The sequence below is a fragment of the Drosophila suzukii genome, chromosome 2L (assembly GCF_043229965.1).
Source record: "Drosophila suzukii chromosome 2L, CBGP_Dsuzu_IsoJpt1.0, whole genome shotgun sequence".
Classification (NCBI taxonomy): Eukaryota; Metazoa; Arthropoda; class Insecta; order Diptera; family Drosophilidae; genus Drosophila; species Drosophila suzukii.
Genome location: NC_092080.1, coordinates 12,379,175 through 12,480,538, shown reverse-complemented (window position 1 = coordinate 12,480,538; position 101,364 = coordinate 12,379,175). Strand labels below are relative to the sequence as shown.

Sequence of the window (101,364 nt, the reverse complement as noted above, 5' to 3'; positions counted from 1 at the left end):
TTTGCAGTTCGGACCCAACTCTCGGGATCGAACCTTAAAACAGGAACTCGCACACGCATCCTCTTCTTGTGCTGATTTCATCAGAAAATACATTTTGTTACCTGGAATTTTTTATGGCCCACAGCTTTTCGGAGGGGTGTGGCAATGTGTTGTGGCAATTTTCATATATCTAAACAAAAGGAAAGTTTCCCCTTTTTCCTGCTTATCTGGCCGCAAATGGTTGAAGCCATCTTAAGCGACAGCCGACTCAGCCGATATTTGATTTTTTACGACTTTCAACCCACACTGAATCCTTTTCGTTGCGATTTACTTCCGCTTAAAATAACAATTTCAAATTGGTTTTACTGCCTCGAGGTTGGATTTTCTCCTCTCGTTCTGTGTTTATGTCGCATTCTGATCGCTTTGCATAAGCGCCTTTTAGCAATTTGCTTTGCCCCTGACCATTTGCTATATGCGGCTTAAAGTGCCACTCCCCATCCCTTTAACCTTTCCGGAGTCAAGTGCATTAGATCCGGAAAAGCTGCACTCGAAGGGGTGAAAAGGGGAGGCATTATTTTGGCAGGGGGTTGGGGTCCCGAAAAGCAAACTTTTGTGCACCAGACAATAATTGAAAATGCCCTCTTTCCCAGTGTGCGTGTTGGCCCAACTTTGTGTGCTGGCATTAAATTTATGTTAATTGAAATTTATGTGCGCTGGCCACAGCTCAAGCTCAAACAAACAAAAAAAATGCAAAACGGGCTTTGGAAAATGGCAAACTTTTCCTGACATGGGCTTCCAGCCTGGTTAGCTAGTCTAAAATAAATTCAATTCGCCGCTCTCTCTGTTTCTCTGTTACATAATTTGATTGTCATTTGTAGTGAAATATAAATCACATTCAAATTAAATTTACTCGGTTGTAGCCGTTGGCAATTTGTGGTTAATACAATGGTTTGCTGTTACAATTTAATCGAACATTTAGCTTTTTGCGTGTCTGAATGTAACTGAATACTTTGTAATTTAAATTCTGTACAGAACTTACTTAAATGTTTTTACAAATGTTGGTCACAATGTATTTATAAGTTTAACCAGTTTTTTTTAACCCATCAAATTTTCTGTAAGGGTGCCAATCTACCGACCATGTGATTCTGGAATATGAAGCAAAATTTTTTTTGAGTAATAATCTGAATCAGAGTCAACTCCAGCTGGACTATGAAGACCCTCCAAAAAGAGTGAGATCAGAATGTCATTAATTAAGGCTATTATATGGATCACCACAGAGGATCGGGTTCAAGACAAACTACTCAGCCAGTAATATGGACGACCGGTATTCCAAATGGATAGTTCGATTGGAATGGCACCCACCAGTTCATAAAATAGTTCATTTATATTAACTAATCAAGGAAAAGAGCGAATATCTTTAATCACTGAGCAATTCGATTGATCCAAATGTTTCTAGGTTGTACGACTAGATTTCTCTTCTTCGGATCGTACTTCAATTGCCCAAAAACACAGCCACAATAAAAAATTTATGAGGACCGCCACTTTTTACTATTATTTCTCTGAGTGTACCAGTGTCCCACTTCTGGCATTATGAGGGCCCATAATGAGACCCATGTTTCCGGGTCAAACATAAGTGCTGTACCAGAGGCTATAATTGAAGGGGAAGGGAATATAATGACCATAGCATTTCCTCCAACTCCATCGAAATCGTTTTGTTTATGTGTTTATGTAAGCAATTAACTTAACCACAAATTTATAAAATTATCCAGAAGAAAGAGCCCAATATGCAGAATGTAACCAATCATTAATATAACACATACAATTTTTTGGGAGTCCAGTTTCAGTTTACTATAATAAAACATTGAAATATAAATACATACATAACGACAAGAACGATGAACATAAGTAACAATAACGTTTTGTGATAAGCATAAAATTTTACCAAAATAAATTTTGTTTATTTATTAGCCGGCAGTTAATAAATTAGATAATTTCTTTTTCAAAGTTCTCCATATCATATTGAATTAGGAAGATTGAATGCGATAAAAGATTTGCAAACATGGCCATGGTAGTTCCTCGATTGACGTCGTACAATTTCATTACATCAATTTTAAAAGGATTTCGAATCAGCTGGAGCTGGAGTTTTTCAAACTAGAGAGGATCAAAATACATTTGAAAGATCTGTAAAATATAGGTGTTTAAAACTTACGGCTTCCTCGAGACGAACATCCAACCCGGGTGCAAATAGGGTTCGCTCTTCCAGTAGACGGAGCATTTCCTCGTGATCATCCTGGACATATAGCATAACGGACATATTTAGCATACCATCGAGGTAGTAAAAAAAGCACCAAACTAAAGACAGGATCACAGAGGTTAGAGTCATGTTCATATTTTCGTAGCCATATTTAAGGATACTGTAGATCAGGTATATATATGATACCGAGGAGAGGTAGTATCCCCCATAGACCAAGGCCCCCTGAACGCCGAATACTTCTTCCAGTTGTTTCATAATCAACTGCAGCTGACTCTGGAGCTTGGCCAAATCCTCTAGCTGATCCGCCAAGTTGCAACACCTGGTCATGAAAGTCCCCTGTCGTGGAGGATTCCAACTTAGCTCATTGGATTCTTCAATCACCTTGCGGAGTTCAGTATTCAGTAGCTGATACTGGGTGCGAATGAAAAGCATTATAAGGTAATGCTGCGATATGGCCAGATTCAGGATAGCCGACGTCCAGTACTGCAGGCCCATTCCCAAGTAGAACTGAGAGCCCACACGATCCATGGCATCCAATAAGACCGCCATTTGGAGTAAGTCGGTCACAGATCCAGAGATAAACTTGACAAGAATACCCCAGCGAGACATCCTTTTCACCTGCGGCCTGGCATGAAATACTTGAATCACCATTCTCGTCAGATCCATAATCTTGCAGCGCTGATACCATCTGTGAATCAATGTAAAAAGTCCTGAAAATGTTGATAATGAGCTTACTGAAGAGTTATTGAAATATTTTGCACTACCTATGGCAATTTTTAGACCCGTCATAATGACGGTAACAAATTCATGCAGCTGATTTGCTTTTCCGAAGATCAAATTAATAATATTGGTATGTCCTGTTACGTGATAGGTATACAGAATAAAAATAATGGAATTGATAGCGACTGCATAGAATGTACTCTTTTTGGCAGTATACACACGACCCGTATGCCAGTTGAATTCAAAGTTACTAACTCCGATGACGTGACCATAATAATAGACGAACCCCAGTATAAAACTTTCCACGTCAACCATTTCACTGAAAGTGTCCTCATTTTTGTCATTCTGCAGTGGGGAATTATATTACGGCTGAACCTAATGCCCTGATTCCGAATAAAGATAAGATTAATAAGATTGAAAAAGGGTAAAACCTATTGGGTAATAAGATATGATGATTGAATGAAGTTTAAATGCCACTTGTGCTGTATATCAATACATTTAATGTGACTCCGCTTAATTTAAAAATATTTCATGTCAAATTGAATAAGAAATATGGAATTCGCTATTATAGAACCAATCATGGCTGCAGTTGCGCTACGAGTGATGGGAAACATTCCCATGACATCCAGTGTCAATGGGTTTCGAAGAAGCTGCAGCTGGAGACTCTCGAACTGCAAGAAAATGGCTACATTAAAATAAATATAACTAAGTTGATATAATCTTACGGATTCTTCCAAACGAACGTCTAAGCGAGATGCGAAAACTGTCCTCTTTTCCAAGAGACGCAACATTTCGTTATGATGATCCCGCACATAAAGAATATTAAAACAATTAATTGTTCCATCGAGATAGTAAAAGAAGCACCAAACGCCGGCCAGGATCATGGTTTTAACAGACATATTTAGAGTTTCGTGACCATATTTATATACGCTGTAAGCCATATAATAAGCACCGATACATGATATGTAGTATCCGGCATACGCCATCAGGCCCTGGATGCCGAAACCCTCTGCCACCTCGACCAAAATCGACTGCAGCTGACTCTGGACTTTTCCTATATCTTCCAACTGATCCGATAGATAGCAACATCTAGTCATGAAAGCACCCCCTCGCTTTTGGAGGTAGCTTAGCCTAAGGCTTTCATTTATCACTTGTCTTAGCCTTATATTTACAATCTTATATTGCCCACGAACGAAGAGCATTATAAAATAGTGCTGCGCTATGGCCAGATTCAGAATAAATGAAACGCAGGTATGCAAAGTCACACCTATAATTGCTGAGGAATCCAGACGACCCAATGCACTCACGGAGTTAACCACTTGGAAGAGGTCAGTCCCACCACCAGTAAAGAACTTCAGTAAAAGTCCCCAGCGGATCATTTTCTTCACCTGCGGATTGGCCATATACAAGCAAATTATTTCTCTGCTCAGTTTCATCGTCTGGCTACGCTGAAGCCATCTATTGAGCACCGTAACAAGTCCTGAAAATGATAAAGGTATATTAAACATATCGAGACATGTAATTTTTAATTTTTTTACTAACCTGCAGTGATTCTTAAGCCGGACATAATAATAAAAACATATTCATGCAGTTTGTTGGCGCTTCGGAATACAAAATTAGCATTACTGTTTCCGGTCCAATAAAAAATTAGGGCCATCACCATAAGTGCGTTTATCGTGAAGGCTTGCAGAGTAGTTCGCAACGATGTGAATACGCGACCTGTTCGCCAATCGTATACAAAATTGCTTAGCCCTATGAAGTGGCAGTAAAAGTAGACTGCTTTCAGCAACAAACCGACCCAATCGAACATTTCGAAAAACTAAAACCCGACTCACTATTTCTGCTCAGGGTAATTACTTTATGTCGATGACTACGTTGGATTAGATAAAATATAAAAAGCAAGCAACTACTGCACATAAGATTGGATAAAGAGAGCTACACAGACAACATTTTCGTTGGTAAAAACAAAAAATTAATAAAGTATGTTAACTATAAACAATATTGAAAACTTGCTTCAGAAATCCAAAGCATATTTGATTCAGGCTTAAATATATATATATATATACTACATAAATATGATTTGTTTAACAAATAACATATATTTTTAAAAGGGAATATCTTAAATTATTTGCGTATTTTTAAGCAAAATCTATTTTCGTATAATTTTTTCACTATATAACATCAAAGAAACATAAGTGACAAAAAGTAACATTTTTTTATACTATTTAAAAATTTTAGAGTGTTACTGATTTTTGAACGGGTAATAATGCATTATTTTTATAATTGAAACCATATTAAAAGTGTTCTAGGTCATATTGAATAAGTAATATTGTGTGCATAAAAATGGAGCCAAGCATAGCAGCGATCGAGCTCCGTGTGATAAGAAACATTCCCATGACATCCACTTTTAGAGGGTTCCGAACCAGTTGCAGCTGAAAGCTCTCAAACTGAAAACAAATATTTAATAGCAAAACAATAATCGAAATAAAATATCTTACAGATTTTTCGAGGCAAACATCCAAGCGAGAAGCAAACAATGTTCTTCTCCCCAATAAGCGATTAGTTTTATTGTGATCATCAATGGTATACATAATGTTAGTTATATTGAGCAAACCATTCAGATTGTATAAAAACGACCAACTGCAGGCCCAAAAAATGCCTCGCGGTGTATAATTCAAGTTCTGTGTACTATATTTAAAGATGGAATAGATTAGATAGCCGAAGGATACCGAAGTCATATAGAATTCGGCAAATATCGCAATCGTCTGGATGCCAAGTAGTTCACCAAAACGCATAAAAATCGAATACAGCTGGTCCTGGAGTTCGGCAATACTTTCCAATTCTCTCGATAAATTAGAACATCTAGTGACGAAAGCACCGTCCCGCTGAGGAAGGCCACTTAGCCTCTCGCATTCTCTGATTACTTCTTGCAGTTTATCGTTTATAACCTTATATCGCGTTCGAACAAATAACAGTATCAAGAAATTTTGTAATACGGCTAGACTTGAAATGCAGAAGGTCCAAGACATCATTAATATCATGAGATTATGTCGGAAATGCATGATAGTCATAACTTGTACAGTTTTGACAACATAGAAAAGAAAAAGCACAAAGGTGGTAAGGATTTTTGAGAAAATACACCAGCGAAATGATCTCTTGTACTCCGGAATATCCAGTGAAAAACGAAAAATATATTTTATAATCTGAATAAGCTGGTTGCGCTTGCGCCACCTATTGAGCAGTGAAGAGAGTCCTAAGAAAAGTTTCAAATAAATCAGTTTTGAAACATATTTGAACATATGGAAACATTGCATCACCTGCAATTATCCTCAGACCGGTCACTGTGAATACCACGCTCGCCTGCAGCTTGTTGGTTTTTCCACTCATCGCCGTGAAATCTGCTATCTCTATCAAACAGTATACAAGGGAAATACAAAATATGATATTGATCGAGGCGGCGTAGAGAGTACATCTCTGCGACTTGAATACACGTCCCGATTGCTGGTCAAACTCAAAATTAGTCAAGCCGATCAAGAAGCATTTAAAGTTAACTGCTTTTAGCAACCAACCGACCCAGTCAACCATTTTGTAAAACTAAAGTTTAGGGTCTTCGAAGGGGTTACCTAACGAGGAAAATACTTTGTTACGTTGCTACGACTGACATTTACAAATGGCGGCTATTTCAAACGAAGATGTTTCCTTCAAGATAAATGCATGTTAATATTTTAAAAATTGTTATTCGGCACTAAATTAGAAACACAAACCAAGTTAAAAGATTTTTTGGAGTTAATAATATAATTTATTTGGAAAGTTTAGGAACTAGACTTCATTTGTCTTATGGACAATGCACCTTAAAACAAGGAAGAACGCTATAGTCGAGTACCTCGACTATCAGATACCCGTTACTCAGCTAAAGGGACCAAAGGGAAATGGAGATATGCAAGCATATGCGCCACCTACCGGCGGTGGACAGATTAAAGCGTTATGGGCGTTAGAGTGGGCGTGTCAAACTTTTTTTTTAAATCGATAGGTATTGACGAGACTAATACATTTCAGTTAAATGTTTTTATCTAGCATGAAAATTGTAGGCGTCACAGGTTTGGGCAGTTTGTGGGCGTTAAAGTGGGTGTGGCAAACTTTTTTTAAGTCAATCGATAGGTATTGATGAGAACAATACACTTCAAACTTGCGCTGCGTAAGAAGCTCAGGAGTCTGCACGCCAAATCTCAACAGGCTAGCTCTTATAGTTTTCGAGATCTCAGCGTTCATCTGGACAGACAGACAGACGCACATGGCTAGATCGACTCGGCTAGTGATCCTGATCAAGAATATATATACTTTATGGGGTCGAAAACCCTTTCTTCTGCCTGTTACATACTTTCCGACGATTCTAGTATACCCCTTACTCTACGAGTAACGGGTATAATTAGCATTACTTTGTCCTGTCCAATAAATAATAAGGGCCATCACAATAAGTACGTTTATCGTGATGGCTTGCAGAGTAGTTCGCAAAGATGTGAATATGCGACCTGTTCGTCAATCGTATACAAAATTGCTCAGCCCTATGAAGAGGCAGTAAAAATAGACTGCCCTCAGCGACAAACCGACCCAATCTAACATATCGAAAAACTAAAAGCCGACTCACTATTTCTGCGCAGAGTAATTACTTTATGTCGATAACTACTTTGGATTAAATAAAATAGAAAAAACAAGTAATTTGAAATATTAAATAAGATTGGATAAAGAGAGTTGCGCAGAAAAAAGTTTCGTTGGTTGAAACAAATAATTGTTTAAGTAAATTAACTATAAACAATAAAGAAAATATGCTTCAGAAATTTAAAGCATACACCCAAGTTATTCGATTCAGATTTTTATATATAAGTACTTATGATTTGTTTAACAAATAATATATATTTTTTAAAGGTTATACCTTAGGTTATGTGCATATTTTTCAGCAAAATCTATTTTTCTATTATTTTCCCACCTTATGATATCAAAGAAACATAGGTGGCGAAAAAAAACATTTTTTTATACTATTTAAAAATTTTACAGTGTTACAGCTTTTTGAGCGGGTAATAATGCATCATTTCTATGAATGAAACCATATTAAAAGTGTTCTAGGTCATATTGAATAAGTAATATTGTGTGCATAAAAATGGAGCCAAGCATAGCAGCGATCGAGCTCCGTGTGATAAGAAACATTCCCATGACATCCACTTTTAGAGGGTTCCGAACCAGTTGCAGCTGAAAGCTCTCAAACTGAAAACAAATATCTTATAGCAAACAGATAATCAAAATAAAATATCTTACAGATTTTTCGAGGCCAACATCCAAGCGAGAAGCAAACAATGTCCTTTTCCCCAATAGACGATTAGTTTTCTTGTGATCATGTAAGGTATACATAATGTTTGTTATATTGAGCAAACCATTCAGATTGTATAAAAAGGACCAACTGCCGGCCCAAAAAAAACTTTGTGGTGTAAAATTCAAGTTCTGTGTACCATATTTAAAAATGGAATAGATTAGGTAGCCTAAGGATACCGAAGTCATATAGAATTCGGCAAATATCGCAATCGTCTGGATGCCAAGTAGTTCACCAAAACGTATCACAATCGAATACAGCTGGTCCTGGAGTTTGGCAATACTTTCCAACTCACTCGATAGATAGGAACATCTAGTGACGAAATCACCGTCCCGCTGAGGAAGGCCACTTAGCCTCTCGCATTCTCTAATTACTTTTTGCAGCTTATCGTTTATAACCTTATATCGCGTTCGAACGAAAATCAGTATCAAGAAATATTGTAATACGGCTAGATTTGAAATGCAGAAGGTCCATGACAGCATTAATATCATGAGTTTATGTCGGAAGTGCATGATAATCATAACTTGTACGGTCTTGACAACATAGAGAAGAAAAAGCACAAAGGTGGTAAGGATTTTTGAGAAAATACACCAGCGGAATGATCTCTTGTACTCCGGATTATCCAGTGAAAAACGAAAAACATATTCTATAATCTGAATCAGCTGGTTGCGCTTGCGCCACCTATTAAGCAGTGAAGAGAGTCCTAAGAAAAGTTGAATATAAATCAGTTTTAAAACATATTGGAACATATGAAACACTGCATCACCTGCAATTATCCTCAGACCAGTCACTGTGAATACCACGCTCGCCTGCAGCTTGTTGGTTTTTCCACTCATCGCCGTTAAATCTGCTTTCTCTATCCAACAGTATATAAGGGAAATACAAAATATGGTATTGATCGAGGCGGCGTAGAGAGTACATCTCCGCGACTTAAATACACGTCCCGATTGCTGTTCAAACTCAAAATTAGTCAAGCCGATCAAGAAGCATTTAAAGTTAACTGCTTTTAGCAACCAACCGACCCAGTCAACCATTTTGTAAAACTGAAGTTTAGGGTCTTCGAAGCGGTTACCAAACGAGGAAAATACTTTGTTGCGCTGCTACGACTGACATTTACAAATGGCGGCTATTTCAAACGAAGATGTTTCTTTCAAGATAAATGCATGTTAAAAGGTTTTAACACTTATTAACATGTCCTTAAATTTTTCTCGTCAACAAAAAATTACTTTTTAAAATAAATTTTTAAAAATTGTTAATCGTCACTAAATTAAAAACAGAAACCAAGTTAAAAGATTTTTTGGAGTTAATAATATAATTTATTTGGAAAGTTTAGGAACTAGATTTTATTTGTCTTATGGACAATACACCTTAAAAATATTCCATGTCATATTGAATAAGAAATATCGTATGGGTTATAAGTGACCCGAACATGGCCGAAGTAGAATTGCGAGTGATTCCAATACTTCAGTTTTAAACGGGTTTCGTATCAGCTGCAACTGAATGCTTTCAAACTGTAAGGAATGAAATGGTATACCATTTGGTTTCTTTAAAAAAACAAGGAAGAATGCTATAGTCGAGTATCTCGACCATCAGATACCCGTTACTCAGCTAAAGGGACCAAAGGGAAATGGAGATATGCAAGCAGCAAAGCGAGATTAAAATGCGCCACCTACCGGCGGTAGACAGATTTAAGCGTTATGGGCGTTAGAGTGGGCGTGGAAAATTTTTTTTTTGGAAAAATCGGTAGGTATTGACGAGACTTATACATTTCAGTTAAATGTTTTTATCTAGCATGAAAATTGTAGGCGTCACAGGTTTGGGCGGTTTGTGGGCGTTAAAGTGGGTGAGGCAAACTTTTTTTTAAGTCAATCGATATGTATTGATGAGAACAATACATTTCAGTTAAAATTTTTATTCTAGCATCAAAACTGTAGGAGCCCCAGTTATGGGCGGTTTGTGGGCGTTAGAGTGGGCGTGGCACGCTGCTGAACCAAACTGGCGCTGCGTAAGAAGCTCAGGAATCTGCACGCCAAATCTCAATAGCCTAGCTCTTATAGTTTCCGAGATCTCAGCGTTCATCTGGACAGACAGACAGACGCACATGGCTAGATCGACTCGGCTAGTGATCCTGATCAAGAATATATATACTTTATGGGGTCGGAAACCCTTTCTTCTGCCTGTTACATACTTTCCGACGAATCTAGTATACCCTCTTACTCAACGAGTAAAGGGTATAATTAGCATTACTTTGTCCTGTCCAATAAATAATAAGGGCCATCACAATAAGTACGTTTGTCGTGATGGCTTGCAGAGTAGTTTGCAAAGATGTGAATATGCGACCTATTCGCCAATCGTATACAAAATTGCTCAGCCCTATGAAGAGGCAGTAAAAATAGACTGCCCTCAGCGACAAACCGACCCAATCAAACATTTCGAAAAACTAAAAGCCGTACTTTATGTCAATGACTACTTTGGATTAAATAAAATAGAAAAAACAAGTAAATATTTCAATTAAGATTGGATAAAAAGAGATACACATAAAAAATTTTCGTTGGATGAAACAAATAATTGTTTAAGTAAATTAACTCTAAACAATAAAGAAAACATGCTTCAGAAATCCAAAGCATACACCCAAGTTATTCCATTCAGATTTTTATATATAAGTACTTATGATTTGTTTAACAAATAACATTTTCTTTTTAAATGTTATATCTTAAGTTATGTGCGTAATTTTAAGCAAAATCTATTTTTCTATTATTTTCCCACTATATGATATCAAAGAAACATAGGTGGCGAAAAAAAACATTTTTTTATACTATTTAAAAATTTTACAGTGTTACAGTTTTTTGAACGGGTAATAATGCATCACTTCTGTAAATTAAACCATACTAAAAGTATTCTAGGTCATATTGAATAAGTAATATTGTGTGCATAAAAATGGAGCTAAGCATAGCAGCGATCGAGCTCCGTGTGACAAGAAACATTCCCATGACATCCACTTTTAGAGGGTTCCGAACCAGTTGCAGCTGAAAGCTCTCAAACTGAAAACAAATATTTTATAGCAAACAGATAATCGAAATAAAATATCTTACAGATTTTTCGAGGCAATCATCCAAGCGAGAAGCAAACAATGTTCTTTTCCCCAATAGGCGATTAGTTTTCTTGTGATCATCAATTGTATACATAATGTTAGTTATATTGAGCAAACCATTCAGATTGTATAAAAAGGACCAACTGCAGGCCCAAAAAATGCTTCGCGGTGTATAATTCAAGTTCTTTGTACTATATTTAAAGATGGAATAGATTAGATAGCCGAAGGATACCGAAGTCATATAGAATTCGGCAAATACCGCAATCGTCTGAATGCCAAGTACTTCACAAAAATGGGTCATAATCGAATACAGCTGGTCCTGGAGTTTGGCAATACTTTCCAATTCTCTCGATAAATTAGAACATCTAGTGACGAAGGCACCGCCTCGCTGAGGAAGACAACTTAGCCTCTCGCATTCTCTGATTACTTCTTGCAGCTTATCGTTTATAACCTTATATCGTGTTCGAACGAATAACAGTATCAAGAAATATTGTAATACGGCTAGATTTGTAATGCAGAAGGTCCAAGACAGCATTAATATCCAGAGATTATGTCGAAAGTGCATGATAATCATAACTTGTACAGTCTGGGCCACATGGAAAAGAAAAAACACAAAAGTGGTAAGGATTTTTGAGAAAATACACCAGCGAAATGATCTCTTGTACTCCGGATTATCCAGCGAAAAACGAAAAACATATTCTATAATCTGAATCAGCTGGTTGCGCTTGCGCCACCTATTAAGCAGTGAAGAGAGTCCTAAGAAAAGTTTCAAATAAATCAGTTTTTAAACATATTTTCCTCACCTGCAATTATCCTTAGACCGGTTACAATAAATACCAAGCTCGCCTGCAGCTTGTTTTTTTTTTCATTCATCGCCATGAAATCTGCTTTCACTATCCAACAGTATATAATGGAAATTATAAAAATTATATTGATCGAGGCGGCGTAGAAAGTACATCTCCGCGACTTGAATACACGTCCCGATTGATGGTCAAACTCAAAATTAGTCAAGCCGATCAAGAAGCATTTAAAGTTAACTGCTTTTAGCAACCAATCGATCCATTCAACCATTTTGTAAAACTAAATTAAAGGGTCTTCGAAGCGGTTACCAAACGAGGAAAATACTTTGTTACGTTGCTACGACTGACATTTACAAATGGCGGCTATTTCAAACGAAGATGTTTCTTTCAAGATAAATGCATGCTAATTTTTTATAACACTTTTTACCGTGTCCTTATATTTTTCTTGTGAGCAAAAAATTACTTTTTAAAATAAATTTTTAATAATTGTTATTCGGCACTAAATTAGAAACAGAAACAAAGTTAAAAGATTTTTCGGAGTTAATAATATAATTTATTTGAAAAGTATAGGAACTAGACTTAATTTGTCTTATGGACAATGCACCTTAAAAATATTCCATGTCATATTGAATAAGAAATATCGTATGCGTTATAAGTGACCCGAACATGGCCGAAGTAGAACTGCGAGTGATCGAGAATTTTTCCAATACTTCAATTTTAAACGGGTTTCGTATCAGCTGCAACTGAATGCTTTCAAACTGTAAGTATATAATGGTACACCATTTGGTTACTTAAAAAAAAAAACTTCTTACGGATTCTTCCAAGCGAGCATCCAAACCAGATGCAAATAGTGTTCTCTCCTCAAGTAGACGTATCATCTCATCGTGATCATCTTGGAGATTTAGCACAACGAACAGATTGATCATAGCATCAAGATAGTAGAAAAAGCACCAGCTAAGGGACAATATTACAGCTCTTAGGCTCAATTGTAAATTCTCAATACCATTTTTAAAAAGACTGTACGTCAGATAAGTTGTACTTATTGAGAATATGTAGTATCCGCCATACACCATTAGTCCTTGGACTCCGGCGACAGCATTCAACTGAGTCACAATGGACTGCAGTTGACTTTGGAGCTTAGCTATATTATCCACCTGATCCGCCAAGGAACAACACCTGGTCATGAAAGCTCCTTTTCTCACGGTGATGTAACTTAACATCCTGCATTCGCTGATCACCTTTTGCAGCTCTGTGTTGAGCAGATGATAAAAGGCCCGAACGAAAAGGGTTACCAGATAATGCTGCGATATGGCCAAATTTATAATGGCCGCCATCCAAAACTGCAAGGTCATTCCCAAAGATTGATTCGAGTCCACACGACCCACTGAATCCCAGGTGATTGCCATTTGCAGGAGGTCAGTGACGACAGCAATGATGACCTTGATAAGGATTCCCCAGCGGGACATTATCTTCACCTGTGGTTTTTGCAGTAACAAACGGAGCACTTTTCTGACCAAGCGCATAAATTGGGTCCGCTGGCGCCATCTATTAATAACAGTGCAAAGTCCTGAAAAATATATCTCACTTAGGGCATCGCGCAAGCAAAATAGAAAATATGTATGCTACATACACGGAAATCGATTGGTAAAATTCATCAATATATTGTAATAGTAAAACCCATCAAATAGTTACTACGAAATACGTAAAGGTAAGGGTTACTATAAAAAATACTTATGTTACTATAAAAATGGGTAGAGTGGACCAAACCCATGGATATTATTTAAATAACTATTTTTATAGTTGTCCAACTCAATAAATATAGATAGTGAATTAGTTTTAGTAAATAGTTACTAAACCACCTGCATTGATCAATTTTACCAACCATTTTTTTATAAGTATAAAATTATTTGACCTGAGGCTATTCTTAGTCCAACCATAACGTTGATGACAATTACATGCAATTTGTTTGCCTTTCCAATGTACACACTGGGCTTAGTTTGTTTAGAGATTTGCAAAAATAGAACCAAAAAAATTACGACGTTTACCGCGAAGGCATAAAGACTGCTCCTTGCGGACGTAAAAACACGACCTGTGCGCCAGTCAATCTCGAAATTGAAAAGACCGATCAGGTGTCCATAATAGTAGACTGCCTTCAATAACCAACCGACCCAGTCGGACATTTTGACAAACTAAAAACTATAGCGTGGTTTTGGTCCGCCAAAGTTAATTTATTTATTCCAATGATTTTCACTAAACTAATGTTCTGAATGCAACCACAGATTAGCATTGATTAGATTGAATTTGGAAGTGCCCTTGTTAGGACAGTAATTTTGGAAGTATGTGATGGACATTGATGAGATACCATCGCACAATAAGCGGAATTTCTCAGAGTGCCCCTGTGTTCAATTTCAGGCCCACTGAATAATTCCATTATTTCCGGATGTAATATAGATGTCTGATTTTCTGGAGGCTTAAATGAAAGAGGACCAAAAAGTAATGACCGTGACACAAACTGTTATCGTCGTTCTGGTTCGGACTACTTTTCTGAAAAATAAATAGTGTAAATGTGATTAAAAACACCAAAAATATTGAATACGTTTTTATGATATATTATGTATTATTTTAAATGTTCAGAAGGGCACAGAACGTTTTTTTTCTATTTTATAACATCAGAAAAAATTAAGGAATGGATGTCAAAGGACATTCCATACTGTGCACAGCACAAAGCGTTGATCAGTGTGCAAAAAAATAAGTCAAGTACAAATGGGCATCCGCATTCCTGATAAACGCTTATTATTCGATTCCTGATCGGCTGGACTCTCAATTGTAGATCAAAACAGCATTGCTATGGAGGAGAGGCTATAAGAAATAAATAATACAAACGTTTACACACCAACCAAAGTCTTGACATCCCAGTCGAAGTTCTGATCCTGCTGATCATGCGTTAAGTAGCTCAAATCGATGACCAGGAGTTGCAATCTAAGGAAGCACTGCAGAAGGGCCAATTGATCATTGCCCAGACCAATTATTAAAATCCTCAAAAAAGAGGCCTGAGCACCCAAAGCGGCTATCCAATATTTCCTATCAAGACTTTCGTTTGTGATCCAGCGGTTAAAAATAATGCTTTTGATGATAAATGCCCAACTGCTGACTAGCAACAAAATGTCGGAGAAAAGCATACCGATCACCGGGAGCCAAATCAGCTGGATATTTCGATGAACATTGCTGATTCTTGAATAAAGACGAAACAGCTGAAGAATTTTTAAACCATGTCTTTCAGTCAGTTTACGTTCCTGCAGATAGATCTGAAATGCATTGAAAGAAAAAGGTGGCACAAATTTACTTTCAATTTATATTCCTGATTCAATTTAATAATCTCTGATTTTTTTATAATCGGGCTCAGTAATAATAAACAGTTATTTTACCTTTAAGAAGCGGTTAAAAGCAGCTATCCAAGACAAAAGCAGCAACTGGTAGACCACAAATAAGTTGAAAAACAATTCCAGCAGAAGGTTGTAAAGCGAGAAGATGTGAAACTGCATTCGGGTGTAGCCCACGATCTGCAGTATAGTCAAACCGATCTGAAATGTGTGCAGGATCAGCAAGGAAATACCTTCCAAGTAAAGAGGTCCCACTGTATCTTCCATCAATTTGGTTATGTCTATCACGTCATTGACCAGACCCACAAAGGATCGATTCCAGGGCGGACTACTCATCCAGTAACACAAGCGTATAGTATTGATAATACTTAGTTGCATGATGACCGAACTCAAAAGAATTTCAAAGAATTTTGGTGCAGAAAACATTGTTTTGGAGAGCTCCTTTGGAAGAAATAGAACAAACGCTATCGAAAAATATGGAATGCCAAAATAGTTAAGTGAGAACGCTATAATCTTCAGACACAGTGCTATTCTCTTGGTCCAGATATTGCGAGGCTGGATAATCAGCTTTTTCTTTTCCGTATCGAATTTTATTTGCCCAATTACGCAGCCACGATAAAAAATATAAGAGGTCCAGCAAATTCCCAGAACAGACCATCTCAGCAGTCGTGACTGCCACATTTTATGGGAAGTCCTTACTAATTTCGTGTCCATTTTCTGTCATTCTGAACTCAACTAAGTCTGTTCTGTATCGGTTTTTGCGCTCCAACTTTTCCAGGAATAATGAATTGACCTAATGTCATCGTAATAAAGGCTAATAAAATATGTTATGCTAGCACCCAAGCAAAACCATTGGTAGTACACCTTTTTATTATGTAACTATAATGAGTCATCGAATTGAGTAGTGAGTATGTAAATTATTGTGCGGCAGAGTAAAAATATTTATTCATAAATATTGATAGTAAAAGACTACACACAAATGGAAAAAAATAGGCGTATGTAATTTATATTTAAATTAGTTGCTTATTTATAAGATCAATTCAAAAGTTTTCCAAACACGGCCGTAGTAGCGCTGCGAGAGATTGGAAATAATTTCAATACTTCGATTTTTAATGGGTTTCGTATCAATTGCAGTTGCATGATTTCAAACTGTAATGAAAAAAATTCGGAATAATATTACTTGTGATTGTGCCAAAAGTAACTAACCGATTGCTCCAGACGAACATCCAACGTGTGGGCAAAAAGAGTTCGCTCTTCCAATAGGCGTATCATCGTCTCGTGATCGTCTAATAAGTTAAGAATATTTATCAAATCGAGAATGGCATCCATATAGTAGAAGAAACATAAAAAGAAGGAAATAATCATCGACATGAAGCTCATTTGGAGACTTTCGTGGCCACTTTTAAGGATACTATAGATCATGTAAGCGGTTGCTATGGACAGTAGATAGTATCCGCCATACAAAATCAGCCCCTCGATTCCGAAAACCTTCTCCAGATGGTTCACAATTGAATGTAGTTGACTTTGGAACTTGGCTATATTCTCCACCTGATCCGCCAACGAACAGCATCTGGTCATAAAAGCACCCCTCCTCTGAGAATGGAAACTTAACAGCCTGCATTCGTCGATCACCTGTCGCAATTCAATGTTGAGCAGATGGTAGTGAGCCTGAACGGAAAGGGTTATCAGGTAATGCTGCGTGATGGCCAGACTAACAATAGCTGACGTCCAGATCTGCCAGACCATTACTATAATTTGAGGATCTTTCGCTTGTTTCATTGCATTCCAGGTAATGGCGGCTTGCATCAGGTCAGTAACGATGACTAAGGCGATCTTAAGGAGAATACGCCAGAGGGAAATTCTTCTCACCTCCGGGCTTTTTAAAAATACACGAAGCATTAATTTGGAGAAGCGCATCATCTTTTTACGTCGACTCCATCTGATGAAGACAGCGGAACATCCTAAAAATTAAATATTTCTGTTTCCTAAAATGTTGAATCTTTGAATTTTGGTCAGCTGTTTGTCAGATGTTCCTCACAAAACTCCATTTTAAGAAATAACACCAATTTAACAGCCTCGAGGGTTTATGAAATTTTGTATTCTTTTTTGTTTCAAAATAGGGTCAAATTTTTTTTTTTATTTGAATTTTAAATTGTGTCGTACTAATTTTTACAAAGTTTAAGTGATGAATGCGTCCTGCGCATAGCAAAAATGCACGCAAGCGACTAACTTTAAATGGACTTTACCTTGAGCATTTTATCAGCGTTTTATTAATTTCCCTTTTTTAATGTAATTTTAAAAAGATACTTAAAAAACATGGTATACAAAAATATCAGAACATTGGCCATAATTTATAAAGAACCCACAAAACCAAATAAATTTTTTCACGCTTAGCTTGTTTAGATATGATCAAAGTTTTGGTTCTTTTTATATATATATGTCAAAATTTAAATAATTTGGGTAAATAAAAATTCACAAATAATTATCATTTTTGTATATGCTATTGCTTAAAAGAACTGCAAGAAATCCCACCTGCTGTTAGTCTCAGTCCAAATGAAATGATTGCAACATAATGGCGTATTTTGTTTGGCCTTCCAAAGACCGTAATGAAATCAGTTTTCTTCAGTTGAAGAACCATGATAATAAAAAGAATGACGTTAATCGCGATTGCGTAGACGGTACTTTTACGAGCAGTAAAGACTCGTCCATTCCGCCAGTCAAACTCAAAGTTGCTAAGACCGATTAGGTGTCCGTAGTAGTAGACTACCTTCAATATCAAACCGACCCAGTCGAACATTTTAGAAAACTGAAAGGGCGCTCCCTTTTGTTCCGCTAAGGATAATACATTTGTGCCAATGAGTTACCCTTCAATGACTAATGATCCCCGACAGCGATGTATGTGATTAGATTGAAGGGATTGAAGTATCCTCAATCATGCCAGTGGGTTAATTTGGTACGTAGAACGTTAAAGCACTGTCTAACGTTCGAGTCGGTTCGTGTTCCTGCAGGTAGATCTAAAATTTAAGGAAAGTTAAATCTGCTCACAGTGATGGTGTCACAAATTTTCTCTGAAACATAACAATGACTTAATAAAATATGTGGTCTTAATAGTTTTTTTTAACGTTTTAAAACCAGCCGTTCAAAATTCGCTAAAACTTAAATATTTTTTAGAAAATTAAATTTTTATCAATATACGTTCAAATATTTTCATGAATTTTGTAAGTTTGACAGACAAAATGTTCATTAAACGTGTGAGTTTGACGTATTTTCATTTAATTCATTAACTAATTATTTATTTGCTTTGCCTTAAGCTGATCATAGCCATACAATATAAACGGCAATAGCGAATAATTTCAACTGCAGCTACTCTCAGTTTAAAAATAATGACTGCGGCATATTCCAAATTAAAATCATTTTGGTGGAAGTTTTTAAAACTATAATTATTAGAAGAATGCCGTCGATCACGATAGTAAGACGGTACTAATTCGAGTCGATACTGTAGGAGACGTACGTATGAACTGACAGTCTGATCATTTAGTACGTAGGTCATCCACGGTGAAGTTAATTTTAATAAATCAACCAAATCCGTTATGTTTTAAGATAGTTCTGCTAACATATTTATTTAAAAAGATCTACAATTTAAATTTTACTACCAATTAGTATCACCCACCAAAAAGGATGTGTCATAGCACTACCCCTTTTTGGCGTCATAAATCAAAACGTAGCCGCAATTACACCTCACATTTACAGAATGAATCATTCTGTGGGAAGGTTGAAAAGGGGCGTTATAAGTTTGGGTGACCAGGGGACGTGACCACAGTTCGCGTTGCATTTCCGTTAGTTATTCATGGTCAATAAGCGTGGCTCACATGGACAGAAAAACAACAAACACATCGAAATGGTTATAGCATTAACCAATGGGTTTGTACTGCAATTTAACGCGGTCTCCCCAGTAATTTGGTCGGTGGGAGGAGATGGAGGCGGAGGTTACAGGATCATTGGATAATTTATACATTCATTCCAGCCCGCTCTTATTGCGAATTATCTATTTCATTGTAATTTAGTTTATAAATGTAATTTCATTAAACAGCAAGTGTCAAACACCTAAAAAAATGGACAAGTTACTTTCAATTGTATTATTAAAAAAAATTTTTTTTAGGTACTACAATTATATAACAGTAATTTATTTAACAAAATGTTGTTTTTAGGACAAAACAAAATATTTTTTTTTAATTTTATTGCTTTATGCTTAAAAATGAACTGTCGTTTAGTTATTTTATAATTTAAGGTGCATTTGCATTCGTTTCCAAATTGCTGATACTGGGAACTGGATCGCAGATACACGAAATTATCGCTGCCGCGTAGCATGTGCGTTAAACTTTTATCAAATTTACGCTTATTGCATTTTAATTAATTATAAACAGGTAATTATGGTAAACAGACTGGGCCACCGCCGACCCATAAAACCGGGCTTACAAACATTACCAATTTACGAGCCAAGTGCTTGGCAGTACCGCTAAAGTGCCGTCCTGGTGCGGGTAATTCGCATATAAAATTAATTTAAAACCCGCCACAAACTCTTCGCCACCTCTTTCCGCACCTTACCATTTTCAATGGATTTCCTCTGCTTTACTGCAGTTTTTGGCGTCTGTCTGTAATCGTTCAAGGCCTAAATGTTTCCGCCATAAATTTTTGCATAATTCCCACAAATGTTGATAATGAGCGTGCATATGTGTGCTTTTGAGGTGGAAAAGTAAAGGCAAGGGGCTTAGGAAATATCTTTTCAGAAGGTTCTTAAAATCATACGTTACGGACTCTTCTCAAAAAATCAACCTAAATTTATAATATTTTTCTGGGGATTTAAACAAAAAAGATCAACATTTTTTATACAGAGAAATATAATTAAACCTTTGTTTTTAAGGATTGGTAATTTGAAGACATTTTTTTTGTGAAATAGAACAACTAAACCGTAACTCGTAACTAATTTAGAAACAGAAAAATAATGCTGATGGCGCCACACTGCCATATTCGCCATTGGTAGTTTTAGAATACTTGTATCCGAAAAGGTGTGCCATCGAAATATGCCTTTGCTTGTCTTCCTCAGTCATTTTAGCCCTGGTTGTAAGGTTGAACACGGGTCGCAGACGGTTCCTTTTCGCGTAGTATCCATAAATCTTATCTCCGTACTTTTTCCGACTCTCAGCGGATATAGTCGCGTATTGGGAGTAATGCTCCCTTTGAGCTGCCGCATACCAGGAACTATTTCTCTGCCAAGCAATACGAGTCTTATCGATCTGACTGGCCACAACACGATGGTGCTTCAACTGATCCACGAATATAACTTCACCGTATTCCTTCATCTTTGTTTAAAAAAATAAGCTCCGCAAGCTTTGAGACATTTGAAAATGTACACTTTCAAGTCTTTATTCGTATATTTTAATTCCTTTTTTTGACCTTGTTTACTAAAAATTATAAAATACATCAACTGACATTCTCATAAGAGCCTGTTGCGATTTGAGTATATTTTTGATTAACCACGTTAATTAAAGGTAATGTAACTAAGAATTGCACTATACAAATTTGTAAGTTAAATGAACTGCAACAAAATTAAATCATTAGTGCAACACAGTATACAATTTGATGTATTTGTGTTTGAACTTTGACTAAAGGCTATTTCCATTCGAATGATAAATGACGTCCTTGATTTGCGTTTGATTTACTTTCAATTTATCAGCATCGCCCAGGGGCATATGAAACCTGAACGGGACAGGATGCTGCGCCATGCAAATAAAGATAAAAGACCAACCGGAAACGGAAATGCGCTCCGCATTCAATAAGAAGACATTGCCTTTGGCTTGCTTTTCTGGACTTAATTTATTTTTCATTTTCATGTTCAGTTTTACGAACTAGCTTGGTTTTCATTCTCTTTGTCAAACATTTGATTTTTTTTAATACTTACAAATAAATGCTAAACTTAAATGTTAACAAAGTTCATTGATGAATGTTAATGAAGGAAGGTTAGTTCATTGACTTAGCTTCAACCGACAAGAAATTTTTGTTTTCCGCCACTTGTTGGTTTGGTATTTCGTTTAGTTATATTTTCATTGTTTTATTTTTTAATTTACAACACGCACAAGATTTGCTTAGATTTAGATGTAGATTATGCTTAGAGAGTTGCCGAGGAATTTTCCCGCTTAGATCCTAAGTAAATTTGAGTTCAAACGTCGCTGGCTATGTACAAGAAACATTCATTTTGGCTAGGTTTGAGGGTTTTCCCCCTGCCAGTCGATCAATGCCAAGCCGAGATGTCCAAGATAAATTTTGGCCCAGACCTGCAGCTGTTTGTGGGCCATTTGTAGCCATCGCCTTGCTGCCTTTGGCCCACAATCGAACGGCTTTGTATGCAAATGAGCCATTGGATTGCATTTCTCACGCCCAGGTGAACCCGGTAGACATGCGATGAATGTCCAAGTACACAACAACCTCCCCTCGCATGAGTCATGAACTGCTTTTGGCCTTTTGTTTGCTTCTTGGTTACTTTGTTTGGACCTTAATGCATTCGATTGCGGTTTGTTGCACATTTTCGCATGTCTCAGACAATTTCCACCTTTTGTGTTTTGCCATAAACTGCCCGATACCCGTTTTGAGGCGGTATCAGACCCCGGGGAACTCTGACTCAGTTTAAGCCAAATTAGCATAAGCCAAAGGATTAGTATCATGCATGTGGCTAATTTCTCAAGGGGGAAAATTTATGTTACCCTTTTGTAAAGAAATACGTAGCTTAAAATTAAATTCACTCTGTTAGAAGTAGCTCATCAGAAAAATTGCAAGAAATTAAGAAATTTTACAATTACAATTGGTTGTCAAAAAATCAAACGCATTTAATGCAATTCTATTTGAAACAATTATGTTGTTATGATTTTTAAAAATATTAAAGACCTATTATTATTGTGAACTAACTAGCTATGACCAAACATAAAAATTTTAATTTACAAATTGTTTTCTTTATTAGAGACCATAATTCCAAATAAGTGATTTAGGCCTGGTTTACACTGTACTGGATTTACCGGGGTATTATTAGCTCTAAACGTATATAGACTGAGGAGTATATTTATGTATTCCCTATGTAACAAACGGTACAGTGTACACCTGCCCTAAAGCTTTTAAGCCAACTTGAATGTGGATTGAAGATTAGATACGGATCTAATATGCCTTGAAGAGGTGCATTGGCCGAACACTACCATATTCTGCATTGGAAGTGGGGGTCGCTTTGTAAAAGGCTACATGATCCATGGATATTTCGGAGTCCCGTGTCTTACTCTCTTTGTATGAATTGGTCTCAAGCCTAAAGTCTTCCCTCAGGCGATTCCTTTTCGCATAGTACTCGAAGTGATCGTTGCCGTACGTACTCAAACACTCCTTGTAAATCTGGGCATAGCGCTCGTAATATTCCCTTTGGGCCGCTGGAAACCAAGAGCACCTCTGTTCCCAAGTTCGACGAGTCTCCTCGATCTGGCTGCCCACAGTTCGGTGGTGCAGAAGTTGATCCGTGAATATCACCTCCTCGTAAATCTTCATATTTTCGCTTGGTGTAAAATTTAGTTGGTGGTCTTGTTTTTTCTTTTATCCTTTTTTTATTTTCCTATTTTATTTTTTTTATTTATTTTTTTGTGTGACTAACTCGTCTGACAAGTGTTATGTTTGTGAATATGACAAAAAAGGCAAATGAGTCTACTGTTCGAATTCCTCAAAATTTAAATAGTTTTTGAAGTGTAAGATTGAATGGGGTATTATATAAAGCATATCATATTATGTATATACATTAGGTTAAAAAAAATTGTCGCTACTGAAAAACCCATTTTCTGAGGTATTGTGAGGATTGTTTAAAATTATATTGAGCTTAAATTTCTTAAAAAGTCCACCACTTCAAGAAATTTCCCCGTCTAAAAATCCGAACTATAGTTTTATGGAATTTTAAACAACTCGTCTCTACATGCTTTAGTATAGTATTATTTTACTAGATCATATGAGGAATAGGGACTGCGAATTTATATGAGTTCCGAAAGAGATCTAAAAGCAGTAGAACAGTTGCATTGGCGGGACACTCCCATATACTCCATTTGAAGTGGGGGATGCCCTGTAGCCCTTTAAATGATCTCTGCGATTTTCGTTTTTCCCGATCTTTATATGAATTTGTATTGACCCTGTGCTCTTCCCTCAGGCGATTTCTTTGCGCATAGAACTCGAAGTGATCGTTGCCATACTTCTCCAGACACTCCTCGTAAATCTCGGAACACTTTGCATACAGATTCCTCTGGGCAGCCGGAAACCAAGAACACCGCTCCTCCCAGGTGCGCCGTGTCTCCTTGATTTGGCTGCCCACAGATCGGTGGTGCAAGAGTTCATCCGTAAATATCACCTGGTCATATACCTTCATTATTTCAAAATGTGTATGGTTGTGTGTGGCTTACAGTGTGATGAGAACAAAATTCAGAAGTGATTAAATGAACAAAGATAGATCGTTTGCGAAGAAATAGCAAATAAACCCATTTAAGTCCTTTTAATTGTAACTGGTATTTCATGGACTCAATAACTTAATTACAACAAGCGTGCCATATAGGTTTTCGTATCTTTTTTAATGGACCATCAATATCTAAAGTATGTGGCAATTAGATTTTCTTTTACAAAGATTTTCTGATGGTCTTAAATAAAAGATATCTCGCTTGGCATTGATCGAGCTGATTACTTTCAAGTACACACACACATACTTAGATCGAAACTTCTGCCGAATTTTTAAGTTTTTAACTTGTGCAATTCGTGGCTTCTTCTCAGGCTATTTACATGCTTTTTGACCAATTATTCTTATACATAATATTTCTCTTTGAGGATTTGTATGGAATGCATATGTAAGTTTTCCATAGTTTTAGCTTAGTTTACTTTCTGCACGGTATTCTGTTATTTTATGTTTTCAGTTACCTTAAAGTTAATTCTATAAAGTTAAGACTTTTTGCTTTACAATTTTCTTACACTTGCTTAGGTATATAAGTCAATGAAAAGTTTTGTTGGGTTAAGTTGTAGACTTGATTTGGTATGTAGATCGAAGTGCGAATATGTTTGTTTATACAATCGAAATGTTTGGTTGCTTTTGATATGCCCAAAGAGGGTGATTAAAATGGAAAGGAAGGGTAAAATGAGATCATAATAGTGGACTCCAAATAATTTTCAACAGGGTTTTTACTTCCTTTCGTTTTTTAAAATGAAGAAAATATCACAAAAGATCAACGAATGTTTTGCCTAAACAACAATTTCTTAATTGTACGTACAATTGCCTAGTGTTATGAATAAATATTTACAGTTTACAGCTTAGCCTCTGCTTAAATGCTCGCATTGAGTAGTTACTATTTTGATATTCTAGTCAATATCTGGCTTTTAAATAGAGAATTTGTATTCCCTTTTTCATGCGCACACACACATCGCTTGAATTTTAAATCGAACCAAAGATTATGCTATAAATAAATCCTTTAGTTTTTGTCTCAAAGTTTTTGGCATAGGATATGTCTGCTTTTTCGAACGGCTCTGCTAGTCTATGGGTTGTAGTTTTTTTGCGATCCTTATTCTTGGGATAGTTAACTGTCTCTGGGCCAGGTCCAAGTTGGAAACAGCAGCAGCAGGAAAACCGGAGGCAGTAGAGCAACGAGGCTTGATGGCACTTTGGAGGTGGCGGCAGCTGTTGAAAAAGGCTTTATTAGTTGGGTTTCTTAAAATGGGAGCTAAGAGATTTCTTTTGGGTTTTACCAATCGTGCTGGACTTGGCTGCCACCGTCTCCCGAGATTCCAAGGCTGGAGCCCTCTGCTGGCGATCGCTTTCCACACTCTCCTCGTTGCTCTGCAGATAAAGTGAGCTGATCTTGGCCACGCACTAAGGGAATATATATTTTAATTAAGTTAAAAAGCTATTCAAGTTAATTATATTTTTATCCCAACTCACCTTCAACTTCATGTCGCCGTGCTTGAAGTGATAAGCCCGCACCCGGAACTCCAGCCCCAGGCGGGCCATCTCCAGTCCATCCCGATTCACCACCACCTTGTCGAACTGCCGCAGGTGGGTCTTCTGCACCGGCTCGCCGTTAATTAGCCAGCTCAGGTGACAGACGGGCTTGGACGGCGACGAGGTGCAATTAACCCGGACGGTGTCTCCAATTTGGTAGCGCGGCTGCCCGCCAGTTATCTTGGGTCCGTGGTTGGGAGTCACTGAAAGGGAAAATATTAAATAAATTAAAAATATGACAACAAAGTATAAGTTCAAAATAATTTAGCAAGTACAATATTTTCTTGGGTTTGCCGTATTTAGTTTAGTTTAGCTCTCAAGAACTACTTTACAATACAAAATCTCATACATAATATATCATATTACTCAAATAGATTTTTTTTAAGGTTTGTGTAAATTATCTGTTACATTTTTTTGTGTTTACTTAGAACCGACATTTATGTTACTTTATGACATTTATATCTTACCCAAGCAAGCCTCATCTTTCCTTATTCCCTTCGCCATTATTTTACCTATACCATCCCATCGCCGACATTTATGACTCTTTGGGCTTAGCTAAGTTCCGCTGCACTTCAATTAACTTCCCCTGAATTTCTTTCACCTCTCCTCGCTGCCATAGCTTTACCTTGATCCACTGGGCATCCCCTCATTTGTAGTCTCGCCCGAGCTTAGTTATTTAATTTTAATGAGCCAGGGAAATTGAATATTTCCTAGACGAGAACTAGCTGGCCATTTTGTGCCACGTTCTCTACTTTTCCATCCGCATTTTCTCATCCTCCTGGCTGTTTTATTATTTTATATGCAGCATCGCTTATTTGCCCCACTGCCCCATAAGTAAAATAAGTAAAGTGTGGGGAAAGGGCCCCCTCCTCACGGAGGCTGGGCAAACATTCACAAGATTTATGTGGAGATTTTCGCCAGGCGGTGGGTGGAAGTGAAAATGGGGGAAGAGGGTGGTGCCCAGAATACAAGGCATTGAGAGAAAGAACTTTTGTTTTGGCCATACGAAATGCTTATTCAAAGTTTATTTGACCATGTGTGTGCTTGAGTCTGTCCTGCAATGTTTCTCTGCGAGGGTGTTTTGGTTTTATGGGAAGGGCATCTGGCCATCACCCATTACCAACGCCTTTTGGGCATACTTCCCAGGCATAGCAGAAATAATACAAAAATACGTGAGCGAAATTAGAGCGAAGAGAATATCAAATTGGACAGAAAATCATTTTATGTGTGTTATTCCCACACAAACTTCAAAACAAAAGAAAAAAAAACTTAAAAACTCCACCTTAATTTAATTAAAATATGAACATTTATTTATTTTACAACAATTTCTCATATTAGCAATACGATTCCGTACCAAAATTGGCAAAAAGAAACTAAAATATTTTTCCTCAAGACCAAAGTAATGTATTAAATGTATCTCATGAATTTCTAAAACTACAACATAGCCATATTCATTGTTTTCTTCAGCTCACCCCTTGTACATTTTATCCGCATCCTCAAAACATGGGCAGAAATAAAAACGAAGTCAAGTGGGAACAGAACCAGAATCAGGACTCCTCCTTAAGCGAGGCCCATGTCCCTATATCTTTCACTTCCCTTCTCAATTCAGTCGAGTGTTTTCTGTATGCATTAAAAATATTCGCTCATGCCAAAACCAAGAAAAATTGGGAAGGGAATCCTACTTTCTCATAACATTGCGGTTGCCCTGTGTGTATGTGTGTGTATAAGCCATAAAATAAAATTAATTTTTAATGGTTTTCAAAAAAATTAATTTTCCTTAGAAGTCGTCGTGTGTATTTGCTGGTCTTGCTTTTAGTTTGTTGTGGCTTTTGGCCATTTTGGGTCCGTTTTGAGCAAAGTCCAGTGCACTTAGAAAACAATTTTCTACATAAATTCAAAGACTAAAAACTTCGTAACTTATAAGTGATGGGATTTTTGGATATTTATTCTTGTTAAATTTTGAATTTTGTTTATTTCAATTTTAGTATTTTCAGGAGCAGTTTTTAGTATTGTATTAGCATTACTTTTTAAGATATTATTTTCCTACGTGTAGGCGTCCTGGATAGGTTGCCCTTTTCCGGGATTGCATTTCCCTCTCTCGTTTGCTTATTTGTAATTTATAAAGTGAAGTTTACTTTGCTTTGGTTCTCCTCTCTCCCATGCAAACTTAATTTGCTCCATGCAACTGACTTTTTGGGAGAAAGGCGGTGAAAGTTGATAAAAGGAGGGAAAGAAGGTCCTACAAAGGCCAACCATGGTGCAATCTAAAAATCCAACTTGGAGAAATGCATTTTTGATAAATGCATTTGGAGAGATTGAAAATAATATTTCATGTTTCACTTTGTTGGCATTCGAAATAACATTCTTCTGACCTGAGGTCCTACAGTCAGCTAGTATAAGGGTATAAAAACCAGAAACATACAACAACCAGATGGGATGACGTGTAATCTATAGATTTTTAATATTTTGGTCAGAGAATTTAAAAATTTTTTGGTTTGTTCAAATAGCAGATCAAGGCTGATCAATGAACTAGGCTTAAATTTTCGAAAAAAAATTTTTAGAAATATACGATGAATTCTTATATCAAATATCTCTCGGTTATTTATATAAAAATTATACCATCTTATAAGAACCCAGTTTACTGCAAATGATTCAATTTAATTGCTTATACCAACAACGTTGTCGCTGACAATCGATCCGAAGCAGTTCTGCTCATGAGAAATGTTTTTAAAAGTGAAGTAAAAATCGGTATAAAGAATACACAATTTGTACATTTCAAACAGAAATGTTTCTAAGATCTGATTATTTTCTTTAACCCTAAAAGTTTCCGCCCTTTAATTAATGGATGACCGAATAAATTCAACTTTATCTTTGCCCGATATTTATTACCCCCAAATACATTTGCCACTAAGACCCAAAGTCTTTTTCCTTACCCTTTGCTCACCTGCCTGGATTGGGGTTATGTTCGGATAATTGTTTATATGTATTATGTGAGCATTTTTTAAGTCAACGCCATATTGTCGCACTTAAATTTTATTTTGCGGCATAAATCTAGGGAGACAAAACCATAGAAATAGAGGGGGAGTTTGGGGTTCGAGGAGCAAAAAGGGACACGTATGTCTGTATGAGTTGGCAATTTATTTTGGCCAGACCTAGCACGCAACGATAAAGGACACACAAAAGGGGGAGGGCAAACCGGGGGGCAAATCGAGCCAGATGAGGAGAAAATTGTGGGGATGGGAAGGAAAGCCCGCAGGTTACAGGAGCTGCAATAAGCCGAAAACTAAAAGCTAAAAGGGAAATGGCCGAATGTCGAATAGCCGCATGCTTCAAGTATATTTTCGGAATTTTCCTATGACTAAGCAGTTTCTGTTGCAGAAAAGTGTGAGTGGTGGTAAAAATGAAAGGGAGGACACCTTTTCTGCAGTAGCCAGAAAAAATAAGTAAAAAAATGTCTGAAGCACTTCCCCAGCAGCAACAACAACTACAGAGAATAGTTACAGCAAAAATAGCCGCAAACAACAAGAGATTTTTATTCTAGTCATAGTATTCCAATCTTAAGATACCCTATTACCATGGTCAAGTAAAAAAGAGTATTAAATATTGAGCTTCAAATTTATACATAAGGTATTCAGAGTTATTCATTCATATATTATCAAATAATATTACTTTTATCTCTGCTATTTTGTTAAAACTAGTTCGGTTTTGTTAAATAATATACCCCTTGCAAGGGTATGCGTATTCAGAACATCTACAGTGAGCACTGTAAGGGGCGTCTATCTAGGTTTTTTCAACACTTTCCTGCTCAGTTGGTGGTCTTCTTTTAATACGCTGCGGTACATTTTTTGTTACCAGCCAACCGTCCATATGAAAACGCCTCCTCTTTCCGCTCGAAGCGCACTTTGCAGCTTCTTCTTAGCAGGTGATAAGCCAGGTCAGGTGGTTGGGATTTCGGCAATGAGGGTGTGGTAGATGAGGGGTGCCAGATGGAAGCACCCCCCAGGCATTCACCTGTTCTATTTGCAAAGGTACTATGGCTATGGGGTGTGTGAGTGGGGGTGTGGATTATGCACATGTTGAGCCCTTCGCTTAAGTGTTTTTCTCTGTCTTGTCCTCCAGCTTGTTCCACAATCTCTCTTTTTTACTATGTCTTTGTCTCTATCTAAAGAATTTTAATAAACACTTTTCGACATGATTTACACTCCATTATTCGAAATTTATTCAACTCAATTGCTGGTGACAGTGGTCTGATGCAGAGAAATGTTAATATATTAGCAATAAAATTATGTAAAATAGCCATTTAAAAGCAAAGAGATTTTCCAGACGTCTTTGTTACTATATAGACATTTATTCTAACTAGGCCCCCTTAGTTTCTAAATATAGTTTATTAAAATAAGACATTTTTAAACGAAATGGAGGTATTGCCAATTGGAATATAAAGCATTAAGCACAATAGAGTGTGAAATCGCAACAGTTTTCTCCAGCAGCGAAGCCTTTGTATATAACCTCAGTCGCCACTTGACTCCTTCGCTCCACTTCCATGTTTCCCTTCCGTTTCACTTCCCCTGTTCCAACCACTTCACGCTCCGTTTCGTTCCGCCCGTTTCCGTCCACTTCGAGTCTCGTTACTCCCGTGACATTCCTCGTTTGTTATCTTTAATTTTGCATATGGCAACGATTTTTAATGCACGATACGAGTCCTTTCCCCTTGGCCATCGTATCCTTCGGTTCAGTTGCGGCATGTTTGAGTTAAGACAACATTACAGTTACCGTTACTTCCGCGGCTCTTCCGTATCCTCATCTGCATCGGACTTTCCACTGCTACAGTGTGCGTGTGTGTTGTTATGCTTACAGTGGAACAAAACTCATCAGAGAATGTAAAATTCGAGGATCAAAAGGATAAAAACTCATTTTTGTAAAACATACCGTATATTTCTTGTATTTAAATACAACATATTTGTTTTTAAATAACCAACTAGAGCCTTGTATTTGAGTTTCAAAACTCGAAGTTTATATCCAAATTCCAATTTCAAATTCGAAATTTAAAGTAATGTGTTTAAGCATTAATTATACAATTTTGGAATGACATGTAATCCTGTATCACATACAAAAAACTTAAAACTAAACAAAGATGTATGAAATATGCGACTGAAATGCTTTTAAAAGTGTTCTTAAGAACCCCTTATTACCAGTAATTTAAATGTACCATCGGGTGCCTTTAATTCGATTTCTCTCAGTGCATCTGCTGCGTATCGTACGTTGTTTTATAATTAATGAGCACGCAAGGCTCTCAACGCTTTTCACATGTCCTGCTCTCTCCGCCCGATTTTCTGGGTGTCTCTCTGGGTCCTCATCCTGTTCCTGAATTTATGGTTAAGTGCACTTTAAAGGACAAACACATATATAACTCACTTTTCCCGCTGAGTTTCTTCGCCTTTCTTCCTATCTCTTTTTTTTCTCGCCCCTCTTCTTCTCGGACAAACTCATACTCAGACATATAATGTGATCGCTTATCGATTTTACAATATAAAAAAGCAATTGCCTGCATCAAGGACCTGGGAACAGGACCCCTTACTTACAATCGCAGGCAACCTCCCACTGGCTGGCAAAGTTAAATGTGATTTTTATGAGCTATGAGCAAAGTTTTGGGGCGGAGAAGGCTGGGGCCGGCACTTTGCCGTAATATTTATTGTTGCTCCTTGGCCTGGTCACACTAATGAGCTGTAAATTATCCAAAGGAGGCCAAAGGCAAGGCGCTCATTAAAGTTTAGGGCACACCCCCCGAGGCACAGTTTCCGAAAGGCATGGGCGGAGTGAACATTTGTAATTCTACAACATTTTTCTAGTGCTTTGAAGGGCAATTATTAGCAATGCTGAATTAGTTAAGTGATCAAGTGAAGTAATCCCCTAAAACATCTCTTTTAAGGTAGTCTTATGGTCCACAACTTTATGGGGAACTCGAATTTAAATCTAAATCTTTTAAAGCAAACATAATTCAAAGCCGCGAAAATCCGAACACCAAGGGACTGTACGTCATCCAAAATGTTGCCGCTGACATTTTACGATCGCCAAATTAACATTGGCTTCTCCCTGTGGGAACAATCGGCTTTCACTAGAGCATATTTTATGGTTCACTTGCATTAGCAGGACGAGGTCCCTATCCCCAAACTCTTACAAACCCCCACAATTCCCATTCTCCAAAGCTGACACAGTTGTTGATGATGAGGCTTCCCACTCAAACCGACTCCCTACTCTTTCCTTTTTTCCCTATTTTGCTTCGATTTGCAACGGCCACAGTTGGTTTATACTACAGGCAAAACTCCTGTTTGACGAAATAAGGAAATTTGAAATGGATAAAACCTAAACCCTAGTTACAAATATTTTTTATTTGAAAGTTGTAAGTTTGACATGGCAAACAATATTTTGTTTTTCTATATACTTAAAAAAAAAAATCACCTTTTTTATCATAGAATTAAGGTATGTCAGTCTTTCATATATCCAACGACTACTGTATCATTCTATTTCCTTGCCACCCACTCTCTTTTTGCCCTATATTTTTCTCGTTTTTCCTTTGCGACTTCGGTTCGAATATCGTTCAATTTGGCTGCCCAGACACATTGTTTAATATGCAAAACCATTTCCCCGGGATTCCGATGTGTATTCGGGGTAGGGGTAGAAGTGAGGGGATTTTGGGGACTCAGCTAAGGGAATGGCCAAAAGGAAAATCAGCATGAAATGTGCTTTGTGCGTGGGTAAGGGGCGTGGCATCTTCTCTTGGAGATGTCCTGTTCCTTGTTGCCATAAGTTAATGCAGGTTTCTGCCCCGAGGACTGCGGCTTCCATTGATGATGTCGGTGGTGGCTCAGTGGTGATTCCTTGTCCCCAGGGGGAAACCCCTGCTGCTGCTGCACATATTGATAACCGTTTCATTCTTTTATGAGTTTATAAATTTGTGATTAACTTCAGGCGCAGTCAGCAAACTTGATTGGTTTGCGTGAAAACTGCCATGAAATGTGGGGGTTATAGAAAATTATTCGTGAGTTTGGGCACAGGGTAAAAATAAGTCTATCTCTTTAAAATTTTAGTATCAAACTTGTGTGATTTAATACAATTGTAGACCCGTAAATCATTAAAGAGACCGTAATCAAAAATTTAAAATCCTGGACATTGTCAAAAAACAATATAAATTTCTTGACGGCTCTGAACAGTTTTTAAACACTCAAACAAAATTCTGAAACAAAGGCATTATGTTAAAGAGCCAAGTCAAGTTTATAATTTCAAAACACTCCTATTTTAAATAGTTTTCCCCAAGTGTACTCGTTTTACCACACATATGTTAATGGTAAGAGGATAAACGATCTTTTTCTTGCCAGCCAGCCTCCGCCAGATGGCGCCTTTGTCTTAGCCCAGTTTTTACCCACTTGGAAGTCGGACAGAAAACATAATTTTACTTCAAAATTGCAATGACAGTGGCACCCGGGCCCCGCCCACCTCGGCCCACGACCACGCCCCTTCACTGTACACACATGTGCGCCTTTTGTTGGCGCTGCGTTGACGTCGACTGCAACTGCGACTGCAAAAATTCCATTTCAATTGTTTGCTTAGATTATGCAGTTGTATTAAAAGTGGGGTGGCACAAAAAAAAAATGGAGAGGAATTGAGGGGACAGGGACACTATATACAGAGTCTAGGGTTTCCAAGGCGAAAAGCAAAGAAATGCGAAAAAAATCTAGGAGGAGGTTGAAATCCTTTAAAAAGCAGCGAACAAGAGGAAAGCGAGTGAGTTTACAAGGAGCCTGGGAGTTGAGATGACTCGACAATGCCATTTGCAACGCATTGCCATGTTGCATGAATTCCATTTACGGACTGCGACTGAAACCGGAGAGTGGAGAGCTGAGACCTGCAACCTCGACCAGGTGGTCCAGGTAAAACGCCATCAGGATGTGCACCACCTGCGGGAGGTAGTCGCTTTAAGTTGTCGTAAGGAGACTCAAGGAATTAAATTTCATTAAGATGATTAATGTGGTCTCGAGTGTTGAAGGATTTATTTGGGAAGTTAAACCAGCGCTAGCTTATAACGAAATCTAACTTTTGGAAAAAAAGAAACAGTAAGAAATTTCAAGAATTTCGAATTTTAGGTAAGATCTTTACTTTTTATTAAAATATAGAGAGATCCACACAAAACACTAAAGTTTTCAAATCACTTGTAAAAGTAATTTGAGGTGTCTAAAAGAATGCAATAATTATAAAATTGTTGCATACTTTTAGACACAATATTTATAAAATTGCTGCATTCTTTTAGACACCTATCATTACACTTAGAAGTTATTCAAAACCCTGTGATTTTTATTTTAGCAAGTTGTAAAAAACTATTAGAAAATCAAATTTTAACTTATGAAGCTTTTCTTTATTTCATAAAGTTTTTAAGCGAATGGTAAATTCTCAAACAATCAATCTGTAACTAATGAATGTAATTTTTCCTTTTACTCATATTTTTTTAAATCTTTATATTCTTTTTTGCTTAAAGTAATTGCAAGATTCCAATAATTCCCTCATCTTCGACAACCACCTGATTTTTATTGCCAATTTAAGAAATATCTCTCCCGTCTGCTGACCATCTCAGAATGCCACATCCCATAAAACGAAATGAATCCTTTTATAGCAAGTGTTTTTGTATGAGGGGGAAAGACTCCTTGACAGGGAGCTGACAACCTGCATGCAATTTACATCCAACAGCCTCAGATTTCGGTTGCCGGCATGCGTTTTTAAATGGTTTTGCCTCGACTCCAGTTTTTCGACCCGGTGACAGCAACCGGAGTCCTCGGCCTTTATCCTTCAACTTGCCGCTGTCAATCCTCATCGGCTGCCTTTTGACCCCGCTCTTTATCCACTCCCAGCAATTATGTTGCACATTCTGGGTGCTGTGTTCTGCATTCTGGTTTGTGCAACTTCAGATGCCGCATCACTTGCCACTGTCATTCACAACATTGTTGGCTGCCCGGCACTATTAGCATTTTAATTAAATTTTCTGCTGTCGCCTGTTGTCCAAGAGCTCCGCTTTCTGTGTAGACCTCCCCATCGCCCATTTATACACCTCCCTTATGTTAAACTCACCCACAACGGTCATGGTCTCCGACTCCGATACGGTGTTGAATGCGGGCGCCTCGCCGGACACCTCGCACCGATAAAGTCCAGTACTCTGCAGCGTTACGCGACGCAGGAGGATCTGGGTGTCCGAGGAGTTACGCAGCTGCAGAGGGAAAATGAAAAGAAAATGTTATTAAGATTTTCAGGGATTTTATATTAACAAGTTGCATACGATCCGCTTATTTTTTAAAGGTTACTTAAAATATATAACTCCTTACTTCAGGCAATTGAAGAAGATTTGCTTAAAAATATGTAATATATGTAATCTTTCACAGAGGTATCAAAAAGTATGCAAGAGTATATTTTATATTTAAGACCTTAACAATTTTTTTCAATGCATACTTTTAGTCACCTTTATAAATGATACCCAAACCACATTGATTTCTGAAGGCACCCTAATAATTTATTTAAGACCGCTTTCTTTTAATTTAAAGCCATAATATCCTACACATCCTTTTTCCATTTCTTTTTAAATTATCAAAAATCTCTTTGATATTAAATTTTCTATTTTTATTGTAAATCTTTAATTGAATCAAGAACTTCAATATAGGCATACGTCATTCATTTCCCTAAATTTTTCAGTCAGGAAACCAAGCGAGATAAATTGCGTGGGAATGAATCGACACAAAATCAAAGGCAATTAGAGTTCAAGATTTTTCTATGGATGAGTTTTAACATTCGCAAATTCAACTCAAAATGAAGATTGATGATGGGAAAGCCAGTTTATTATTAGTTTAGCCACACTGTAGGCGAAAAATGTAATTTTCTCAAGGGCCACTAGAGGGGAAACCAAGAAAGGAAAGCAAGAGTCATAAACCAAAAAGTCGGAAGAGCCAAAAGTGAAAAACCAAACAAGCAAATGAAAACGAAATATCTAGAAACAATCGCACAAGAGTCTGAATAAAAGATGGAAGATACGCATGTGAGGGCGGAATGTTGTAAAAGTCACTCGCACAGTTTTTCCCTGGTTTATTTTTTTTTTCTATCCATTTTCCCTGGGCAACAATTGCAGTCAAGTCAAGTTCTTAAAGTTGCACTTTTATTATCGCATACACATGCGGGAAGAAAGTTTCATTTGATTCGGGCAAATTTTTATGAAAATTCTTTGCCCACTCTCTTTGTACTTTCCCCTGGCCGCATTTCACCCACTCTACTTCCATTCTCCGGCGTAAACAATCACAAAAGTCACGTTCAACATTATTTTTGGTTTGTAGCTTGTTTTCGGCTGCCCCTCCCCTTAACCCATGACTGCCCCTGCGGTCCTTTACAATGACTGTGGACTGGCTTTTGTTTGTTGCCTTCTTGGCAGTACTTAAGCCGATTCTTCTTCCCATTCTGCAGCTGCGTCTTCGTCTTTTTGCCAATTCTTTCGGCACGCTCAAGTTGTCAGCACCCCCTTGAAGAATGTTGCTGGGGGGGCTATAAAAGGGGGTTTTGGGGCGAATAGCACTCTGCTCGCCAAAAAACCAAATCTAACCGCAATTCAAATTGCAGTCTCCCTTTATTGCTTTCTCGTCGCCGCTCGGAACATGCGCGGCCATTTCGCTCATGACTGCAGATTGAAGTTGTTATTTGTAATTCCAAATTCGGTTTGGCTAAAGAGAATCAGCGCTCTAACCTTGTTTATGTTGCCTTGATTGCAGTGGCCAAAAAATAAAATGGGACCACATTCCGACATGGAATGGCACAGAAAAATCAGAAGGTTTGTATAGGAAAAACTTATTTAAGATGACAATGTCCGTCAGCAATGAACAAAATTCCATTCATGAAATATCTTTAGGGTAATAGAGTGACTTCATAATAAATAAAGAACTAAAGCTTCGAAAAAATGAAAAAGTCACAAAATTCCATTTAAATTGCAGTGATAAAATAACGATTGCAATTTTCTAGGAGATTTGATGGCTCAAGCGAAGACACAAACATTCTAGCTTTATAGTTTTTAAAGCTTTTATAGTTTCCACTAAAATCATTTATCATTATAAGCTCGTATTAGGAAGCGGTCTTCTACTCAAAATCCTTCAATTAAATAAAGTAATTTCCTTGTGCCCTTTAGTGAAGCCCGCAAAGCTCTTATGAAAATATTACCGCTTTATCAAGCTTTTCGCAGCCATACCACACTCACTGACATCCGTAACCCCCGAGGAGCCGTCTTTTGTTCTAATCATTTCCCTCCACTCAACTCGTCCTTCAACCCTTTTTTGAAAGGGGGCGGCGGCCAAATGCAGACATTGAAACCAAACGAAAATTATGCCGCATTACGCATTATGCTTCCACTAAAGGAGACTCCTTTAGCCAGCACTTTTCTCTCTACTCCTCTAGCCCATTTTCTTTCCTTGGATTTTCCTGACTTTTCCCCTTCCAGCCGCTTGGCCACACGCACACAGGCCGTAAAACACGCTGGCACATTGCTCATACGCCACGTTAGCCCCGACAATTGACGGGATTTACTTTGCTTCACACGGAGAGAAAAATCACGTCCTTAAATAAAATCTAAAAAAGGAGATATTTAAAAAATGTTTTTCTTTAAAGCTTATCACCAAAATTATTTTATTGAACATAAAGTATTAATACAAATCCATTTTTATTTTTAATGAATATTTTCGACTTTGCCTAAAGTTACATATATTTTTCCACAGTGCAGCTGCGCTTTTCCTTAGCCTTGCTGTGCTTTGACTGCCCGCCTTACAAAGTAGACGCACTTAAGTGCTTTTGGCAAATTATTATTATTAGAGCGGCACGAAGTGAAGAGGACTAGCGGAGGGATATCAACTTTGTCTGGGATATTGACAGCTCTAAGTGATTTCCGTTAACCTTTTCGATCGCAAGGCAAGCAGACCAGCACGTGACCTTCGCCAAAGCAGAGGGGGGGAGTAAAAATGGAGGGTTGGCGGGGCGGGAAATCAACCCACACAGACACACATTTTTATGGGCAACAAAGGAAGGTTACATCCACATTAAATTAAAGTTAAATGGCAAAACTACGTGGCAGCAATTTTCATTCCAGCGACGACGTAATCAGCAACAAGCAGAGTGAAAAGTGCGGAGTGAAAGCGGGCGGAAAAGTGGGGAAAAGAACTCTGAGGGCTTCTTTTGCCATCGCGGGCAATTACATGTTTTAAAATAATCATTATGATCGGGTCGTAACACTAAATCCAAAACAACACACCCCCCACCATCCTTAAAATCAGCGCCATAAATTGTAATAAAATTCTAAATTAAATTTTTCCGCTTCCTTTTCGTTAGATAAGCTGAACCTGTTGCTTTTCTGTATATTAGCACTGAGAAAAATAGTTGTAGAATTTAAGAAATAATTAAAAATCAAAGTGCAGCTGAAATTTCAGGATTGCTTTTACTGCAGAACTTGGAATATTTTTGACCGGTCTTTTAAGATTCTGAGTACTGGAAAATTAAACAAAAAAAATTTCTTAAAAGCCACGCAATAATATATTAAAAGGTCAGTTCTTTTATCGAGAATATTCTGTTTATACTAAAACCCATTTTTACATATATGGTTAAGTTCATTTTCCTTTTCATTTCATTAAAAACAAAGTCAAAGCTTGTGTAGAACATTGAATTAAAATAGCTTGTTGTATAACAAAAGTACTGTAATTGATATTCCTGGAACGACTTTATGAACGAAGGTTCATAAGCTATAATAGAGTTCAGTTGCTAAGAGCTTTTCCCTTCCATAATCATGCAATACGCAAATATATTATTTATATCCTGTTTGGGTGCACTTACATCGATGTTGACTCCGGGCAGGGGGAAGGCCTGTCCGGGGGGCTTATCGCGTGGCACATAGCGGTAGATCTCGTGCCCGTCCTTATACCACTTCACCGAGTACAAGGACTCCCCGTCGAGGGCGTAACGACAGCCCAGAGTGGCGCTCTTCAGGCGCATTATGTGATTGGGTATCTTCACCTCGGTCATTGTCAGCGAGCTGCTAATGTCTGCAATTAGCGTGGGTAAAGAAATGGAAAAGGACGTTAGTGTGGCGAAATTATTTTTAATGGAATCACCCCCTGGCAATGCCATTCCCATTCCCAGACCCATTCCCAGTCCCATTCCCAATCCCATTCCCAACTGCAAGTGGAACTGCACCAAAGTTATCCCCTTAATTTTTATGCCCTAACCCACATTCATATTTCAACTGTTATGATTCCAGATGGCCATATTTTCCCACCAAAATGGCCAGAAGGCAAACACAAAAAACCTTTTCGGCCCTGTCACATGAATTTCGACTTGTCCTGCTGGACTCCGGCTCTTAGATCCCGGAAAATCCAGTGCACGTCACTGCAGTCCACAATTCACATGTAAGGCGAAACAAAAACACATGCGCAAAAAACTCAAAGTTTTACGGGGAACAAGATAGGCATATGATGTTTTGAACACCCTATAGATATATATTATTAGATTTTTGGACCTAAATAAAATTATTAAAAGATTACAAAATTTAATCATAAAAAGATTTTTTATGAATAAATATAATATTATTTACCTGTAATATAATATTTACTTAAAATAAAAAAAATTATATAAGGACAATAATATTTATTTATCTAAGACTTGAAATACAGAATTATTATAATCCAGTTATTTTTCTTTAAAAATTCAAGTTTATATTTGGCATATGTAGATATGAAATAATTATTTAATGATGTACATTTACCGCTGAATTTACATCGCCCTAAGTATAAGTTTCTAAGCATAGTAACAGTAGGCTAAAGGGGAAAAAAAACATCATTTAAAAACTTTCTTCACCACAATAAATTTGTGTATAATAAAAAAAGGCATATAACTCTTAGTATAAACCCATAACGTTAGGGAAGTTACTTTACGATGTCGATATATCGCAATCTTCATGAGGTATTTTGCTTATCCTAATTTGTATTTTTATTATTTTTCAAGTTCTAGAAGTTTTATATTTTTTTTAAGTATCGCTAGCATTACGAATCAAACCACAGTCATACCCGCAAAAGAAAATCAAATCCAAACAGACCCCAAAAAGCTTTTAAATCACAAACAGCAAAACCTGGCACATATCCCCATATTTGCCTTGCGCGACATTTTGGCGGGTTTTCGGGTTTCGGAGTCCCCGAAGGACTAACGGTGGCTCGTAACAGTGGCCGGGACACTAACCGTTGTATTTTCAGTTGTGTGGGTGGTGCCGCACCCACCCACTTATTTAATATACCGCTACACTTTTCATTTTTGCAAACGTCAAACGTGAAAAAGTGAGTTCGTTCTGCGGGAAAGCGGACTAAAAAAAACAAATACTCACGCACACTCACACAGATACTCTCGTCTCAGACGCATATGTATATGTATATGCATGTGTTGCTGGGTGTGAGGGTGTGTATTTGTGTGTGGTGTAACGTGCAGCGCCGCCATTGAATTTATCACATTCACATGCAAATTGCGCCAAACGACCTTATTATGCAAATTGCCAACTGCAAATGGAGAACGAAATTGATTTTCCTGCATTTGCCGCCCCAACAACAACACGAATAAGGAAGCGCAGGGAAAGTTAAGGAAAGGGACTCATGCACAAGGAACTATGGAGGTACAGTGGTTACCTGATAAGCGAAATGAATAACAACACGGAAATGTGTAACTTACACGATCAGTTAAATTTAAGAGAGCAGTAAATGCGAGCTTTAGGACCGAAATTGGCGCTTAGAGAGTTAGGGTGACCGATTTGCACAACAAATTGGTGAATAAGTATATATCCTTGAAGAACCTATGGAACGTATTTTATATAATAGGTTTAATGAGAAACTCTAAGTGTAACATGTGAATAATGTAAATTAGGTAGTAAATCTGATAAATATATAGAAAATATATTTCATACGATTCTATCTAAAACAAATATTTGTCATACACGTTTTTATATGACAAATTTTTGTTTTAGATACATTTGTGTCTATTAGATACATTTGTATCTATTAGATACATTTGTATCTATTAGATACATTTGTATCTATTAGATACATTTGTATCTAAGCTAATTTGAATTAAGCATTGTATCTTAATTTCGTTAAAGAACACACACGTACTATGTTTTTATATGGTATATATTTTTTTTCATACCTTATATAGTGTTTTATAGTATCTTAACTTATTTACTCAGTATTTGTTGTGTTGCTCTATGATTTTACCATTATTGAACCAATGTGTCATTCCCTTTCCGTTGGGAAGTGGGTGGTGGGTGTTAGAGGTGCCGAGAGAGGATCTCCTGTTGTCTATGGCATCGTTCAACAGTTTTGCGACACTCAGCAGGCCACATTTATATGACAACTAGCAGAGGAGAGACGGAAAACCTCACCTTAAGCGGGGAAAAAGAGAGTGTGTGGTTTATACAGCGACAAATGGCGAATATATTGAGCTGTCACATTCCCAACTCAAAAACCCAGCCCGGAGGTTATGCACACAGACACACTGACACAGTGGCATCTGTAATGCTGAACAATGTGCATAGGAATAGAAAGGCAAGACACTGCAAAAAAACACCACTCTCTTATATACAAAAATCAGAAAAAATCAAATGAAAGGTTGAAATCTACACCACCTAAATTCCAAATATGTTTTTAGCTACTGCAACAGTGCGTATGAGTGATATATCATCAAGGCAATGTAAGCGCTTTATGGAATTGTATTAAAAAAACCCCTGATATAAGAATAAATTTTATTAAATAACCACCCTATTTTCTCTCAGTGCATAGCGCACCCAATGTCAGAAAAAGACAAAAGCAAGGGGAAGCAAAAGAGAGCATCGGATTTGCAATCGGAATCAAAATCGCAGTCGCGCCTTCAATAAAAAATACGTTGAATGCTTTCAGCGTGTTTGTTTCACGTGTGTTTGTGTGTGTGTGTTGGCCTTTTCGCATTCCTGTATGTGTGTGTGTGACGGTGGTAGACAATTGGCATAACAAAGAAGAAGAGACAGCAATGGCAGCCACAAAATGAGTTAGTTGTTTTCTTTTTTTGCTGATTCACAAAAACACACACAAAAACACACATGCAGTTTGCTTTTTTGGGCCTCGAATATTTTATAGCCCCAAATACGAATCAGCAACAACAACCAACATCATGCATTATAAATTCATTTCCGTGTCGGCATATTTTTGTTAACCTAAAAGAAGAAAAAGGGCAAATAAATGGAGTCCGTGTAGCAATAAAATGTGCTAATCAGCTAGGGATTTGTGTCAGTGTATGAGGAGAGGAGAAATACGGATATTTTCAGAATATTTTAAAAAGTAACTTTGTCATATTCGGCTTATGCTTTGCTTGCACAGAAAGAAAGCTTTTACATTCTTAAAAAAGGTGAATCCAAAATATCAGATAATTATGATGCATTTTTAATGAAACATTTATATTAAATGTAAATATATTAAAAAAGAAAAGTCCGGATTTCGATTTAAATAGTTTCAGTTCAACGACTTAGCTATAATTTCTAAGGCAAATATAATGTTTTATAATATATATGTATTAATAATATATATATAGTATCAATACTTAGAGCCTCTTTAAGAACTTAAATATGAAACCTGCATGAATACAAAATACAATGTATAGTCCTGGTTAGGGCCACCTTGCCTTTTGTGGGGATAGGCCCTGCGCTTTTAGCGCCTTAATTGCAGTTGACTGGCATTTGACTTTGCAAATTGGCTTGGGACATTCCCTCCTTCTCTGTCACTCCTCATCAGCCCGTCTCTTTCGCACGTTGGCAGTGCAGAACCGACTGCGTAAATGGTGTGTGTCCTTTTTTCTACTGCAGACTACAGAAACAACAACTGACTGCACATTAAAAATTAAAAAAGCCAACAAAACGACAAGGGAACTTGAGACGAAGTGGAATGGCAGAGGCTTGCTGGGGATTTTTTTTTAAAAGGGGTGGTCAAAAAATATTATACTAATAAGGATTCATTTTGGGAATAAAAATAATCTCACTGTTATAGTTCTAGCATATGATTTTTAATATCTTTCTTCGCGGAAAACTATTAAAACTTTAAGACATATCATGCAAAATAGACCCCATTCCTACGCCCATGCATGTGAAAACCAGTAGGAAGCACCCGATCCCCTTAAAGTCAAAAACCAAAAGCTAAGGCTAAAGTCAAAGAGAAAGCAGCAGAACGGGTAGGAAAATTAAGGGGAGTGGCTATAAAAGAAATTTGCCTACGACGACGAACAGCAGCAGGGAGAAAAGTTGAAAAAAAGAAGCAAAGTAATTTCATGCATCGTTTAATTTTCATTCGGGTTTAATTTGTGCAACGCCCCCACAACATAACCCCTCTTTTCATGGTTCCAGTCCCGCCATTCTCACCATATCACCATAAAGAGTTTCTTGATGGCGTTTCTTCCCCCTTTTCGCCGGAATGTTTGCAATTCCCCATTTAGACCTAATACTCAACAGCACCTTTCAGCTCAACTGACAATTGAAACAGCAAATAAAATGGAGGGTAAAAGGGGTAAAACCAACTTCAAGCAACCAGAAACAAAACAGCCCTCAAAAATATATACACTTGCATGGGGCTGAAATTGACACCAGCTGAATTTGAAAACCAATTAAATTAAATGAAGCACAGCGTTGTTTGAATAACACTTATTTTTCAAATCATTGATACCTAAAGAAATATGTGTAATAAATTAGGCTTTCCTACTTCACATCCTTTATAATTTTTTGATAAATTAAACATTTTTAGTATGCTTTAAAATATATACTATAATATTATATATTATGCCTTAAAAATCAATTTTAAAGAAAATTCCACGGTTTAATCACATCTCCTTGCAATGTCAGTTCCACAGGTCCAAAAAAAGCTACTTGTCCGCAGACAAAAATTGTTTCGACTTTAATGAAGTCAATTTTGGAAGTTGTTCCTGACGCCCCACCCACCATTTTCAATTTCCATCCTTTCGAAAATTCCCAACCCCCTTTTTGTAATTGAAATTTTTATAGTTGTCGCACAGTTTGGTATCTCGAGCAAATGAAAATGGAAGAAGGCGGGGTGAAAACTCCGCAGAGACAAACTTTTATCAGAGCCTGGCGCATTCTTTAAAACAATTTCCAGTGTCTACCCATCCCCGGCTATGCACCAAGTCCCCTTTTCCGCAACAAATTAATCCCTTTATTTGCATAATTGAAAAACATCAACTGAAGCAGTCAAAAAATATCAAGAACTCCAAGTTGAGTAGCCGGGGGGCCAATGTCCTAAGAGAGGCGACAGAAAAGGATACACTGTTGTTTAAGAAATTGGAAAATATATTTTGTCCCTCCTGATAAAATTAAAAGTATGTAAAAATACCAAGGCCAAATTTATTTAGTATAATATTTTTAAAGGTAATGCTACATAAATATTCCAAAGAAAGTACTATATCTAGTATAATAATATAATATGAAATATATTAATGTACTTAATCCTAACCTCCCTTTGAAAAATGTATTCCCTGAATCTATATTTTTTAAATCTAAGTATGCATTTTCTCCAAGTGTTTGGGCCCGCACTGCCGCCACATTTTAATGCTGTTGGCGGCTTCACTGCCCTGGGGAGCTATTTAACATTTTTCCAACACTTTGATAATCGCACTTTGCGGGCAGATTAATTATTTACGAGCGGCGTGTCCTCTTCTACCTGAGTTCACTCGCATCGTTTAACCCGCAGACAGACGGAAGACAACCGACAGCCGACGACAAAAGCCCAGAAGTTGCTGTTAAATCTTGGTAATGCCTAAAGCTCCGGTTCACCCCGCCCCCAAATCCCAAAACTCGAACGGCAGACCAAGTATATTTGTCGCCGGTCTTAAGAGATTGCGGCGCACAATTTCCGCGCCCGGTTTTGGGGTCAGGTCGCCCCCTTGCCCCACCCCGACCGTTTTCCCGGGAGATTTTCCGGGGCGGAAAGCAGCCGCAAGACATCAAAGAGCGCACAACGAGCACCAAAAGTCAACGGTAGTCAGGTGAGGAGTGAGGATAATCCAAGGCAATGGAATGCCACACTTATGGAAAATATCAAAAATATATTAAATCGCAATTTATAATAAAAAGTCTTTGTACCGATAGTACTAAAAAAAAATTTAAATATTTGTATAAAATATGTTTATAAAGCTAAACACTGAACTCGGATATGACTTATATTGATAAATTACAGCAAATACCATTAAGTATCTGATAATAGATAAATATATTTAATATATAGATGTGTTCTTGTATTTCTTATATAAATTAATCTAATCTAATACTAACATTTTTTTGTTAAGTGTTTTCCCCCGAGTACCCAGAGTAAAGAAGCAATTGGTGACCCCGACATATCTCGGGAGTTTACTTAATAACAGTGGCTATATTTCACTTGCGGGCTGGCCTTTTTCAAATTGAAAAGAAACAATGTGTATTAGAACGGATCTAGATCATCCTGGGTTATAAGTAAATGCTGGCGGGGTTAACTGCTCCTTTATATCCTGTATCCACCAGAGGCGCAGTGAAGGCGTCAAATTAACGCGCTAAATGCAATTTGCGGCGTTGAAAAGACGGCTTAAGGCCATGCCAAGTGCCTGGTTCTTTGAGCCAACTAACAGCTAAGGCCATTTTTCCTCGGCACCCGACCCTTTGCCATATGAATTATGCAGTCAAGAAGAAAGCGAGGAGGCTTGAGAGACCCATAAGATGAAAATCAGTTTAATTTCTTAAAGAGGGGAAGACTGAAAAGCTTAGGCAAATTAATAAGATATGAAATTAAAATATTATGATATAATCGATCTCATATAGCTTAATATTTAATTTAAGCTTTATTTAAATGAAAATAAATGTAGAATCTAGCTTTTTCTTAATTGGTCATAGGGTATGCAAATTCTGATGACTTATTCAAAAAGTTGGACCATTATATTCTTGCGAATTCCACCACAAAGCCTCTATTAACATACGCCCCACTTATTGCATTCCGACCTTTTACTTCCTTCCATCCAACATTAATATTTGATTACCGCTCTCAATTTGGGTTCCCTTCCAATAGAACCTAAAAAAAGTGGCTTAGCCTCGAGGCCAAGACCTAAAGTTGAGCTAAAATATTGGCCCATAGACTGCCTTCAGTTGGTCGTAGAATATGTGCCTAAATACATAGCATGGAATTTAAAATAAAAGGCCAAAAGCACGCTTCCTACCGACCAATTTTCTTTTGCTTTTCCTTCTCTCGATTTTTTTGTATTATTGACTGCTTCTGGCATAATTTGAGGAACTTCCTATTCAACTTTTGCCGACCAGCCCCGGGGATTGGACGCACACCTCAGAGAGGGGGTCGACATCTATATATATATATATTTATAAAGACAACTTGGCCCTGGCACATTACCATGCCAAGGGATATACGATGTCTTGGACCGACCGAGAGTATTATAAATAATTCAGTGGCCCGGCTCTGGCCGGAGGCGCTTTAATGAGGCCAAAACGGACTTTGGCCATCACGAGTTTAAGCAATTTTCGTAGCCAGGTGTAGGTACAGGAATTTATGAAAAACTTTCTCTTTTTCAATGGATTTTACCTTACTTTCATGGGATCTCACTTAGAAAAACCGAGTAGAAAACGATCGGCTGATATAAAATATTATGTTATATTTTTTGTTTCTACAAATATTGTAATATGGTATTTGAAGATAAACCGAATAAGAGGTTTAATACAGTAAAATCACTGTATGACATTGTTTATTTTTAGGATAAGTAAGGAGTTGCTTAAAAACAAAATTATAATTTAAAATAGTTATAATATTTTAAATTTTAATTTCGAAATCTTAAAGTATTTATTTTAAGTGAACAAAAATAAAAGTCGACTCAGATTGTCGAGCGTCAAGGAAAATCAACTGATAAAGGTAAATATACATGCCATATCCAAATGTGGGCGGGGTTTGTCTGGGGCGGAAGTTCGTTGGGCGGGGCTAAAAGATGAGTGTGGGGTGGGGAGGGGGTAAGCAGCCGCAATGCGTTGGGGAAAATCAATTTCGCATAAAAAATTCAAACAAAATTGTATGCCAACCTTTTTCTTTTTGCTCCTGTTTCTGCAGGAGCTCAAGTAAAAGTTATTGCCGATGTGTGTGTAGGGGAAGTGCATGTGTGTTTTGTGTGGCGGCATGTGAAGTTAATGATTATGCAAATTGGCCTATAAATCGATTGCCAATCGTCGACATTTCGTAAATTGCCGTTAGTTTTTTCCACCGCCCCAAAAAAACGACTAATGGAGAAAAACAGAAAGAAATATGACCCAATATTTGTTTATAAAAAGTACTTTCAGAATACATAAATAATAATCTGTCGTATAATTATTTTAAACAATCATTTTTGAATCCCATTTTTTTTTCAATATCAATTGAATATTTTCCTGGGGCAAAAACTCTGCAGTTTTTCATTCTCAGAAGATTCAAGGCCCAATATAAAATATCTCAGGATTTTTCTCCTTATGCCTTCCCAGCTCGTCAACGCACTATAAAAATATCATTATCAGTGCAAAAGTTTGCTTATCAAAGATGACTCCGAAAACAGCAACAGGATGAAAAACAAGCCATGCTGGGGAAAAATGTGGCAAGAAATTTGCATATTCCACAAGACACGAGGCAGAAGCCAAAGACACGCGGCTGCCACTGTCGTTGAAGTTGAAAAATGAAAGGCCAGGAAAATTGAATTGCCAACTGGTCGTCTGGGTCCCTTCCCCTTTTTTGATTTCCATCGTCTCACAGAAAGCTTATCATTAAATTCAAATATCAATCAATTTATCATAAAAAGAAACGGAAGCGTCAACAAAGAAGCCAGTTGAAGGGGTAGGATGGGGAATTATGGGACTGCATCTGCCAGCAGGTTGAAGGATCCCAAACTAATGCAATTGGCAAAGGGAATAGAAAATTGGTAAAAAAAAAGATACTCGTTCGGTCATTAGTTCTTTGAATTTGAAGTGCAGATACATTAAAGTGCGGTTTACTAAGATTCCAAGCAAGCAATAGCCCAAATTATAAAAACATGTTAAATTGGTCCTCTTGGCATTTATATTGATTTTGTATTTAAGCTTCCCAAGAAGTAAAGTTTTTCTTTAGGTTAAGATTCTTCAACTTTGTCTTAAGGTTTAAAAATGCTAGGAATCACTTAAGTATTTAAGAATTCGATTTCAGTTCTAAGAACAGTAATTTAGACCATAAAGATCCTTGTACTCTCGAACCACAAAGTGGTGGTCCCTAAAAGGCTTCTATTAACCAGTTGACACTTGTGTCTTCGACTCGCTTCAAGCCCTTAAGTAAATTATTGCTAATGGCCTCCACAGAAGGTCTGGCATTGGGATTGAGATGGGAATCGCTCCCCAGCAAGTAATCACAACATTTGATTGATTGAAATCAATTTCCCGTCAGAGACATCTGTGGGTTGTGTGTGTTTGGTTTTTGGGGGGTATTTGTGTTTATGCATATATTTGCTACCATTTGGTTACTTTCTTTGCTATAAAACTGGCAAAAATGGGATCATACAGGATAAATTTGAATATTATTGCTAGATTAATTCAAAATAAATAATATTTCAGCATCTAAAACAATTTTTTCCTACAAAAGATTCAATTTCATTTTTCTTTTTAAAATAAAATTTTGAAAAACTTCCATTGTTAATTATTTATTATTTATTTATTGAATAGTAAGATCGAATGATTTGCTAATATAATATATATTATTTAAAGAATTTATTTATAACTTCGACTTAGGGAAAACTTATCCCTATACATCTATTGTAAACACTTTTTTTTGGTTGTGTATGCCTAGGTGTCTGCATCGTAGACTATGCGTATGCCATTAGATAGCGATACGCTTGAAATCAACCAGGGCGACTGACAGGCCCTTTCTCCCGCTTTCTCCAACTCTCTCCTTCTCCGCGAAAGTTGCCATAGATGCCAAGTGCAGACAAGCGACGAGCTCAAGTTGAGACGCATCGTTATCCCCCAAATTTTCACCAGGTTTCTCCTTGACTCATAATTTATCTGGTACATCTTTGAGTTGCTGCCTTATTCCGCGAAATTAATTTCAAATGAGTGGCTGACTGTCAATTCATAGAGTCATATATGAATAATAAATGGTAATGCATTCGTCTGGAAATCCTCGATTCGCTTCATTCCCAATCATGGCTCACATTGTTGTTAGGTGTAAGCAAAACAGAGCGAACTACGTGGTTGGGATTTTTATAACCAAATCAGGACAGGACCAGCCACCCAGCGGATACAGCTGCTTTTTGGCAATGCTTTTTATTGTTTTTTATGATCATTTGTATTCATCAATTTTGTATTGATTTGGCCGGGGAAAGCTAAGCAAGAAGTGGAAGCGTTTATATGCCAAGGCAGCGAAAGGATAAACAAAACTTGGCAGAAGCCAATGAATTCTGATGTTTTGTTGCCCGTTTCGCCCTTTTCTCCGATTTGGCCGCTTTCTCCGCTTTCACCGCTTCTTGGCAATTCCGCACAGCATCTTACGAATTTATGAGCTATAAAAACATCTGCCCGAATGGACTTCCCCCCTTTCCATTTCCACCCAATCTTTATTTTCCCTGTGTGGTAAGGACAAACAAAAGTAAAGTGCTCCACTTTTTGATTACTTTTTGTTATTGTTTTTATGATTTTTGTTTCTCTTACTTTGCTTTTATTTTACATTTTTATATTACTTCTTCCGGAGTTTGAGTGTCCTTTCATTTCTTGCGAATTTTAATTAGGCGCCAAATGCATAATAAAGTAGATATTTGTTTTCATAGATGTGGGAGTCCATATGTGGATAGGTTTCCGCAAGATGCTGAAAGTTGAGTGGGTTGTAAAAAATGAGCTGTAAAAACTCTCTAAAATTTTAAGGGTTTGTTTATGGAGTTACAAAAAAAAACAGATAAAAAGAACAATATTGCCAAACTTGTATAGATGGCCAGTTCTGTTAATTTGATCCTTTTTTATGATTTTTATACCCGTTACTCGTAGAGTAAAAGGGTATACTAGATTCGTCGGAAAGTATGTAACAGGCAGAAGGAAGCGTTTCCGACCCCACAAAGTGTATATATTCTTGATCAGGATCACTAGCCGAGTCGATCTAGCCATGTCCGTCTGTCCGTCTGTCCGTCTGTCCGTCTGTCCGTCTGTCCGTCTGTCTGTCCGTCCGGATGAACGCTGAGATCTCGGAAACTATGGGAGCTAGGCTATTGAGATTTGGCGTGCAGATTCCTGAGCTTCTTACGCAGCGCAAGTTTGTTTCGGCACAGTGCCACGCCCACTCTAACGCCCACAAACCGCCAAAAACTGTGGCTCCTACAGTTTTGATGCTAGAATAAAAATTTTAACTGAAATGTATTGTTCTCATCAATACCTATCGATTGACCCAAAAAAAAGTTTGCCACGCCCACTTTAACGCCCACAAACCGCGAAAACCTGTGACGCCCACAATTTTCATGCTAGATAAAAAATTTTAACTGAAATGTGTTGGTCTCGTCGATACCTATCGATTGGTCCAAAAAAAAATTTGCCACGCCCACTCTAACGCCCATAACGCTTAAATCTGTATACCGCCGGTAGGTGGCGCATTTTAATCTCGCTTCGCTGCTTGCATATCTCCATATAGCTGAGTAACGGGTATCTGATAGTCGAGGTACTCGACTATAGCGTTCTTCCTTGTTTAAAATGATATTATATAAAAATGTCATTATCTCATTGGCCTGCAAATTTAAAAATTTCGCCTTCTCTTTGGCGCATTTTAAGTAAAAGAAAATTCGCGCTTAATGCAATTTATTGAATTTATTAAGCTCAGCACAGACAAATATGGATGGTAATTAACTTTTAACCAGCACTGAGAGCAGACAGAAGAAAAAAGTCAGGAATATTAAATATTTAATAAAGCTGCGCGCGCATATTAAAATTGCATTAAAAGTGTCAGGAAAAGGCTGGCTATTTTTTTTTCTCCAGAGCCGAATTAATCCGCGAAAAGCCAAGGGGGTGGGGATGAACGGCTAAGGGAGATGCCAAGCTGCGGTGGAAAAGCGAATAAAAAATTGAATATGCACCCAACGGAATAACTGAATTCATAAAACGCATCGCAGGCGAAATGAAATGCGGCAAAAATGAAATGTTAACAACGGCAAAAGCCGAAAAGTAGTTCGGCCATTTTCCATGGGAAATAACGAAACGGGGCGTATATATAAATAAAAGCGAGCAAAGAGACTTTCGGCGACATCAAAGTTATTGACAGCTGTAAAGTTCGGTGTAATCTCTACTCCCATTCCCGCATGGTAAAATGTCAGAATTCAATTAAAATTTTATGATATGCACAAAGCAGCAAAAAAGCAGCGACTCCAGAGGGCGTAAAAAGTAGAAAAGGAAAGTTAAGCAGGCGGCGGGAAGGAGGGAAAATTTCCTGTCATAATGAAAGCAGCTGCATGCCCACTCACACGCATGCACTTTAGCTCACACACACACATTGGGACGCTCATTGAGGCCATTGGCAGTTTCCCCCGCTTTTCCCCACCATTATGCGCTTTTCCCAGCTTTTCTCTTTACTTTGTGGCGGCGACAACTGCACACAAGTGCTGCGCATTTTGATATAAATTTATGTATACCCTACCTTCAGGACAAGGGGCATATTAAGATGACTGAAGAGCATTTAAATTTTATCAAGCAGAACAAAGAGGTTAAATGGTGTTATTACAAAAAGACATAGGATTTCATGTCAAATTCCCTTTTCGGCGATTCTTGACTGGATATAACTAGAATTATTTATTGAACTAAGGTTAGATAAATAATAAATCTTAACATTATTTTCTGAAAACATTTTGATCCAATAAAAGTGGCTGAAAATCGTATTTTAAGAAGTCGATTTCTTATAAAAACCTACTTAGAAAAAATATGTGTCTATAAAAGGAGAAAAATGTTTAAGGTATTACTTCTAAATTAAGTTATTTTCTGATAATATTTTAAACACGTCCTTAGATCTAGAAATCTAGAAAAAAGGGACTTTCAGAAGCCACCCTAGCCGATGCCAAAAGTACTTGCCATGACAATCACATTTTTTTTTCTCTTGTTGCTATTATTGCTGTTGGCCATCTTGAGCATCATTTGTGCGGCGATTTTTGTGCTGAGCTCTTGGTTTTTGCGACAGTGAAAAATAAAACGAATATAACCATTAAAATGATGGTTATAATTTAGCTAACCATTTCGGCTGGCATTGTTTTGTAGCCGGGCCAGCTGCTAATGCGGCTTTATTGTTATGGATGTGAGAGTACTTCTTCGGTCTCTTTTTTATACACGGCCATTGAGTGTGCTCATGTGTGTGTGTGTGGATATGCAAATGGGTATGTTAACAGGATGTTGCAGCATGTTCGTCATAAATTCTGTTGGAAAAGCGTGGGCGTGGGGGCCACAAATCGACCAACTGCAGTGACCTTTCAACTGGCGCCCATAAAACTGTCTCTCAAGCCCTTTCCCTCCATCCTCTCTTTTTTGGCCACTTTACAACTTGAAGACCATGGAATGGACCGGGAAGCGGATGCGATAAGCTTAACCCATCCGCCCACTCAGTGGAGGCATTGATTACCAGCGGCCCAAATAAATTACGAGAGCTCAGTGCTTTTCTGGTCCAGTCAAATGGCAAACTTTCCCCTGCAACTTTCACTTTGGGAACACCGGGTCGGGGGAGTGGAGAAAGCAAAATCAGCCATCGGAATTTTTCCGCTCTATTTGCGCCGCACAGTGACTGCCAAAAATCCACTGCAGGCGCCTAACACCCGAAAGGAGACTAGAAGAGATAGGTAATGTTTTGACTGCAGGATACCCTTTAGGTGAAAGGAAAAAAAATAGAACAAATATTTTATTTCTAAGCTATGCAAGTTGGAAACCGAATAAATATTAATTTTAAATGAAACCTAGTTATCTGTACCTTGTTTCAAAACTTGGAATATATTAAAAATGTATTTGCTAAATCTTTATCTTCTTTTTAAATATAACGACTTGAAAAATTTTATTTAATTGATATATAGGAATGAAGGAATATAATGCGAGATGGTTAAAAAATACTTTTTTTTCCAACAAAATACTTTACAAAATATTTCAAAATTTTTTGACTTTACTTCCTAAATTTGACCGTTTGATGGACCCTAGAAAATAGAAGGAAACCCTAACTTTGAGCTGCCATTTGCCATTTTCCAGGGCCATTCTCGAGAGCTTCTTGGCAGCGATGGGCGCGTGACAGGCGGGGGGCGTGGCAAATGATGCGTGAATAAATCAGCTCGAGTTGCAGGCACATGTAAGTAATGTTTCCTTGGCCAGACACGAGCCCATCCCTAAACTTCCGTGGGAATGTGTTCGAGGAAATGACACAAGTGAAAATATTTCAAGCACTCTGGTCCGAAGTGAGCAAGGAACTTTCGCCGAGTGTGATTGCGATTGTGTGGGTAGGGGCCATCGATTGAATTGTCTTTACGCTTTGGTGAGCGGCTTACACGACTTAGCCAAAGCTCCGATTGTGGGTGTGAGCGTCTTATTTACTCACACGGCACCACTTTCTCCGGCCAAGTGTCCCAAGCCTTTACTTTCGCTTGCCTGCACTTTCTTCTAATCAAGTGCCCTCTTCCGCAGAGTGCATAAAACGTTTAAAAATAGCTCGAAGGTCAAGATTTTATAAGCCGAAGTGTGCAGATATATTTAAACTGTCCTAGGAAAACTGAAAGTGCTACTTATAACAACATCTATTTTTCACAAACTTCAAAATTATATTTACATATTAATATATTACAATGTTTTTTAATAAAAGAAAAATTTTAAAAATTATTCAACAAATAAGAATATTGAAATAATACTGAAAGAATACTGACTACAAAGACTGAAAAATGTTCTTGAAACTTTAAAATTTCATAGTTTTTGGGTACACCTATAAACTTAAGTCCCTCTGTTATTTATTTGTTGCTAAAAGATAAAAGCATGTTTGACTACACTCTACCCTTTTGATCCCTGATTCGAATAAGATCCTGTAACCATATTAATCTGCCATTCCTTATCCCGATGCCGCACTCAGATTTCTCTACTCGATTTGCACATTTGATAATTTCTGACTGCGAATCCAAATCAATTTGCTGGCCATCAACGCCCAACAACGTTTAGGTTGTCCGGTCTGACCTGGAAAGCCTTTTAGCCCAACATTTGCCTTTTCCTACGCCCTCCGCACCATTTCCTCCCAATTTCCCGCACCCATCCTGCGGATCCTTGACTGTGCTGATTATTTTATGCCTGGACGGACGGTCGGTCAGACGGTGTCATGTTGTAGCCGGCCCCTTGGATTTTTTGATAAATTTTCCATATCGTTAGCAGCAGCAGCAGCTGATGAGGAACGAAGGGGTCGGTTGCGACAAGGACCCTTTCGGGGTCCGTTTTAAAGGGTGTTTCTCCCCACTTTGGCCTGCTCTTTTTTTTTGCCCAGGCTAGCTGCACAATTTGTTGTAATACAATATTTTGGCCATTAGGAGCCAGAAGTTGGTAGCACAACCAAACAGGCAAATGGCCACTGACTTTGTTTGCTGTGCAATGTTTGCCCGTTTTTTTCCTGGGGATCTGCTGGCATTGCTTACCCTTTGAACCTTCGCACATGCCTCAAGTGATGGGTGGAAATTCGAGGCCAATGAGGTGCAGGATATCAAGTTCGAGACAAAAAGGGGTTAAGCTTTTTCTTATATATAAAATGTATCAGTATTGTAGTGTTTCACATTGAAGTTGGGAATATATTTTTCAGCTTATTTCTGCTTGACATCGAACTTTATTCTGCATTACAAAAAATACCAATCTTCATAGATTGTATAGATTTACATTCATTATTTCACATTATTTTAAATAAATTATTTGAAATATCAGAGTCTTACCTACGCTCATGTCCATTACCATAATAGTCATATTTCATCTAATTTAAAAATACATTGTGTGTTCATTTAAAAATCAGGAGAAAGTATACAATTTGTCTCATTCTTTGGGGTAAAGGGTATCCCAGGATGTCCTCTATCTATATTATTTACCCGGCTTGTTTAGGAATTTTTCTGGCTTGACCCAATCGTAATCCGACCAAGTTGAGGAATTATGCTTCGAACATTTTTGGGCAACAACTCACACATCTCCTTCATCTTCTGGTTTGTTTTTTACCCTCCAAACTCCCCGTCGTTGACTGCTTAATGGAACGTAAAGTCTGCATGATTAATAGGCGGTAGTGGGTCGTAGGTCTGAGCCTCGTCAGACATTAATGGCAAATCCCACCGAAGCCCAAAAATATACACTTTTTGTCCTCTCCTTCTGCGCTCTAATGATTTCAATAAAGCTACGCAAAAAAAAAATGACCAAAAGAAGTCAACACACTTTTATTTTGTTTCAATTTGCTTAGGGGCGTTTTCTGACCGGATCGGACCAAATTGAACTGAAACTGGGTTTCAAACTGTTTGTTTTGCCCTGTGACTTTGTGAGCTCCTCGGCTTCCTTTTCTTGCCTTTAGTCATTTATTTTAATTGAAATGTGAAAATTGGCCATGATTCCTATCAGGTTAGCATAATAAAATCCCTATAATATTAAACGAGGAAGCATTTTTATTAAATTGTTAAATGTAATTCCTTTGTACCCAATTTCAATTGAAATATATACTCATTTTCATAAAATAACTACAATATTTACTTGAAATGACCATGTGAAAATAAACTGTTAATAGCACCCAGGAAAAATACACCATTATATAGTAGATTTCAGCAACCAATTTATTATGTACCTACATTTAATGCTTATATAAATAATACTCCAAACACATTTTATGCAATTTGTTCCATCAAAACGCTGTCATGTCCACCGAAAAGTGCCATGAAATATGTACGAATGTTTTGGATTACAGTGGATGCGCATTTGCACTCCCCCAACGATTTATTTGAGTTTGAGTCACCTTCACTACCTGCTGCTTATGTCAACGACAATAAATAAAAGTGGGAAAAACAACAATGGGGAAAGAAAATAGAAACAATCGAGGGGCTTCCATCAATTGGGCAAATGCAGAGATAAACTTCAACAAAAGCTTAGTGGCTCAAAATGTTTTTGTCTGGCAAACACAGGACATTGATATGCCCATGTGTACGTGTGTGTGCTGTATCTATTGCAACAATCTGTGTGTGCGTGTGTGAATAATCAAAACAAATACAAAACAGGGAAAAAAGAGCACTCACTCACACACAGATACTCAGTTGCCTTGGCCATTGTGGCGACACAGTTTTATTTAAACAAAAGCCTACTTGAGCTTATGCTCAGTTTGCCAGCAACAATTTAATGCCAATATATAGATGGGGCAAGTCCGGAAAATATCTAAAGAGTAGGGGTATTTGTAATAGTATTAGTGTAGCCCACACATGCATCATCTGGTGTGTAGCTTTTGGGTTGTATAAGAGTACCATGACAATGTGCGAAGAAAATATATTTCTCCACATAAATAACGTTTTTTTTTTGATCCCTTAAATATTTATTTTACCTCGAATAAATCTAACAAAAATAAATAAAAGAAAGCAGAGTTTAGATTAGTAAATCTAGCAGTTAAGAAAATATAGCATACTTATAAGCTTAAATATATGACTGGCAAAGCAAGTTGATTTACTTTGATATTTTTTCTGAGAACTAATCAGAAACTGTAATCAAAGTTTTACAGCTCATCATATATGACACACTTTTTGAACACTTTGAAACCCCAAACAAAATAAAATTCACATCAATTATCATTAGCAGGAAATTTATATAAAGACACAGCCCTACCGCATTCCATATGATTATTTTGACCTCTGTCGATTTTCTCTTTCTTTTTTCTCTTCTGAATTGAGTCAAGGGCAATTTCCACAGCGGGCCCTACTTGATTAATGGGAAATTGTGTTACCGACTAATGAGGAAGGTGGGCGGCAAATGGGCGATATGGTTATATATATCCGTAATGTATATGTGCCAGAAGAAAAGCGTAAGCAGGTGGAGCTGTTTTATTTGCGTTTAAGCATTATTCTTGCAGAAATTCAATGAGAACGAGCTGAATTTCCAATGAAATTTTAACGAATTTCATATTTACAGTTAGCCCGCGGTGGGTGGGTATTTTTTGGGGGGGCGGAGGAGACGCTGTCAGAAGCAATCAGGCTGCAGGCGCTGCTCGGCAATATCAAAGAGCGTATTAACATGCAAAGCAGGGCCCACAACCAAAGTCAAAGTCAGAGCGCAAAAAATAAGAAGGTATGGGTTGCGAAAAATAACCAAAAACCTTAAAAAAAAAAATAAAAAAACAGACTGGAAAATAAGGAGACGCGAACTTGACTTGCCACAGAAGGCGCAACAAAATTGAAAACCATTAGGATTAATGTTTAGTTGAAAGATTTGCGCGTTAAGCCATTTTTACATGGCTGCCTTCGGCTGCCTCCAATTGCTAATGTAGTTTATGTGTGGGGAAAGGGGGGTGGTGCCTTTGAATCTTTGTATCTGGATGGCTCTTTGGCTCCCGGGGAGTATCCCTAACGCTAACTGACGTTGGCTTCTGCTGCGGATGCTGTTACTGCTCTTAGGCTTACGGCGAGACGCACAAACGACATGTAAAATGTGACATTTTAATGTATGCAAATGAGACGTTGAATTAAGCCAACGCACCCACACAGAGATGGGGCGAGAGAGGGGCCAGGATAGCGGAAGAGAAGGATATAGGGAGAGCAAAGGACCTGCAGATACCCGCTGGTGTGCAAACATTCACTTGGCTCCATTTCCGTTTCCGCTGCTCGGCATTCGCCATCGCTGCTCCGCCCTTTGTGATATGATTTGAAAATAATGAAAAGACAGTTACAGACTTTCCCCGCAGCTTTGGCCACCCCCTATTTGTTTCGCCACCCCTATTAGTAACCCCCTCACGTTCCTGCCCTGGCGGAAATGCCAACTTAACTGGCTTGAACCCCCGAAAAATGCGACAAAAATAAGAAACACCAAAGATTATTAAAAAAAATCTTACAGATAAGAAAAATATGAAATATGAATGTACCCCTTCAGACAATTTGTAAAATTAGGCAGTTATTCCCAAACCATATCTTTAAGAATATTAAATTCACAATTGCATAAATAATGAAGAAATACTTCCTTGATAATATAATCACCAATATATATCTGTTATTTTGTATTTTGTATCATAAAGTTGGTCTATCAGTTCTCAAGTTGAAAAATAAAACAACTACACTGCACAACACAAAAATAAAACATGGGGTACCTTAATAGACAAACCATTGTAAGCCCAAAGTGAGGACTTCTTGACCAATTTATTAATTTCTATTCCGTCTGCGTCCCCCAATTTGTCCTTATCGGCTCTTTTGTCTTTCGCCAATGGACTTGTTCGATTGTTTTGGACTTTGGCTTTCAATTTGTTGATTGTTTTTATTGGGATTTTGGCAGGAATTCCTTTTGAGCGAACTGGATTTCCGCCCACAGAAACAATGCTGTAAAAATGTTTGATTATGAAATGCGTAAACTTTCTGTTTTGGCTTCAGATTTTCTAAGAAATGTTGGGAAAACATTTAAGATATTTGTTACTTCACTTGAAAGTTCTTGGAAAAGTGAGAGTATTGTTTATAGTTCTTTTGTTTGCTGAAGGGTTCTTTTGAAGAGGCAGTAAAGAAATATTTCAAGATTATAAATAGATTTATTCAACTTTGGAGAGGTATTTAAAAAGGGGCTGGGGGCTTTTTATTTTATTTAGCTCTACAAGGCAATGTTTTAGTTTGAGCAATTTAATTCTTGTAATTATTTAAATCTCTTTTCCTATTAACCATGATTACAAGCAGAGCTCATGGGTGCATTTGTATAATTATATACCCTATTTAAATTAATGCCAACTAAGGCACACATTTGCCATTATAGTTTGGATACACCCCTCAAAGGAAATATTTGTAAATAAATAAAACCGAAAAAAGATACTAACCATAGCCTGGCATTAATTATGAGCAATTTAAAATGTGCCCAAAAGAACCTTTTGTGGGCTCAGAGAGGAAAATAGAGATTTATAACTCACCGATTAGGACTAGTATCACATGTAGGATGTACCAGATCTGCAAACTCGTGGCCGCCGTCCTTCCTGTGGCCGATTTTCTCGCCCCCGGAGCCTGTTGCTCCACCCTCAGCTGCTGGTGGCATTGGTGGTGCTCGGTTTTATGGTGGTGCGGCAGCTGGTGCTGGGTGAAGGGATCCGGATCCACTGCACACATCTTGGCCTCCGTTAAATGCCCCAAATGAGCCACGCCCGCACGCACTAATGTCTTTATTAATTTCGGTGTGAAAATTTCACTTATTTCATTTGGACATTAAGTTGTTGTTCCCATGGGGGGTTCCCCCTTTTCTTTTTAGTGCTGCTGCCTCTGTGCGGTAATAAAATGTTGGCTATTAATCACTTTTAATCGCGACGCGAACGAAAACAACTGGAAAAGTTAAAGGCAAAAACTATTAAAGGACCTGCTGGCCCCCATTTTACTTGTTCCATCATATGGAGCGGCACTGCAGTCGAGTTAAAGACATAAATTTTCAAGCATTTTGGGCAAAGATTAATTGCACAGCAGCCTTTTCTCGGTTCTCGGTTTGCGGGGAAAAGCGTGGAAAAGCGGAAAAACGAAGGAAAGACCTTGCCACATAAATTCAAAATCCAGTACCCACTCCCTTCTGAACTCCTTGGTTGATTTAGAGCGTCAAGAAAACGTTTGCCGGGCAATTGAGTTGGTGACTTAAAGTTCAAGTGGCAGGAGGAATTGGAGGTTGTAGAAGTATTTTTTTAAAATAAAAGAATCCTTAAAGAATTTAATATACTGATAAAATATTTAATTATAAAAAATATATCACACAAATAATGCCCCTGGTAAGCACGATCAATCAGATAGGCAATTAACATATATGGCTTGAATGCTGTATATTAAATGAACATTTCGACGCTCTGATTTAGAATTGGTACCATAGAGGAATACTCATTTATCAAGATGTGAAAATTATCGTCCATTATGTAGGAATTTATTGGCAATGGGGTTATTTATTTCCTAATTATTATTTTATTAATGACACCAATTAACGTGTAGGTAAACTGAACAAATATGTCGCTTAATCTATAAACAACTGAATTTATGTCTATTGAATTTCGATCAGTGCAATCTTTAATACAATACACCATATAAAGAGCAAAATATAAGTAAGGAGCTTATTTAATGGAAACAAAAGACTCTGTGAATTTCCAGCTGCATACTTATTGTATACCGACGAAACAAAGAGATAATATTTAAGCTACTCCTCTTTTGGCATTTTTTTGTATTAAAAAAACATTTCTGCACGTGCCTTTACTTATTACATGCGAATTTCACCATTGTTGGTCATAATTTATGTGCATTCAAAAATCTGTTGACAACACGGACAATTATCAAATATTAATAAATATTTATAAATATAAATATACTGTCATACCCCAACAACCAACAATAATATTCAGCTTTTGCGCTTATTTCTCATTTTTTCATATTGTGATGGGACATTCCCCTTTGTTTAAAGTCAACAATAGCTGAATAAACATAAATAAATAGCTTAAAAGTCAGGTGCAGATCATAAAGCAACAACACCAGAAGCTGTTATTATAATTACAGCAACAATTAAATCGCGAACGCCCGCAAAACCAACAACAATGGCAAGTGGAGCGCCTAAAAATATTCAGCACGAAATAAATGGCCAAGACCCAGCCTTATGTACAGGACACTATATCTACTCCAACCCGCCCAAGCAACATAATTAGCCTAAATTGAAGCGGGAGCCAGATGGGAAGATGGCAAAAAAGCGGGGGACAAGAAAAAATGACAAAATATAATTAAAGATTAAAATGTTCTCTGGCTAAAAGCGGAATTTATGAAGGCAAATTTTCAAGTCGGAATTTTCAAGCGAACTCAGAGAAGTCAAGCTGTGTCTCGGTTCTTATAAGATCCTTTGATTAAACATCTGACAAAATTAACGATAAGGCTTTTTGATGCTATTAAAAGATAGGCTACTTGGCAGTTATTCAAGGATTTATGATTTTATTTTAATCTCAGATATAGCTATAAATAAATAATAATATCTATTATGCATTTGACTGCAAGGCTCACATACAGAATTATATAGAACATCTTAGTCTTACGAATATTTTTAGAATAATACAATTTATTAAAATATAAAAGATTTTTATCATAGCGTTGCATATTTATTTTGATGTTATTACTACTTTGCATATGCTTTAAATAATTAAATCAAGATGCTTAAAAGAAATCTCAAGAAACTATCTTTAAAAACAATTATTCTCCTTTTTGGTTAAGTTGGTTTTCAGTAATGTTAACCGGAAATTGTAAGTTTTAAAGGGTTATCTTAGAGACCCATAAAAACCAACCATTAAAACTTATGGTGGAAAAGTTTGAACCCTTCCCTTTCATCACAGTTTCCCCACTTTTTCTGTTGTTTCGACTATTTTTAATTTTTGGTTAGTTTTTGGGGTCTTCGGGTGATTACTCCTTGTGTTCCACTTTTCGCGCTTTAATTAACCGCAGCCGCAACAGTTTTCTCAGTTTTTCCCAGCAATAACAACAAATGCTTGACAAATGTTTTCGGCACGCAACAAATGCGGCATTTCAAGATTTTGAATTTTCACGGCATGCACTAGCTGGGATTTTCATTGAAAACGTTTCTGTTATGATTGCAGCCACACTTGCACTTTTTCGTTTTTACTTGTGTAGTATCGCGGGTATTTTCTCCGCTATTTTTTTGTAAACACGATATTACTTTTAGTGGCCACTCGCACAAACACACACAAACGATGGCGAGTGTGCGTGTTGTTCGTTTGGCTCAGTTTTCAGTTTCGGGTTTCGATGGCTCTTTCAAAAAGAGGGGTTTCAAATACCGCGCGCGACAAAAATGACGTGCGTTCGCCTCAAAGTGGAAATTGCGACTAAAAAAAACTCAAGTTCGCAGCGCCTAGTACGCGGGTGGCGCCATCGCACGGCCAAGCTGGGAAACTCCCTTGGTGGAACGTCCTTCGCTGAGAGAAAGCGAGAGAGTGAAAGCTCGCTGTGAAAGCCTTTTCTCTCTGACTTTCTCCCACCCCTTGTTTGTTTCATTTCCAAATGGTTCAGTTAACAGGGCTTATATTAACAGCGGAACTTTCCTATAAAAATGCAGAAAGTGTGGGAGCTAACATTCGGGCCTTATGTTAAATCTAGGTTCCCAAATAACGAGGCTACGCAGAAAAGTTAATTGTTGTTAAAGAAATAATAATTTTAATAATGGAGTATGTTTATGACCTTTTAAACTAACTTTTAAGGTTAAAGTTTTAACTTCATAGTAAAATATTACACGATAAATGGGTTAGTTAACAACAGTTGGTTATTAACAGCACTTTGTAAGCCTTGGAAATTTTAAAATGGAAAATAATGGGATTTTCTGTAGCATACAAAAATTTTGTTTGGCGCGCTCTGTGCTTGTACTTTTATTGCAAAGAAAAATTTAAAATATACCTGGTAATATTTATTTAAAAAAAATTGTCGAAAGTAATTTAATTCGGTTTTTAAAAATTAGGGTTTTTCATTAAATAAATCAAATAATTGTTTTTGTTCTAAATTTAGATAGTCAGAAGTTAAAAAAAAAAAACAATAGTCAGGAGAAATGATTATATAACTAACGTGTAATTAGTTAATCTTTTTAAGCCTGCCCAATTACTTATACGCACTCTTGACCAACAAATGATTCAAGGCTAGCGAACATTAAATAACTTGGCACGTTATAATCCGGTGCTCAATTAAACGCCATTAAACGAAGGACGGAATTATAAGTATATGCAAATAAATAAATACGAAAATATAAGCACAAATGAATGTGGACGTGAAAATCAAATATAAATGGCGCTTTGCTTAATGAAATAAAATGTAAATTTAACTGTCACTGTAAACCACTTAAAAATAAATATGAAAAATTATCACAATATTTAATGAACCAACAGACCAGAAAGCCAAACTCCAATTGATGACGTCAGAACGAATGTGGGGAGGGGGGGAGAAAGGGTTTTTAAAATTATCCCTGATATATGACTTTATCTATGCGATGCACACAACTGAATGGAGGGATTGGGTTAAATAAGCGACTTTTGTTTGCCCAACGGCAATGACAATGAGCAAAAATGAAATTCAAATTGAAAATGAAAAATAATGCAAATGATTGCACTTTGTGCGCATTAATCGAGTTAAAGTTGCGTTTTGCATTGCAAATTTAAAAGTGGATTAAAACAAACAAAGCTGCAGACCTTTTCAAGGTTCAACTTTGCGTTTTTCAGGAATAACTTAGTTTTCTGCTTTTCTGCCATCCCAATTGGAAATGCTGACCAAATATAAGGGCGCGAAAAATAATAAAGAACATAAATAAATAAAAATAACCTTATAGTTAAATATTTTAAGAAAAAATGTGAGTAGATATAAATAATAAGTTGAATAAAATGTGATAAAATTAAATAAATTAAATTTATTAAGCCTTACTAAAATGACCCAAGTAATTACTTCGATTAATTTAGTAAATGTGGAAATGAAATATGAATTAGTTAACAACAGACATTAAAATATTAATATTGTTTAATATAAGTGTTTTCCACTTTGTATGTAAACTTTTCTTTGTGCATTCTCTTCGTGCTCCTTCCTCCTTTTCTATTTAAAAATTCTCTCTGGGTCAGTGGCATTTCATTCCTCTGCTGGCTAGAAATCGGTGCAGCACTTGAAATTTTTAAGCTTATGTGGTTCTCAAATGGGGCCTGAGCTATGAGAGGGTTAAAGGGCCCAGAAAGAGGATAGAACTCTCCTCTCTGTGTGCTTAGCTAATGGTTCAGTTTGGCTTAGGTAGCCCTGTAGGAGATTCCGTTTCCAACCAGAAACATTTGTGGCTGAAGCTATTAAAGCACTTACAGAAATATAGACATTTACTAAACCTACTGATTTTGTAAAGCACTTTTAATAATAAATCAACTGGCAACTTTACTATTATTTTACGTTGCTAGATTTTGTGTGCACAGTATCAGTATACAAATTACATTACAAAATTGTAATTATACATTTTTTTTATAAAGAGTTAGCTTGTTTTATAAGGATGTTATAATGCCAATAAAATAAATATATTAGTTGTTTTATATTTTCTTCATTTGGAATATAATCTGGGTTATTATTTTTATCCATATTGATGACCGCCGAATAAGGCCTCCCTTGCCCTTTCTCCTTGTCCCCAGCCGAAAGCCAACTTTCACTGCCATAACTTTACCCGCAGCTGTCATAAAAAATACGCGCAAAAGAATATATTTTTGGTCTGGCCCAAAGGGAGCGGATATGGGAATGGGGTAGGGTTAAGGGCACACACATAAATTAATACGAAATACACTTAAACAAGGGAAAAAAGATGAAAAACTTTTGTACTCATTGATTTATAGCGTTAATATTTCTGCTTTAATGCATCAAATAAATTAAATTGTCTTACGCACCTTTCAGCAGTTGAAGAAGGAAAAACTTTGACGACTCTTCGAGGGCGGGGGTCGTGTCTACCAGAGCATTATTTCCAGCAAGAAAAGGGAGAGCAGCAAATGCATAACTTCGATTTCGTAAAAACAAATAAATATTCATAAAAAATTATTCTACTTCCTCCCTCTCACACTCAGCTGTCTCTTTCTTCTTTCGAAAAAAAAGGAAAAAAAAAATGGAAAAGAAAAAAGCACTTTGCGGATCTTCAGTCGCCGCCGCTGTTTTGCATACTGAAGGAAAAAGTATGGGCAAAAGGCGTTTGAATTATAAATATTCATTTATGCTAAGCAAGGTGTTCGTGGGCAGGGGCGTAGAGGCAAGTGGGGGTGGGGGAATCGTGAATTTCTCCAGGTGTATTTCGGGGGCGTTGCCTTCGTCACGCCTGTTGCCTCCCCCTTTGCCACTCGCTTTTTTTGGCTGCTCCTTTTGCTTCTGCTCCTGTCTTGGCCGCTTTACCAACAGGTCGTATGATTGATTTAATTACGCTGTAAGGTGTGTTTTTCAACCAGCTGTCTATTATCGTTGCTGTTGCCTCTGTGTTGCCCTTTATTTTGAAATTATTAAAAAGCAATAGATGGGGTTTATTTGCATTTTTCTGAACATAAGTCTGGGAATTACCAACAAAGCAGCTAAAAATAATTGAAAATAATTAACATTTTTCCTATAATATCTTAAAATAATATCTCATTAATCAAAGAGCATATTGTGTGTCTTCTTAGAAATGTTTTGCTTGATCCTTAGGATTGGGTACTTTATTGTTTATCGCTTGTCGGGACTTTAATAATCTAGGTTGGTCATTAAACTCGCTGCCCCCTCCTTAACGGATTGCTTATCGCAACCCAACAAAATGTTTGCAATTTATGGGTTCTGCTCATTGTTGTTGGCCTCACCGCTGCCATTCTGCCACTGTTGTTAATGCCGAATGAAAAGCACGGCTAAGCGCCAACGCCCGCATCTACACATAATTTCCGCTTTCCTTTGTGGCGCCCACAGCATCGGATGGCCAAAACGGGGGCGTGGCTCAAGGGAAACAAACAAGCGGCAGTCGTACTTCATGTAATCAACATTTTAATTGCGGAAACGGAACTCGCACACACCACCACACACACCCACAAACACACACACCAAACACCGCCCAGCCAACGTGGCGTATGTGGAGTATCTGTTACACATTACGCATACGCAATGTATGCTCCACTCCGCTTTGGTCACTGATGTTTTTTATTTGGCTATGCAGCCCGGCAGCGTAAACATTTCCCTTTTTGCTAGTCGTTTTTTTTTTTGCCCATTTGCTCTGTGCCAATCTCAAAGCTAGTTTGCCTCTCCTTCTCGCCGGAATTCATTACATCAAATATATAGAAAGTTTTAGGCAATTTGCCAGAAATCCCTGGGAAAGAGAAAAGCGAGGGCAGCTAAACCCATTTACCCCGCACCCCCGCACAAAAAAGTGTATAAAGTATACCCACTCAAATGCTGCAGCTGCAGCATTGCTGCATGCAGGTAGCCCAAATCTACTTAGCTGATGGCGGTCGCCCGGGGAAAGGAAAAAGTGGAAGGTGGCTAGGTAAACGTAAACGAATTTGCGAATATTCAGCAGCCGTGGCAGCAGCATCAAACTAAACCAAGGTGTTTAAAAAAACAGGTGTCGCTGGTAAGGTACCCCTTGAAAATAGCAGAATTACTTAGAATATTTCTTAGTCAATGGTTACAAAATATAGATATAATTTCATATTCCAGCTTATCCTTTTGTAGGTTTTTGTTACATTGATAAGAATTTTTTTTAAATTAAAAAGAGATTCTTTTTACTTTGTACCAATAAACGTTTATTAAAAATATGCTAACATAAAGTGAATTTATTAGTTCCTTTAATATACTCTTTCTTTGACTAAAACCTATTTAAAAATATTTTTCTTTATAAATGAACTCTCAACTTGGGCCAAAATCCCACAACCAATCCTATTAAACACGATTGTCAATATAATGCCTCTATGCGCCCCGCTCAATTACGTCAGTCTGTCAAGATCCGACGACAACTTGCTACCCCTTCCGCTATAGAGACATGCAACTTCTAGCCGTCTTACTTTCGCCACCACAAGCCAGTTTGCCGAAACACTTGAGCGACAATGGCAGGCGCCACGGTTCGGGGCTAAGCAATGCAGACGAAAGCCCAAAAGCCCCGAATCCTCGATCCCCGCGGGTCCTTCAGGCAGGACGCCCTGTATTTTCGACTCCCAGCCACCCAGTTTCTACTATTTTTTATGGCTGCATCAACAGCAGCAGCAGCAGCAGCGGCAACAGACATGATAAATTCTCTTTAGTATGCGGCATACATGAGTGATGATATTAACCAACAACAGGCAGCTTCCTCGGGGGTGAAAACGAGTATCGGGATAGTCAGCCGAAAGAGGAGTACCTCTCGAATCTGAACCTTTCTTTTTCCACCCATCTTTTTTCAGCAGGTAAGTGTTCAGGGCCGCAAGGTGGTTTTTGGCATACTGTCTACGGATGGTGTTGAGGTTAAAAAAAGAAGTTAAAAGTAGAGTTTTTAACTGGCAAAAAATGGTAAAGCTTAAGAGCATGAGTATTATCTGGGCTTGAAGGCAAAGTTACTAATCCTGGTTATCCTAAATTAAATTCTAAACAGTGGACTTAGTTTCCTAAACAATTAAAACCAATTAGTTAGAACATTCTGATTCAATAAAGTGTTAGTTAGGAAACTATTATATTAAAAAAAAAGTTATTTCACAAAAATGATTTCATTTTAGCTTGCTTTTGTTTAAACATCAAACTTATTTTTGTTGCTTTTAAGTTTTTTTCCCCAGTTATTTATTTTGTAGTCGTTTCTTGTTTTTCTTGAGTTGTTGTTGCTTTTCTTTGGTTAAAACCAACATGAGTATACTTCAGAAAACCTCATACTCGCAGTTAACCCCTAGTGGAGGACAGTCCTTAGATTCCGGCTCAAAATCCAGGATAGATTCGACTGTCGGGATTTCCAACGAAACTTTATTAAATAAAAGGACTGATGGCACCTCGTTAGTACCGAAGACAATCACCAAACAGTTGCTCAAAAAAAAAACAGCTAAGGTTGTTAAGAATTCAAGGACCCCAGGCACTCCTGATAAGAAAAAACCCCTTAAGAGGGCAAAGAGTCCCCAGAAAAAGGTAGAATCGCCAGCTATTTCGAAGGCAATTGTTAAGGCTGAGAAATCAAGGGAAAGTTCTAAGGATGGGTCACGGAGATCGAGTCAGAGATTCAATTTCCGTGATCGATCCTCTAGGAGTTTCCTTCCCGATTCTCCAGCGGATCGTGAGAGTTTGAAAACTTTTACATCGGACGTATCCATTATATCTAGATTCTCTACGCGCAAACGGAGTACTATCAAAAGTAAGTCTTCAATAATTACGACGGGTTTTTGGGGTCCCCATAGGGTACATCTTTTAAAAACTGAGAGCCCAAAGAAAGCCGATGAAGTGCAGGCAGAGAACCCAGTTATGGATAAAGTACAGGTGGAAATCGCCGAATCGTCAGATTCAGATTCGATAGAATTAAATACAATGCCGGAATGGGATTCAATGAAAGCACTTACTAGTCTTCTATCAATTTCTGAGACCGAAACAGAGTCTACTACTGAACTTGAAAATGGGATTCAAGAACAGGAGGATGATAAACCAGCTGAGAGACTTAATTTTCTTAAAATATTTGGTCGCCTACCAGATATAACCGCTCTGTCGCCTAGTGATAGTGTTGAGGTCATACAAATACCCAATGTGGATGGAAAGTTTGTGCCAACCGTGGACGAAGGATCCTACAGATCAAGTAAGTCGGATAGCTTAGAGGATCTTCAAGTGGAAAATGAGTTCACCGAAAATCTGAAAGTAAAATCAAGTAGTTCTGGTATCAGTCTCGAAGATTCGACCGGTAGCGATGCGGAAGTCGAATGCAAAATAGTTCCGGAAAAACCACCGGAAGAGGATATAAGTGATTTTTTGTTGAGCATCCGTCCCAGACTGACGGTCTTTAATGATTCATCATCGTCAAGTGGGGAACAAGTCACTTCGATCAACAGGGAGATTGTAGAAATATTTCTCATTGGATTAATAAACCAAACAGTGCGGCATGCGGAAATAACTTCAGTTCGACTGGGGCGACTGCTGGACAAGGAAAAATTGCTGAAGGAACTGCGTGGTTTGGCCAATGACTATCAATCCGAATTGCAAAGAAATAGGGTTCTGGAAAAGGTTACAACGGATTATTATGTAAGGCGTAAGGAGTTTTCGTTCGTCATCGAGCCCAAGCAAATCGATACGATCAATCGCGAACGTCTGATGTCTGCTCTGGTGGAATTGGACAATCGATTGGAGCAAATGCAAAAGACCGAGCAGTTATGTCAAAAGCAATTTCAGGATTTAACGTTGGAGTTGGAAGGAGCCCGCAACCTGATTTCCGAGCAAACCACCCAATTCGAATCGATAGTCAGGGCAACTCTTTGCAAAGAAGGTCACGATCACATTAAGGAGGTTATTGATAATCTTTTTCGAGAAATGAACGTGGTTCGCGACGAAATGTCTCAAATGCGAGAGGAATTGATCTTCATCCAGCAGCGATTGCAGGACTTAAAAGATGTGAGAATATATTTATATATATATATTTTATATTCCTTGCTTAAATATTGTACTTAACTTTTATTACTGCTCATGCTTACTCACCCCTTACATTTTAGAAATCTGAAAAACTGGAAAATCTTGGTAATGGCATGCACGTTCTTGAATATATTTCCGATCAGAGCAGCAATAACGTGCTGGAACAAAAACTTAAAGGTAATACATTAAGTTTGGAAAAATTTCAACCATTTCCTTTAAAGCTAAAAATGTAATTTCTTTAATTATTTTAAAATTATCAATAGGTTATAGTTTTTTTTCACAATGATAAAATATTTATTATTTAAGTTTATTTTTAGTAGACTTTTTTAATACTTGTATATTTTGGGGACTTATGTTTCTTAAAATAGTTTGATAAAATCTATCAATGTATAGTTTTTGCAACCCTTTTTTAAGTGTCTTATAAACCATTAATTTTTCTTGATCCTTGATATTTTTTTACTCCCAAAGAAAGGGAGCTAGAGCTGTATCAGTTACGCGAGCGAAAAGTTCACGCAATCCATGCGATGGCCCATTTGATGAACAAAAAGAAAATAAACGAGGGGCAGTTGCGAAAAATGAAGGCCAAGCTGAAAGTGCAGGAGAAGCTGAAGAAGGACCTCCGGGACCGCCTCCACAAGGGAATGGTGCAGCACGAGCAGCTCAAGAAGCAGGCTTCAAAGCTTAGAAAAAACGGATGTCTGATGCAATATCCGGATTTGTTGCGGGACTACGATGCAACCGTGGAGCACCTGGAATCCAAGCGAGTGGTGGTCAGAAAGCTCCGCATAGAACACAAACGTCTGGAAAGGAGGATCTTAGAGGTGGACACCCATATCGACCGTTTGACTCTGGCGCTCAGGAAGAAATTGAGCTTTGCTTCCGGCTCCCTAAGGCTAAGCAGTCGTAAGATTAGCAAAATACAAAGATAACAATATCGATAAGGAATGTTTTCAGAAGTCAATTTTTAGGTAAAAACAACCTTTTCAATTATTCTTAGTATAAATATAAAACTCTTATTTTATTTCCAATCTTAACTGACTAACTAAATAGATTTCCAAGGTTTATACATTATCATATATATATACGCATGACAAAATGTATTTTCAAGCTGGCGGCGGTTTTAACTTTCAGAGAATTTCACTTCCAGTAGCTGTCAGAGACAGGTTCACAGGATCTTTCTTACCTCTCCGCCTTTTCCTTATAGTAAACTCCAAAAACCACACATAGGGGGGACATATTAAATCTGTCATACCAAAAGTTCTACTTAGAAGAACTTTTGCTTGAATCTTTAGATTTAATAAAATATATTTCAAATTATATTAGGTAATACTTTCATGTTTCTAAAAAAAATCAGTTTTGTATTATCCTTTTGTTTTGATATATATAAATTATTTTAAATAAGTTAATATATCAATGAGGCTTTTGAATTAAGCATAAGTATTTATATTGGTTAGCCAACAAAATGCTTAACTACTGACTTCCAACTTTACGTAGGCACTGTTTAATACGTATGTATAGAAAAGTCATGTTCTGCATCTTTTGGCAGCTGCCATATATCTTGGTTCCCAGGCCCCAGAACAAGACTACGAGAACATTGGCTACATAGTCGACACACTGGCGTATGCATATCTATATCTACGGGTGCAACCACTGGGAGTGTATTAGTCAGTGGTGAATTGGAGGCAGCTCCTGGGGATGGGGATGAGCCAAGCAAAATGCAGATGAGGTTGAAAGGGCTTATGTGGGGGAAAAGGGGGATTCCCAGAGTCTGTCCAGGCTCATGTCCGTGTCTGGTTTGGCCTGCTCCTTGGTATGCACATTTCATGTTGCACTTAAAAACAAAAAACGACCAGGTGAGCACAGGTATGTTCGAGGCAAGGTTGTCGAGTGGGGGACTTTTCGATGGGTGGCGGAGCACACAAACATGTGGCGAAAACTAATAGCAAAAAAGGGGAAGCACCGGCAAAAACCGAACCAAAACGAACCGAGTTGGGTTAATGGCAAAGGTGCTGATGCTGCTGCTCCAGCTGAATTTGCAGCACCCTTTGACCCCGAACTAAGCAGCCCTTGCCCATGACGCCCCATCTCCCTTTACCCCAGTGCTTTTTTTTTGTTTTTGCGACCAACATTAGATGGAACACAGGTGCATGTTGGCACTGAAAGAAATAGGGACCACATTATTAGATGATGCAATGCATATCATACATTTCTTATTCTTTTAAAAATTCAAATCACAATATTTAAAAATAAAATAATATAGTACCCTAGCTGCCCTTTATCTGCAACCTAAGATTATATAGTTTTTTACATTTTTTCTCTGTGCATTGATTTTTAAGGGTGTCCTTATGTGTGTTTTTAGCACGCATGTTCCAAGCGCTTATCGCCATCGTCGGCTGCTGTTAAAAGTGGTTAGAAAAGTAGGATTTTTTCAGAGCGAAAACGTGTGGGCTAAAGAGTTAAAGGCACCGGTACAGGTAAGGAGGTATAGTTAAAAAAGGTGGTGTGAGATTCTTGGCAAGCAAGACCAAATTCCGTTAGCTAAATTCGATTTTGCACTTGAGCCGCTTGCAGACCGGCTAATGCAGAGGAGCGACCTTCTGCCAATTCCCGCCCCCCATTTCTACTTTGCCCCCCTGGTAAAACCGACTTTAACCTCGCTGGCCAAGTGGAAGTTGAGGAAAAAATGTTAAAAACTAAAGCTAATGCGCTTAGTCAAATGGTTGTAGAGCAAGACGGTTGCGTGAAAACTTCGATAAACACTTCAACTAAATAAAAATTTAATTAACAAACAAAGGAAGCAAATAAATTGGCCACTATTAAATGTTGTTCTTAGTTTTAAGATTTATTTTTAAAGTTCAAATCAAGCCCCTTTACTTTTCGTTAAAAGCAGAGAGAAGAAATAAGTAATAATCACAGTTATACATATAATTCTTCAAAAAATTTTAGTATATTAATGAATTTAAAAAAAAACGTAACGATCAAAAATAATTACCAATACTAAAGAAATAATTATATTTTATCTAAATTAAATATTTGTAGCTTTCATTAAAGTGGTTTATGTTGAGAGTGTAACTTTTCAAACCACCCTCTGACAGCAGTCACATCTTGAGGACGGCATACTTCGGCACACTGAAAGCAATTTGAGGTACTCAGAGGCACACTCACACTCTGACAGACAGACACACAAATGCATTTAGGGTGGACATATGCATTGCACGTCGGAATTTGCATCTTCAATCTGCAATTTGGTCGAACGGAAGGCGAGGCTAAATAGATATATATCTATGGCCCGGCATCTGTAAGCCAATTTCCGTTGCGCTATATCCGCTGCCAGCATATCCGCCAGTGCCGCTGCTTCCTTGCTTTATAATAATGTGTTGTTGTTTCAGCAAATGTCGCGCTCAATTAACGCAGTTTGGCATTTTTGGGGCATTTTCCCTTCGTAACAGCCAAATGCAGATGATTGTGCTGGTGCTGAAAGTGCTTTCCCTATATTCACAAATATTATAAGAGTCAACGGAAAATGCTTACAGTGCGTGCAAAATGCAAGTGGTTAAATTAAAAATGGAAGAAAAAATGTAAAATAACTTTCATCTAAGTCAAAGTGAAAAAAAGTTACACAACAATATAAGCGCTATAATAATAATTAGCCCTAATCAAGGCAAACTAACAAAAAAGGTGTAACCCCACTGAATTGCATAAAGATTTAATGCTGTGGCCACATACCTTCGCCACTCACTGTCTGCCGCAAATTTGATTAAGCTGCGCTGCGATTTATGCTTGCGAATTATTTATAAATAAATCTAGCTAACTATTTTGCCTGCAGCTCACGGTGGCTTCGTCAGGGAGACGTCAGGGCCTTCCTGTTTACTGCCACGCCCCCTCCGCCCCTCACATGGTGCATGCCACTTAAAGCGTGCCGCACAACACACACACACACACACGCAGAGTGGAACATTTTGAGTAATAAACTCATTTCATATGCTGACTGCTTTTTCATTTCAAAACTTTTTTCACTCTTTCACTCTTTTGGTTTTCCTGTTGTTTGCCTCTTGTTAGCGGGAAAAAGGGGTGAAAGGATATGGGGGCAACTTCTACAGCAGGGTCAAATGATATACGAGTATGAGTTGTGTTCCCTTTTTTTGTGCAACTCCAGTTCGGAACCCTTTTTTCAGCTGCTGTTCCTTGGCTTTGGCCGGAGAGTTTCTGGAGTTTTGGCTGTTGTTTCGTTTCGTTTCGCTTGCAACTTGCAACTTGCATGGGAAATATTAAATATGCATACGCTAAATGCAGTCGACTGCGGCATCCGTGACTGCAACTGCTCCCGTTCCAGTTATTGTTGCTGTTTATGTTGCTTTTTATACGTGGTAATAGGTGAGCTTGGAGGGTATATTATTTCTAACGAGGCTCATATAAAATAAATAATTTCTTTGTACTACACCTGAGTAATTGTTACATTTTTATCCCGGATATATGCAAAATCTAATAAGATACACACAACAAAATCGATCGGTAAAAATTTACAAAAATAATATTAAAACGCTCTCCACCCAGTGGATAGTCTTATGTAATATGTAATCGTAAAAATTACTATAAAAAATAGTTGTGTGACTAAAAAAAAAGGTAGAATGGACCCAACCAATGGATTGTAGTTAAATAACTATTTTTATAGTAATCCTACCCATACAATATAGTTGGTGAATTTTTTTTAGTAAATATTTAACTATAAAAATGATAATCACTGTACCGAAAAAATAATTTTTAAATTGTGTGGAAGTATGTCGAAGACTTTATAGGAAATATATTTTAAGAAAAGTCTTAACTTTTCATAGCCTGTCTTGGGAGTCTAGAAGTACGAGTCACTTGACAAAGTTGGGAAGTATAGAAAACACAAATATTGGTAAGGTTATTTTTGAATACTTTTGTGTTGCAGATTTTACGTTAGTGGTTAGTTACTAAACTATCTGCATTGGTAAATTTTAGCAACCAAATTTGTATATGTGGATAAATACTTTTAATTGCTGTTTGAAAAGGTGAGCTAAACAATTTATATTATATCTGTATTGTAGCTTAGAGTAACCCAGTGTCGAAATATTTAACAAGAACTTGTTCTGCAACACTTTTTTTGCCAGGACTGTGCTAAATGCAGGTGAAACGGACTGTCAAAATAGCTGACACCGCTGTAATGAAATTTGCACAGACCACGTCGCCGGCCATTCCCGCATTCGTCCTTTGGCACCATCGCCAACAATTGCTGCCTCATCTCACCTTTACTTTTTGCACTACATATATCGTACTAAACACAGTTGAGTGACATTTTAATAAAGTGCTCACTTGTTCAATTAAATGCCTGAGGCTTAGGGCTAAAAAAAAGGGCTGAATTGTAAAAAACTAAAGTGCAAAGGCAGACAAACAGTCAGTCAGTGTGTCAGGAGGCCCACGTGGCGTATACGTAATGCACAAACTGCATTCTCCCGATGTCTTTTGTCTGTCATTTGATTGTATTTAGAGCTAACAAGAGATGGATGGCGTGGATGGATGGATGTCTGAACGAGTGGTTGGAGCGATGGGTCGATAGATAGATGGATGGTTGGTTATGTCAGTGCATTAGCTCTCTGGATAGTGGAATAATGACAGTTCCCGAGGTCATGACACATCTGCCAACGTTGAGCTCGGTAGGGTGCAATTACTTGGCAAAAAAATATAAGGCTTATTAGCTTACAATTGTAGGCAATTAAACGATAAGTGGTATATGATGGGAGGATGACATTTTAAATGGTTACAAATATTGACTTACTCAAATTAACGTTTACTAGCCATCCTTTTAAAAATGAAAACAAAATTCCAGAGTCGTATAAAATTAGAAAAGAATCGTTAAATTTAATAAATTATATTGCATCATACTAAAATCTATCTTAAAGTATTTTCAGCTGTCATACCGTTCTTATTATTACATTTATTAACTTTTTATTGGATTTTGATGCGGTTGGTCTCCAAATTTGATTTGGAACAACAAGGCAGAGATGGCTAAAAAAAATTCTCAGCAACAGAAGAAAACTCAATTAGAGAAAATGCGATTTTGGGGGCACACTTTGCTGTAGAAGAAATTAAATTAGCCCGGGAAAATATGTTATTTTTTCGTAGGACCAGGCTTTAAGTGGGAAAGTTGCTGCCATAACCGAGTGCAAACTGCAAAGTTAAAAGTGCTAGTGAAATGCAAAAACTTCTACCTTCGTCCGCTTCGACAGACTGTCACCATCTTGCGGAAAGTCGGGAAAAGAGGAAACCAACTAAGAAAATTGGCACATCAAGGACTTTAAGCGACAATCGTTTATCTGCAGGTCAGGTCGCATCGGTTCCCGGAAATACTCGAATATACAGATGTGCATGCATTAACCAGGCGACATGATACGACAGGCAAAGCGAATCGCATTGCAAGGCAAATAAATTTTCGCTAGAAAGCGAGATGTGCAGATGCTTCCCAAAGACATTCAGGTATTTGAGGAAAATAAATCAGTGAGAGCTCTTTCTATAAATAAGTCAGAGTGCTTGCTTAATATGTTAATTGAAATAGGGTACGAATAAAACAGAAAAAATAGACATTCACCTAACATTTTAAATATTGATTACTATACTATACTATGAGGTAAAATAAGAATACTGAAATAACCCCTAAGGGAAAAAGCTTGAAAGAAGAAAGATAATTTACAACTATCAAATCCAATTGGTATCTTCAAGAAGAAAACACATTTTAAAAATTGTATTCCACATTGTAGAACCCATATTAAGGCTCCTTCCTTTCAAACTCACTTCCTTTGTGGTGAAATAAAATTAATTGCTGACACTAATTCCGCTGGCAATTTTATGGCGCAGCAATGAAAAACTAAGTCGAAGCATAATAAGGCTGAAGGCCGAAGTAGACAGCAAACGGGCTGAATTTTCCGGAGGAGGCAGCTGGGAGGCGCATATTCTAATCACCCGAGTCACGCAAATGTCAATGCTGCTGTCAAAGTGTCAATGAAATGTTCAATGGAAATAAAATGCGCAAATAATAGGCGAGCCAAGGCGAACGGCAAAAGGCAGTCGCAAAATGAAAGCGGGGAAAACTGGGCGGGATGAGCTGGAGAAAGTTGCGAAAAGCGGTGGAAACTTTGTCAGTTTTGTGCTGCTTTCTCTCGGTTCTTGGGTATTGAAAATATGGCTTATATGGAAATGCCGCGGAAAAGTACGTATTTTCTTCTTCCGCTTCGCTTAACCATTGGTTTTATGTCACTAAATTAAGAAAAGTATTTTTCCTTCTTTAATAATAGCAAAAGACACTTATTTGAAATAAGAATTTATATTTTTACACTTAAAAAATATAATTTAAAAACTCGGAGCGAACGGCTTATTATTTACAGACATAATAATCAATAGGAATAAAGCGAAAATTTGTTTTATTTTAATTCTTTACTTTAAGGATGATGTGTAAATTTAGAGAAATCTTCTTTTCTGCTTTTAAATAGGGAATTTTTTATTTAATCTGAAAGAGTACTTTGAGCTGCGATCTTGAAGTTTAACTTTATTTTCTTGCTCTTTCTAGTATTTGTTTTATTAATAAAGCGCCCGGCGAATTCCCTTCGCGTCTGTGTGTGCGTGCGGAAGTGGTCTAGCATGCCTCACTTTATTTCCATTCCTCACCCTCTATTTCCGGCTCCTTTCCCGTATCACTTCCCCTTCCAGTCGGCGCCCTCAATTAAATTTTACAGGCTTTAAGGCTTTGGCCCGAGGCCTCCGCTAGTTGGAGGCAACAAAAATTAATAGAGCAAAAAAATGGCAACTCATTTTTACTACCACTACGAAATAGAAAGTCCCATTGGCAAGGAGGTCGACTGGATTTGAGTGGTGTGATATCGACTGGGCGGGCTTTAGATTTTTTTGAATCTAAATTGAAATACATCTAGGAATATAATATGGTAAAAATGCTCTGAAATAAAATATAACTAAGGGTAATTAAAATCAATGCGAAGTTATTTCCAATTGGATACTCAGTTATTTTATGCTTGGTTTATCAACAAAAGCTTTTATTAATATTTCTTAGCACATTCAATATTAAAGAATTGCTTTTAATAAAGCTAAGTACTTATTTTTGTCCATCTATAATTTTCATCGATAGCCCCTGAACACTTTCTGATACAAGCAGATAAATCCTTAGAATTCAACATCATCGCCAAAACCCCATTCGAAAGCCTATCAATAACGTTGGCCATTGATTTCTTCGCCTCCCGGCCACTGCTAATTGCTCGTAAGTCCCTCATCGAGGACGATTACTACTACTACTCCTGCTAATAGCAGCCAGTACCAGTGCATTTGCAGCACCCACGGGCAGGCCAAACTATGAAAATTTTCCGCAATTTGTGTGTGCAACCGACTCTGACTCAGACCTCACAAAATCTGACGCCTGATCAATAATATTGACTGAGCTGGGGAAACTCTTGCAAAACACACAGACAGGCGCAGGGGAAATTTGTGGGTAGGTGGTAAAATTTGAATGCATTCGGGGCCACAAGTGGGTATGATGATGAAATTAAAGCAATACAAGCTGGCAGGGGATATATTGTAGGGACTGCCCAAATGTGCACGTTAATAGTAATTTTATTCTGATTAAAACAAAATAAGCAGACACAATAGAATAATATTATAAAAATTATAGAATGCCTTTATAAAATGTAAAATGTAGAATATTCCATAATACCCATTATATAACATTAAAATAAAAATTAAATGATTTTGATAAAAAACGATAAAGCTAAGTGGTTTTTAGATTCAAATTAATTGAAAAAGTTAAATAAAATTAGAAATTTTAAAACATTTTAATATAATAAATTCATTAACAATTTTCCTTTGTTCTCCTAATCACCAATAATTTTCAGTGCACGCAGTCAGACTTAACTGGCAGAATGATTGAATGACTGAGTCTGGGATTCGGCTCGGAATTGGAGTCGGTTGACTGCATCCATCGGTGGAATATTTCGGGGGTGAAATCTATATTCCATGCACACGTAGCAAATTGCAAACGGACGTAAATACATCAATTCCGATTGGGGAGCAGTCGGTGGCCTAAGTGTGCACCCCTCTTGGCCGTTCCCGGGTGACAAACAGTTCAATAAACCTCTGCAAACAAATTTAATATGCGTGGACAGTGAGTTGACAACTCCTGACAACCCTGCAAGGGCCAGAGTTCCCAACTGCACCTGTGCGTGTATGCAGCATCAATTGTACTTAATTGGCCATGTCTGGCAGTCAAAATTAACACATAGTCATCAAACAAATTTGCAGTAATTTCCAGTCAGCATTAGAACTTTGCTTGGCAACTGGGTAAAGTAATCCTTACTTGACAATCTTTGACCCTTAATTATTGACGTAACAGATTGTGGGGCTTAAATTGTTTGTAAGAGATAGAGGTCAGTAAAATAGATTACGCATCTATAAGTCTGTTATATATAAATATTTAATAGTATTCGTATATGATTTTGGCTTTGTCTTATTAGATAAACTGATATTTCTTATTACCCAATAAGTAGATACATTTTATAATATATAATATTTCGTGTATCAGAATTAGTTAGTGTTCAATGATCCTTCGCTGCAAAATGGTTCCAGTTGTACATCTTCATTGCGTATTTTCTTTGCCTTGCTGCCTTCTCAGAGTTTTTTCCTGTCAAGGTCCTGTGGTGCATAATGCTTATTAAGGAGCGGGACCAACGTTCTCAGCCCCTTGCACTACTTTTCCATTTTACCACCTACCAAACGCCCCGAATTCCCGCACTTTCCCCTACCCAACGCTTGACTCTCCAACTGTTTTGCTATGACGCTTGAGTCAACATTAATTTAAATGAGTTGCCACTTAACTTTTAATTAAAAATTCACTTTTTATTTATTTAGTTGGAAATGGAATGGACTGGCCCCGACCCCAGCCCCCATCACTTATGTTGGTGGGACACCCCCTCGTACGCTAGCTTTGATTTAAAAAAAAAAAGAACTGGAAGCCAACTAAAATAAAAAATTGCTACACAAAAAGAAGGCGAGCGAAATGAACAAAAAATGGGTAAAACAAGTGCTAAAAGGAGGTCGCAGTTTGGCATACGCGCAGTTTCGTATAAATTAGAGTTTGCATTATTTTATTATGCTTGAAATGAGCGCAAATGGTTTTCATTTAATTTGCAAGCGCGACTTTAATTGCCATTGACTAAATAAATATACGCGAGGAACAAATGGGTGCAAATATGGAAGAAACCGAGAACTCATTTAAACTCCTTCTCTTGTAAACATACTTTGGTTCGCTTCTACTTCTCACCTTTTTTGCTGAATGTTTTCATATGACATTTTCACATGCGACGTGCATTTATGTGGTCCCACGTCTTAATTGAATTTTTGCCTAAAGCAACTTTGGCTTTCAAATTAAATGTGGTTCTGAGACTTTTTTCAGAATTTTAGATTTTTGTTTCAAAAGTTCCCAAAAGCCTTCTATAAACGTCATTTTTTCGGTATTTCCTTGACTAAAGGGAAATATTTTTAAATCTTTTTTTTGTAACTTTACATTTATAAAACATAAAGATGATTACTAAGTCATCACACAATAAAATATAATTTTTATTAGGCGTTATAAAATGATGTGAACTTTTCATAGCATTTTAATTCATTTCAGAAATATGAATTTTAAATCTGTTAGAATAGTGCAATAATTTTCGTTATTTTTGACAGTATTTTCTGAAAAATCATGTCCCAATTGTTTTGCCAAAATGTTTTCATCCTCACCCACTTTTAAGCCCCCCATTTTTCTCATCCCGTAATGGCATCCTGGGATAATTTCTCTCCGGAGGGCCATTTTGAAATGGCTTAAGCTGGCCAAAGCTGATTATTGAACAATTTCCGTTCGGAGGTCCATTGTACCGCCATCATTGTCTCCCGGCCAACAATAAACCGAAAACCCATCAGGATGGAAACTGCCAAAAGAGCCGTCGAGGATGCGGCCCGAACTGCCTGCAATCCAATCGCGACTTCAGTTCGCCAGAGAATGCAACTCCTGCCAAGTTTCGCTGTAAATCTCTCGCCGAGAAGAAACTTGAGGAGGGAACACTTACATAATTGAATGGGTTGCGATTGCGAAAAGCGCGGCTCGCCATGAACTTTATCATTATTTTGTGTTAATTATGCAGCTTTCGACAATGAGGGTGGGTTAGGGGTATCTTAGGGGAATTTCTTCTCAATGCCCAATTATCATTTTCGGGGCCGGGAACTTTTGCAGCACTTAATAACCAAAGATCCCAGACAACACGCAAAACTTTATCCGCCCTGCAAAGTCCTGGGGAATGTATGCGGAAGGGCAAGGGGATTATCAATTTTCCGTTCGCTTTTCATTATGGCAACCTTTGAACTTTGCCCAATAAGTTGGCTAGCAAGGCTTGCACTTTTCGATGACTCCGCCTCCCGCTGCTTAAACGAATTTTTTTTTGGTTTCTGCCCCGACAATTAGCCAAAGCCTCAGACTGAACAACAGACAAATAATTAAACAGAATTACAGTTTAATTCGTTCATTCTGGGATAAGCACAAAACACGCCAATCTCCTGCTGTCTTTCGCTTGAATAAACTCGCAACACTCAAGCCAACGAATCAAGTAAAGTACAGTTTTCATTTACAGCAACTTGGCAGGTCGCCTCATCCCATTCAGGGTTGTATTGCGCCCAGGGTTGCATTGGTGGTACATATTTGGGTAGCTTTTTCTTTTTCGCCGCTTGGAAATTAAGTTTGTTTTCCATTAAGTTAAATAATTACAAAATTATCCACCAAAGAAGACGACTACTCATTCCTTTTTCCCCTTTTTTTTTCGAAGACCTTTGGGGCGTGGCCGGAATAGCAGCTGCAGTTGCTCTTGTACTCAGCGTGTAACTGCCAATGATAGCTGCCTTGTGCTTGACTGACTAACTATTTGACCAGGGTTGGACCGCTTCGAGTTCAAAACGTATAAGGGGCTGTCCATATATTAGCTTTTCCGATCTTTGACCCCCCACCCCTCATGAAATCATTATACTGAACAAAAAAATTAATTTGCTTCACAGGAGTAATCATTTGTCATACCAAAAAATGAAATGACGTAAATTGAAAAGAAATCTGGCAAAAATAATATAATGGTCCTACTTAAATCTATAATAATTATATTATTATTTTTTTAACAACTAAAACAAAATCCCTTTCATTTTTACATTAGTTTCCATGGAAGTTCCATCCCTGGAATCGTAAAAACTGCCGTTAGTTCGGCTTCGGTACTGAGGAAAAACGGAGGGCAAAAAGTTTTACTAAACGACGCCTCAACACTGGCTCATTATCTTTGGCCTTCTTTAGTTGCCTCTTTTTCCTTTTTGAAGCTGTGTGTCTTTTTCTTTAACGCTTCGCTAATCAAATTCAACATTTTTCCTTTTTAATTTGACAATTCGAAAACAGGCAGCCAGGAAAAGCTGGGGCAACAGCTGTGGGCTGTTAATTGGAAAATGATCAAGTAATGCGTAGATGGAAATTGGCAGGCCGAAAAGGAACTTAAAGGAAGTCTTTCGAAAGTCTGAGCCTGACATCTTCCAAACTATTTCGATGTTCATTTTTGGAACAGTATTTCTTCCACCCCTTTTCCAAGGTGACCCCTGGAGTGCAGCTAAGTAAAATGCATTACAATTAGCGACCAATTAGGCGAATGTCCTGTCCAAGAGCTTGGCAACAATTGTCACTAGTTTGCGTCCTCGCAAATTGATTGAATTTACTTGGCAGGAACGTGACCAAAGCTCGCCACTCCTTTCAACGCGTGTTTGGCATATCTTAGATGTTTCAAATGAAACTGCACGATAGGGTTGCTAGGACCCAAGAAACACCTCCCGAGATCTCCCCCAAATGAGCTCGCTAATTGGGCTACAAAGTGTCTCCAGACCCATTTTAAGAATTCCTTTCTTTCCAAATTGGGTAGAAGAATTTCAGCTGGAAATTTAGTTTCCGTTGGCAAAAAAGAACAAATAGGATATATTAAGCTACGATCAGACGAGCAAAATAATAAGATAAACCTCTTAGGTGTTAACTATTGTGTATTAATGGTTTACATTTTAAGTAATTCCATTGCAAGTTGAAGATTTACTTGGTTTTTATGAAAAATTAGGAAACAGTTCTAGTATTGTTAGACTTTAAAAACTTACTTACCAGGCAGGAAACATTTTCAAAAATTTCAAAGATCTTTAACAAATAAATTTATTATTATTTTAAAACGATTATTATTTAATACAATGCTGAGTAGACTCTGTTTCCTACTAATAAAATTTTCCAAAAGTCATAAGTATAAAGAGGTGTTACTACCTTTTTTATAATTGACCTGCATTATTTTATATACATGCTTCAGCATTTTTCATTAAAGAGCTATATAAATGTATCGAATTTTCTGAATTTATATAGCCTTTCTAAGTTTTTATGTATGTATACATGCTTTTTTGTGCTCATTCGCTATTTTTAATTTTTATTCATTTATTTATGCGGAGGTGTGCTTGCCACATATAGTATAGTTGGCAACTTGTGCGTTTTCTCCTCGTCATAATTTATGCATTACGGTCTTGGCTTGGCTTTCATGAGTATGACCCTCCCTCTATGGCCGTATGAGTGTCCGCTTGGCTGGTTCTCTAAGCGCAGACTTTTTGATGGCCTTCGCTTTCGGTTTGCTCACTTATCAGGAGTCTTGCAGCCGTATCCTTGCACGGCGACCGTCGGATGTCAATATAATTTAAGCAAATATATGCAGCTCTCACGGACATTCGCACTCATATACCGAGTATATTATACGGTTTTGATGAAATTTTTAATCAGGCCAAACTCTGCTCTAGACACAGCCGAGACGGTAGAGAGCGCACGAGATTTGCATATTTCTAATTTCAAAGTTGTAATTAGTATAATTTTACAGTTCTAATTGGATGATGATTGGGACAACTTCATTTTGGGCCGTAAGTGAGTCGCCGCCGATGAATATGCATGAAATTATACGCATATGTGAGGCAAAGGAACTTGGGGTAAATGGAAGTAATGGGTGGAAGGCCAAAGCATAACCTTCATTTGGCTTTAGCGAGAGTGAAAGTCATTAACATGAGTTTCCAATTAGAGACTGCAGCCCTTGGAACTGCTGATAACTTTACGGATTCGGGACTGCAAGCACATAATTATACGACTGTAAAACTGAAAATGGGAGCTAACGTTCTCGAACATACCCAGTAAATTTTAACCTATATTTAAAAAGTTCAACTTAACAGAAACCAACTGCGTATGCAATTTTATAAAGAATAAAATCGGTCAAAAGGAACCATTTTTCGAAACAGGAAGTGGCAAGCCCTCGAAAATAAATAAAGGAGGGAAATCGTTGAGCAAACATGTCCAACGACTGCATTTCGATGGGAATGCGAATGCATGCTCGTCCTTGGATGCACATTGAGCTGAGTTTTGAAGTCATTTTCAATGTTTTTGATTTCAGTGATTTGTTTATTTATGCATAAAGCATGCGATTCGTAGCTGGCTTTTGTGCGAGCATCAGCAGGAACCCACTGAGCCAGAAGTAGGAGCCCCGCCTGTGGAATTGTGGAACTGGAAGCCGGCAAAACTTAGATATTCCGAGCGAATGCACTCTCTCCAGCTCTGCCAGCGAGTTTTCTGCAAACAAATCAAAATCAAAATCGTGTGCGAATGCGATCGAATCGTAAACATGGCTGCCATTCCACGGAAACGCAACTAGCACACACACCACAGGTCAAGAAAATATTAACCCGATTTAAAAAGGATATCTTTATTTTTTAAAAGCTTTAATAAAAATACAAAGTGTATTTTAACACATTTTTTAGGAATATTCTTATAAGTTATTAGATTATAGAATTATATACCTTACTTACCAGTTCTATATAAAACTCTGTAATTATTTTCTAAGATTTTTAAAGATTTGGTAATAATAAAGGATAGTATTTTAGGAAAAGGTATCTAAAAAGAAGAGATTTCTGTAGATATACTTTTTTAGACCTAGAACTGTGAGTACCACCATGTCATGTACATACCCACAAAAACGATTCCATTTTGCCCCCAAATAACCATTGATATGTCCGCTCTCTGTTCGATGCTTCCTGTTATCCTGCCACCGCCCCCTTTTCCGGCCACGCCCCTGCTCCGTGTTATCCACTGCATTGTTTGCATTGACACGGAGCGGCTATCAAACTGGCAGAAGTTGACTTGCCATTGGCAGGCTTTGTTCGCCCGCTCGCCGTCAACTTGCGGCCATAAAAAATGAGGTGGCAAATAAATATTGCGTAGCAGATACACACACGTCCACATCCGTCCGCACATGTCCATCTCTATATATATATTTATGCAATCTTGGTAAGTGTTCTCCCTGAAACGGACGGCTATGTGAGGGCATGCTGTGCAGATAATGGTAAGATGGGCACATTTTCTACCAGAGAACTTCCTATTCTCACTATTCTCTTCTTCTAATATTTTTCTATCAAATATATCTATAAAATATATTAATTTTTTTTCCCCTTCAAAATATTTATATATACATCTATCTAAAACACAATCGTATCTTTAAGATCTCATTAAATTTTTCTCATTCCTTTAAATAGGCCACATCTAGGCTTACCGTAACCGTACACCTTCCTACAAAACTTGTCCAATTTCATTTTTGTCAACATATTCGCTTTTCAAGTGAATCAGGAAGGCAGAAAAGCAAGCCAGCAAACATCCTTCTCCCACTACCTCATGATTTCTCCGCATTTCTCCTGTTGGTCGTTGGGATTCTCGTAAGAATTGCTAATAACCAATTTCGATTCAATTCAAGTGTCAGCACAAGACGACAAAGATGACGACGGCAGCCAACGCAGTAGAGTATCCAACAGAATAGATAGGAAGTCGATTCTGGGGATCGGGGATTGTGGGGGGCCAGCGGATGAGGGGTTACAACCACGACCACAATCCACACGGGAAGCACAGCCAATTGAGTATTAATGGTCAGACTTTTCCTAGCTGCCCCGGCTTCTGTGGCACTGAAAAAAAGGAATATAATTTGAGTATCATTTTATTTTATTTTAACAAAATATTTAACAATTTATAAATGAAAATTCTATAAAACAACTAACCAATTTACAGATTATACCGTTTTTAAGAAATACCATAGTATAATAATGTTTAATTAAAATACTTATATAGTAGTAGGTAGTAGTTGTAATGGCTATACCAAAAAGGGATTATTTGGCATGTTTCGAGGATTGGAAAAAACGTTGGCATAAGTGTATTTCATCGGGAAAGAACTACTTTAAAGGTGATGAAATTAATTTAAAAGAATAAATAAATATTTTTAATATAACAAACTATTTTACTCTACTGTTTGCCCACAGTAGCTCTACAAATTTCTCTCTGTGAACCCTGGTGGTGCTGCTGATGCCAGCAAGTTTCGTGGCCAGAATTATGGCAGGTCGGCGGTTTGTGGAGGAGGGATGGGGACTGGGACAGGAGAGGTCACCCATTTGAAAGTAAAATCAAACATATTAGAAAAATTGTTCGACGAGCCAGAGCAGAGCGAAATTCGAGTCGGGGTCAGGTCTGCTCCGGTTCAGTTCAGCTCGGTTCGGAGCGGTTCGGTTCGCTGTCATTCGTTAGCAGATCCCAACGAAGATGATATATGAGATTAGCTCAAGGACCATGCGATGGCAGCACGCCAAGGCGACACTTCGCCCCCCCGTTCGATCCACGATTTTGTCGGATTTTATATTAATGATAAATTAAATTGTTCATTGACTTGAATAATTTTGTGCGTTGTCGCTGTTTGGGGAGAATTTTGCGGATAGTTTACACACCTACTACTCGAAATTCTCTTGCGTTTCGCATGATAAATGAATGGATTTTCGATGGCATTTGTTTAGGGGTGGGTTAACAAAAGCTGTTGTCAAAATTATACAACTATATTATGTGTGCATTAGTGAATAATTGATGACGTATATATTTTGCATTAAGAGATAAACGGAAGGATTGCTATTTGTTGGAGCTAAATTAGGTTGTTAATCTATGAGCTTTAAATAAAAGTGTTATAAATTTTCAACATATATCCCTAATTTAAAACAGATATATTCAGTATAAAAATCTGATTTCATGGTTCATTCCTTTTAAAACTTAAACACTTATAGTGTCAGTAAGTGAATAGTTCTAAAACAATCCGAGCTCTAGTTTCTTATTTCTTATCCTCTTCAGCCCTGTGCAATAATTAAACAATTTTCATAGTTGGCGGCAATAATTTTGTGTGTTGTCAAAACTATTTTCCGGAAAAAGGAAAAGCAAAGAAGTGCGGGCGAAAGCGATGAGCAAACGAAACGAACCAAAAACAATTTACAGATTTTGCACAAAAATTTTAATTAAACAAATTTTGTGTGTGGAAAGGAAGTTGAGTGTAAAAGCAGAAAAGTTTTGGTTCGCACGGTCTGCGACTTCCTTTTCCCTCCTTGCTGTTGGTAGGAAGTTGGCACGAGGAACTCCGGTCGGGTCCTGTTCCTGTTCTTGAGCCTCTGCCCGAGTACCCAATTCAATTCAATTTTTGCACCATAAGTTGTGCTCAAAATACCAGAAAACTTGCTCAATAATCTGGCCAAAAGAAAAAAAAACTATATATATAAATATATAGCACAAGACAGCTGAATTTTGTGTGCCGGAAATGTTGGCAGAAAGTTTGCTTTTTCCCTCGCTCTCTCCCTAGCCGGAAAAACTATGCTTGACCCTGGATAAAGGGGAACATTGGATTTTTTTGGGTAGAGTATGCCAACCCGCATAAATCTCAGCAGCTGGCTGGAAAATTTAACTCGGCATTTGAATGTCACCAAGCACACCCAACTCCATCCCGTCTAGACTTATAAAGTCGTCTTATCCCTGGGAAAATACAAAGGAGAACGGAGGGTGAAAGATACATAGATCCTAAAACCAATGTCTGACTACCACTTAAGCGGGCTGGAACATATAAATCTAGCAATGGTTGGAATTTTCACAGCAGCAACAACAAGTTAGGGACAACAATGTGCAGTTTTATTGCCAAACCTCAGACGTTGCGTATACGTAACGTAAGCTGCTGTTACTGCATCAGCAACGGAATGCCACAAAATGCTTCCACCATACGTTGCCACACACATTTTGTGGAATGAGTGGAATGAATGGGGGGCAGAGGTTTTCCGAGGACATCGTAGGGGGAAAGCAGTAAAGCTTTTGACTGCTGCGGGGCTTCAAACGGAGTTTGACAGTTTGACGACGAAAATGTTTTTGGGGCGACTTTCGAGTACAATTTGTGGGCGGGGGCAGCACAATTTGGCTTTAAGCTTTGATCGTCTAATGCGAAATCGGAATAAAGTGAGGAAATAAAAGCCGACTTTGTATGCAATATGCCAACAAATAAAGGAGGAAGAAATCAGAAACTAAAAAAAAATCTTGAAATATTTTAGAGCTTTTAAGAGAGTTTTCCATTTTTTGAATACTTAAGCGCTAAGCTAATTAAGCACTTATTAAATAAATAATTTAGTGTATTATTTATTATTTAAATATCTTTATCAATGACCCAATATATTCAATTTACCTACCTTTTGCATATCCACAAAAACAAGCCGCCTATCGAAAGTAATTACCATAAATATCCATTTCACAAATTTAACGCACCTTTCACTCTGTGACCGCACAACAAAATGCTGAATACAAAACATTTTGTTTGTGGCATTTGGGGCATGTCCCCGGCGTCATAATTAGAAATGAAAAGTGAAAAATATATTTCCACTTTTCAGCAGTGGCAACAAAGGGAATAACGAGAACAACGACAGCAAGCGACCACTTGGCTATTATTTATGTTAATTGTAACGAAGCTGAGGCGACGTTCATCACGCTGTGTCTATCTGTCTGTCTCCCTTGCTCATCTCTCGCCCTCTCGCTCCCACTTACAGCCGGCTGTTTGTTGCAACTATTGTGGCATTGCTGTTGTTGTTTTTGTGGCCATGTTGCACACGTGACAGCAGTGGGCACTCGCCTGTGCACACAATGACAAGAAATATTTAAAAAATAACCTTTGTTTGAATAAATATTAATAACAATTTTTTGCAAAATCATACAATGATACATTAGCCTAAAGTTCTTATTATAATACAATATCGTCTAATATTTTATCTAATAAAAATATTTTAAAATTATTTGTTTATAGATACATAGTTAAGAAGATCTTACCAAGAAAAATAAAATATTTTAAAAGAAAAAATCTAAATTTGCCTATAGGTGCCTTTAGGTGTTTTACCACAGTGCATTTGTGTGGTCGGTGCTTCTGCATGTGTGTTGGTGCATGGCGTTATTAGGCTAATGGCTGCCCCGTGGGCATTCAAAGCTTTTGTGTCTGGGCAAAACGCTTTTGTCCGCCATTGTCCCTCTCTCCCTCCTACAAACTGTGCCCTATCTCATTCTCTGCTTTCCCCTCTCTTTCTACACTTTCTCTACACATAGGATACTCAATATCTTAGTATTTGTATGGTATATAAGTTAGGATCTAAAGAATTCGCGCTTAAAGAAAATTTCTAATAGGGTCTAATAAAGCTTGCCTTCCTTTCAATATTACTTTTTATTTAGTTTAAAATTAAATGAAAATAAAGAAATATTAAGCCCATTGTGGAAATATTTGTATATTTTATTTGAAAATATCAACGATTTTTTGTCAAGTGTATTTTTTCCGACTGTCTCCTCAGTTCGTCTGGTGCTGCAAATATGCAGCGGCAGGCTTCCAGGCTAACTGCCAAAGCCACGCACAAAACGCATTGAGACGCCATAATTGCAGCCAGTTGTCGCTGGATGAGGCTGCTGTCGCCCCCCCCTTGGAACCCAGCTTTCACGCCCCATCCATTGGCGACCCCCCTGGCCACCCGCCCCTGAATGGGCGCAAGTGCGTTAAGTGCAATGACAGCAATTGCGCTGACAGCCAGGCAAAATGGAACGCGCACACATATGCGGACGGAGACAGAGTTGCCCCGTCATTTGAAGTGCAGTTTATATTTAGTCTACCGCACAATGACTGACGGGATGTTGCCACACTCTGAGTCAAAACTGTATCTCAAAGTCACATCTTTTCGGAAACAATTATTAACCTAACTTATAAGTTAAACAGAAAATTTGGAAATCGTACAGATAGTTTGGCATATATATTTTATTGAACTAAAAACGAATATTAATTATACGAAGCATACAAACCTGATTTGTAGGTTTTTGTTTCGAAAAATAAAATATATTCATATGTAATTGCTTTGAGTTTCTACTCGAAAATACCCCTTTTTATTTAAGAATACAGATCCTATTCTGTTTTTTATGAGTGCATCTTCATGGCCATTATCTCAGCTCTCCTTCTGTTGTAACAAATAAATTTTAACTCGAGCTGAGCTGAGTTTGAGTTGAGTTGAGTTGACATGCTGCCAATTGGCCGCGTGCGTGTTGCATTTACAATTGCGAATCGGGTCAATTTGCAGCCGAGCATGAGACCCGTTATGATGTGAAGGACCTCCGGCAGGAGGGGAGTTCTCTACAAGTGCTGAGATTGTTTGCCAGGCAATGGAAAAGGGATATATAGGGGATATACAGGGAGAAGACATGAATATCACATTTGTGTTTGGAATGGGATAGTTCACAATACGATAGGTTAAACGTAAAAGGCGAAGGAAGATAAGATGGAAATTGTATAAGATTTCTCAGGCAAAACTCGATTTGCTAAATGTTGTATTATCAGTAGATATTTTAATTATCTCTCATAAAGTGTATCCCTTAATAGTGTAATTTAATAACTGGAATGCACATTAATTCACAAATGAAAATTATGTAAGAAAACAGAAAAACTGAGAATATTACCAGTCATCCTTCCCCAGACGCCACTTATATTCTGTAAAATTTTCATAGCCTACTTTGCTGCTAAGCAGAGACGGTTATCATTTCCAAGAGCAAAACCCAAGCTAAACTGATAAGTTTATTGGCAGACGCTTAGCCTGCACCCTTTTTCCCCCATTTTTCCCCTCTAATTTCCCCTTTTGCTTTATTTATATGGGCCCAAATGAGTGCCCTTTCAGCACTGCGAATTTTTCATTAGCCGAAAAAGACATGGACGAGAGGCCTGGGCGAAATTATGAAATATAGAGTTGAACTTCTTAGGGAAAAATAGGAAGGCAGAGAGTCCCAGAGTTCCGTGATTTATGCGGCCTCGACTTAACACCGCAAAATCTGAGCCTTTGTGTCAATTTGTTTTGCGTGCCACGAGGCAACCCAAGACAGAAACTGGCTCACGCACCGTCTAAACAAGGGAAAACAAGGGAAAAGTATGAAAATGCGGGGGTGGCAAACGACGGCGGGCGGAAAAAGGGCAAGTGAATAATTAAGCGGTTTATAAACATTTGTCTCAGACATCGTTAGAAGGCAGAAGTACACTTAGGACTTAAATATACCAAGGTCAGGTGGACAATGAAGCATATTAATTTTATTAAAACCTTATTCCAATTTAACCAGAAAAACTGTTTCAATATGAATTTGAGACACAAATTTATCAGTAAAATTAAATGCATTTACCTACATGTGGTTTATCTATTCATATAAGCAAAACAAATTATATATACCAATTTAAAATATTATGCCTGGTATTCTTTAATTATTAAATTGCTAACAATGCATTCTTACATTTCTCAAACTAATGTTATTAACAGAAATTGCAAAACTAAATCTCGCAAAAATAAAAAAAATAATTTAATAATTATTTTTCAAAATTTCTGCAAGTGTTCCAAGCGTTTCCAAGAAATATAACCCATTCCGGGCCTACCCAACATTATTTATGTCAGCCGGCCAAGGGCCACGGAGAAGCGGGAAAAGACAGCGAAATACTAAGGGAGCCAGTTAAAATTAAGGCTAATTTGCAAAAGGGCCTTTAAAGTTGGTCCGTACTGGACTGCAACTATTTATATTTAATCGCATGCTCCAATTGCAAAAACAATTTAAAATCAACTTGCTCGTTAAGTGAAGCGGCACACAAGGACCCCAGTTCCTACACCCCATTTTTTCCGCCCCCTTTCCCGCCCACTTTCCCCTGATTTCCCACCGTTTTCCTCCCATTTTCCTCCCGTTTACCTCCCCCCTTTTCCTGTTAACCAAACTGGGCTGCAGTTGTTGGTCCTACTGGTGAGGCTACTACTGCTGGCATCGTAACTGCTGCATTTTCGACAAGTGCTTTTAACATTAAATATTCATTTACAGCATTAAGGGCACTCGAAGTCACGCGTTAACGGTACCGTCAGAGCACACACACAAACAAACACAAATACACTGCGCAAACCAAGGGGATAGGTCCCAAAAAAAAATGTTTGCCGAGAGGAGGGGATAGCCAACTGAGAACGTGGCGCATCAAGCAAAACCGACACGGGCGTGCATTAAGTGAATATATTTCTGGGCCCAAAAAAACTTGGTCACCTGCCGTTCTGCAGTACACTGAGAAAAACTGTTTGCAAAATAAAGGAAAACATCTTAGCAACATTGTAGCTATAAAGTTAATGTTAGAAACTTATTTTCTTATATCATTTTCCTAAATGCAGTTAATTTCGGAGCACTTCTAATCTAAGTATTTTACCTTTGTAATAAAATATTAAAATATTTTAATTTTGAGGATTTTTAAAAACATATAGACTTTAAAACAATATAAATACCTACTCAATTTAAAATCCTTAAAAAAAATTGTACCTGCGATTTGTGTAAAAAAAATATTTTAATAATAGTATCGAAATGGGTCCCGAGTTCTTATGTAAATCCTGTAAATTCTTTTTTTTTGTGTCAACCCCTTATAAACTGTTATGTAGAACCAAAAACATATATTGAAAATGGCTAAAGCATTAAAAAATATATAAATTATTATTATTAATCTGATTTTTCCTAGTGCAGCTACTGAAATATAACAGCTCTAGGTATGTTTTGATTTAGGCGACCCAAAGATTTAGGTAAAGCCGCGATAATGTGAACATAGCCGCGTTTCAATGCCGTTTGTCTCAACTCAGCAATGTTTCAGTACCAAAAGCTTCTCTGGAGAAAACTGAGAGCGGCTTTTAGAGAGAATATTTTCCGATATGGGTCTCTCTCAGTTTCGGGCTTACTCTCGTTGCACCTCGTTTTTCTCCTCTTGGAATTTCGGCTCTTGAACTTCGACCTGCCTTCAGTCTCGATTGCAGTGTCGTTTGAGCACAGTCGAGGCTGACCCAAACGGCATATTTGGCTAGATAAACAATTTAAATAACCAGGCCAATTATGGGACTGCATTTCACTAGTCCAATTATCTTGACCTTCCCTTCTCAACAAATATTGATATATCATATATTTAAAATAAATCTTATATCTATCTATTAAGTAAATTAATGAGAATTTTTGTAATTACGAAGACTTTTTAACAAAAAGTATATTAACAACCATAGAGTTATTAATTTAAAAACTTATTTTACTTCAATTTCAAGCAATATTTAATACATTAACATATATGCATATATACTAATTGTAAACCTTTTATAAGTAGAACTAGATAAATAAAACTGCAAAACAAATCAATTTCAAAAAACAAAACTTTAATATAACTGCTATTAAAAATGTAAGGTAAATGATAAATATAATACATTAAGTTTTTTTACTATACAGTAAAAAATTTGATCTTTTTGAATTAAGGCTTGGACTTTATATTAAAATATATTAGTTAGCACTAAGATAAGTATTTTTTTGTGTACATACTGCACATTGTCTCTAAGTTTTCCGTAGGAATCATCAAGTCTTATCACGAAGGTGTTCTTCTGCCGCGAAACAGCAAACGCCTACGAAATGGGTCACTGGCCTCATCAAGAACTAGCGTTTAGGCCCACGCATTCGCCCACACATACCATAAAAGTATTTATGCGCAATTTAACACGAAATGAAATATAATTTTTTCTCATCCTGCCTTAGTTGTTGGCTTTGTCCTTCCTTAGATCCTTATGCCACATGCATGACAATTATGCCAGGCTAAATTTGTTCGCGTTGAGGCCAACGAAGACAACATTTCTCAGGTTTTGGTAATGATTAATGAACGTGTATGTGGGTTGTTCAGTGGGCGAATGCGAAAAGGGGGTTGAAGGTTTTACATGTACATGTGTCCCTGTTGCTGTGGGTTGACTCCAAAGTTGACATCATAATTCGGGCTTTTGCCGGTCAGAATGCGTTGACAGTTTTGAGACATTAGTCCCGGTTGAGGTGAAAACAAAGCTTGTGGCCAAAATAATTTGCCAAATTTAATTACACCAACTTTAAGGACAAAGAGGTTCTGTACAAAAAATCAAAATAAATGAAGAAGCTAAAGAATTTCAAGAATAAGTGTTCTAGAAAATCTGCTTTCCGGAAATTCTTAGCCAGCTGATTGGGAATTTATATGCAAGCCGCATGTTGCCGCATGCCACATGGTGCCAAACATTGGCCTAGACAACAAGGCACACACACTTTCTAGCCCAAAGAGAGAGGCGCGCATTTATGCCAAACACATTGGCAAACATAAAATTTTAAACATGCATAGGCCAAAAATACAACACAGAACACAATAAAACAAACAAAAACGAAAAAAAGAAACGTGCAGGCAAGCAAGCTAAGCAAGAAGTACAAGGAAATGAGTACTAATTGGAAGTCTAAGAAAGAAAAAATACCCTTAAAATGGCTAAAAATTCGAAAATTTTATTATAATTTTATAGTACTGCGTGGTAATTTGAATAACCTGAATAAAACAAATGAAATATCTTTCATTTTATGATTAGGACTTTAACAATTATATTATATATTATAGGTACATCTATTGCCATGTCTTATCTCAAAAAGAATAATTAATGTCAAGATATACAGACATTTTTTACTTTTATAACAACATTTTAAAGAAATTAAAATTTTCTAAAATGAGACATTTATTATTGCATACTTTTAGACAGTTTTGTAAGTGATTTCAAAACACTAGTAATATTTCTGGCAGCCTTGATTATACATTAGTAGTAGTAGTAGTAACTATTTTATTGTTGGGCTGAGTTTCGCCTAGCTTATACACCCTTCTTATCCTTGTCACATTACAGGGTATCCTGTGAGCAGTCGATGCTTGTTGTTTGCTTAGCCTCATGGCGGCCTTCTAAGCAGCTTAAGGAGCAGCAAAAGCGGAACCAGAAACACAGAAGAAGCTCAAACATTCCACTAAATTTATACCCCACACACATACACCCAAAACTCCAGGACTCACACACATGAATGTGGCACATATATTTGCATATTTGCGTGTTCTCAGTACAGCTCTTTCTCTGCCCTTCTCCACCTTTCTCCCCTTTCGCTCGCTGCGCCTGATTATGGCGCTTAAAGAAAACACTTAAAAAAAAGAGTGGGCAAAAGCGGAGGGCGATGGGAAAAGGGAAAACAGCTCGGGGCAAGCCGACAAGTGCCAGGCGCAATTGGGGTTAATATCCTAGCACGAAAATACTCACACAAACACACACGAACACACTCAAACACTGCCCAAGTTTATTTTGAATTATTTATGGTTAAGTTTATGGCAGAATTTTTGACTTGAATTTATTTGGCCTTTGGCTGCCTGCGAAATTTCCCATGAAAAATACGCAAAATTAATAAAGCAAAGCGAATGAGGAGAAAACCAGCCAGAAGTGCCAAAAGAAATAGAAAACTTTTGTTGCATAATAAGCCGTTAGCCGTTAGCCGTTACCTTTTGTTGCCTTTGCGTGCTGGCCAAATTAAAAGCCAACAATGTCTGCGAAATGAACCAAAAATAAACCAAAAAAAGGCGCAGAGTTACGAAAACTGAATAAAAATCCACAACGTGTTGTTATTTGTGCCCGCTTGGCGAAAGATTTTTGTCGCCATGCTCGAGGGCTATAAATTCGCTCAGCTTGTCGCAGAGTAAGTACAGGGTAGCAGAGGTGTATAGAATATCTAATTTTGAACCCAAAAAAATACTAAATTATTACATATGGGATATTATGTTGAGTTCTTGTTATTCTTTGTTTCATTTTTCATACATTTAAAATTAATTAAAATCGCCATCACCGCGAAATTTTATCTTAAAAACTTAAAGTTCTTAAACAATAGTTTATTTATTTAAGAGCACCCCAAAAAATAGACAATAAATGAAAAACCCTATATATTACTAGGGGTTTGAAATCACTTACAAGACTGTCTTGAAGTATGCAATAATAAATAAGTGACCCATATATCTTAAATCCTTTTTGAAATGTTTTTTTCCACAGCATAACTTATTCGAAACCACCTTCAAAGGACCCCTTCCATCGGCATGTGTATAGTCCTTTGCCCGTAGTTGTGTGTGTTTTTGTGCATTGACATTTACAAAGTGAGAATTTAATTAAACTTAATGAAAGTGCATGAGTGTCTAGGGAAGGGCCAATAAAGTGGGGGCCATTCTGGCATTGGGCCAGGCCCGGCAAAAGGTGAGAATAAAAAGAAGTTCGGCTTTAGTGGGCACTTGGCAGGCCATTTCGTAAGGCTGCCTGTTTACGGTTTTGGCCATTAAGGGCCAACATTTCACAGGAGGCGGCAGGGGGGCAGAGGGCATGGGGGGCGTGGCACATGATGAGCAGGTCAGCTTCGATTGCAGCCGTACCACATTGCGTATGCTTAACGCACACTGAACGAAAATCGAAAGCAGCGCCAAACAAAACAAACGAAATCGGGAGCAGAAAAGCCAAAAACGTAACGTAAGTGAAACGCAGATGGAAACTGACCCAAATTTCAGCTGCATTGCTTTTGTACCCCACTGCGTATGATTAATTTAAGTGAAAGTGGCTCGCAAAAGGGGTAGGAAATGGCTGAGGGGGGTTGGGGGGACTACCGGCTGCTGTGGCATTTTCTGGTCGATAAATTTAATTTACACAAATTAGTCGCGCATTGTCGTAAAAACGCCATCGAGGAGGCAAAGCAACAGCGAGAGAGTGCCAGCATAAAAACACAAAAAGCTAATTAATTAAAACACCTTGGACACAAAACGCACACCGACAAGCACACACAACTTTCTTTCGACCTGGAGTAATCGAAATAAGCTAGGAAAATAGATGGCTTTCCCGAAGGGGGCATGCTCTTAGGAAGATTGTGGGTTGTTCGACGAACAGAAAGGAGTTGGGACAATGCCTTAATGCTATATGTTAGTGAAAACATGGGTCAGAGCTTCAGAGAAATTCAGCTATTTGTGGGGCTGGTAATGCATTAGGAAGAAGACTAGTTCAACTAATTATAATTACTTTGTATATTTTATTATTCTACTTTTAATCCTATGAGAGTTTATGTATTAATCTTTAAGTTGTATCTATCCTAAAATTTTATTGCTGGCCTGAGCTAAGAAAACTTAAAGTAAAATATTAAGAAATGGCCGTTTCCGTTGCTGATTGAATTGGAGTTGGGGAATAGCTGACCAAATAAAATATGCCAGCGCACGATCAATTCGAATCGCAAATTTGTGAGAATTTCCTTAAGCGCGGCCACGCACGTAGAAGCACCTCCATCTCAAGGTCCTCTTCCCATCCCATCCCCCAAATTCAAACCATTTTCATTACATATCTGCCTTTGTGGTCCAAGTTTTAGCTCTCAAGATTCATTCGGGCATCTCGCTGAGCGGTAATTTATGGCTACGCATTTGGTTTACTAATAATATGGCCCCTCTCCCAGGATGGTCTCCAATTTCGATTCTTGTGCCGCCTTTTGTTTACCTAAGCAATAACAATAAATTAATCGCCATCGACAGCCATTAGCAGGCCGCTTCCTCTGGCCTCGCTTTATGCTTTTGTATTTTTAATTATGTGTCCAAATTTTGGTATTTGTAATGCCACAGCGCTCGCTTTCATGCACTGCAAAAATATTTTATATGAACTAAGAAATAATTACTTTTTTAGTCATAAAATCAACACAACTCTTTCGATCTAAAAAAAAAAATGTAGAGTGTGTTTTTCAGATCCATAGAAATGAAACACTTGTTTTCAAGTTGGGTGGATCCTTTAAAAAACGTCTAAAAAAACTGTTTGTTGGCGTCTTGTATTTTTATCTAATTAGGAACATTGGATCCTGTTTATACTTGGGAATTCACTACGTATATAAGTTTATGTATGATTATTTCAGTTTTCCCTTATTTAATTAAAAAATTCTCTAGTAACCATACTTAATTAATTATATTAATTTTTTCCAGTACACCGCTTCTTTCGGGGCTCGAATTAATATTCCCTTTCATATACGGGAAATATGGCGTGTCGAGCTGTTAATTGCCTCTATCAATGCCGCTTCCTGTCCACATTTTACATGTGTTCAGACACCGTATATCTAGCCACCCAAAATTCCTCGTTTTCTATCCCACCTAATTGTGGGTAATGTGTTTTGGTTTTACTTTTTTTTATTTGCCCCGATTTTCTGGTTTGGCAAAATGCGTGGCAAATAGTTGGTATATAGTTTTGTTGTTTCTCCTTTCATTTGTTAAGCTTTTTAGGATATTTAAATGTGTGGTAGATATGCGTGCATAGATTTCTATTGGCTTAAATAGCTGATAAGTATCTACATAAATTGGTAGTTTTGTGTGTTTATATCCATTTAAGATGAGGAATAGTAATAAGTTTTCCGTGACTCATGCCATACAAATGGTATTAAAATATTTGTAACAATTTTCTACGTCAATAGGCTTTTTACAGTAAAATGCTTTTACTTCAATAAATCGAAAATACTTTATTGGAGTAAGCCTAGCTTCAACATTTTAAGTTTGTTTTTGAGTAATATTTTTACCCAATTTTTAAATAAATTTGTATTTGAACTATTAAAAATATAAACAACACTGTAGACTTCAAAAAATCGTGAAGCCAGTCAATGAATAATTGAGTGAATTTAAGTGAAGGGCACATCATTCAATGCTCCCAAAATTTACACTTGAATGACATGGTTCATTGTGCCCATCAAAGCCTAACCAAAGGACTCACTTTAGACACTTACTCATACGCAAAGTCTACTCTGATATGAACAACAAATTGTGTAATGCATTGAAAATGGAAACCACATCCCAGAATGCAGAATGTCAACGTTGAGGAAAACGGAAAATCTTGTTTTTGTGTGAATGTATTTGAGCTCGGAGCTGTAACAAGGCAACTAATTAGTTTTTGGAAAATGCCGCAGGATATTTCGAATGGTGAAACGCAAAACATGTGTTAAATTACAAGCAACAAGGGAAAAGTTTGACAACGAAAACCGAAGTTTTAAATGCTCTGTAAAGGAAAACTTTTCGACAATGCAATATAAATTTCTGCTAGTCGGCTAGAGAATTTTATCCTATCCTTATACATATCAAAAAAATACCTATATAATTTATGAAAAATATCTTATAATAATATTAACTAAGCTGTGACATCAAAAACCTTGGATTTAAATACTCTTCAAATAGGAACTTTTCCACAACGCATTATAAATTTTAGATAGTCAGCTAAAAAATTTTGTACTAGCCCAATACATAGTAAGGAAATGTTTAAATAATTAATGTAAATTATCAAATAATAATTATTTATAAACATTTCATTTTTACTTAGGGCATAACTCCAATGTTTTGTATATATGACAAACTTCCCTGGAAACTTACGTTGATGTACAATGCACTTATTCTAAATAATTGAAAATATTATATTACCAAAAGTAAATGTGTCACATTTCCTGTTGACTTTAATTGTTGTCAAAAGCCCGCCGGGCGGAGAGAATAACACACAACCGGCCAGGCCAACGGAAGTGTGTGTTCTTGTGTGTGTGGGGTGTGCGGGGCCGCAGTGCGTATGCGTAACTTATCTTACCGTTGACATAAATGACATTTTAAGGGCAATAAGTTATTTCACATTATGCTGCTTTAACCCCAAACTCATCCGCTTGCCAAGGGTGTCGGCCAGGGGGGGGCTTTCCATGGGCTTCCAGGGGGTCCTGGCCATACAAGCCCAGCTACAAGCGGTCGGAAAGAACACAAGGACATCCACAGACTGGCTCGAGTTGTTAACAACTATGGGAGCAACTTTATGAATGCAGCGGGGATGGAGTGTGCGTAAGTGTTTGCACCGCATGCGGAAGTCACATGTTTGCATCATGTGTATGTGTGTCCTTTGGCATGTCCTTGTCCTAAGCCCCCCCTTTCCCCCTGCTTACACTGCACTGCACCCGCTGCATTTTGGCCACCCGCCCCCTAAAAGGACTCCCACTCGCAACGTCGCATAAATTTTCCACATATATTTACCCAGTGTTTGCGTCTAGCTGGCAACATAAATTTTAACTGCTGTGAAAATATTTGTTTAATGAGAAACTTTTAGCCAACATCCGCTCCCAACAGGGAGCAGTCACTCAGCCGGACCGGCATTATAATTTATTAATTATTTAAATTAAAGCCCTGTGGCTGGCCGTGTGTAAATAGACAGATAAAACATTCAGCCAATGCGAAATGTGGCAACGGCACCAAATTAGATTGACATCAATTCCCGGGGAGAATTCTCGGCTGACAATGATGGAAACAATATATTCTTTGCTGCATTTGAGGTGGATCGAATGGAGCAATCGAATTTTAAGATATGTTTCTTAATCCTTTCTAGTTTTAAATTTTCTTGATAAAGCCAATTACACAATTGTAAGCTTCTAATATAGTTTTAAATGAAATCCAACCACTATTTTATTACAATTGATTAAAAGGCTTTTAAGAGCTTTGATATCTTGTAAGCGCAAGTTAAAAAATTGTTGCACATCAAAATTTAACCAGAAACAAATGATAAACTTAACTTTCATGCCAGAAGTCAACCGCCAATTTATTTTCAGCGCAAAATTTATAAAAACCATAAATGGAAAAATTTTCAATTAGACCGCCAACGAGCACGAATATTTCCATTTTTGGTTAGCCACATTTAGTCAGAGTTGCCGGCACTTAACCTGCCATGGCCCACATGCACACACAGATACACACGCACAGACACATATCCTTTTCCCTTTAGAGGGAGACAGAGAGATGGAGCCTCACACACACAGATACAAATTACCAAAGATTTATCGCTTGTGCACTTGGAATTGATGACCAGGGCCTAATTGTCATCCGATATGAGTCCACCGCATGACTCGCATTGTCGAAGGAGCGGTGAAGCAGTCAACGGAGGCGGAAAAGGGCGGCGGGGGCGGCGGCGTGGAAAAGGGGGCGTGGCTGGTAGCATTTTCCACCGGTTGGCAAGGGACCATTCGCCACCAGCACATTTATACACTTCAACCGAGCACGTGCATAGTTTTGCATGCTGTGCATAACTTGCACACACAAGAGCACTGGGAAAAATACGATATCTAAGTGATAAATTGGTAAAACATAAGAATCATCCAGGTATTGAAAGGTTTAATAAATATTTAAAAGGAAAAATATTAGGTTAGTAAATACAACTTTTAAGTACACTTTATTTGTTTCCTATTTTATGCAAATAAAATAAAATATAATTAAAATGTTTTTTTATCATAATCATTTTATAAATTACCATAACTTTTAACTTATATTCAATATTTATTAAATTTTTTTATTATAATCTTTAATTATTTTTACTGCACACATACGCAAAGCCATAATTTTTACAAGGAGTGAACGAGAGCAGGCGGAGTCGAGATGGAGTAAAAAAAGGAATGGGAATGGTGGAGCGATTTATGTTTGACTTTCGTGTGCGGCCAGTGGTTGAAAGACGAGGATGGGAGGGATTCAAAGTTCCCCTTAGGCTCACCATATTTACCCCCACTTTCCCAAGAGAATATCGTATATCTCGGCCTGATCGGTTGATAGACCCGTTGGATTAATAGGAACTTCTAAAAGATCATATTTTTCAAAAATAATTGCAACACGATAAGAACTTTTAAATGTAAAAGGGATTTAAGTTTGTTAAGAACATATAATACTACAATATTTGAAAATTTCAAAATCCGAGATTAGTCAATAATAGAACCGTATTTTGCTTAAATATAAAATTTAAATTATACTTTAATGTATGTATATTCCAAAAAGTTTTTATTTTCTTTTTTAAACTGCAGGTGTCTTGCTATTCGAGTTGAAACTATACAGGCATCTCCATACGACTTTCCCAGTTAAGTTAAGACTTTAGCTAGATCTGGACTATTGGTTGCTGGGTCGAGTAACTTCTGCCCCTGTTGTTGTTTTCATTGCTGCATTGACTGATAAATCGCCAGCAATTTATTATTGATAACACATTGGTACATTGA

General features: G+C 37.5%; 10 protein-coding genes across 13 annotated transcripts; 1 reads left to right on the top strand and 9 right to left on the bottom strand.

Annotated features, from left to right (window-relative positions):
• Positions 1–1,932: 1,932 nt before the first annotated feature.
• Positions 1,933–2,939, bottom strand: LOC108012988 (Gustatory receptor 36c). The gene is made up of 2 exons (XM_017078600.4): positions 2,189–2,939; positions 1,933–2,130 (listed from the first exon to the last, which is right to left on the bottom strand). The coding sequence occupies exons 1-2, from the start codon at positions 2,897–2,899 to the stop codon at positions 1,963–1,965; spliced, it is 879 nt and encodes a 292-aa protein (XP_016934089.3). The 5' UTR covers positions 2,900–2,939; the 3' UTR covers positions 1,933–1,962.
• Positions 2,940–3,463: 524 nt separating this feature from the next.
• Gr36b (Gustatory receptor 36b) lies at positions 3,464–4,903 on the bottom strand. Its single transcript, XM_070996076.1, has 3 exons — positions 4,496–4,903; positions 3,679–4,433; positions 3,464–3,624 (listed from the first exon to the last, which is right to left on the bottom strand). Exons 1-3 carry the CDS (start codon positions 4,761–4,763, stop codon positions 3,472–3,474), a joined length of 1,176 nt encoding a protein of 391 aa, XP_070852177.1. The 5' UTR covers positions 4,764–4,903; the 3' UTR covers positions 3,464–3,471.
• A 7,908-nt stretch (positions 4,904–12,811) lies between these two features.
• Positions 12,812–14,386, bottom strand: Gr36a (Gustatory receptor 36a). Its single transcript, XM_017079533.3, has 3 exons — positions 14,119–14,386; positions 13,019–13,773; positions 12,812–12,964 (listed from the first exon to the last, which is right to left on the bottom strand). The coding sequence occupies exons 1-3, from the start codon at positions 14,384–14,386 to the stop codon at positions 12,812–12,814; spliced, it is 1,176 nt and encodes a 391-aa protein (XP_016935022.3).
• A 476-nt stretch (positions 14,387–14,862) lies between these two features.
• On the bottom strand, positions 14,863–16,267 carry Grl36a (Gustatory receptor-like 36a). Its single transcript, XM_017078474.3, has 3 exons — positions 15,632–16,267; positions 15,104–15,511; positions 14,863–15,051 (listed from the first exon to the last, which is right to left on the bottom strand). The coding sequence occupies exons 1-3, from the start codon at positions 16,265–16,267 to the stop codon at positions 14,863–14,865; spliced, it is 1,233 nt and encodes a 410-aa protein (XP_016933963.3).
• Positions 16,268–16,762: 495 nt separating this feature from the next.
• LOC136116963 (putative gustatory receptor 36a) lies at positions 16,763–17,332 on the bottom strand. Its single transcript, XM_065864891.2, has one exon. It carries the CDS (start codon positions 17,330–17,332, stop codon positions 16,763–16,765), a length of 570 nt encoding a protein of 189 aa, XP_065720963.2.
• Positions 17,333–20,480: 3,148 nt separating this feature from the next.
• On the bottom strand, positions 20,481–21,084 carry LOC108013066 (uncharacterized). Its single transcript, XM_017078687.4, has one exon. The coding sequence runs from the start codon at positions 20,944–20,946 to the stop codon at positions 20,572–20,574; it is 375 nt and encodes a 124-aa protein (XP_016934176.3). The 5' UTR covers positions 20,947–21,084; the 3' UTR covers positions 20,481–20,571.
• A 357-nt stretch (positions 21,085–21,441) lies between these two features.
• On the bottom strand, positions 21,442–23,251 carry LOC108021591 (uncharacterized). Its single transcript, XM_065866425.2, has one exon. It carries the CDS (start codon positions 23,162–23,164, stop codon positions 22,790–22,792), a length of 375 nt encoding a protein of 124 aa, XP_065722497.2. The 5' UTR covers positions 23,165–23,251; the 3' UTR covers positions 21,442–22,789.
• Positions 23,252–23,324: 73 nt separating this feature from the next.
• LOC108021592 (uncharacterized) lies at positions 23,325–24,023 on the bottom strand. The gene is given in 2 exon segments (XM_017090382.4): positions 23,325–23,744; positions 23,746–24,023. Coding segments are annotated over 2 exon segments (366 nt in total). The 3' UTR covers positions 23,325–23,656.
• A 1,149-nt stretch (positions 24,024–25,172) lies between these two features.
• beat-IIIa (beaten path IIIa) lies at positions 25,173–61,766 on the bottom strand. 4 transcript variants are annotated; one of them, XM_036822643.3, is made up of 7 exons: positions 61,546–61,766; positions 58,838–59,240; positions 38,523–38,731; positions 34,749–34,884; positions 25,575–25,837; positions 25,382–25,505; positions 25,173–25,313 (listed from the first exon to the last, which is right to left on the bottom strand). In XM_036822643.3, the coding sequence occupies exons 2-7, from the start codon at positions 59,028–59,030 to the stop codon at positions 25,213–25,215; spliced, it is 1,026 nt and encodes a 341-aa protein (XP_036678538.1). In that variant the 5' UTR covers positions 59,031–59,240; positions 61,546–61,766; the 3' UTR covers positions 25,173–25,212. The 4 variants fall into 4 exon arrangements, with proteins under 4 accessions (XP_036678538.1, XP_036678539.1, XP_016945867.1 ...); XM_036822644.3 differs by having other exon boundaries at positions 58,838–59,180; XM_017090378.4 differs by having other exon boundaries at positions 61,600–61,766.
• A 5,375-nt stretch (positions 61,767–67,141) lies between these two features.
• LOC108009520 (calponin homology domain-containing protein DDB_G0272472) lies at positions 67,142–69,968 on the top strand. Its single transcript, XM_017073949.4, has 3 exons — positions 67,142–68,987; positions 69,086–69,182; positions 69,474–69,968. Exons 1-3 carry the CDS (start codon positions 67,254–67,256, stop codon positions 69,932–69,934), a joined length of 2,292 nt encoding a protein of 763 aa, XP_016929438.3. The 5' UTR covers positions 67,142–67,253; the 3' UTR covers positions 69,935–69,968.
• Positions 69,969–101,364: the final 31,396 nt, after the last annotated feature.

What these genes read in the sequence shown, in the direction of transcription:
- LOC108021591 (XM_065866425.2), bottom strand. Translation starts at nt 23,164, where the DNA reads ATGAAGATTTACGAGGAGGTGATATTCACGGATCAACTTCTGCACCAC.
- beat-IIIa (XM_036822643.3), bottom strand. Translation starts at nt 59,030, where the DNA reads ATGTGTGCAGTGGATCCGGATCCCTTCACCCAGCACCAGCTGCCGCAC. An exon ending in ACGGCGACATGAAGTTGAAG is followed by an intron (nt 25,506 to 25,574) that starts GTGAGTTGGGAT and finishes ATATTCCCTTAG; the next exon opens with TGCGTGGCCAAGATCAGCTC. An exon ending in AGCCAAGTCCAGCACGATTG is followed by an intron (nt 25,314 to 25,381) that starts GTAAAACCCAAA and finishes CTTTTTCAACAG; the next exon opens with CTGCCGCCACCTCCAAAGTG.
- Gr36a (XM_017079533.3), bottom strand. Translation starts at nt 14,386, where the DNA reads ATGTCCGACTGGGTCGGTTGGTTATTGAAGGCAGTCTACTATTATGGA. An exon ending in TGGACTAAGAATAGCCTCAG is followed by an intron (nt 13,774 to 14,118) that starts GTCAAATAATTT and finishes TATATTTTTCAG; the next exon opens with GACTTTGCACTGTTATTAAT. An exon ending in ATGCTCGCTTGGAAGAATCC is followed by an intron (nt 12,965 to 13,018) that starts GTAAGAAGTTTT and finishes ATATACTTACAG; the next exon opens with TTTGAAAGCATTCAGTTGCA.
- Grl36a (XM_017078474.3), bottom strand. Translation starts at nt 16,267, where the DNA reads ATGTGGCAGTCACGACTGCTGAGATGGTCTGTTCTGGGAATTTGCTGG. An exon ending in CTTTTAACCGCTTCTTAAAG is followed by an intron (nt 15,512 to 15,631) that starts GTAAAATAACTG and finishes AATGCATTTCAG; the next exon opens with ATCTATCTGCAGGAACGTAA. An exon ending in ACTGGGATGTCAAGACTTTG is followed by an intron (nt 15,052 to 15,103) that starts GTTGGTGTGTAA and finishes TCTCCTCCATAG; the next exon opens with CAATGCTGTTTTGATCTACA.
- LOC108009520 (XM_017073949.4), top strand. Translation starts at nt 67,254, where the DNA reads ATGAGTATACTTCAGAAAACCTCATACTCGCAGTTAACCCCTAGTGGA. An exon ending in GATTGCAGGACTTAAAAGAT is followed by an intron (nt 68,988 to 69,085) that starts GTGAGAATATAT and finishes CTTACATTTTAG; the next exon opens with AAATCTGAAAAACTGGAAAA. An exon ending in GCTGGAACAAAAACTTAAAG is followed by an intron (nt 69,183 to 69,473) that starts GTAATACATTAA and finishes TTACTCCCAAAG; the next exon opens with AAAGGGAGCTAGAGCTGTAT.
- LOC108012988 (XM_017078600.4), bottom strand. Translation starts at nt 2,899, where the DNA reads ATGGATCTGACGAGAATGGTGATTCAAGTATTTCATGCCAGGCCGCAG. An exon ending in ATGTTCGTCTCGAGGAAGCC is followed by an intron (nt 2,131 to 2,188) that starts GTAAGTTTTAAA and finishes GATCCTCTCTAG; the next exon opens with TTTGAAAAACTCCAGCTCCA.
- LOC108013066 (XM_017078687.4), bottom strand. Translation starts at nt 20,946, where the DNA reads ATGAAGGAATACGGTGAAGTTATATTCGTGGATCAGTTGAAGCACCAT.
- Gr36b (XM_070996076.1), bottom strand. Translation starts at nt 4,763, where the DNA reads ATGTTCGATTGGGTCGGTTTGTTGCTGAAAGCAGTCTACTTTTACTGC. An exon ending in CGGCTTAAGAATCACTGCAG is followed by an intron (nt 4,434 to 4,495) that starts GTTAGTAAAAAA and finishes TATCATTTTCAG; the next exon opens with GACTTGTTACGGTGCTCAAT. An exon ending in ACGTTCGTTTGGAAGAATCC is followed by an intron (nt 3,625 to 3,678) that starts GTAAGATTATAT and finishes ATTTTCTTGCAG; the next exon opens with TTCGAGAGTCTCCAGCTGCA.
- LOC136116963 (XM_065864891.2), bottom strand. Translation starts at nt 17,332, where the DNA reads ATGGTCTGGCAGATCTGGACGTCAGCTATTGTTAGTCTGGCCATCACG.